This window comes from Cheilinus undulatus, linkage group 4 (genome assembly GCF_018320785.1).
Source record: "Cheilinus undulatus linkage group 4, ASM1832078v1, whole genome shotgun sequence".
Classification (NCBI taxonomy): domain Eukaryota; kingdom Metazoa; phylum Chordata; class Actinopteri; order Labriformes; family Labridae; genus Cheilinus; species Cheilinus undulatus.
The window spans coordinates 56207075-56337696 of NC_054868.1; the positions used below are offsets into that span (position 1 = coordinate 56207075).

A 130622-nucleotide genomic window follows, 5' to 3' on the forward strand; every position below is an offset into this window, starting at 1 on the left:
GAGGAAATGCAGCTCTATATAAAGAGGAAGGTCTGTTTAGAGTAAGATTCAGCTCTACATCAGCGTTACCCAGTTCTATATGGAGCAGAGAACGTTCTGTAGAAACATTTCTGTAAGGAATAAAACCAGCTCTGAAAGGACTAAATACAACACTGTACTGAGAAAAAACAGCTCTATAAAGAATAAACTAAGGTCTGAATTACTCTAGTGGGTACAGTTGCTGTAGAGTTGTTTTTATTTTGTTCATTATGGAGCACATAATCATCATTTAGAGTTAAATAAAAACACTTTTTAGAGTAAAAACAACTCTGAAATCATTACTCAGCAAGCAGAGTGAATTTTACTCCAAACAGACTGGGACAAATGTTAGATTTTTCAGAGTAAAAGTTTAGTCAATCTGAGTAAAATTTACTCAGGTAAATTTACAGTGTAGCAGCTCGACGCACATCAGCAGGAGAGAAATGAAACTAGGAACTACAGTTACAAAGAAGTGAACACAGAGAGACGTTTTAGAGACACGTTTAAAAGTATTTTAATTTGCTGTGTAAATGTGCAATACCAGGACAAAAACCATTCTGCTGATATAATCTTTAGGCTCTATATCATCTATATCTACCTTCAACACAATCTTTAGACCCTCGCTGCTAACATCGGCAGATCTGCTGATTTTAACTAAAGACACGGCTTGATTCCTTCGTTGGAACAGCGATATCTGTTTAAGTCAACTCAGGATCTCAAGCAGAATCATTCAAACTAAATTCAGATCAAAAGCTGTCACACTTCTGAGAGTGAGAGTGTAAGCATTCTTCTAAACAGGATTGCTTTGTGTTTCTATGAACTAAACTGAATTAGCATCAGTTTAACGTAGTCTCAGATAAACCAGGCTGACTGAGTCTGTGGCTCTCTTTGAGGCTGTTCCAGCCCCGGTAACTCGGTTCCTGCTAAAGAAAGGACAAACACATACAGTCAGTACGTTTACATGCAGTCAGAGTGGAGTTGTTGTGTTAGACCAGCGGTTCTCAACCTTATTCCAACCAAGAGCCACATTGTTGTAAAAATAGTTTAGTGAGAGCCGCAATCCACAACCAGGGATGTGATGATCGATCTATCCATAGCTGAAATGAAACAGTGGAGTGGTGGATTATTGTGTGCTTAAATGATGCAGTAGGCTTCATAAAAATCTCTGTATGGTGTCACTGGAAATAAGCATTTATTTTATTTATGTAGGTTCCTCCTGGACTAAAGTCTTGTTCCAGTGTTAGAATGTGCCGAGTTTAAGCTATGAGATGCTTTTCAAAGAACTGATGAATTATGGGTGTCCTGTGGGGTTTTATATCTAATATTTGGACATTTACTGTAATTCTGTGACTCTTTTAACTTAAAGGGATGCTTTCTATTTTTCGGTCACTCGTTATCGATGCTTTTAGCTAAAGGGGGAGGGTCACTTTCAAACTGGACCCAAACGGTTCAGATTGGAGTTTTGCAAGATGGATTTACCAGTGAGAAACACAGAAACGGGCGGAGCTATCTGCTTTGCAAGGTTAGACACTCTGAGCATGCTCCAGGTTTACTCTGGCGTTGAAGCCTAAAGGCGACACCGTTTCAGCCAGATTTTGACCCAACTGCGTCGTTTGGTTGTAGTTTTTGGTGAGGACAAATCCTCTTGTACTGTAACATAAGCAGTGATGCTTCAGGAAGTCCTGATTCAGGAAAACTCACATGTCAGAAGGTTTTTTTTTACATCTTTTGACATCCTGCCCTGACCAGAAACACACGTATGTGATCCAGGCTAACTGGGTTGATTTTTTTTTACATGTTATCACATTCTAGCTCAGATCTGAAGGATATCCAGTCCACACTGTCCTGTTAACAGTCTACAGCTGTTTCTGCTTTGGTTGTTTTTCTCTTTACAGCTAAGACCACCAGTGTTCTGTTGTATCTATGACTGACTCTCCTTGACCTGCCTCTAAGACCACCTATGGACTAATGGACCTCCACAAAGACACCAGGAAACATCATGATGTCAGTGTCTGGCTGTTCTGGACCACACTCAGTGTTGTCAGTCAGGACTAGGGTTCTGTAGCAAAGTCTGACACAGGGACATAATAAACACAATAATCTATATAGTCTGATCTGGTTATAGGTCCAACAGCTTAAATGCTAAGCATAGAAAAAGTCACTCTGTCGTCTGCCCTCAGATGTGACCATGAGTTAGAAAGATGAACTACAGGAAAAGCATGTCAGAAATGTTCAGCTGTGAAGCTTTCGTCATGTTTGTTAGCATCATGATGTGATAAGAACATTTCAGATTCTTGCTGGCGACCGCCGCAGCTGTCTTAGAGAAGCCTTCGCAGCTCCAGTTTAAGAGTCTGATGATGTTTAACATAATTTAGCTGATCAAATCACAGACAGCTGGTCACAGAGACTTTGCATGCAGATAAATGTTAAAAAGGAAATGGAACTCTTGTTTTGAAAAGCTATAAATGCCAACAAATACTTGTATTACATTTGTCTAGTTTTTAATTTTCACAAGGAAATGTCAGCCCCTAGACACTCCTGTCCACACAATCAAGTAGGCGAGACGTGCAGCGCTTTACTAAATATATATTAAATATAAAAACTCATGCTGCAGGAGCTGAATTTGTCCATGCAAAATTAATCTTCTTCTGCAAGACTGAGCTGCGCAGAACCTTTAGGCATGTTTGGGCCAGAAACTGAGGCTGAAGTGATGTGGAGAGGAAGCCCACCTGAGGGCGCTGTGGGGCAGGAAGGAGGATTGACACAACTCCAGTGATGCTCTAGATGTCCTTGCAAATTACCAGGGGCATGGGAAAGTAATCTGTTGAAGAAATGACTTTGTTCACACCTTGCAGGTGGAGTAAGGGGTGGATGCCATGAGTAAGCATGGCCTACAGTACCGTTTGGGCAGGAAGCAGGGTTGCCACGAGCGCCCGGTCAAACTGTGAATGCCCCGTGGCCTGAAACCCCTCAGGGTGACAAGACTTGGACAAAAAGATGCCGTCAGGCTTGAACTTGGCTCTTATTTTGGGGGGATTTTTGGTTTTTTTTAAAGATGTATTTTTGCGTTTTTTTATGCTTTTATTTGATAGGAGGGGACATGTGATAGAGCTGGAAACTGGAGGGAGTGAGGAGAGACATGTGGCAAAGGGCCACAGGCCAGATTCAATCCTGGGCCGCCCGCATACATGGATAGCGCTGTAGACCGCTAGGCCATCTGCGAGCCCCGACCTCGGCTGTTTGAGCTTGAGCCCCCCTTCCAGTCCTGAGTTGTTGCATTTCAAGCCCTGCGCTGAATCAAGCACCCTACATGCCTTAAACTGTGCCCAGGGCTGGACTATGTGCAGAGGAATTTTGCTGCCACTCTATGAAATCGATAGCAAATGAATTAGTGATGAGCACAGCCTAATGCCAGGTGTTACCATGACAATAAAGTTGCAGTTCATATGAAGTACCAGTCAGATTTATTGTGCTATAACTTAAGAATAAATCTCTTTAAATTTAAGTTACTGAAACGATGCATTGTCTCCTTCAGTCTCAGTGGTGTGAAATGACAGGCTTTCAGACTGTTGAGTTTCAACTCATCGTGTGGCTAAACTCGTCAGCAGGAACGAGCCTCAGCAGTTATAGCTTAAAGGAGGCATGTTGCCACGTAGCCAGTCCAGCTAAAGATCCTGGTTTAGCTAACGGTGCATGTAAACGTACTGACTCACACTCACAGTCCTCTCACAACCAGCCGTTGGAGGAGAAGTCCCTCCTCAGCTGCTGCGTCTCAGCCTCCGTGAGCGGCTGAAGAGGCGATCGACAGGCGCCGCCATGGAAACCAAACCACTCCATGGCCTGCTTGAGGGCGGGGACTCCTAACTTCCTGGTTACCTGGAAACACAGAGCTCCAATCAGAGATCATATACCCTCATGAGACACGTTCCCTCCCGGTGATATGATATCTGTCCACGCTGCTGCATCCTGACCATGTGTGCCTTCGTTATCAGTGTGGAGCTGTTTCCACGCTGCAGTGCGGAGGTGTTCACTTGGTGGGTGGATGCCGTTAGGGGCAGTGACATTTAACACACCTGAGCAGACACATTTGTAGCCTGAAGCTAATCATTCAGCACCGTCTCCTCACACATCTCAGCCAGGCTGAGCAGCGGAGAAGAGGCAGCACACGGCTCTGACATTTAACCCCCGTGTGTTGCTAAGTGTCGGCTCTCTGCTCACTGGTTATCTCATTTTAATCTTACACATGGCAGAAATGAGCTAAGACACTGCTTTTATTTGACAGAATAAAGTCAGAACTGAGTAAGGCCTTTGGTTTTCTGCACCTTTTGCCTGGAACAATCTGGAGACTAATTTTAAGCTGCAAACTTGGTGACTGTTTTTAAATCCCTAGTGAAAATGTCCAAATGTTTGGTATGCCACAGTATGCATTGGTATGAAGAGGTAGGAGTGCATCAGGCTCAGAAATATAAACTTAAACTTTGGCTCCAGCGTTTATGAACCACTGAAAACAGCTGTAGGTCTTTGGACAAATATTCACTGATAGACCTTGTGATCTGTTGAGTTCTCTCGCTGCTGTCAGTGTCTGCAGTAGGGCTGGGCAATTAATCCCAAACTAGATTTGATTGCTATATTGCCTGCTACAATTTACAAGTTGCAGAAGTTGCAATATTTCTTTAACTTGAAATTTCTCAAAATACCACTCTGATAAATTCATTTGTTGCTGCAGCAGAGATTTGAATGCACATCATGCAAACATTTAATTGTCAACACAGCAGTACATTAAAATATGATAATTTCTCAGTAGTCCCTGCTGCTAGCAGAGCTGAACCTCCTCAACCCCAGCCGCCTCCTTTATAGCTGCCTCACCCTCATATTCTGATTCATGCTACTATGGATTCATTAATTCTGAAATAATTGAATTGTTTTCAGTACACATTGTCCTAAATCGCTCTATCTATATTTCTATGCCGCCCAGAAAAGTCAAACATGCTGCTGACTAACCCAGAGAGCATCTTTAGAGCAGATTCTTCTCTGCCAAGTAAAACTGCATGTCCATTGTAAAATAAAGGGTTAAATGTATGAGCGCGTTCCTGACTTACAGTGTAGAATGATTTATTACTTGAATTTGTCTAAGAATACACGAGATGAGGAACCTAATAACAATCGCATATTAAATTGCAATATATGGGAAAAAAAGGTTATTTTTGTAAATCATTCAGCTCTAGTCTGCAGATATTTTGTATTTGTCAGCTTTTCTCCTCTCTGATTTTTTTGACACCAGGAGACCAAAATTCTTCAGATTTAAAAGTCATTGGAGCCTCTGAAATCTCAAACTTTGTTCCTCGGTTCTCCCTCGCCATTCGTAGCCTCCATCATTTTCATGCTGTTAAATGAAGTGGCAAGTGGAGCGCAAAGGATTATGGGTATACAAGAGCAGAAGGTTCCCATTCCCTTCCACTAAAACTGTTTTCTCCTTAAAACTAGGGGTTGGAGAAAAATGGATACAGCATCGTATGGTGATATTTTATCACTTCACATCTGCCAAGTACCAGTTTCTTCACATTAACCCATTAAAGCCTGAAAACACAAATTATAGCCAGAAAATTCTATTTTTTTGGAACTTAAATGTTTATTTCACTTTCTAATGAAATCCAAAAAAAATCTAAATTTCCATAAAATGTAACAAATATATATTTTTTGTATCTCATTTGATACAGCAGGTGTTTTTGCTAACTGATAATCCAGTTGAGGGTATTTTATCATTGATCAGAAGTTATTTTTGGTATTTTATGACCATACTGATTAGATAGAGGTATTATAAAAGTATGTATCAAATATGATACAACAGGCTTTAAGGGGTTAACTGCTAATATGAACTGAAGTCTATGATAATATACTTTTACTTAGGTACATTTGAGGGTGGTATTGTTCTTGACTACATTTTAACAAACAGTGAAAAGAAATTAACACGAAAAGCCAAAACAAGGAAGCTCTAGCTTTCTGGCAAAAAGAAACTGAGCAGAAGTTTGACTTTTACAGCTCAGGACAGTCAGGAGAGAGGGAAGGAGTCCACGTTTCAGTAAAGACAGCTGTTTCATTTGACTCTAGGTTAAGTCTCTCCAAATAAACGTCTGCAGCCGGAGGATAATCTCCTCTGTAAGTGCTGGAAAGAAGCCTCAGTCAAAGGTACAGACTGATATTGACGACAGCGTTACATCTCTGCTGTTTGTTGTGAACTATCTGAGTTTTGGGGATTTCTGAACTGTATTCTGCTGCCATCCTGGTCATCCTTGACAAAGAGCTCCCTGATCTCAGTGGGACTAACCTGGATTAACTAACACTCACTATAATAAATAAAAGGTCTGAATCCTATAAGACTGTAGGGTGGTGTTGCAGTTCTTTAGAGAGTAACCACTATGAATCAATCAGCATCATATTCCTCTTTGTTTGGCACTCGGCCTCACTTGATCTCCTAACTTTGGAACTTTCCAGTACTACAAAATGTAAAGTAATGGCTTTTGTGTGGTTTAAAGCAGTGGTTCTCAACTGGTGGGTCAGGACCCAAAAGTGGGTCGTAGAGCAGTTTTCAGTGGGTCACGACTAGGTGTACAAAAAAATATATATATATGGTGGCAAAAGTCGGGAAATCCTTATTGGACATCGATACCTTTTGAACCTGTTTTACTGTGAGATTAGGTCAATCTAAATGTTTGATCAATATTTCTACTAATTTATTTCCTCTTCTTGCAATAAATGGCTACTTTTCCCGTCATAATGAAGTCATTTCACAAGCTTTCTGGAAAATTGGCACAAACTGACACACAGCAATGGGCCAAAGGGGCTATAACGTGTGTCAGTTTGACCCTTTCCAGTTTATCTCAGGTCTTTGTGTTTCCATCATGCTCCAAACTAAGCATGCACTGTTGAACTTTTTTGGGAAACTTGGGTGGCGGTCTGCTGTAAGACAGACTGGTGGGTCCAGTCCGGACCAGTGGAGAACGGCTGGTTCACAGGACTTGGGATGAAACATTTCGACAACCTTAATCCCAAGTCAGCAGCAAATACCATGAATAACGTACAGCAACAGAACGGCAGCCTTCAGGAGCAGTTTGTCCTTCAATACGTGGTCTGTGAGCTAAAGTCCAGCCAAACCAGCGTCTGTGAGCTAAAGTCCAGCCCAACCAGCGTCTGTGAGCTAAAGTCCAGCCAAACCAGCGTCTGTGAGCTAAAGTCCAGCCAAACCAGCAACTGTGAGCTAAAGTCCAGCCCAACCAGCGTCTGTGAGCTAAAGTCCAACCACAGCGTCTGTGAGCTAAAGTCCAGCCCAACCAGCGTCTGTGAGCTAAAGTCCAGCCAAACCAGCGTCTGTGAGCTAAAGTCCAGCCAAACCAGCGTCTGTGAGCTAAAGTCCAGCCAAACCAGCGTCTGAGAGCTAAAGTCCAGCCAAACCAGCGTCTGTGAGCTAAAGTCCAGCCAAACCAGCGTCTGTGAGCTAAAGTCCAGCCAAACCAGCGTCTGTGAGCTAAAGTCCAGCCAAACCAGCGTCTGAGAGCTAAAGTCCAGCCAAACCAGCGTCTGTGAGCTAAAGTCCAACCACAGCGTCTGTGAGCTAAAGTCCAACCACAGCGTCTGTGAGCTAAAGTCCAGCCCAACCACAGCGTCTGTGAGCTAAAGTCCAACCAAACCAGCGTCTGTGAGCTAAAGTCCAGCCAAACCAGCGTCTGTGAGCTAAAGTCCAGCCAAACCAGCGTCTGTGAGCTAAAGTCCAGCCAAACCAGCGTCTGTGAGCTAAAGTCCAGCCAAACCAGCGTCTGTGAGCTAAAGTCCAGCCAAACCAGCAACTGTGAGCTAAAGTCCAGCCAAACCAGCGTCTGTGAGCTAAAGTCCAGCCAAACCAGCGTCTGTGAGCTAAAGTCCAGCCAAACCAGCGTCTGTGAGCTAAAGTCCAGCCAAACCAGCGTCTGAGAGCTAAAGTCCAGCCCAACCACAGCGTCTGTGAGCTAAAGTCCAGCCAAACCAGCGTCTGTGAGCTAAAGTCCAGCCCAACCAGCGTCTGTGAGCTAAAGTCCAGCCCAACCACAGCGTCTGTGAGCTAAAGTCCAGCCAAACCAGCGTCTGTGAGCTAAAGTCCAGCCCAACCAGCGTCTGAGAGCTAAAGTCCAGCCAAACCAGCGTCTGAGAGCTAAAGTCCAGCCAAACCAGCGTCTGAGAGCTAAAGTCCAGCCAAACCAGCGTCTGAGAGCTAAAGTCCAGCCCAACCACAGCGTCTGTGAGCTAAAGTCCAGCCAAACCAGCGTCTGTGAGCTAAAGTCCAGCCCAACCAGCGTCTGTGAGCTAAAGTCCAACCAAACCAGCGTCTGTGAGCTAAAGTCCAGCCAAACCAGCGTCTGTGAGCTAAAGTCCAGCCCAACCAGCGTCTGTGAGCTAAAGTCCAGCCCAACCAGCGTCTGTGAGCTAAAGTCCAACCACAGCGTCTGTGAGCTAAAGTCCAGCCAAACCACAGCATCAATAAACATGTCTGTCTGCAGCTGTGTCATCGCTGCTGCCATGACCAGACACGTTCTGTTACAGTTATTCAATTTAAAGCAGATTTTTATGTCTGTAAATATATGAGGTAATGTAAGAACTTGTCAGAAACTATCTATATAATAGGTTTCATCAGTTTTTCATCAATATATCACATTTTTTCTGCAAATATTACAAATACAGTACCTTCTAATCCACTCAGATTGGTTTTTACTAAAACTATTGTTTAGTTTTATAAGGTTACTCTCTAAATGCATGAAATCTATACATGTGAGAGGAGAGCTGGTTGTGTCTGGGCTAACTCAGTGATCTAGACTTTTATCAAAGGCTGATATTTTTAGATTCTGTTGAGTTTAACGTCCTAAAGCGTCGCCTCTGAACAAGCATCTTTAGGATATTTAAGTATGGATTGGCAGGGGAATCCTGCAGGTCTACTAAACTACACTTTTAGCTCCAAACTCTCGTCTTTGCCCACGGGGGTTTAATGTATGCGCTGATATTATTTATCCAGTCTGTCACTATTTGTGTGAGTTTGTCTCGGAGGACTGAGAGTTGGGCGGTGGATAAAAGCGTCCGCCGCGCAGCAGATGGTACTCACGGCGGCGTTGGGCTCGATGAGGCGCTGCTGCAGGACTCTGGCTTCATCCCAACGACCGGACACACACAGACGCTCCAACTCACACAGCTCCCGGCCGAGGACGTTAGCCAGTGCACACACGCCGCCAACCGCACCTACACACAGAGAGCAAAGTGAAGAATTCAAAACTGATTTTCTCTCTTAGCTTTAGTTTTCTCTGTTAACGAGGTTTCATTTGACTTCATGTAGCTCCTCTTCCTTTCCTTGTTTTATGTTTTTGTTCAAATAAAAGGGAGGAATCTGCTTCATTTTCTGTCTGGAGCTGTGGCTCTACACCAGGATCCTCCCCCAGTCTCTCAGAGTAACTGGTCATTAAGGACCCAGATCTGGTGAACATTTGGTGAACATTTGATATTTGAATGTAAGGTGAACATCAGGAGGAAGTGAGTTGATTTTGTCTCAGATATCTGCAGTAGGGGTCGACTGATTATTGCCTGGCCAATTATTGGGGCAGATTTTTGTTATTTGGCATCAGCATAAAGTAATAAATAAAAAAATAATAAACAGTGAGCCACTTTGGCTTCACTTCAAGGTGTGTCTTCTCTTCTGGCGTCGCTTTACTCTCCATAAATGTTCTGCACACAACACAATCTGATTGGCTTGATGTCATGAATACTGACCAATCAACACCTACAGTCATAGACCAAAGTATGGCCCCCTGGAATTCTACCAGGAAATTCATCATTTCTCCCAGAAATTGTTGCAATTACAAATGTTTTAGGTATCCACGTGTTTATTTCCTTCATGTGCATTGGAACAACACAAAAATCAGAAGAAAAAAGACAAAATTGACATAATTTTACATAAAACTCAAAAAATGGGCCAGACAAAATTGTTGGCACCCTCAACTCAATATTTGGTTGCAAAAATAACTGAAACCAATCTCTTCCTATAACCATTAACAAGCTTCTTCCACCTCTCAGCTGGAATTTTGGACCACTCTTCTTCTCCAAACTGCTCCAGGTCTCTCAGATTTGAAGGGTGCTTCTTCAACAGCAGCTCTGAGATCTCTCCATAGGTGTTCAATGGGATTTAGATCTGGACTCATAGCTGGCCACTTCAGAACTCTCCAGCTTTGTCTCCAACCATTTCTTGGTGCTTTCTGAGGTCTGTTTGGGGTCATTGTCCTGCTGGAACACCCATGACCTCTGACCCAGACCCAGCTTTCTGACACTAGGCCCTACATTGTGGCCCGAAATTTTTTGATAGTCTAGATTTCATGATTCCTGTCACACAGTCAAGGCACCCAGTGCCAGAGGCAGCAAAACAACCCCAAACATCCTTGAAGCTCCTCCATGTGTGACTGTAGGTACTGTGTTCTTTTCTTTGTAGGCCTCATTCTGTTTTCTGTAAACAGTAGAATGACGTGCTTTTCCAAAAAGCTCTACCTTAGTCTCATCTGTCCACTAAATGTTCTCCCAGAAGGATTGAGGCTTACTCAGGTACATTTTTGCAAACTCCAGTCTGGCTTTTTTCTGTCTCTTTGTCAGCAGTGGGGTTCTCCTGGGTCTCCTGCCATAGCGCTTCATCTCATTCAGATGACCACGTATGGTCCCAGCTGACACTTTTGCACCCTGAGTCTGCAGGACAGCCTGAATCTGTGTGGAAGTTGACTGAGGATGTTTATCCACCATTCCAACTATCCTGCGTTGCATTCTTTTGTCAGTTTTTCTCTTCCGTCCACATCCAGGGAGATTAGCCACAGCTCCATGGTTATAAACTTCTTGATTATTTTAGACACAGTGGACAAAGGAATCTCAGGATCTCTGGAGATGGTCTTTAACCTTGAGATTGTTCAGATTTTTACTCTGTTTTGCTTCTTAAGTCCTCAGATGATTCTGGGCTCTTCTTTCTCTCCTCCATGCTTGGTGTGACACACACAGACACACAACACAAAGGTTGGGTCAACTTTTAGACGTTCTAACTGGCTTCAGGTGTCACATTAGGGCATACAAAACAATCTTACAAAATATTGAAAACAAGCTAAAATCCTAAAAAAAAAAAAAAAATGACCTCATGTTGGGTTAAACATGTTGGAGACTGACTCTGAAACTCTTGTCCATCATAATTGATCTATGTTTTTAGAACAGGTGTGGTTTTTGTGTTTTTCCATCTGTCCCAGTCATTAGAATGGATGGCTGATTATTCAGAACAGCATCTGCACTTTCCTTTGTGTTCACTTGCTCGCCCACTGGCTCTCTCTCTCACCTTGCACTCAACCTTACTTTAAACACTGATTTGCCCATGTAACATGTGGAAACTCAAAGCCACACAACAAAAACTGAACTGAAAGTTGCTCTCCATCTCTAGAGCTGTGCACAGCTCCATCTCTGTCAGGATGGATCCAGCTTCCTTTTCCAAGGCGTGAATGAGCCAGAATCATATTTACCGCTTTCTCCTATTCACAGGGCAGAACTATTTGCCATGTTCTTTAAATTCCTGCAGTGAATACAAATCAGACGGATCAGACTCTGTGTGTAAGGTTTGAGTGCACAACATTTTTATCTGATTATGGACCAGAGAAATGCATCTTAACTGCTGAGGGTTTATCAACCAATCAAATAAAATCAAAGTTTAACGTTGACAGGAACGTGTGACTCTTTCCTCCCAGTTTGGCCGAGGGTTGGCTCAGCTTTTCTTAAGAAGGGAGGCTCCAAGAGAAAAAGACTGGGAACCACTGCTTTAGTAACCTGACACACCTGATGGTAAACCTCCCATAGACAGTGTTTGGGAAAGGGCGGAGCCTTTGAAAAAAACTTGGAGGATTATTGGATGAATGTTCTGTCTGTCACATCTTCACGGGCCAATCAGAGCAACAAAACCGTGACGTAGCCGCTACAGAGGAGTAAACTCCACAGAGAACTGCATAACGGTAACCATGGCGACTGCAGACATGTCAGTATTCGACTTTAGTGGTTTTTGAAAAGAAAACAACTCACTGCTGTTCTTTGTTCTTCTTTTAACAAAGAAATGTCGTCAAGTTCTGATAAAACTGGCGGTTTAGCAGCATCCACGCTGATCTCTTCCTCCATAACTGCACGTTTACGCCACGACTCTGCCGCGCCTGAAAGTACCGCCCCTCGTTGCTGATTGGTCCTGTCATTTTCTAACTGGGCCCAAACAGTTCAGACGGGAGCTCTGAGAGATGGATTCACCAGTGAGAAACATGGAAATGGGAGAATCTCGGTGAGGGTTGGAATGACCATGGACAGATTTCCCATCAAAACTAGCAGGGCTGGATGGACATGGAAACACACAAGCAGGATCAGGGTTAACTGTGACGAACTGTACTGAACCAGACTGCTTTGTGGAAACTATAACGAACGTTGTCTGACCCCGCCCCTCCAGACTCTAGAGGAAAGCTTTAATTCCATGTCTGCCTCTGTTTTTGGTGAGCTTTTTAAACTTTTTTGCCTAAATGCATCACTAGCTTGGTACAGAAAGTGGCTTATGACTGTTTTCCTGTAAAGATTTGAACGGTCGGCACAGTCATAAGCAGCACAAAACTTCTGGCATGAATTTCTATGCAGAAATCAATTCCTGCACACAATCTAGAGATCTTCATGTTGGCGTGTCATCGACAGCAAACCTACTGAGTCTTGCTGCTCACATTGTTTATCCATCCATCCATGTTCTATACTGCTTATACCATTGGGGGAAGCGGGGGTCCTCTCCCAGCTGTCATTGGGCGAGAGGCAGGGTACACCCTGGACTGGTCACCAGTCAATCACAGGGCTGACATAGAGATTCACGGGCTCACAATCACACCTACGACCAATTTAGAGTCACCAATTACCAGGGGTGCACGATAACTATCGGGCCGGTAACAAGAAATGATTACGTCATTCCAATAAGTCCGATATCATGACGACGAGCCCCGATAACATAGCCTATATATTTGTGTCAGTATGGCAGTGCTGGCATTTGTTTTTTTCTCACAAGACTACACATTCTGAAACAGCAGGTGGCACCGCAGTACACGACCTGCTGTTAAGCACCAGAGAAGAAGAGGAAGCAGCCCCTGTGCTAAAATGCTAACAACACGGTGGCGTTATTCAGTATTTACGGGGAGGATAACACCACCGTGTGTGTAGAATTTGCCCTGAAAGGTCGCAGAGTAGAAAGAAGTCCTCGACGGATCTTATGAGTCACTTAAGAGTCATCATCCTAACGACGTTAAAACGAAGCGGCAGCAGCCACTAGCCTCAGCCGCGGTCATTAGGACAGAGTCAACAGCTAATACCAGGCAGAGCGATGATCGTAAGCAGGCATTGGAAACTGCAGAAAGGTTGCCAGAGCCAAAAGGAGCAACGTTATAATGACAACATCAGTCTGACAGTGTCCTGATCCATGGCTACTTTCATAGACGTAGACCTGCCTGCTCTGGTTGGTTTCATTCAGTCTGATCCACGTTAGGAACAGAAGTTAGCCACAGACCACGGTGGACTTTACATTCTTAACCTACCTCTGATATGACTGATGTCAGTGCATGTTTTTAATCTTGATGTAAAACATCAGCTCGCTTTAATTCTGGCTTAAGCAGTAAAAAAAAAAAAAAAAACCCAGATCCCAAAAATCTCCATTTGTTAAGCATAGCAGCCTGTTATCATTTGGTTTAATGGGGGAAAACCGTCTGTCAGCTGTGTGTCTGCTGTACTTGGTACACAAATGTGTAACTAAAAAAGTGAACTATAATAACAGTTATGAAGTCAGAATAGTTCTTAGTTTTTAGAAAAACACCGGTGATATTAGTTAAAATTAGTTAATATCTTTGCTCACTACATATTAACCCCTTCTTACCCCCAGACGTGCATAAACACATCAAATAAACGTCTTTTGTCAAATCAACAATTGAAAAAAATAAATCACTACCAATCACAGAGCATGTCTTTGGTGGTGGGAGGAAGCCGGAGCAGCCGGAGAGAACACACAGATGCACAGGGAGAACGTGTAAACTGACCAGGAAGCGAACCAGCTAACCCTGACACCGCCGTGCAGCCCCTGTCATTGTTTAAAGCCCACCAAACAGACCCGAGACCATTGGGAAATGTCCCTACCAACAACCCCAATTCCAAAATAAGTTGGGACTGTAAAGGGTAAACACAAAGAGAGTGCACTGGTATGAAAATCCATGTGCTCAGGAACTCTCCCACAAATGACCGTCTGTCAACACAGCTTGCCATCCACCACTGCAAATTAAAGCTGTCATGTAAAACTGTTCTGTTGTTAAAGAAGAGGGGATGCTACATAATGGTAGATATGGACCTGTCCCTACTTTTTTGGGATGTGTTTCTGAGATGAAATTCAAACGGTGCTACTATCTGTCCTGGAACGGTAAAATGTCTCAGTTTAACATCTGACATGGTGTTCCTGCTCTGTTGTGAATAAATCGTGGCGGCTGTATGAGACTTGCAAAGCACTGCATTCAGATTTTATTCACAAACACAGTGCCCCAACATTTTTGGAATTAGGGCTGTACAAGCTACACCTGGCATCAGCTGAAAAATCCCCACTATCTCTTAGTCTGACCATAACTCAGATTTTTTGACCTTCTTTTCCAGTTTTCTTGTTTTTTCTCTGATTTATCTCAACAATTAACTAAAGATCAGTCTGAGTTCTTGGAGCTCTGCTCTCATGTTCACATCAATGTAAAGAGGCGGCCTGCAGAGTCACATTAGAGACGTTCAGTGTGTGCAATCACTCAGCTCTGCACTTACTGTGTTTAGAATATTATTTCCAATCATGCACAGCGCGCTAACACATTAGCATGCAGCACAGCAGAGTAGAAGATCACTCAAGTTGCCCGAGAGGTCGCAGCATTTCATCAGCCTGCAGAGCAGCATAATCCTTCAGTCTTCAACAGATCCAGGCTTCAAAACACTGACGATAAAACACAACAGCAGCCTCGTATGTGTGTTTCCTCCTGATTGTTAGCTGGACATACACTCCTCTTATAGGAATCCATCCATCACTGCTTAGGTTTTACATTTTAGCTGTCAGAACGCAGACATAAATGATTAACTGTCATGGTTTTTGAGATACAAGCCCAGCCCTCCATCTTGCTCTTCTTCTCTGCTGACAGATCAGCAGGCGGCAGGGATCTCATGATGTCTCTTTTTATTTACAGAGCTAGATACACATATATTTTTCACCGGCAACAAGATATCATGGCCTCTCAGCGTGACACCTCATTGTCTGCCGGTGGAGGAGAGGAGCAGAGCAGCAGCCTCCGTCCGTGGCCTTGGAGTTGTTGTTGTTGCGAATAGACGAGCCGGCGGCGGCGGCGGATGATAGGAAGACATTTTCTGTCTGATTTATGCTTCTGTGGCCGCCGTCGCTCACATCACACAGCTGACAGCGGCTTACCTAACGCTGCTGATTGACAGCCGAGCGGCCCCGCCTCCTCGCTGCACAGACTGACAGCTCAGGAACAGAGACATCAATGATTCAAAACGTCCAGGAACATGCAGGAGCAGCGAGGCGGAGATTTAGCTCCAGCTGCAGACTAATGCACTTCTCCAAACCCTGACAACACAAATCCATATACATGTTAGAGCAGTGTTACTCATCCCTGCTCAACCAAAGAGCCAGACTGTTGAAAGTACCTATTAGCCACAATCTAAGTGGTGAAAAGTGGCAAAAACGGTTTGAAGTAGCAATAAAAATAAGTTAAAGGTAGCAAAAATGGTCAAAATGCAGCAAAAATGGGTGAAAATGGGGAGGAAATGTGGAAGGAGTCTGAAAGTAGCAAAAATGGGTGAGAAGTGACAAAAAAATGAGTTACAGGTGGCAAAAATGGTCAAAAAGTGGCAAAAAAAAACGTTAAAAAAATAGTGAAAAGTGACTAAAATGGGCAAAAAGCAGTCAAGATTGGCAAAAATGGGCAAAAAGTAGGAAACAAGTGGTATGGGCAAAATGTGACAACAAATTATGAAAACGGGCAAAAATGGGCAAAAAAGTGGCAAAAAGAAGAGACAAAAATTTGGGGAAAAAGAAAACATGTGATATTTAATGAGAAAGGGTAGCATCATTGGACAAAAAGTGGCAAAAAAAAACAGTTAAAAAAAGGAAAAATTGGTTAAAAGTGGCAAAAACGGGGGAAAAGTGTCAAAAAGAAGTTGCCATAATGGGCAGAAAATAGGACAAAAAGGGTATTTAATGGCAAAAGGTAGCTTAAATGGGCAAAATGTGGCAAAAATGGTGTAAAAGGGCAAAAATGGGATAAAAGTGGGAAAAACACAGAAAAGGTGGCAAAAAGAATTTGCAAAATGGCAAAATAAACAATAGGAAAAGGGGGTGTTTAATGGCGAAAAATCACTTAAATGGGTGGAAAGTGGCAAAATGACCAAAAGCTTCCCCTTTTTAAGGTTTTCTGGGGGATAATATTTAAAATGAAGCGATGAAAGAGCCACAGATATTAACTAAAGAGCCAGATGTTGAGCATCACTGTGTTAGACAGTCAACGCTCTAAAGGCTCTGGAAGTTTGGCTTCAACCCGTCAATGCATGCATGATTTCAAAGATCAGAATCAGCTCCAGCATTCACAATAATCAGAGTGAAAATAAATCTTCATGCATATCAAACACCAATCCCCAAAAAAGTTGGGACATTCTCATAAAATGTGAATAAAATCAGGATACAGACATTTGGAAATTCCTTTCGATCTATGTTCAACTGAAAACAGAAGATAGTGAACATTTCAGCGCATACTTGTTTTTGGGAAACTTAAAACGTTCTAAACTTGATGGTTGAAAAGTGGAACTCTTCGCCATCCCTTCTCTACATTCATCTTAAACTGCTCAACAGCGTGGGGTTCCTCCTGTCCTATTCTGTACCTCATACTGCTCTGTGTAAAGTTGACTGGGCCCCTGAAAAACCCAGAGAATATCCATACATGTGTCAGATTCAGCAGCACTGGTGCTAGCATCGTCGCTAAGAGTTCCCTCATTCTAGAGCTGAAAAGTCTCGGTAGCTATTACTGGGGTCTGATGTTCAAATTATTTATTCCTGCCAATTTTTAACTCCTTTCTTAGAATAGTTTCCTCCTATTTTGCCACATTTGTGGCCATATTTAACCCATTTTGCTAATTTTTGCTGCTTTAACCCTTTCCCTTTTGTTTCTGCTAATTTAAACCAATTTTTGCCACTTTTTTAACTGCTTTTCCCCGTTATGACCACCTGTTTTTGCCACTCTTAACCCCTTTTCTCCAATTCAACCTCTTTCCACCATTTGTTCCACCCTTTCTTTCAACTTCTTTCCCTTTCTTGACACATATTTGCTGCTATATCCAGGGATGTACCGAATTCAGTACTTTTATAGGCACCGACTGATTCACGTAAAATCAAACAGTACCGTGTTTCAGTACCTAAACGCATCCTTGTGAATGCAAGAGAGTGGAGGAGTAGTTAATTTTCCATGCCAGACACAAACGCAGCGTTGCACGCACGTGAATAATGACGTCAGCAGCAGTGAACTGAAGCCCCGCCCACACGAAGACGAATTCAGGAGTATACGCAAAAGTTTTTTGTCAGATCGGCGTTTCATCCACACGGAAACGGCGTATTGGGTGACTGTAAACGATACTTTTTGAAAACGGGAAGAGTGCCCAGAGCGCATAAATCCGTAAACGACTACCGTGTCGTCTCCGTGTGGACGGCTACCCGCATCTTTCTTGAAATGATTACGTCACACACAGCGTAGCTCCCTTAAGGTGCCTGCGAGCGTCCGACCAAAACAACAATGGCGGACTACAGGGTTGTGTTGCTGCTGCAGAAGCTACTGAGCTTGTTCTGGCTTTATCAGCTAAATCTGATGTTCCTTTACCGCCACAGAGAAACGCACACACCAGATGTTCTTAAACCCAACGCGGAGAACAACCAGAGGGACAACTAGAAGAAATCTTGAGTCAGTTTTCTGTGATCTTCTTCTCCTTTGGTGCATTTCCATGGCAGCGTTACAGCCCCACCTACGGGCTTGGCATACACACTACAGCGTTTCCAGTCGTTTTCAGTGGTTCCTGAAACGACTCCATCTTTACGGAAAGCTTTTTCAAAACAAAACGGCAATATATCGTTTTCGTCTCCGTGTGGACGGGGCCTGAATCAACAAAACAAACATGGCTGACAGGAAGCGGTAAAGGAAGCGCTCCACTTTTCAACATACGATGCAGGTTACGCTGCAATATTGGTGACATGAAGTTCAATGTTTATCACAGAAATACTTCTGATCTGAGGAAGCAGAGTGAGTAATGATGATTCAGATCTGCTCCCACTGTTTCCTGCTTGTTCGCCCCCCTCCCTCCCTCCCTCTCTCTCTCTCTCTCATACTGAATCCTCACTTTAAACACGGTGATTTGCCCGTTGATCATGTGGATATCAACCATGTAAATACAGTCGATAAAGGCATACGTTTGTTTGCTCAGCCACCTAACAGAGCCTGGATTAAGGCTCGATACAGACTGCCTAGTGTGAGTGTGTCCTAAAGTCTGTTCTCCTGCTGGTTCTGTATGAATCTGTCTGTCAGGACGGATCCAGACTGATTCTGAAGGAGTGACAGAGCCACAGCCTCGTCCTCTCCACTTATTTTCCTCGCAGAATGAAACAGTTTACAACATTCAATACATTTTTTGCAGTAAATACAAACAGAATGTAACAAGCCCCGCGTGCACGTTTCAGGTGTGTGACGTTTTATCGTAGTAATTATTGGCGGTCAGGTTTGCAGGTTACTTCAGCACGCCGCTTTAGCGTGCTAGCCTCTGCTGAAGGCTTGACAGGCTTCCAGTAGTTTGAGCTGCTAACACGGCGTTGGAAAGGGTCAGTTATTTGTTTGATTACAGACTGCACCAACATGAACACCAATCTTTTCTTGGTGATGTCGGTCACGTGTGTGTGCTGTCACATAAAGGTGGTGTAAACATGGTGGTGTGTTTCTGTCAGCCTGAGGTCAGCAGGTTTTCACATCCAGCTGGGACACATTTGATCTTTCAGCTAAAGTTGCAGTAAAAATAAAAAGCTCAGCAGTCTCTAGAGCAGCGTTATGAAGTGATGTGTTCTTGTTATGTTGGCCACGTAGGGTGTTCAACAAGCCTGGATTAGATAACACGCTCACGGATCAGCATCAGTGTGATGCTAAGGAACCTAATGAGTCATGTTCTGCAAGTGTGACACACACACACACACACCCCCACACACACACACACCCCCACAGCTCTCTGATCTCTGCTCCCTGACATGTTCTCATCTCCATATCTGAAATATGGGATTAATTGGCTGTGTGTTTGGGTGTGTGTGTTTTAAACACACAGTTTTTTCAGAGCATGAAAGCTCCAGCTGATTGAAATGATAATGTGTCCTTGCTGTGAGAGTGGGATCAAGTTTTGACGTCCGAATTCTCATTTCCAACAGCTCGCTGCTCTGATGCCGAAAGGGGCGGGGCATCTACCTGTCAGTCAAAATGTGGAGAGCTGCAGGAAAGTAAGACCTGCTCACTCATGTCTACTTTCCCTGCTTGAGTTTCTTTCGATGGTCGACGAAGTTCTTAATATGGAGAAACATAAAGTTTGTGCAGCTTCATATTCCATTTTAGGCCGTTTAAATGAGATTAAACTTCTGCATCCGCTCTACACCTCAGCTGTGCTGTAGCCCACATCACTGAGCTCAGACTAAATAAACTAAACGAATGAAGGAGCTACTGGACCAACAGCAGCAGATGACAGGCACACTAGACTACCGCCAGTCCTCTGAACGCTGAGCTCATCTCTGAAGCTCCTTTTCTCACCACTCTGCTCTCTTCCATGAATCTGCTCTGACAGCCTCTGAGAACAGCCTGGCCTTCAGCGGTGACCTTCGGTGGCTTACCCTTCTAGTAGACAACTGTCAAGTCAGCAGTCTTCCCCATGGTCGAGGTCGTGTGTACTGAGCCGGAGTAAGAGAATAATTTATCCATTTAATTATTACTGTTTCTTTTTATTCCTTATTTTCATTTCTATTATTTTTAGTCTAATTGTTTATCTAATTAATCAGATTTATTTCATAATACAGTGATTATTTGTGGAATTATTTAATATGCAAATTAAAATTATGTTTAATTATTTAATGCATTTGTATTTTTTACACTGCTTTGGCAGAAACTGATCTGTTCATGCCAATAAAGCAAACTGAAATTGAACTGAATAAAGGCTCAGGAAATCTTTGCAGGCTTTTAGACTTTTTAGCTGACAAAAATTTGGACTTTTTACACAGAATTCTAAAATTTTGAGTTTCCCTTTTAAAAATACATATCATCGCTATCATCGTCTGCAGCCGTTTCTCTCTCAGAAGTGAAGATAGGTGTAAAATAACAGGCCATGGATGGGTAACTTAAACTCCTCAGAGGGCCTCTTTAATTAATAGAAAACTCTCAAATCACAACTATAATCACCTTAATTTTAACAAAGGAGTAGGTATGAAGCTTCTGTTACCGATATTTATATTTCTAAAATCAAATGTGGACACAAATGAACAGATTTAATGAACTTCATCCATTTAGGCTACTTTAAATACAGTGAACAGTACTGACTGGTTATTCTAGTATCATTCATTAAAATTTCTGTATTTCTCAACACATTTAGTAACCCTCTGAGCCCGAGGTTATTGTTAACCACTGTGTCTCATCTGGACGTCTCACCTTTCAAAGCTTGTCAAACATTAACCCTGGGACTCAGAGTCAAGCTCTAAACATCCTTTTCTTCAGGACAACCTGGGCTTTATGAGTACGTCTGCTGCAGTAATGTCGCTGATATTTAAAAAGTTATGGGACTATAAAGACAAAAGAAAATAATCCCAAATGAAAACTCAAAGATTTGTAAAGATCAGCAAACATTAAGGACTACGAACTTCTTCTCCCGTCACTTTGGGACAAAAGAATTAAAAAATAACCATTCTGTGACAGAAAGTCTCCAAAAAGTTTACATTTTACAAAAAGGGGAACTGAAGGACGAATGAAAGCCTCTCTGTGTCTGCTTTTTCTCTGTCAGGAGTATCTTCTGCAGTTTATCAGTCTGTGCACGACAGAACAGCCTGCCATTGGTTGTCAGCCCAGTTGCAATGCGTTCTGGGATACAAACAGACAATAAGGCAGCAGGCTAATCGGCTTATGCAGGAACGGTCGAAAAGATTGATTATACAGTCATGGACGAAAGTATTGGCCCCCCTGGAATTTTTCCAGAAAATACACCATTTCTCCCAGAAGTTGTTGCAATTACAAATGTTTTTGGTATCCATGTGTTTATTTCCTTCATGTGCATTGGAACAACACAAAAACAGAAGAAAAAAGACAAAATTGACATAATTTTACACAAAATGATTGTCCCCTTTTTAAACTGTGGGTGAATCATTTTATTTCCAGCATGTGATGCTCATTTAAACTCACCTGTGGCAGTAACAGGTGCTGCAATCTAGAAATCACACCTGAAGCCAGTTAGAACGTCTAAAAGTTGACTCAACCTTTGTGTTGTGTGTCTGTGTGTGTCACACCAAACATGGAGGAGAGAAAGACGAGCCCAGAATCATCTGAGGACTTAAGAAGCAAAACAGAGTAAAAATCTGAACAATCTCAAGGTTAAAGACCATCTCCAGAGATCCTGAGATTCCTTTGTCCACTGTGTGTAATATAATCAAGAAGTTTATAACCATGGAGCTGTGGCTAATCTCCCTGGACGTGGACAAAAGAGAAAAACTGACAAAAGAATGCAACGCAGGATAGTTGGAATGGAGGATAAACATCCTCAGTCAACTTCCACACAGATTCAGGCTGTCCTGCAGACTCAGGGTGCAAAAGTGTCAGCTGGGACCATACGTGGTCATCTGAATGAGATGAAGCGCTATGGCAGGAGACCCAGGAGAACCCCACTGCTGACAAAGAGACAGAAAAAAGCCAGACTGGAGTTTGCAAAAATGTACCTGAGTAAGCCTCAATCCTTCTGGGAGAACATTTAGTGGACAGATGAGACTAAGGTAGAGCTTTTTGGAAAAGCACGTCATTCTACTGTTTACAGAAAACAGAATGAGGCCTACAAAGAAAAGAACACAGTACCTACAGTCAAACATGGTCCAAAATTCCAGCTGAGAGGAGTAAGAAGCTTGTTGATGGTTAGAGGAAGAGATTGGTTTCTATTTATTTTCCAGGTGTAACCCAGTTGTATATTTTAATATAGGTTTCCCTGTATAACATCTAAGCTGCAGCTTTAATTATCACGTCCTTTGAAATCTCGCGAGACTCGAGGTCACGAGAGTTGCGCTGCTCCGTGCGGGATCTTCCAGACAGACTCTCTATCGCTTATCAGGTGTGTGGGGGAAGCAGGACCATGAGCAGCTGCAGGTAACTTAGTTAGCCCTTTAAGATCACTCGTTTTTATGTCTAAAATGATCCGCTTTTAACCGTTGTGCTCCTCAACTTGTAGATGAAAAACTCTCCGACTGTGATTCGTGTTACAAGTAAACAAAGGAATTGGTGAGTGTCACAGCGCTAATGCTAACGGCGCTAATGCTAACGGCGCTAATGCTATCGGGCGCTAATGCTAACCGGCGCTAATGCTAACCGGCGCTAATGCTAAACGGCGCTAATGCTAACGGCGCTAATGCTATCGGGCGCTAATGCTAACCGGCGCTAATGCTAAACGGCGCTAATGCTAACGACGCTAATGCTAACCGGTGCTAATGCTAACCGGTGCTAATGCTAACGGCGCTAATGCTAACCGGCGCTAATGCTAATCGGCGCTAGCATCTGTTTATGCATCTAATGTGTTTCTGTGGTGATATCCAGCTAATGCTAGCCCAGTATTTCCGTGTATTACCCAGTCAATTGTTGTGGTGGTGTTTAGTGCTGGTTGTGCTGCTCTATAGCTTAAGTGGCTACTTTGTCTTATTGTTGACATGTCTCTTGCATTTAATGTGTCTCGCTGTCACTGGTTTATTGAATGACCTTGCTCTAATGTTTTATTCGGTACATTCAAACATTGAATTAACACCTAATCATTATTATATGCCTGAAGTATTAATATGCAATTATGGTAGCTGTATCTGCACTTAATTGCACTTTATTATCAAAAAGACGGTGCTGCAGAAATACTTGTGTATCAATAATATACATCTCCAAGCTGATTACAATCAGTCATATTTGCTATTTATTTTCTTAGGCATTTGTTTTGTGTACACAAGTTATTTATACATGCATGTTCTTGTTCAGGCCAGGTTTTATGGGGGTTTAGGGGTAAGACCTGCCGATTGGAAACAACCCAGCAGCCCAGCCTGTGAACTCTCCTCACTCTGACAACCTACACCTGGATGTGCGGTAGGAGGCTCTGCAGCCGATCCTTTCACTCACTCCCACCACCTCCAACGTGCTCGGGACCCTTTTAAAGGACCCCTGTCCTCTTGGGTTATTTGGAGTAGAAATGTTCTCTGGAACTGGACCATTGAACTGACTAAACTCTTCTTTTGCGTTGTGTGGATTATAAACGTTCTGACGGGGATTGCAGAAGCATAAATGAACTCTTACTGTACCTTGTGTGTATCAAATGTTAACTATTAACTTCCTCAAGTGCACTTGAACTGTATATATTGTACATATTAATCAATAACACCTGGTATTTTGGTAGCACCGCACAATTTGTCCTGTTCTCATTTTGGCACAATATTATTTCCTCCTAGAGTGAACTGAATCTTCTGATCATTTTAATTGGGTCATAGTATTACTCAATTGTAATTGCTAATTGCGATCAATACACCCTATACAAGTGTTACACAAGGGTGTGCAACCAAATATCAACCTCAGGGTGCCAATAATTTTGTCCGACCCATTTTTTGAGTTTTGTGTAAAATTATGTCAATTTTGTCTTTTTTCTTCTGATTTTTTTGTTGTTCCAATGCACATAAAGGAAATAAACACTTATATACCAAAAACATTTGTAATGGCAACAATTTCTGGGAGAAATGCTGTATTTCCTGGAAAAATTCCAGGGGTGCCAATACTTTCATCTATGACTGTAAATAGATAAAAAGAGATTCAATGTCAGAGGTACTGGTGTGGATTTAATCCTTAAAGACCCTGGAAAGTCAGCCAAGTTCCAGACTGGCTAGAAAACTTTCTGTAGGAGCTACAGAAGCATGGATAGCGTCATTAGAATGGCACAGCAGAGGGCTTTCAGAGGAAAAAACAGTTGGAAACAGTTATGAATAAGGTGTCTCTTCTTGTCGTAAACCACACTGCCTTCCTCAGAGGGTTAACACAAAAAAGTTTTCAGAAACAATCAGTCAACTATATCTAATTTCTTGCAGAGAACAAAATACTAGAAATCAAAGGTTACTATGGAAGCTGACTGTATTTTCAACACTTCCATGTCAGTTTACAACACTGTGTAGTGACATTGTTAAGAAGGTGCTGAGGGTTCATTCCTGCAGGTATGCTACAGTGTAGATGTGATACAGAAGCATAAATCAGGCTGGTCTTTTTTACACTGATCGACTCTGTGTTTCATGTTTCGACGGTATCAGAGGTGGTTAGGGTTAGGTTAACCCAATCAGAGAGCCTAATGAGGGTCAACTATGCAGTAGGGTCGGGAATTAAAACAGACAAATGAAAAACAGTCATCTGTGTTTGGTGAATAACCAGGAAACAGTGGAGAGAACAGCCTGGTACGGCCTTCTGACACAGTTAGTCCTGTTTAAAAGCTCCTCACCGACACAATAAGCAGCCATGAGGAATCCTGCTGAGCCGGCCAACACCTGGAAATCCTGCGTCTTAGTTTTGTGAACAATCAGGCCGATCCGTGTGATCTGAGGAACAGAGAGAGAAAGATGAAGGTGAAACAATCAGAACTGTTTCATTGTCTTCACTCCTCCCTGCTGTCAGGACTCATAACTGCTGTCGCTTTCTGTTTTTTTTTAAATCCCAGGAGAAGCCGTCACAGGAGAATTATGACGACAAAGCCAACATTTCACAAGGTAAACAAATCGCTCAAATCAAGGCGAGTTTGGACTCTTCACATGCTGGAGTGTTTTTGGGAGAGAGAGGGGGTTTAGGGACGTTCAAGATCCCAAACAGAAGAATAAAACGGGAAAAGAGGGAGAGAGAAAAGACGAGTCCCATGTGAGGAATAAAAAGGAATCAGCTTCAAACAGAGGAGGAGGAGGAGGAGGAGGATGGGCTCATGAATTATGGATAAGCTCCTTATTTTGTTTCGCCTCTTTTAGTTCTCTTTTGTCAACGCAGATGTGAAACTGTGAATCCAAATAAACCTGAAATGTTCAAAGCGAGCGAGACGACTCTGTTCACGAAGCTGAAAACTCCACGGGGAAAAAAAACCTGCAGCCTCCTGTTTCTGTCTCCATCAGAGCTACCAGGGAGGGTCTATTTTTAACCACTCGGGTGTCAATCAGTTTCCCCATATCAGTCATTTCAAACACGCAGGACTGTAATTGATCAGTCACTCAATCAGGTTTCAGGAGCTCCTGCTGCTCCCTGAAAGCTCCAGTGCTCCGGCTATTTTGAAACAACTCCCCAGTGGGAAAATAACATCACGGAGAGAGAAGTGTCTGCCCAGGTGACAGAAAAACACTCATTAGCTTTTGTTTTTAAGTCTCATTACTGTCTCAGCCTGCAGAGTGAAACTTTAGGGCAGGGAAACCCAACCTGTGAGACACGCTCTGGTCTTAATCACTCACTACTGCTTTTCTTTTTAATTCAGAGAGTAAAGTAAAATCTGAAGACAGTAGAAAAATCATTAGGTAATGAAAAGCAGCATTTGCATTAGATCAATCTGTGTTTACAAAGAAAACCAAGAACATGCAGGCAGGTCAGGATTTCATTAGTAGTTCTAGTATTACCACTGGTCCTCTGATAACCCTAACCCAACCCTAACCCTAACCCTAACCCTGTGAGTTCCCCCCTGATGTCAGTGTTTGGTGCAGTGCATTTGACCAGGGACAGAGAAGTCTGAAATGTTCTCAGATTTACAGAGGAAAACATAAGGCTGCTGCATGGCTGCAGCAATGAAAATACACAGTGACTTTCTTTATCTAAAGTGCAAACAAAGATGCAATGTTGTGCACATCGTGCTCTGCAGACGACACTCCTTCATTTGTTCTATAACCAGAGTTTACAATAGACTATGTGCACCTCAGTGTTTCTTCCCCTGCCTTTATTACATCTGCTGCAAGCTGACCATGACTGCTAAACTAGTGAACAGTCTCCCCTAACTTCCATCAGGTATGGAGGTTGTGTTAGTCACCTGTGTGTATCTGCAGCTGATCAGACAGAGGAAAGGAGGGGAAGCCAAGTCCCATTAATGTATGAGAAACCCAGACGTCTTATGTTAAATATGAAACTCTCCTGTTTCACAGTTAGTTTGTTACACAGGTGATGCAGTGGATAGAAAACTGCACTCAGGGGTTAGATCATAGGATAGAACACTATACCGACACGATACCATACGATACGATACAATATACAATACAATATGATGAGATACGAAACGATACGGTACAATACAATACGATACGATATACAATACAATATGATGAGATACGAAACGATACGGTACAATACAATACGATACGATATACAATACAATATGATGAGATACGAAACGATACGGTACAATACAATACGATACGATATACAATACAATATGATGAGATACGAAACGATACGGTACCATACGGTACAATACAGTATGAAACGATATGACATAACACGACACGATACGATACTATACAATATGATGAGATACGATACAATACAACACGACATGACACGATACGAACCGATACGACACAACACGCCACGCCACGACATGCCAAGGAACTAAACGAAATGATAAAACACGACGCAACACGACATGATACCACACGATACGATATGACATGACACAATACAACATGATATGGCAGATGTGGCATATTACAATACAATACATATGATACAACACGACACAACACAATACGATATGACACGATACGTATGATACAACACGACACAACACAATACGATATGACACGACACAACACGACACGCTACGACATGATACGGCTGTGTGGCACAATACGATACAATACGACATGATGCAACACGACAAGAGACGACATGATACAATAAGATACGACATGATACGACACGATACGATACAATACAACATGACACGATACAACACATTACCATACGACACGATACGATAAAGCATGTGTGGCACAATACGATACAATAAGACAAGATACGACACGATACGATATGATTCAATATGATATGACATGATAAGACACGACAAGACACGACACTTTACGATACGATACAACACAACACGACACGGCACAATACGACATGATACAACACGATACGATATGACATGACACAACACGACACGCTACGACATGATACGGCAGTTGTGGCACAATACGATACAATAAAACACGATACGACACAACACGATTTAATATGATACGATATGACACGATATGGTACGATACAACATGATACGACATGATACAACACAATACGATATGACACGACACGATACGATACGTTACAACACGATACGATACAACACGACATGTTATGACATGACATGGCATGACATGACAAGACACGACACGATGAGATATGACACGACACGATATGACATGATACGGCATGATATGACACAATACGATACAATACGATATGACACGACACAATACGATACGTTACAACACGATACAATACAACACGACACGATTCAACATGACATGACATGATATGACATGACATGACATGGCATGACACGACAAGACACGACACGATACGATATGATATGATACGACACAACACGACACGATATGACATGATATGGCAGGTGTGGCACAATACAATACAATACAATACAACACGATACGACACAACAAGATTTGATACGATATGATATGACACAATACGGTACGATACAACACGACACAACATGATACGACATGATACAACACGATACGATACGACACAACATGATTTGATACGATACAATATGACACGATACGTACGATACAACACGACACAACATAATACGACATACAACACGATACGATATGACACGATACAATGCGATACGTTACAACACGACACGATACAACATGACATGACATGGCATGACACGACAAGCCATGACACGATACGATATGACACAACACAACATGACACGATATAACATGATACGCCAGGTGTGGCACAATACGATACAATACAACACGATACGACACAACACGATTTGATACGATACAACACGATACGACATGATACAACACGACAAGACACGACATGATACGACACGATAAGATACGACACGTTACAACACGACATGATACGACACGACACGATTCAACATGACATGAAATGGCATGACACGACAACACACAACACGATACGATGCGATATGACATGACAACACTACACGATATAACATGATACGGCAGTTGTGGCACAATACGATACAATACGACAGGATACGACAACAAAACTGATACGATACGAAAGATATGGTACGATACAACAAGACACAACACGATACGATATGATACAACACGACAAGACACGACATGATACGACACGATACGACACAACATGACATGACACAATAGGATGATTTGTCTTACAAATTGGATATAAATGTTGCATTGAAGGGGTTTTTGTCATTCTCATATTCAATAAGAAAACAGTACAAAAATGAAGGTAGGATTTTTTATAGACTATTCTGAAAACATTGAATGATTGCCTGATGTCATGACTGACATCTCTGCTGCAAAAAAAGTTTAAATCTGCTATTTTGACAAATTTCAGGTCAAAGGAATACTGCACCTTCTGCGATTTGAAAATTGCAGCAGGCCATATTGTGATTCAATCTAATTTTCCAATAATTGCCCAGCCCAACTGGGTAGTGACTTATACTGACCTGATACTTCATCATTAACTAGTCAGTAGTTAGTCATTTTGGAGCCCATGTTTCCTGATTAACTAGCAGTTAGTTACTGATTTGTTATTAGCAACCATGTCAGTTTTATCATATCTCACTATGAGGTGTTCCCTCTGCAGGTTTTAGTGAATGCAGGATTAACAATCTGTTTGGAGAGCTAAAGCAAAGGCACAGTCTGGTGAAACGTCATCCTTACTCCAATCAGCATCAAACAAATGAGGATTAATTGATCTTTAAAAAGAAACTTCTGAATTCAAGTGCTGCCAATCCATTCAAGATCAAACATTTTAACTGATTACCAGTAGGAATAATGACGCTGAGACCTTAAAGCTTGGCTTAAAACAGACTCAATGACTTCCTGAGTTCGCTGAATGTCTTTTACAACCAGAGTCGTTTTTCTGGCACAACCACACCAACTTTCACGGTGCATGGAGGATGAAAGCTGCAGGAACGCTTTTAGAGTAGAGAGGTTCATTCGAGTGATGCATTCACCTTGTGGCCGTCATCAGGTTTGGTCTCATAAAAATTGTTGATGAATTTTTCTGTTTCCTTTGGATGAATCAGAGGTGATCGACTGGATCTCCTTTCATCAAATACTTCTAAAAGTTGTTTTCTCCTCTGGAGGACAGGTCTGGAATAGCTCGTAGTTTTCACTCTTTTACAATCGGCATCATGATGTTTTTCATTTGGCAAACATAAGATCTGTTCATGTGGGTAAATCACCAGGGAGTCTTTCTTTTCATTTGCTGTCGAGTGTGCACCCTTTCATCCAAAACCCTACTCATTCTTCAGAATCAGAATCAGCTTTATTGGCCAAGTATGCTTATGCAACAAGGAATTTGGTCTTGTTTAAGTTTCCAGCCATGTGATTTCTGTTCATTTGCTAGAGAACTTTATATAACAGCTTCTTCCTCCTGATTGTACGATCCATTGTGCTTCAATGTCAGTGTCCTCACTGTCCGTTAAACATGTTCCATTCACACGTTCACCACTCTACAGGAACATGTACCTGCGTCCTTTATCACACAGAGGGAGAAGTAGACGGCAGCAACACGGACCAAGGCCATCATTTCATCACAGACCAGCCTCTGTGTCCATGACTGAACATGTTGTTGATTTAGAAGTAGGCTAAAGTTGATTCAGAACATGTTTCTGTGTTTCTATAGACCAGTGCAGCAGAGGGTCTGGGATGTGGCCTCCTAGACCCAGGAGGTACTGCTGGTGGGCCACAAGAGGTCATTTATGTTAACTAAAACATCAACTTTGAGACTGAAATCCAATTTCAGATGATCATAAAATACTTATTAAGGCTGTCAATATTGTTGTGATAGCTGAAATCAGAATTAATGCACTAACATTACTTAGCAAACTTTAGTGTAGCCACTCCAGCATCTCCCTGCAGCCAAAATCTTTGTATGTGGCAGACTGATTCATGTTAACTAGGGCTGAAACATTTGCAAAAATAATCTAATTGTTTTTTTTCTGATATTGTGATTCCAATTTAATACGCGGTTAATATTACATTACTCAACTTATGCGTTTTTCAACAAATTCGAGCAATAAATCAATATTATAACCTACATGCAGTCAGGAACAGTCATCATACATTTTACTGTTTCGTTGCAAAACTGATGTAGCTGGCAGTTTGACTATGCAGAGAAGGCTCTGCTCTAAAGATGCTACCTGGGTTACTCAGCAGCTGGTTTTACTTATTTTTAGGAAGCACATGTCTAGATGGACATAAAAGACGATGTGTATTTAAAGTGAAAATATTCCAAAATCAATTCATCCATAGTAGCATGATTCTGAATATGAGGATGCAACAAGCTTTAGTCTATAAAGGAGGAGGTGGAGCTTTAGTCTATAAAGGAGGAGGCTGGGGTGGAGGAGGTGAAGCTTTAGTCTATAAAGGAGGAGGCTGGGGTGGAGGAGGTGAAGCTTTAGTCTATAAAGGAGGAGGCTGGGGTGGAGGAGGTGGAGCTTTAGTCTATAAAGGAGGAGGCTGGGGTGGAGGAGGTGAAGCTTTAGTCTATAAAGGAGGAGGCTGGGGTGGAGGAGGTGGAGCTTTAGTCTATAAAGGAGGAGGCTGGGGTGGAGGAGGTGAAGCTTTAGTCTATAAAGGAGGAGGCTGGGGTGGAGGAGGTGGAGCTTTAGTCTATAAAGGAGGAGGCTGGGGTGGAGGAGGTGGAGCTTTAGTCTATAAAGGAGGAGGCTGGGGTGGAGGAGGTGAAGCTTTAGTCTATAAAGGAGGAGGCTGGGGTGGAGGAGGTGAAGCTTTAGTCTATAAAGGAGGAGGCTGGGGTGGAGGAGGTGAAGCTTTAGTCTATAAAGGAGGAGGCTGGGGTGGAGGAGGTGGAGCTTTAGTCTATAAAGGAGGAGGCTGGGGTGGAGGAGGTGAAGCTTTAGTCTATAAAGGAGGAGGCTGGTGTGGAGGAGGTGAAGCTTTAGTCTATAAAGGAGGAGGCTGGGGTGGAGGAGGTGGAGCTTTAGTCTATAAAGGAGGAGGCTGGGGTGGAGGAGGTGGAGCTTTAGTCTATAAAGGAGGAGGCTGGGGTGGAGGAGGTGAAGCTTTAGTCTATAAAGGAGGAGGCTGGGGTGGAGGAGGTGAAGCTTTAGTCTATAAAGGAGGAGGCTGGGGTGGAGGAAGTGGAGCTTTAGTCTATAAAGGAGGAGGCTGGGGAGGAGGAGGTGAAGCTTATAAACCTACTGCTACAAAAATGAATGTATTAAACTCCTTTTTTGACATATCTCAAGTTTAAGAAATATTGCAACTTCTGCAATTTGTAAATTGCAGCAACCCATATTACGATTTAATCTAATTTGCGATTAATTGCCTAGCCCTAATGTTAATCACTTAAGCCTGCTTCACATGAAGATTTTCAGGATCTTAACTAGAGGTGTAACAGCATTTTTCAAACCGGGATATTGTGGTGACAGAAGCGCCTTGGTGTCATCATGGACATGTGACTGTTTCAAGGCAAGAGTGTAGGTTTTTAGTAGGGATGTAAAGGTACGTGGAGTAGAGATTGGTGATACCAATGTTTCTGATTTGATACGATACAGATACTTTTTGATGTAATTTTATCAAAACTGATATTTTGAAGAAAGAATAAAATATTGGACTCACAAACTTTCAAAAGATACACATTTCAGGTAAATCCAAAGGCGTATGCTGGTCATTCACAAATTCATTTGGGGAGAAATTCGAATTAAATTAAAATGTTTTGCAAGCAGGTAAAGAATAAAAAAAATAGGATATAATCAGCACAAACTTGTATACAGAATTAAAGTATCAAAACATAAAAATGCCCAATTGCTTTTCTTTTTAAAAAAATTAGAAAGAAGGGCTGTATTAGCCACCTATAGCCACTAATTTGAAGCAAAAAATGTAAGAAATACAAGTCAGCAAAGATTTTCATAGAAATATTTATCTTGGTATGTTTCTACAACTTGGTCTTCGTACATTTTATAGTATTGGGATGTGGTCTCAGTATTTTTTTTATGTTTTCTTACAATTTTGAAATTTATTAGGGACCACATTGAGTGAGAAAGACCGACGGGTTCACATCACAGACTGTGAAATAAATTCATTTGTGAGTGAGTGGAGTTGCTGAAATGTGTTCCTCATTTATGATTGGTCCCCAAAGTCACGTGACACGGACGCAGTAAAGCCAAAACAGTCTGGAAGAGAGAGAGGCAGGGAGGCACTCGGTGGAGAAGCGGTGTTGAGACATATTTTATAATAATAATAATAATAAACTTTATTTATATAGCACCTTTAAAAATAGATTTTTACAAAGTGCTTTAACAGACATGACAGCAACAAGAACCCAGGGATTCACAAAAAACAGAGAACAAATCAGCAATAAACCTGACAGGAAAGTCTTGGTAGTCAAACAGGAAACAAAACGGACTGAAACACAAAAGAATATGAAAACTGCACCGTTAAAAGGAACGGGAAGTATGTAGATGATCCTGAGGGCATTTAAAATACTAAAAGATGAAATTATCCAGGAAAAGACAGTATGATAAGAAATGAGCATAAAACTGTATACATACAGTTAAGACGACGACATCACATCATTAGCAATATAACAAAAATGAGAAGATTAAAAGCAGAAAGAAAAGAAGGAACCAGAAAAATATTAAAATAGAGGATACTGAGGTTGCAATGTATGTAAAGGTCAAGGATTAAAAGGGGTAAGAACAGCAAAATGAGTAAAAGAGTGAAAATAAAAATAGGTTAAAGGAAGTGTCACATAAAAGCAATTCTATAAAAGTGAGTTTTAAGGAGTGATTTAAAAGATGTTACTGAATCTGCTAGCCTTATCTCCTCGGGCAGGTCATTCCAAAGTCGAGGGGCCCTGATAGCAAAGGCCCTGTCTCCTTTAGTTTTGAGTCTCGACTTTGGAACGACCAGGAGCCCCCCCGCCTGAGGATCTAAGGCTGCGTGAAGGCTCATAAGGGGTCAGCATCTCAGTGATATAACCTGGGGCTGAACCCCTGAGAGCTTTAAAAGTGATCAGTAAAATCTTAAAATCAATTCTAAAAGTGACAGGAAGCCAGTGGAGGGAAGCGAGGATAGGTGTGATGTGATGCCGTCTGTTAAAACCAGTTGCTGTGTTCTGGACCAGTTGGAGGCGGGATAGGGATTTTTTGGAGATGCTGGAGAGAAGGGAGTTACAGTAGTCCAAGCCGGAGAATATGAGGGCGTGTATGATTTTTTCTAGATCAGCAGGGGGCAGGATGGGTTTGATTTTTGAGATTGTTCTAATGTGGAAGAAGCAGGACTGTACAACTGTTTTAATGTGGTTTTCAAAGGTGAGGTTAGTGTCAAAGGTAACTCCTAAGTTTCTAGCTGTGGTGGTGATGTTCGAGGACAGTGGACCGAGGGAGCTTTGGATCTGAGGAGTCTGTGGGTTTGGGTGGTTGAATAAAATCACTCCGGATTTTGAATCATTTAATTGTAAAAAACTTTGGGCCATCCGACATTTGATATCTTTCAGACAGTTAAAAACAGCAGCTAGGCTAGTAAAATCACCAGGTCTCAGCGGAAGGTATATCTGTGTGTCATCAGCATAAAAATGGAAAGACAGGTTATGTCGTTTTATGATAAAACCTAAAGGAAGCATGTAAACAGAGAATAAAAGTGGACCTAAAATAGAACCTTGCGGTACACCACAGGTAATATTAGAGGTGATTATAGTACTCACTTGGTATCGATACTTTGCTAGAGAGATTGATACCAAAACAGTAGTTTTTAAATATTGATATATCGATACTGTAGTATGGATACTCCCACCACTAACGTGTATTCGTACCATACCGATTCGGTACGGGCCTCTCGGTACGGTACAGACGGTATGGATCCGTGCGGAAGGAAGCTCATATACAGACAGAAAACCAGAGAACAACTCATTGTCACATTGTCCTAACAACCACACAACCACAGTAACCACAGCTACAGCCTGAATATTCCAGATAACTGTGCCCTGTTTCCCAGTAAAATACAACAGTGGACAAAGACAACAACAGTAGCTCTGACATTATTCAGCAGCTGTGTCTCCGACAGCACGTCGTCCAGTGGACCAATCAGAGCATTTGAAAAAGCTCAAATGAGAACGTCACTGTAACGAGGAGGAACAAAAAAGTCTCACCAGCCAGTTATGAATTTCAGATCATTTTAGATCTTTTTATTAAAACAGTGGTGCTCTGGTTTAGTGCATTAGATTAATCCTAAACTAGTACCTTCAACTATCAGCCTCAGAGGAGGGGGAGAGGAGACTCCATCATGTCTGCAGCTGTCAGAGGTAAAGTTATCCTCAGATTTCACAGCTCTAACCTCTTTATCCTCCAAGATGGGCTAAGAAAAGTTCTCCAAACTCGGTAGTAGTAGGTCCCATTGGTTAAAGAAGTGATCCAGAGCTGAAATCAGTGGGATAGACGCTAATTAGCATACTTAACAAGCTAGCGTAGGGTTGTATGATGATGTGTTCAGGTTGGCTGGGAAATTTTAGTATTTAAAGAAGGAGTTTGCTGCATTATTAATAATTTATATGTAATTTATACAGCCTTTTTATTTTTTCTATTTAATCAGAAATGTTTTTTTTAATTCTGTTATTTAGTTGCTTTAATTACCGTACCGAAAACGTACCAAACTGTGACTTCAAAACCGAGTTACGTACCGAACCATAATTTTTCCGTACCATTACATGGCTAGTTTTAGTGGAGAAGAGCAAAGGGAAGTGGGAACTACAGTTCTTGCTTGGAGAAAAACCATACTAGGGTTAGGGTTATGGAAACTTCATTCTGTAAACATTTGTGATGGAACAAGCCCAAAACTCCTCATCTACACATAAATGCTGAGAATGGAGTCTCTAAAAAACTTTACCATGAAGTTTAAAAAAAGGGGATTTTCTGTGATCTGAAAGACTTTTAGGGTGAGTATGAAAGGCAGAAATAAAGTTGAACACCCTCATTTTATTATTATTTATTCTGTGTAACTATTTTGGTATCAGCCACTTTAATACAACATCATTAAACGAGTTTAATGGCTGTTTTAAATGGCTGACGTCGTGCAGGCTCCTCTTTTTAATGAGAGTGAAGTGCAGAGCATCAGTGTCCATAGAAACTGTCAGTGTGAATGTTGAGAGGATTGTAATTAGTGTGGCAGAACATGCTGAGAAAATGGAGCCTTAAACTTCATTAAGCCTGTCACATTAATCACCGCTAAGTTTTTGTGACAGTGGATGAAAATAACGGCCGTGTTAGTGCCAGTCTCCACTTGTCAGCATTACTATTTTTCAGGTGTGTGCTGCTGAGACAGACTATAAATGCCCCCCAGCTCTCTACAGTGGGCGTTTGAATTATTTCACTTAAGAGACGTTGATTGTTTGGACTGAACAGACAGTTTGTGTTTAGTTGAGGAGGCAGCAACACCTCACAGGAGGGAATATGAACAGAATGAAAACGCTGGTGTTTGAAACTGGAGGTGGAGTGTGACTAGAGGAGATGAAACTTCTATGATCCCTGAGAGAAGCATTGTTACTGTTCATGTCTGTGGACAGCACTTTTTCTGTTGGTAGCCCCAACAACCTCACTGTAAGACTCTTCACAACAGCCCTTTTGTTGCTAGGTTACATAGACTGACTCCTGCTGTCTTCCTTATCCATAACATCATTTTAAAACTAATCCATGTGCTGAAAGGTCACATATTTAACCCTTTAAAGGGATACTTCAACATTTTGGCAAATTCGTCTATTGCCATAATCCCTATAGTCTTAGTAATAGGTTCGTTACCTTCAGTTGTCGGTGCAAGCTATTTTTAGATCGGCGCTGCCGAGTTCGGACCTGCTATGCCAACTCAATGTAAGCAGACGGTATTCCGGCTTTCCCTCATCAAACTCATCAAATACATAATCCAACAACTCCAAACCGCTCTCATGGACAAGTTGTGACCTGCACATTCACCACGCTATGAAATAATCATGGAACATCATCAGACGGAGATGTTTGAAAGCTAAATGCAAAGCTGGAACTACACTCCAGACACAGCTGCTGCACTGTGTCACTCCGCACAGTGGTTTACTCAAGAAATAGTTCCAAGTATTTGCTTCACATGTCGTTATGTTACATAATTATACGTTATTATTTCATAGCGTGGTGAATGTACAGGTCACAACTTGTCCACGAGAGTGTTTTGGAGTTGTTGGATTGTGTATTTGATGAGTTTGATGAGGGAAAGCCGGAATACCGTCTGCTTACATTGAGTTGGCACAGCAGGTCCAGCGGCAGCGGCGATCTAAAAATAGCTAGCACCGACAACTGAAGGTAACGAACCTATTACTAAGACTATAGGGATTATGGCAATGGACGGATTTGCCAAAATGTTGAAGTATCCCTTTAAGACTAGTTTATATTGGAGGTCCTCAAAACAATCCTGTGAAGTTTGTTGCTGTAAAAACACTCCAGTATAGATTTCTGCATGTTTAAAACTCCTCTGCTTCAGCCCTGCTCAGAACCAGCTGTTCTGTGTCTGTGGCTTTAAATGTTACTGAGCTGTCTGACTCCACCCCTGACTCCGCCCCTCTCAGGAAATAGATGTTGCTTAGTCCAGGTGTACACTGTGCGATTTCAAGCCGACCATACGGCGGTCGTGGCAGAATGTCATCTTACACTGTGCAACTGGATCGTTTACGACGCACGACCATCGTGCACAAGTTGTGTTCTTACACTGGACGATCCGACGCTCGTGCACGACCTGAGCACTCACACTGTGTGACTGAAGTTGGTACGGACTGTGACAGAAACCCACGGAGTTTCCTTTTTCAAAGGCTCACACATTCAGGGTGAAGCATATCCTCTGTCTCCCCCATATCTCTCTCTCTCTCTCTCTCCCGCTATCTCTCCCTGTGTGTGTGTGTGACAGGAGCACCTCTGTGTCTGCAGGTGCAGCGCAGGTCAGCAGATAGGAGTATTTCCTGCGCGTTCATTTTCATAGCCGGGTGCATCAAAAAGTGATTCCAGCTGTTGTCATGGTGATTTAGGACGTTGTCTGACCGTACGAAGGAAAACAATCCCCCAAAGCTGTTTATTCTGCTCGCGTTTCTGCTCTCACTGTGAAGTGTCTGGAGTCGTACGACCAAAATATCCAACATGCCAGAAATCCTCCTGACCAGTCGGTAGCTGATCGTAAGGTCGTGTGACGGGCTGTGGTCAGCCGTTGTATGACCCTGTACACAGCACGAGTAGCGATGCCCAAACCGACTGAGAGTGGAGTCGTACGACTCCAAATTCATGGCTGAATCGCCGGAACATCACACAGTGTGCACCAGGCTTTAATGAATGCGACTCAGCTGCCAACAGAGGAGGATCAGGAGAGGAGGGTGGATCTTTCTTCCAAGTGAGGAGGGCCAATCGAACCTGGGGGTGGGGCTAACTCCCCACATGACATCATGAGGGGAAAATCTGAGAACGGCTTGTTTCAGCACACATTTCCTGAAAGGTGGAGAAAGGGAATTTTCTGAATCTCGGGGGGATTGTGGACAAGCCAGGGGCAGATATGTTAAAAAGTGAAACAGAATATGTGACCTTTCAGTTTTTCCTCTATTCAAGGAAAACCAAAATAAAACAAAAGTAGACTCTGAAACTAGAGATGCACTGATGCATCGGTTCAACACGATATTAGTGATATCAGTGCTGCTCACAAACATCAGCCATTTTTAAATAATGTGCTGTTATCTGGATGACTACCCACGCTCATGTTAATATCTGGTTACATGCAAAGCCAATGACAGGAACAGGCAGCAGCCATCATCCATCCACATAACTGATAAAAATGTATCTCTGACCTTAGAGTAGAGGCCAGAGTAGTTTGTAGAAAGTTTACTTTATTGTAATTTAGATCAGATTTAGGTTAGATTTATATCGTGTATTTATTTGGACTGGGCACAAAAATATTGATTCTTACATTCAGATTGATTTTCATTTCTTCATTTTAATTTTGACTCAGAGAATCCAGACCTCTATTTTTATCACACAACCAGTCTCAGACTTACAGCAGCTTAAAAGGTGACCTGCACTCGCCTCTAAAAGCCCTTAGACTCTCATCTGAGGTTTGATCAAACAAACTCTCAGTTACCTGCACAGTAAGTTCTCATGAAATCGTCATTCTTGTGGCATAAAAATAGTGGCTTTCTGCTGTCATGTCCACACTAAAGTAGACAGAAGCTTTTCAACATGGATGCACAATCAAACACATAAAACTGAAGATCAGTGGGTGGACAGGACATGTCAGATGATTCAAAGTCAGCCGCTCAGGCATTAAACACAAATTCATTATCAGGCATCATGATTTTCCTTTTTAAGACCTACTTTTAGATTAAAATGAGATTCAGCTCCAGCCGAGACCAAACAGGCTTCAAATGTTGGATATCTGTAAAGTAGCAGGATCTGGCTGATGTGTTTTCCACTCGTCTTCTGAGTAATCCTTCTGCAGCTCGTCTGCCTTCCTCAAATTGACCCTTCACCCTTTGTTTTCCGTGTTTGGCCTCTTCACGCCTACATTTGAGCCGGGCCGCTCCGTGCTTGAACTCCTCCCACGCTCCTGTCTCCCAGCGAGTGGACAAACATCTTATTTCCCAAATCAGAAATCCATTTGCAACTTCTTGCAAACACTTCCCACACAGACGAGAAGGTTTTAAGAGTTCGTCAAGAGCAAAATGTTCGTTTTTTTTCACCCAACAACTAACCGTGTCTTCATCCCTGCAGGAAAAACACCACACTAACACACACAGACACACTTTAGTTTTAGACTCCTCACTCTTTCAGCAGATACTTTTCAGAACAGCAGCTGCATGAATAAACACAAGGATGCAGCGCCGTTTCTGCTGAATGTGCAGCGAGACGGGATGCAAACGCTGCTGCCAGACAAAAATCTTTTCTTTTTCAACAGTTTCTTTTTTTTTTCAAATTCTAGTCTTGGCAGAAAAGTGAGAACTGCCTGAAGTGATTTTTGGACAAGTCTGGGTGGAACATTTTATCTACAGCTAGTAGCACATGCACATGCTCGCTGTGAACACAGAATGGCTTCTAACTGAGCTGCATGTGGGCCTTAAAGACTGGCATGGATCAGCCCATCGTCACTGATACCTGCTCTAGCTATCTGAGGCAACAGCTGATGCCAGACTCCAGGATCTGACTGGTACATCTCTAGATGAAGGATGATAGTGTCAGGATTAAATGTGCTGAACTAATGGAGTTACAGAGCTCATTTGTTTCTGACCTCATTCACAAATAAAGACACTGATGTGGAGTCAGCTGGTCCTCCAGCTTCTAAGGTTATGCTGCATGAGCTTTACTGTAAATACAAGCAATGCAGAGTCAGTTCCCACTCGTCCCAGTGAAGACAGCTCCATTTTGATCATCATCATCATCATCATAGCTTCGATTAAAGGAGAATCATAGAAATCAGAGAAATCTACAGCCTGTCCTGCCTGATCTGCACACCAGCATCAGAGGACTCACCCCTACTCTGCATGCACCCTGTCCACACTGCATCCCTCAGTTAGCTGATTACCTGCTAGGGCACCTACCAGAAGGGGCAATATTTCTTTGACCTGAAATTTGAGTCAAATTAGAATTCTTAACCTTTTTTTTTGCAGCATGACATCCTGCAATCATTCAGGCGGCATTTTTTTAGAACAGTCTACAAAAAATCCTTCCGTCATTTTTATACTTTTTTCTTATCAAATATGAGAATGACAGAAACCCTCGATGCAGCAGTTCATAGCCAATTTGCAATATGTGTCAAGATGATCAGAGTTAGAGATTTTTAAAGAATTGTTATTTAGGACTTAAAGCAAATTAAGGAATAATCACATATCAAACTGCAATATTGGGGGAAAAAATCGCAATTAGATTATTTTTCAAAATCATTCAGCACTATTTTACCTAAGAGGACTAGGCAATATCCATTTCTAATACCATCATTTCTTCGCCAAATTTTACTGTGATAGAAGAGATTACTGCCATGGGTTTAAAAAACACATGAAACAAGCATGTCCAAGCACATGGAGCAAAAACAACAACAACGACAGGGCGCTACGACCGATTTAGAGCTGCAGCATTGTTTCACACTTAGAGGTAAGCAGAGTTACATCAGGACTGGGGTCAGCAATAATCGAATTTTAGATCAAATCACAAACATATCCTACTGCAATGGTCAAATCACAAAAGGTGTAACATTACTTTGACCTAAATGTGTGTTAAAATACCAGTTTAATTCAGTTTTTGTGCAGCACATATATGTTCCACCATCATGCAAACATTTCAGTGTCATTTTTTTTTTAATAGTTTGTAAAAATCCTACTTTCCTTATTTTTACCTCCGCCAAGGAGGTCATGTGATCGAGTTAGTTAGTTAGTTAGTTAGTTAGTTAGTTTGGTTGTTTGGTTGTTAGGTTGTTAGTTAGTTAGTTAGTTAGTTAGTTAGTTAGGTTGTTAGGTTGTTAGTTAGTTAGTTAGTTAGTTAGTTAGTTAGTTAGTTAGTTTGGTTGTTTGGTTGTTAGGTTGTTAGTTAGTTAGTTAGTTAGTTAGTTAGTTAGTTAGTTAGTTAGTTTGGTTGTTAGGTTGTTAGTTAGTTAGTTAGTTAGTTAGTTAGTTAGTTTGGTTGTTTGGTTGTTAGGTTGTTAGTTAGTTAGTTAGTTAGTTAGTTAGTTTGGTTGTTTGGTTGTTAGGTTGTTAGTTAGTTAGTTAGTTAGTTAGTTAGGTTGTTTGGTTGTTAGGTTGTTAGTTAGTTAGTTAGTTAGTTAGTTAGTTAGTTAGTTAGTTTGGTTGTTTGGTTGTTAGGTTGTTAGTTAGTTAGTTAGTTAGTTAGTTAGTTTGGTTGTTTGGTTGTTAGGTTGTTAGTTAGTTAGTTAGTTAGTTAGTTAGTTAGTTAGTTTGGTTGTTTGGTTGTTAGGTTGTGAGTTAGTTAGTTAGTTAGTTAGTTAGTTAGTTAGTTAGGTTGTTTGGTTGTTAGTTAGTTAGTAAGTTAGTAAGTTAGTTAGTTAGTTAGTTAGTTAGTTAGTTAGTTAGTTAGTTAGTTAGTTAGTTAGTTAGTTAGTTAGTTAGTTAGTTAGTTAGTTAGTTTGGTTGTTAGTTAGTTAGTTAGTTAGTTAGTTAGTTAGTTAGTTAGTTAGTTAGTTAGTTAGTTAGTTAGTTAGTTAGTTAGTTAGTTAGTTAGTTAGTTAGTTAGTTAGTTAGGTTGTTAGTTAGTTAGTTAGTTAGTTAGTTAGTAAGTTTGGTTGTTTGGTTGTTAGTTAGTTAGTTAGTTAGTTAGTTAGTTTGGTTGTTAGTTAGTTAGTTAGTTAGTTAGTTAGTTAGTTTGGTTGTTAGTTAGTTTGGTTGTTTGGTTGTTAGTTAGTTAGGTTGTTAGTTAGTTAGTTAGTTAGTTAGTTAGTTAGTTAGTTAGTTAGTTAGTTAGGTTGTTAGTTAGTTTGGTTGTTTGGTTGTTAGTTAGTTAGTTTGGTTAATATAGAATTTTCATGTAAGTCAAAATAATTTCAAACTGGACATTTTTCCAACATTGCTCTGCCCCAGTTTAATCTATGTAATATTGTTCTGATTAAAATAAGGAATGATGGCGCGCCAGTAGTCGAGTGGTTACGGCGCATGCCATGTACGCAGGCGACCCGGGTTCAAATCTGGCTCATGGCTCTATTTCCTGCATGTCTCTCCCCGCTCTCCTCCCTGTTTCTGACTCTATCCACTGTCCTACCTAATAAAGGCCAAAATAAATCTTTAAAGAAAGAAAGAATGATTTATAGCTCATGTTGGAGGAAAAGCATTGGATGAGGAACTTAAAAATAACTGCACATTAAATCACAACTGCAGTAATCACAGTTAGATTATTTTCTTAAACCATTCAGCCCTAATCAGGACAGCATCAAATTCTCTCTCTCTTTCTGCATCAAAGTCCTGACATGCTCTATTTCCCCTTGTTAAGAAGAAATATGAGAAATAATAAAGAACTATTGTATCTAAGAATATAAAACAATGTGATTTTGAACAGCTAAAAATGATTCATTTTTTCATTGTGTGACATGGTGAGCTCCGTCCAGCTGCGAGCTCATTTTATGAGAAGGTCATAAAATATTATAAAAATATTTCAGAGCCTACAGAAACCAACAGACACGAACACACTTCACCTTCATGTAACATAGAGGGGTGAGGATATGTTTAAATGTTTTTAAAAACCATGTATGGTTATTAATAATAATTATCATCACTGAACTACACACAGAAAGAACAATTAACGTGTTTTTAAACTCTCACGGCTCACATGGCAATGGTGGTGCATGTTTTACACTGAGGCCTACATGTCACTGGACTCTGGATTTAGACTGTAAAAAAGTCTACCTTCCTGGCTGGGCTTAATGTGGGCGGGGCCAATATGTGTGGCCCCGCCCCTCTAACGCTCCAATGTAAAACCACAGAGCAGCTCATCTCAGTCCAGTCTGTTGTTAGCTGATGTCTCTGCCTTTATCAAAGTTAACAGTCAGTTAAATGCTGTTTTTGTCTTCACTGTGAGGTAAATGTTCCAAATCTATCAGCCACAGCGGTCTATGGATCACTGAAGCATCAGAACACAGATCTGAGACAGGAAACAGACTTTGTCTGAATCCCAGTTCTCCCCTTAACCCTCAGTCTTAACTCGCCCCTCTAAACCAAGTATAAGGACCATCTGGTATGAAATGGGACAGCCCTTAACAGCAGTTCCCATTTCAGACTGTAGAGGGCAGTAATGTGCCAAAACTGCGTAGTCTGTCAATTCAGAGGAAGAAGAAGAAGTTATTTTATAAAAATGCCTGTCCATACATTTCATGCTGCCTGTATCTTGTTAAAACATTTTAACTTCATCACCACCAAGAAAATGACATGTAGGCTTGTCCACGACGGCACGGTTACCGGCTTACGCTGGTAAAAATAAAAGTCCATGTTACGCTACAAACAGGCAAACAATCCATAAGATAACATTAAACTAAGATACTGGAGTGGTTTCATTTTTAGATCTCTATTGACAAAGAAATTTACATTTTAGCTCCATTTTTCCCCGCATTCGCCGCCATCTTTCTTTGAGTGATAACCCTCAACAGACACGCCCAGATTACTGCATCATTTTTGAAGCTTCATTTCATAAACTTAGAGATGTTTAATTTGACTGAAACCTGATTTAGGGGTTGATAACAGTGAGCTGTCATACAACAAACCTAAAACACATTTATGTCCCCTTTCACAGGTTAATAAACATCTCAGTTTTTACCAGAGAGTTTTTGGCTATTATGTTAACCCTGAGATCCTACTATGTCCATTTTGAGGACATTCGTTATTTTTATCATTATTTTGAGTTGATAGTCACTTTTTTATAGACTGAGGCATCAAATTTGGTCAAAGTTATTATTTTTATTCATTTTTTTTTTTTTAAAGTGTTGTCCATAGAACTAGGGATGCACCGATCCAACTTTTCTGGTCCTGAAATTGTTTCGGATACCTGGGTTTTGGGTTTTGGGTTTTGGGTTTTGGGTTTTGGGTATCGACCGATACCGATACCAGTATTAACATAATAACCTGCACGCCCTACTGTGGGATAAGACTGGAAACTGTTTTGGGTAAAGGGCATAAAATGAGTACATATAGATTACTGAAGCTGATATTTATTTAAACTATAAAGTGTTTAAATGTTTACCAGCAGCAGTTTGGTAAAAACAAGGCTTCAGAACTGACAGAAATTACTATTCAGCTGTAAACTTTTATACCCTGTAGACTGATAATGCAGCATAAACAGAGAAAGTGCCTCAGAGGTAAACACACGTGTTTGTAACCTCACACTGTAAACAAAATGAGAAAATAGTGCAAACAACCTTGTTTGATTCAATCATAATTTGGTCTTAGTTTCAGGTTCTTTAAGTGACAACCAAAATTCTGGTACAAAATAAAATCCAACCTTAACAGTTTAGTAAAATAAAAATTCACCTGAAGCAACAACTACCTAAACATGTCCAAATCAAGTAGCCTTTGAATTCCTGTAACAAATGTTACAGCAGCTGAAGTTTCCATTTCTTATATGAGTAGGGCTCTTTTATTCAGAGCAATGACAGGTTCGTTCTCAAAAACACAAGCATATCAGCCCTTTCTGCAGTTAGTCTGCTTCTTTTCCATCCCCAATGTCAGAGACTGTGCTGAAAAGTCTCTCACTTTCTACACTGGTGCAGGGAGCACTGAGGTATGTTGTAGCACAGGCAGCAAGGCCAGGTAACCCAAGTCTGTCGACGGCCCGGTACTGGAGGGGCATGTCTGTGGCAGGAATCGTTGGCTCTGTCAGACAAGACCGCACCTGAGCAACAGTTGTGGAGCTGCTGCTTGCTGCTCCTCCAGAACATCATGAGGCTCTTTCAGAAAGCTGCTCTTGCTTGTAGTGCACTTTCTCTATCTTTGATGCTTTCATTCTGTCAGCGGAAAGCTTCTCTCGTCTTTGCAGAGTCGCAGACAAAGTTAACCGCTTCGTTTCGTTAGTTGTTAAGTTAGTTGTGTTGAATCTTGCAGAGTGACCACCCCCTCTCGAAACATTCGCTTTGCATATATTGAAGTTGTTGAAGAGATTTGAGTCAGTGAAAGTTAAAAAAAATCGAAAAATGATTATTTTATCAACAGTTTTCTGTATGTCCAGAATATGGACAAACAAGGACAGATGGAGCTAAAATATGGAATTTGGCACTACAAAAAAAATGTCAGTGCATCAAAATCAGTTTTACTACTCATCATTGACATGGCCCAGACTCTGTTTATTAAAAAAGTTTTTTATCTACATTATTATATATGGGAAATATGGTGTTTTTGTGTTTTTATCATAAAAAATAACAGTGATATGGTGGACAATAACTGGCATAAAAAGAGTGTAACATTAAAGTTTTTTATTTATTTATTTTTTTAGTGGTCAGGGTTGAAGTTGTTGAAGAGATCTGAAGCAGTGAAAGTTAAAAACTATGTTGGAAAATGATTATTTTCTTAACACTTATCTGCATGCCTCAACCATGCTTAAAATAACAAGAGAGCGAGGGTTGGGGATCAGGCTTTAAAGGCTTACAGTCATACCACACGATAAATGTCAGTTTCCCTGGTAAAATCTGTCATCTAGTGTTTTTATGTAGAGGAATGGAAATGTGGTGTTTTGTTCTTCAACAGTTTGAGCTGAAACTGTTGTCATTGTTTTTACACCACTTTTAATTTTGACAGCCATTTTTAATTTGAGTCTTTTGAAAGAATAACTTCTAGTTTTAGTCATATTTAATCATTTCAACCCTTTATATCAGTGATACTCAATGTGTGGCTCTTTTATGTCTTATTTTAAACATTATTCCCCCAGAAAACCTAAAAAAAGGGAAAATTTTTGCCCTTTATCCACCATTTTTTTCCACTTTCACCCATTTAAGCTACCTTTTGCCATTAAAAACCACCCTTTTCTTACTTTTTTCCCATTTTGACTATTTTTGCAACTTTGTACCCATTTTTGCCATTTTTCGCAATTTTTTCTCCATATTTTCACCCATTTTAGCTACCTTTTGTCATTAAATACCACTTTTTTCCCAATTTTTGCCCATTATAGCCACTTCTTGCCACTTTTATCCCATTTTTGTCCCTTCTCACCATTTTCATTGCCATTTTCACCCATTTAAGCTACCCGTTGCCATTAAATACCACTTGCTTTCTCTTTTGTTGCCCATTTTTGGCACTTCTTTTTGCCACTTCATCCCATTTTTGTCCTTTTTCACACATTTCAACTACCTTTAGCTAAAAAATACCACTTGATTCCTGTTTTTTGCCCATTTTTGCCACTCTTGACTGCTTCTTGCCCATTTTAGTCACTTTTCACTCACTTTTGCCACATTTGGACCGTTTTATGTCACCTATAACTCATTTTTTTGTCACTTCTCACCTGTTTTTTGCTACTTTCTAACCCCTTTTCCAATTTTCCTCCTAATTCTCACCCCTTTTCACCCATTTTGGTGCTTTTTGACCATTTTAACTTAATGTTACTGTACTTCAAGCTGTTTTTGCTTCACTGCTTAGATTGTGGCTCTTGCAAATGTATTTTCAATAATTTGCCTCTTTGGTTGAGCGGGGTTGAGTAACACTGCTTTATATAGTTCGTCGTAGTCTTTCTCTTGGAAAAAAGGAAGGCCACAAACATTTTTAGTCATAGTTTCAGCCGATGAAATTAAACTGTTTGGCACAGGTCGTCTGTATTTAACGCTACCTGTTAAATACACATGTGGGTGTAATTACTGTACAGTTATCTCTGCTTTGTTAAACATAATCAAGCTCTGCCTTATTATCCTCCTGTCCTCTTATTCTTCACCCATCTCTACAGAGGAGAACAGGAGCAGAGCATCACTCCCAGGTTATCAGTTCACTAGAAACATGTGACCAAGCTGGTTTTGTCATGTTGCTCGATGGTGTGCAGTTGGATTTGGTGTTAGCATCATTCACTACTCTAAGATTACATTCTCTTCAGCTGCAGCTCGTTTCTAAATAATTTACAGACTTCATGAGAGCGCCACTTACGTCTCCTCCGCTGTCTTTCAGACCAAGGATGTTGGGGTGTTGAGCGAGCTGCACCACGGCGTCCAGCGGTAGGTCCAGGCCCGTGTTAGCTGGGACGCTGTATAGTACGACCGGTACTGGGCTGCTGTCTGCCACCTGGAGGAGGGGGGAGAAAACGCCGTGAGAAACAAGGTCAAGCTAGACGCACTTTCACACGTGTGTCACTCTGCAGCCAAGATCATGCTTAAAGGCGTCTCTTCTGACCAGGATATCCACGGCAAGACCAGGTGCTTGTGGCGATCAACTACTCACCCAGGAAGTACACCAGGCCGAGCTCACGCCCCACATCCACCCCTTATTCCACCCTAAAGTTGTGCACTCTAATTTTTAAACAGATTATTTTCCCATAGCTCTACTGATACACAAGGACATCCAGAGCACAGCCAAGGTTGCGTCAATCCTTCCTGCCTGATGGCGTTCTCAGGAGGCTTTATGCCACAACTACCCCTCAGTTCAGCCTCAATGTTTGGCCCAAATGTGCCTGAAAGTTCTGCCCGGTGCTGAGTATTTGGTGCCTTACTGAATGTTAACAAACCTCTGAAAACAAACCTATCTCAGAGGGAAGGACAGTGCTGAACAGTTTTTCCTGCATCTCCATCTTCCTGATGCTGCGTAACATCAGACTGTTTGATTCCTGCTCTTCATCATCATCATCTCAGTGAAAAGTCACTGAGATGCTTTAGTAGCTTTGTCATAACTGAAATATCTGCTGAGAATGATTCATTTTCCATGGACATATTTAGCTCCTGCAGCCTTGAACTCCTCATGTCTTGGCTCATACAGCGCTGCAGGTCCTGCTTACATGCACGGCTGATAAAGAGAGCAGGAGTGTTGCATGTTCAAATTTCCACGAGTAGTTCAACTTTAGCACAGATGCAGTTTATGCAGTTGCTGTTCATAGCCTTTTAACCCTTCGATGCATAAGTGGGGTCAGAATGACCCCAGCACTTGTTTTCCTTTTTTTTTTTTTGTTTGTTTGTTTTTTTGTGATATCCTTGTAATTTTAATTTTTTATGGTTCAATCTTCCATGTCTTCCTCAAACAGGTCGTCTTTCATGTGAGGCCATTTGGATTTGTACCTCATTGTTATAATTTTTAAGTAATTGCATTTTTTTGTATCAGTACCAAACTTTTCCATGCGTGGGGTCAAAAATGACCCCACACATTTTCTATGGAAGTTCAAAGGTTAACCCTAGGAACCTTTGATTTTTATCAGCTGTGACTGTCAGGTAAAAATTTACTGTCCATCCTCACATCTAATTCCATAAAACCAGGATTTTCAAAGGTAAAAAAAAAAAAAAAATCAAGGTTTTCAATGGTCAAAATCTTAGATTAAATTTGAAATCATGAGTTTAAAAATGTAAGATAGAATTTTAAATCCTGAGTCTAATCAGTAAAATATAGGATTAAAAGTGAAAGTAAGGTTTTAAAGATCAGAATATGACTTAATATTTAAAGTTGAGACTCTATAAGTTCAAAATATGACATAAAAACTTAAAATTATGAGTGAAAAAAGTCCAAATCTGAGATAAAATTCAAAATCATGAATTGAAAAGGTCAAAATATGACTGAATATTTAAAGTTGTGAAATTAAAAGGTTAATATATGAAATAAAAAGCCAAAATCATAAATTTAGACCCTGAACACATTTATTGTCTTTCCACATTTCTGACATTTTATGTAACTATTTTTACTTTTTCTACATTTTATGACAAGGATATTTTAATAATCCAGGCTAAGTTTAGGTTTTTATACTGGAGGAAATCTGCAGACCTTACTGGGCCAGGTAGAACTGGACCAGGTCTAGAGTTTGACAGCTCTGTTCTAGAGAGGCAGCCTCTAGTCAATGACATTTATGGACCTTGTTCTGATCAGTGATCAATATTTAGTGATCAATAACATGCATCATTGGTGGTTCAACAGTTTAAATACCTCTGAACATCTCATCATTTCCTCTAGTTTATGAAAACGGTTCAGTCATAAAGTATCAAACCAGATCTTATTATTATTACTGATCATTCTCCTGTTGGGGTCCGTTTTGGATGTTTACCTTTTTTTACCTTTCTCAAAGCTGTTTCAGGATAAAATGTTAATAAAAGTGATAAATGAACATGTCAAACATGAAATCATTCTTCTGTTGACCAAAATATAATAAAATAATCATCTTTAACCAAAATGAGAGACATTTCTTAAGTGTACAGCATCAAATGCATTCATTCTAAGTGGGGTGATTTTTGAGCCGCTCATGGAGGAGTGGAGGTGTTGGTGGGTCACGAAGCTAAGGGTTAAAATAAGACTTGGATTTCCCTTCTCACATTTATCTGCCGACAGCGTCCTAAACCGTCCTCTTTCATTTTCAGTCAGCTCTCCACGTTTTACCATTTTGAACAGGAATGAGGAATTTCAAACTGAATTCACCCAAATGTGAGCCGGCTCACTGGGCTTCTCTGAGAAGTCAGAAATGAATCAAGCATAACATTCAACCACTAAAACTCATTTTTCTGTTCAGGAATGACAGTAAATAACTATAATCTGACACATTAATCAGAAATATTAATGTGCTTTACTAGTTTTTCAGTTTTTTTGTAAATCAGTAAATGTGAAAATTCATGGATAACAATAATAATTCTATTTTAGCATTAAAAATATCATTTGGGTTAAAGAGCTTCTACATATTGGTGTATTAACCATTGCAGAAACATCAAAATGATTTTGGTGATTACCAATGCTGTTAAATTTGGGCAGCTGTGGCAGAAACCTGACTGTGGTTAGGGCTAGGGTGGTCTAACACATTTGTTAAGCTCTGTATGTACTGTATGTAGCAGATGAAGGCTGATCTAATATAGGCTGTAATCATTTTAACAACAGGACTACATCTGTCTCTGCCACACCCTGATACTTGGTCCTGTCCTGAAGACTCCAGTGCTGTCTGCAGTGTCTCTGGTCTGCTTCACTCTCAGGATGTCGTCTCTTGAGATCATCAGAAAGTTTGCAAACCTTGTGAAAGTCAGACTAAAGTTAGCACATCTAAGCGTGACACCCTTTGACAGTCAGCCCACCTTGGTGAAGTGTTGGATCAGAGCGCGGCTGTCCATCTTTCCCTTGTAGAAGCAGGGCGTCACCACCAGGACGGCGTCTGCTCCAGCGGCGGCCATCTTCTCCGTCAGCTGGACTGTTGCTCTCGTCGCTTCACAAAGGGAAAGATGGGGAAACAATGTTACCAACAAAACACATCTGCTCCAGTCTATACCTTTTTATTGCACAGTAAGTCTGCAGAAACCCGGAGAGAGACCGCCATGTTTGAGGCAGGAACCTCAGAGTCTGCAGGATTCATACATCTCACTTCACCCTCTCAGAGTGTTTGTTCCTTCTGTTTCTAAGGCTCACTATAGCTCCTGTAAGTACTCATAATGGCTGTGAGCCCTCATGTCCAAGGCCTTCATTTATACCCCCTTAACTGTATCTGTGTATGACTCCAGCAGCTAAATACGACAGCCTTGGCTGCTGTTCTACATGCTGCACAGACAAGAGGAGGGAAAGATGGAGACACTGATGAAAGACCTTGGATTGAGCTCCTCTATTAAAGACTGAACTGATTATTCAGCTAACAAATATTCACATCCCCCGAATATTTAGAGAACAAATATCTGTGTAATTATTGATGCAGTTAAGAGCGCTGAGGTTTTCATCGTCACTGAGAGGAGAAGCAGCTTTGGAGCGACCTAACGCACATCTCTCTGTTCATTATGCTCTTTAGAAGTGAACAGCCCATACAGCTGTTACACACTCCATTTGACTTCAATTAGAAGGACATAAAAACTAATGACACCAACACATTACAGTCAGGGTCCCTGAAGTCTGGACTGAAAAATACTGAGAGTCAGTTCTCAGCACACAGTCGGAGTTCTGGACCACATCTGTAGATCTGGAGTCTCTACGAGGGAAATGACACAATTAAGAAAGGAAATGAGGCCAAAGGCTTCCCAGAGAACTGAGACATATTCTCAGACGTTATAAACTCTGCAGTGAATTTCCTGTAATCCTCCTTTCCTGTTGTCTTGATATGAATTTAATCGTTAATTTAATCTCCAAGTTTCAGAAATTCCACTGTTGTAATGATACATTTGTCATGAAATTTGATCAGATTTCTTATTTTAGCAGATTTTACTGAGTCATGTTGAATTATTCTGCGATGGCATTTATAAGATTTCACTGAGTAATGTTTAAGTGTTTTCTGATCTTGTTTTAGAAGAGGTTACCGGGTTTTTGGTGGTTTCTTAGATTGCTTTAAGCTCATTTTACTGTGTAACTTTAGCAGGTTTTAAGGAGTTATTTTGCATGTTTTTCTGTATTGGATATTGGATTTTTGCCGATATGCCGACAGTTACAGATTAATTTTAGCCGATGTAAATATCAATACCAATATTTAAATATGTTTAACATAACTAAACATTCTGAACACAGTTTAAGGTTTGAGGATGAACAGAGAAACAAACTTGTTTTTTAGATTTATTTTGGTGCCTTTATTAGAGGAGGACAGCGGAGAGAGAGAGACCTGCAGTAAAGGGCCACAGGCCGGGTTCAAACCCGCCACAGTACACGGAGCACGCTCAAACCACTCAACCATCTGCACAGCCCACAAACTGTTTTCTTAAAACACTTTAAAGTTTAAAGAATGAGGATGAATAAAGGCTGACATGGTCAATCAGTCATGCCTACATCTCCACTCATTTATTAGTTCATATGGACGAATTTTACAGACCATCTATGCTGGTAATGACTGTTTTCTTATGTTATCTCAGTCGCTTTTTCAGAACTGTTTTGAGTGTTTCCTGCCTTTTTCAGCACATTTTTATTTCATCTTAAATTTTGAAACTTTATTTTAACTACATCTGTTTCAGTGTTGTGGCCTAATGACAGCAGTCCCTCTCTCTCTGAGTGACTGATTGGCTTATTGATACTCATCAATAGTGAATAAACTGACTCATGATGCTGCTAAATATTCTAGACTCGGCCTACAGAAATGCTTCATCCATGAGCCTTTTTATCAAAGAACCAGTTTGTTATTGTGGCTATTCTCAGCTGAGCATGCTGGGAGTCCTGTTAGACAGACTGTGACAAAAACATCAAATAAAAGCCGTGAGTACAGCTAAAAACCCTGAACATTACCTTCTAAAAATGACCCACCTGGCCAGAGGGTGGCGCTGTAACTGAGGAAAGAAAAAGATATTTTTGTTAAGGTTCCCCCTCTCATGATCAGACTGACCTGAAATTACCATAAAAATTCCATTTGAATATTTTAAAGCCACATTGTTGGCATCTCCTCTGAGTAAATGGGTTCTTGTCTTTTCATTATTTCAAACATCACTGGGGTCTCATCGTTTCTCCTCCTTTCTTCCCAGAATCCTAAACTAAACTCAAACTTGGCCCGTTTGTCCCAGGACCTCGTTTTCAGCCCTGGAGCTTCATGGCTCAGACCAGCCCACTTTAGTTCACAACCTTTTATTGGAGTTCTATAAGTGTGGATTAAATATATTCATTATAATAACTTTTATCTATTAAGGGTTTTAATGAGGCATTAAAATGTTCCTGTAGCGCTCAGGTACAGACCTTATTGAACCAGGTCTATCAGTCATCCACACAGCAGTGAGACTGTCCTCCTGCGTCACTGAGCTAAATACTGGAGCCTGACACTCTGGCATTAAAATCAGGGTTAATAAAACTGTAAAAAAGATTTCCTCAGTCAGTAAAAGCCAGTTTCTACTATTAAAAGAACATTAAAAGCCCACTTTTTTATTTCATAACTTTTATTTTTTGATTAATATGACCTTTTATGCCATTAATTCATTTCTAAGGACAGGTTTTATACTTGTGCAAGTATTTTAGAGTTATAACTGTCTTCCTTTTATATAAAAATCTCCAAACATTACGGCCCATTTTACTGGGCTGGTTTTATTTAGACCAGGTCTATACTGTCCTCCTTTAACATGAACACTGACTGAATCCTCTCTCATGGCGTCGTTTCTCACTGGTTAGTGATCTAGAAGCTAGCTGGTGGAGCGGCTGCAGCTGCAGCAGAGGCGATGTTTTAACACAGCCGCTCTGGCACAAAGCTAATCTGTATAAGCTCTTAAAGGTCACATATCTGACCCTTTAGGACAAGTTTGTATCGTCTCAGAGGTCCTGAAACACGCCTGTGAAGTCTGTTTCTGTAAAAACACTCCAGTATTGATGTCTGTATGTCTAAAACCCCTCAGCCCTGACAGAACCAGCTGTTTCTATGGCTTTAAATGGTAATTAGCTGTCTGACTCCGCCCCTGACCACACCCCTCTCAGGAAATGGATGCAGCAGTCGTGATATTACAGAAGCTTTTGTTTTTTTGTTTTTTTTTCCAAAGCTTAAACTGGGATTCGAACCACCAATCTCCCAGACCAGCCAGCAGGGTAACCCACTGAGCTATCCAGCATCGCAGCTGAGAGGATCAGGAGAGGAGGGCGGGACTTTACTCCAAGTGGGAGAGGGCCAACCAAACCTGGGGGCGGGGCTTAGGCCCCTGGTGAGGTCACTAGATGTAAAAACTGAGAACGGCTTGTTTCAGCACATTCTCTGAAAGCTGGAGAAAGAGAGGGGGGAGGGAACGGATTTCTCTGGTACTTGAGGGGATAGTGGACAGGGACACGTTTGTGTTAGAAAAGCCTGAAAGAGTGATTTTTGCATAATATGTCCCCTTTAACACAGCACAATTCACTGATAGGGTTCATGAACTTGGACGAGGGGATCGCAGAGTTCATGTTAAATGTCGTTCAGCTGGCTCTCACCTGTCGTCTCCTCCTGGCGCGTCGTTGTCGAGCCTTGAGCTTCTCTTAACAACTTAGATTTGCACATTGGCAGCATAAGCTCCTAGTTTTTCAGTAGCCTTTCGCTTTGGTGATTTTCCATCGTTGTCTCTGGATTCTCACCTTGACTGTCTTGGATCAGAGAGTTCACCAGACTAGCCCCTCAGGGTCTGCAGAGTCCTCAGTAAAAATCAGTCATGTTTAATGGTCTGGCCCATGATGATTACCAGTTTGTTTCATTTTATTGTTTCCAGAAAGAGGTTTACATTTAGAAAAGTCTCCATTTAATGGAGCAGCATGAACTAAAATGGGGGTTTTTGTTGTAATGTTGAGTATGTACTTGAATTTAATATGGACTGTGTTTAGCCAGCTTTCATGCCCCAGAAAACGTTCTGGTTTATTCCCCCTTATGGACAGCCTCGGCCCCATTAAAACTGTAAAAAAAAAAAGGTTTTTCTCTAGCTTTGAAAACTGCAGGAAATATCTCTATACTGATATTTCCTCTCAAGCATATACATTAAACAGGACTAGTTTATTCAGAGACCCACATTCACATCCTGATCCGGCCATCAGCAGCTTTCCTGCAGGCAGAGATCGTCTGACCGTGCTCACCACCTCCACCCGCTCCTCCTCCGTCAGATACGGGTACTCTCCATTGGAGCCCTGAACCACCAGACCTTCAACACAAAACACACAGAATCCACCTGTTACTGTGCCTCTTTGTCTGTAAAGCTTTAGTTTCCCCATGTCTAGCCATGTCACCATCCTGTTATATCGCTTTTTAATACACTTAGATACACATAAACAGAAAAGATCATCCATTAGAGTCACAACAGCATCTCTGCATCTCAGTCGAACAGGCAGGTTAAAGATCTACATAAACATCTACTGCCCTCTAATGTAGAAAGATTTCTCTCAGCTGCACTGACAATGAAGGTAAGGAGTTCTGTCATGGTTATTTGTGGGTTAGGTGCATACCTGGTATACTAACTCAAGGATTAATTATAAAAATGACAGCAGGAGCAGGCATTATATCACAACCACTATGAACAATAGTGGAATAATAGAGGAATAATTAGAGGTAGAAATGTAGAAATAAAGTACAATTATGTGTTGAATCTCAGAATTCAGACCAAATTACAAAGAGATTATTGTAGGTCACAAAAGAAAATAAAAGATTAATGCCATAATGCTGGTTTTACAGCCACAACCTCAGGGATGCGCCTAGAGTCAGGGTTATTTCAATAAACATAGTCTAAGTAACTGTACTCTTTAAACCAGTGTCACTCAGCCCTGCTCCACCAAAGAGCCAAACTGTTGAAAAATGCCTTCACAAGAGCCACAATCAAAGTGGAGAAAGTGGCAAAAACTGACTTCAGTGGCTGTTTAAGTAAGTACAAGGTGGCAAATAATGGTCAAACAGCAGCAAAAACGTGGCAAGAAGGGGAGAAAAGGGGCAAAGTAGGCATAAAATGGAAAAAAGTGGGTAAAATGTGGAAAAACAGGGAGATAAAGTGGCAGAATAAGGCAGTAAATAGCAAAAATGAGTGAGAATATACAAAAAAAATTAAGTTACATTTGCAAAAAATGGCCAAAAAACAGCAAAAAGTGAGTATAAAAGTGACTAAAGTGGGCAAAAATGTGGGAAAATTGTCAAAAAGCAGCAAAGAGTGGCAAGAATGCTGAAAACAGTGGCATTTAATGGTAAAATGTGGCTTAAATGGGCAAAAACTGGCAAAAAAGGGAAAACTGCAAATAGCAAAATGCAGGTTAAAGAGGCGAGGAACTGGTGGCCAAAGTGGGCTCAAAGCAGTTAAAATGGATTCAAAGTAGCAAAAAAATGAAAAAAGGGCACAAAATGCAAATAAGGGCGATGGAAATGCACAGACAAAAAAATGGCTGAAAGTCAAAGCAAACAGTGATAATGTGGGGATTCAAACTAATTAATGTGACTTGCAATGGATAATTTCTGAGGTCATAGTTTCCCTTTAAAAAGGTTTTCTGGGGGAACAACATTTCACATTAAGACATAAAACAGCCACAACTCTCTGCTTTAAACATTGCTGATGCTGTATTCTAAACCATTTTACAGCATGATGATGGTCTCTCACCGTCTGAGCAGGCAGACGAAGCTGGATCCATGTAGGGCTGGGCAATTAATCATACATGAGATTACAGTTTTTCTGCAGTTTGACTCAATTCTTGAAACAGAAATTATTTTCTCAGAATATCATGGACAAACCTACAAACCGCTTGGCAACTGTTCACAACAGAATTAAATTTCTCCTTCCTTTCATCAAATCGCAAACATCTCAGTACATGTCTCAGTGTCACAGTGTCTCAGTGTCTCAGTACATGTCTCAGAGTCTCAGTGCATGTCTCAGTGTCTCAGTACATGTCTCAGAGTCTCAGTGTCTCAGTGCATGTCTCAGTGTCTCAGTATATGTCTCAGTGTCTCAGTGCATGTTTCAGTGTCTCAGTACATGTCTCAGTGTCTCAGTGCATGTTTCAGTGTCTCAGTGTCTCAGTGTCTCAGTACATGTCTCAGAGTCTCAGTATATGTCTCAGTGTCTCAGTGCATGTTTCAGTGTCTCAGTGTCTCAGTGTCTCGGCGCATGTCTCAGTGTCTCAGTATATGTCTCAGTGTCTCAGTGCATGTCTCAGAGTCTCAGTATATGTCTCAGTGTCTCAGTGCATGTCTCAGTGTCTCAGTACATGTCTCAGTGTCACAGTGTCTCAGTGTCTCAGTACATGTCTCAGAGTCTCAGTGTCTCAGTGCATGTCTCAGTGTCTCAGTATATGTCTCAGTGTCTCAGTATATGTCTCAGTGTCTCAGTATATGTCTCAGTGTCTCAGTATATGTCTCAGTGTCTCAGTGCATGTTTCAGTGTCTCAGTGCATGTCTCAGTGTCTCAGTGTCTCAGTGTCTCAGCGCATGTCTCAGTGTCTCAGTATATGTCTCAGTGTCTCAGTGCATGTCTCAGAGTCTCAGTATATGTCTCAGTGTTTCAGTGCATGTCTCAGTGTCTCAGTACATGTCTCAGAGTCTCAGTGTCTCAGTGCATGTCTCAGTGTCTCAGTATATGTCTCAGTGTCTCAGTGCATGTTTCAGTGTCTCAGTACATGTCTCAGTGTATGTCTCAGTGTCTCAGTGTCTCAGCGCATGTCTCAGTGTCTTAGTATATGTCTCAGTGTCTCAGTGCATGTCTCAGAGTCTCAGTGCATGTCTCAGTGTCTCAGTGCATATCTCAGTGTCTCAGTGCATGTCTCAGTGTCTCAGTGTCTCAGTACATGTCTCAGTGTCTCAGTACATGTCTCAGTTTCTCAGTGCATGTCTCAGTGTCTCAGTACATGTCTCAGTGTCTCAGTGCATGTCTCAGTGTCTCAGTGTCTCAGCCCATGTCTCAGTGTCTCAGTATATGTCTCAGTGTCTCAGTGCATGTCTCAGAGTCTCAGTATATGTCTCAGTGTCTCAGTGCATGTCTCAGTGTCTCAGTGCATGTCTCAGTGTCTCAGTATATGTCTCAGTGTCTCAGTACATGTCTCAGTGTCTCAGTGCATGTCTCAGTGTCTCAGTACATGTCTCAGTGCATGTCTCAGTGTCTCAGTGCATGTCTCAGTGTCTCAGTGTCTCAGTACATGTCTCAGTGTCTCAGTACATGTCTCAGTGTCTCAGTACATGTCTCAGTGTCTCAGTGCATGTCTCAGTGCATGTCTCAGTGTCTCAGTGCATGTCTCAGTGCATGTCTCAGTGTCTCAGTGCATGTCTCAGTGTCTCAGTGCATGTCTCAGTGTCTCAGTGCATGTCTCAGTGTCTCAGTGTCTCAGTACATGTCTCAGTGTCTCAGTACATGTCTCAGTGTCTCAGTACATGTCTCAGTGTCTCAGTGTCTCAGCGCATATCTCAGTGTCTCAGTGCATGTCTCAGTGTCTCAGTGTCTCAGTGCATGTCTCAGTGTCTCAGTGCATGTCTCAGTGTCTCAGTGCATGTCTCAGTGTCTCAGTGTCTCAGCGCATATCTCAGTGTCTCAGTATATGTCTCAGTGTCTCAGTGCATGTTTCAGTGTCTCAGTACATGTCTCAGTGTCTCAGTACATGTCTCAGTGTCTCAGTGCATGTCTCAGTGTCTCAGTGCATGTCTCAGTGTCTCAGTGTCTCAGCGCATATCTCAGTGTCTCAGTATATGTCTCAGTGTCTCAGTGCATGTTTCAGTGTCTCAGTACATGTCTCAGTGTCTCAGTGCATGTCTCAGTGTCTCAGTGCATGTCTCAGTGTCTCAGTGCATGTCTCAGTGTCTCAGTACATGTCTCAGTGTCTCAGTGTCTCAGTACATGTCTCAGTGTCTCAATGTCTCAGCGCATATCTCAGTGTCTCAGTACATGTCTCAGTGTCTCAGTGTCTCAGTACATGTCTCAGTGTCTCAGTACATGTCTCAGTGTCTCAGTGTCTCAGTACATGTCTCAGTGTCTCAGTGTCTCAGCGCATATCTCAGTGTCTCAGTACATGTCTCAGTGTCTTACTGCATGTCTCAGTGTCTCAGTGTCTCAGTACATGTCTCAGAGTCTCAGTGTCTCAGTACATGTCTCAGTGTCTCAGTACATGTCTCATTGTCTCACTGTCTCAGTGCATGTCTCAGTGTCTCAGTACCTGTCTCATTGTCTCAGTGTCTCAGTACATGTCTCAGTGTCTCAGTGCATGTCTCAGTGTCTCAGTACATGTCTCAGTGTCTCAGTGTCTCAGCGCATGTCTCAGTGTCTCACTACATGTCTCAGTGTCTTAGTGCATGTCTCAGTGTCTCAGTGTCTCAGTACATGTCTCAGAGTCTCAGTGTCTCAGTACATGTCTCAGTGTCTCAGTACATGTCTCATTGTCTCAGTGTCTCAGTACCTGTCTCAGTGTCTCAGTACATGTCTCAGTGTCTCAGTGCATGTCTCAGTGTCTCAGTACATGTCTCATTGTCTCAGTGTCTCAGTACATGTCCCAATGTCTCAGTGCATGTCTCAGTGTCTCAGTACATGTCTCAGTGTCTCAGCGCATGTCTCAGTGTCTCAGTACATGTCTCAGTGTCTCAGTGTCTCAGTGCGTGTCTCAGTGTCTCAGTGCATGTCTCAGTGTCTCAGTGCATGTCTCAGTGTCTCAGTGCATGTCTCAGTGTCTCAGTGTCTCAGCGCATATCTCAGTGTCTCAGTATATGTCTCAGTGTCTCAGTGCATGTTTCAGTGTCTCAGTACATGTCTCAGTGTCTCAGTGCATGTCTCAGTGTCTCAGTGCATGTCTCAGTGTCTCAGTACATGTCTCAGTGTCTCAGTACATGTCTCAGTGTCTCAGTGTCTCAGTACATGTCTCAGTGTCTCAATGTCTCAGCGCATATCTCAGTGTCTCAGTACATGTCTCAGTGTCTCAGTATATGTCTCAGTGTCTCAGTGCATGTCTCAGAGTCTCAGTATATGTCTCAGTGTTTCAGTGCATGTCTCAGTGTCTCAGTACATGTCTCAGAGTCTCAGTGTCTCAGTGCATGTCTCAGTGTCTCAGTATATGTCTCAGTGTCTCAGTGCATGTTTCAGTGTCTCAGTACATGTCTCAGTGTATGTCTCAGTGTCTCAGTGTCTCAGCGCATGTCTCAGTGTCTTAGTATATGTCTCAGTGTCTCAGTGCATGTCTCAGAGTCTCAGTGCATGTCTCAGTGTCTCAGTGCATATCTCAGTGTCTCAGTGCATGTCTCAGTGTCTCAGTGTCTCAGTACATGTCTCAGTGTCTCAGTACATGTCTCAGTTTCTCAGTGCATGTCTCAGTGTCTCAGTACATGTCTCAGTGTCTCAGTGCATGTCTCAGTGTCTCAGTGTCTCAGCCCATGTCTCAGTGTCTCAGTATATGTCTCAGTGTCTCAGTGCATGTCTCAGAGTCTCAGTATATGTCTCAGTGTCTCAGTGCATGTCTCAGTGTCTCAGTGCATGTCTCAGTGTCTCAGTATATGTCTCAGTGTCTCAGTACATGTCTCAGTGTCTCAGTGCATGTCTCAGTGTCTCAGTACATGTCTCAGTGCATGTCTCAGTGTCTCAGTGCATGTCTCAGTGTCTCAGTGTCTCAGTACATGTCTCAGTGTCTCAGTACATGTCTCAGTGTCTCAGTACATGTCTCAGTGTCTCAGTGCATGTCTCAGTGCATGTCTCAGTGTCTCAGTGCATGTCTCAGTGCATGTCTCAGTGTCTCAGTGCATGTCTCAGTGTCTCAGTGCATGTCTCAGTGTCTCAGTGCATGTCTCAGTGTCTCAGTGTCTCAGTACATGTCTCAGTGTCTCAGTACATGTCTCAGTGTCTCAGTACATGTCTCAGTGTCTCAGTGTCTCAGCGCATATCTCAGTGTCTCAGTGCATGTCTCAGTGTCTCAGTGTCTCAGTGCATGTCTCAGTGTCTCAGTGCATGTCTCAGTGTCTCAGTGCATGTCTCAGTGTCTCAGTGCATGTCTCAGTGTCTCAGTGTCTCAGCGCATATCTCAGTGTCTCAGTATATGTCTCAGTGTCTCAGTGCATGTTTCAGTGTCTCAGTACATGTCTCAGTGTCTCAGTACATGTCTCAGTGTCTCAGTGCATGTCTCAGTGTCTCAGTGCATGTCTCAGTGTCTCAGTGTCTCAGCGCATATCTCAGTGTCTCAGTATATGTCTCAGTGTCTCAGTGCATGTTTCAGTGTCTCAGTACATGTCTCAGTGTCTCAGTGCATGTCTCAGTGTCTCAGTGCATGTCTCAGTGTCTCAGTGCATGTCTCAGTGTCTCAGTACATGTCTCAGTGTCTCAGTGTCTCAGTACATGTCTCAGTGTCTCAATGTCTCAGCGCATATCTCAGTGTCTCAGTACATGTCTCAGTGTCTCAGTGTCTCAGTACATGTCTCAGTGTCTCAGTACATGTCTCAGTGTCTCAGTGTCTCAGTACATGTCTCAGTGTCTCAGTGTCTCAGCGCATATCTCAGTGTCTCAGTACATGTCTCAGTGTCTTACTGCATGTCTCAGTGTCTCAGTGTCTCAGTACATGTCTCAGAGTCTCAGTGTCTCAGTACATGTCTCAGTGTCTCAGTACATGTCTCATTGTCTCACTGTCTCAGTGCATGTCTCAGTGTCTCAGTACCTGTCTCATTGTCTCAGTGTCTCAGTACATGTCTCAGTGTCTCAGTGCATGTCTCAGTGTCTCAGTACATGTCTCAGTGTCTCAGTGTCTCAGCGCATGTCTCAGTGTCTCACTACATGTCTCAGTGTCTTAGTGCATCTCAGTGTCTCAGTGTCTCAGTACATGTCTCAGAGTCTCAGTGTCTCAGTACATGTCTCAGTGTCTCAGTACATGTCTCATTGTCTCAGTGTCTCAGTACCTGTCTCAGTGTCTCAGTACATGTCTCAGTGTCTCAGTGCATGTCTCAGTGTCTCAGTACATGTCTCATTGTCTCAGTGTCTCAGTACATGTCCCAATGTCTCAGTGCATGTCTCAGTGTCTCAGTACATGTCTCAGTGTCTCAGCGCATGTCTCAGTGTCTCAGTACATGTCTCAGTGTCTCAGTGTCTCAGTGTCTCAGTGCGTGTCTCAGTGTCTCAGTGCATGTCTCAGTGTCTCAGTGCATGTCTCAGTGTCTCAGTGCATGTCTCAGTGTCTCAGTGTCTCAGCGCATATCTCAGTGTCTCAGTATATGTCTCAGTGTCTCAGTGCATGTTTCAGTGTCTCAGTACATGTCTCAGTGTCTCAGTGCATGTCTCAGTGTCTCAGTGCATGTCTCAGTGTCTCAGTACATGTCTCAGTGTCTCAGTACATGTCTCAGTGTCTCAGTGTCTCAGTACATGTCTCAGTGTCTCAATGTCTCAGCGCATATCTCAGTGTCTCAGTACATGTCTCAGTGTCTCAGTACATGTCTCAGTGTCTCAGTACATGTCTCAGTGTCTCAGTGTCTCAGTACATGTCTCAGTGTCTCAGTGTCTCAGCGCATATCTCAGTGTCTCAGTACATGTCTCAGTGTCTTACTGCATGTCTCAGTGTCTCAGTGTCTCAGTACATGTCTCAGAGTCTCAGTGTCTCAGTACATGTCTCAGTGTCTCAGTACATGTCTCATTGTCTCACTGTCTCAGTGCATGTCTCAGTGTCTCAGTACCTGTCTCAGTGTCTCAGTGTCTCAGTACATGTCTCAGTGTCTCAGTGCATGTCTCAGTGTCTCAGTACATGTCTCAGTGTCTCACTACATGTCTCAGTGTCTTAGTGCATGTCTCAGTGTCTCAGTACATGTCTCAGAGTCTCAGTGTCTCAGTACATGTCTCAGTGTCTCAGTACATGTCTCATTGTCTCAGTGTCTCAGTACCTGTCTCAGTGTCTCAGTACATGTCTCAGTGTCTCAGTGCATGTCTCAGTGTCTCAGTACATGTCTCATTGTCTCAGTGTCTCAGTACATGTCCCAATGTCTCAGTGCATGTCTCAGTGTCTCAGTACATGTCTCAGTGTCTCAGCGCATGTCTCAGTGTCTCAGTACATGTCTCAGTGTCTCAGTGTCTCAGTGTCTCAGTGCGTGTCTCAGTGTCTCAGTGCATGTCTCAGTGTCTCAGTACATGTCTCAGTGTCTCAGTGTCTCAGTACATGTCTCAGTGTCTCAGTGCATGTCTCAGTGTCTCAGCGCATGTCTCAGTGTCTCAGCGCATGTCTCAGTGTCTCAGTGTCTCAGTACATGTCTCAGTGTCTCAGTACATGTCTCAGTGTCTCAGTGCATGTCTCAGTGTCTCAGCGCATGTCTCAGTGTCTCAGTACATGTCTCAGTGTCTCAGTGTCGCAGTACATGTCTCAGTGTCTCAGTGTCTCAGTACATGTCTTAGTGTCTCAGTACATGTCTCATTGTCTCTGTGTCTCAGTAAATGTCTCAGTGTCTCAGTGCATGTCTCAGTGTCTCAGTACATGTCTCAGTGTCTCAGTGTCTCAGTACATGTCTCAGTGTCTCAGTACATGTCTCAGTGTCTCAGTGCATGTCTCAGTGTCTCAGCGCATGTCTCAGTGTCTCAGTACATGTCTCAGTGTCTCAGTGTCGCAGTACATGTCTCAGTGTCTCAGTGTCTCAGTACATGTCTTAGTGTCTCAGTACATGTCTCATTGTCTCAGTGTCTCAGTAAATGTCTCAGTGTCTCAGTGCATGTCTCAGTGTCTCAGTACATGTCTCATTGTCTCAGTGTCTCAGTACATGTCTCAGTGTCTCAGTACATGTCTCAGTGTCTCAGTGCATGTCTCAGTGTCTCAGCGCATGTCTCAGTGTCTCAGTACATGTCTCAGTGTCTCAGTGTCTCAGTACATGTCTCATTGTCTCAGTGTCTCAGTACATGTCTTAGTGTCTCAGTACATGTCTCATTGTCTCAGTGTCTCAGTAAATGTCTCAGTGTCTCAGTGCATGTCTCAGTGTCTCAGTACATGTCTCAGTGTCTCAGTGTCTCAGTACATGTCTCAGTGTCTCAGCGCATGTCTCAGTGTCTCAGTGTCTCAGTACATCTTTACAAATGATTAATTACAAATAGCCTGCATTTAGCACAGTTTCCAAGTGAATAGATCCAGTTGATCTACACTGATTGTTGACTTCTCAGTCTAATGGTTGTTATCTCCAGAACATGTCAGCATCAATTTTTTGTAGAAGTCATCACATGCACAATAATCTGTTCAATTGTCAAATTTTTCAAGAACATACTGTAAAACCATGATGCCGTACATGAATCTCTTGGAACATTGGATTAATTTACAGTCAGGTGAAACTAGAACTTGACTCACAAAGGGGGAGTTTCACAAATCTCAGATGACCAATCAAACTGTGTTTAGTTGCCTGACAGGTGCTGTCCATGATTGTGAATGCTGCCAAACATGTATATATCCCTCTGGTACCCCCTGTGCCAAAAATGCACACTTAGTTGATATTTGTTTTAAAAGCTTTGTCCTCTTTCACATTAATATCATCATGTTTTGTATTTTTTGTTCATTTTTGCACAACTTTCAAAATTCTGTCCCAGCCACCACAACCAGCCCAACATAAATAAAGTAAACCTTTTTTACAGCGTTAATATCCCTGCTGTGTAAAAGTCCCCACTGAAACCCATTCAAACCACTTCTTCTGATCCATACACCATTAAGGCATGAATCATGCATGTTCTGGTTTCTGGGCTTCATTTGAGAGTTGGGGCTTTACATTTGCACCTGGACCATTTTTTTACCCTGTGACGTCACTTTTACCATATATGGGCAAGGGCAGGAAATACATGTTTTTCCACCAGATTTCAGTGTTATACTGCCCTCTGCTCCCCTTCTCACTAACTCTCTGAGGTTTTGTTTAAGTGCAGATCAGTGTGTGAGTCTGTGAGTGTGTCTGTGCAATCATCAAAAAATAAGTTCTCTCATTTTCATGTAGTAACTTACAAAAAATCTTTTTTGTGTGTATTTTGCATCTAAAAATGAAGTGACATCATCAATGAAACATGGCATTTAAAGGGTTAAAAATATAAAATGAATGAGTTTTTGACATTTATGATTAGGACTGACATTAAATGAGAAAAATACACTGCCTGGCCAAAAAAAAGTGGCCACCTGGATGGAACTAAGCAAATAGGTAGGAGCCTCCTATTGGATAATTACTGCATGGGCGATTATCTTTCAGCTGGCAACAAATTATTTAACCCCAGCTGATGCAATGAGTAACTTCTCATTTCTTAAACAACCATGTCGAAAGACACATCCTTTGGTCATGGAAAAGATGTTAGTCTGTTTAAGAAGGGTCAAATCATTGGCATGCATCAAGCAGAGAAAACATCTAAGGAGATTGCAGAAACTACTAAAATTGGGTTAAGAACTGTCCACCGCATTATCAAAAACTGGAAGGATAGTGGGGAACCATCGTCTTTCAGGAAGAAATGTGGTCAGAAAACAATCCTGAATGATCGTGATTGGCGATCACTTAAATGTTTGGCCAAATCAAATTGAAGAAAAACAACAGTAGAACTCAGGGGGATGTTTAGTAGCGAAAGTAAGAGCATTTCCACACGCACAATGCAAAGGGAACTCAAGGGATTGGGACTGAACAGCTGTGTAGCCTTAAGAAAACCACTAATCAGTAAGGCTAATGGGGAAAAAAGGCTTCAGTTTGCTAGGGAGCATAAAGACTGGACTCTGGAGGAATGGAAGAAGGTCATGTGGTCTGATGACTGTTGGACCATGCAGGGACGATGCATTTTTGGGGCACTGGCTCTTTATATGAGAAGAGAATTTAGCTTTGAAGCATGAGCGAACAGTTTTGGGAGAGATATGAGCTTTTGCAGGTGAACCATGGTGTTGTGCTGAACTGTAAGACTGTCTTGCCAAATGATCCTAGAGTTGTGTGAATGTAATTTCTGTTTCAAGAAATGAGCCAAACCAATGGAGAAAAACTGTATATATATTTGGTTTTTGAGTTGTATGTGAATGACAGAAGCTTTTTTTCTGGATGGTGTAAATGTAATATTGAGAAAAGTAAAATGCCATTTTAATATCAAAGCTGCAATGACAATAAAAGACCACTAGATGGCGGCAGGCACCTGCTACACAACATCAGATTTTGCGGTTGAGGTCCTTGCTGAACTTTGTCCTCTCCAACAGATCCCTAACTGAGCAAATACTGAGGACTGATCACTGATTGACCATCAACAGGTTTAGATAGATAGATATTAGTTCAGAGCTGGACCAGTGTGCTGATCTTTCACCATTTTTTAACCTGAAGGCAAATGTGCTGTTCCAGTTCTCATCCTGCCTGCAGCACACACGTTTGCTTTAACAGTGAGATTGTCTCAAACTGACTTCTGAGGATTGTTTTTCCCACTAGTGACCCCTGCACCAAAACTTAACTCTGGGAACTTTGGAAATTTGTGCGTAAATCTGAGCCACATTTCTCACCTTTAAATGGTATCTGAGCATATTTCTGCAGGTTTTCTCACCTTTGAACGGTATCTGAGCATATTTCTGCAGGTTTTCTCACCTTTGAACGGTATCTGAGCATATTTCTGCAGGTTTTCCTCCAGTTTCTTGTAGTCCACGTCCTCTCTGTCGGTGAATGGGGTGCCGATGGGAGGGTAGATCCCGCTCAGGTCCAGCCTGGCCCCAGCAGAGGAGTATTCCTGAGCTCCTCTCCATGCTGCAGACAGCTGAGCTGTCCTGCTCAGGAGGCTCACAGCCCTCCATGTCCGGGTACAGAGCATTATGAAGCGGACAGAAGGACCGAGCTGACCGCCGTCTGTCTGTGAGCTGGGACTGTGAGCAGCTGCTGGAGGTTAATCACTAACCTGTTCTGTAAATGTTCGACACATTTTGGGTTTTAGAGCAGATATGAAACTGTCCAAACCTGTCCTCTGTACCGACTCATGCAGAAACAGGGTTGTGATCTGCAGCGTGTTTGACTCGACTTTTACAGCTTAAGAGCTCAAATATGAACCATTTACCCGCAGAACCAGACTTCTCATCAAACAAACACCTGTTAGGAGGAGAAAATGAGCTTCTTTTTCCTCTTCTTCTTCTTTGGTTTTGGCAGACTAGACGCATCCAAGGCGTATTGCTGCCCTCTACTGTTCCATGCGATTTCTGTTAATACTCAATCATATTCTGTTGTATACTCCAATGGAGTGCAGATACTGCAGAAGCTTCTTCATATTGTTCCAGTCTTCCAGATTCAGCAGTGTGTGCATGCTGAAAACAGTCTCTCCAGCTGCACCCAGATTCCTGAAAAGTTTCCTCCTTTGAGATGAGTATCTCTTGCAGTGTAACATTACATGTGTCACAGTCTCTGTCTCTCCACATTCACATTGTCCATCGGGGTGTTTCCCAATCAGAGCCAGCCCACTTCTAAGACCACAGTGTCCGAGTCTTATTCTGGTGATGACTACAGCATCCCTCCTGCTGCACCCAAAGCAGTTTTTCCTTCCCCCTACGCTTTTTTGTATATTATAAAATACCCTGCCTTTGCTTTCCTTATCCCATGAGTTCTGCCACATTTCCTTTGCTGCCTGATTTATAACAGATGAGTATTCTGGTGGTCCAAAAACCAATTCCAGTTTAACTTTTCCCTGCTTTACTGCATTTTTAGCCATAATGTCCGCTTCCTCATTCCCCTGTATACCCACATGTGCTGGTATCCAGATGAATTCTACCTCACACCCTAATTTGTTAATTCTATACAAAATCAGGCACATTTCTGTTATTAAGTCAGGTCTGGATTTGGAGCGTGTCTCTATTATTGTCTGTATAGTTGCTGCTGAATCACTGCATATGACTGCATAACTTGGTTTGTTGTTCTTCACCCACTGAAGAGCCTTCAAAACTGCCATCATCTCTGCTGAGTATACTGACGTGTGATCTGATATCCTATAGCCTTCCCTTATACCTAACTGGGGGATTACAATGCTGATCGCCACCCTCCCACTTTCTGGTTCTTTTGACCCATCTGTATATATCTGCAAATGTGACCTCCATTTTTGCTGCAAATGCTTGTGAATTTTGTCAACGATGTCTTCATCCTTTTTCCTCTTATTACTATTTAAAAGGCTCAAATCAAAGAAAATGAGCTTAGACCACTCTTTGTTAATAAAGTTGTAAATGCTGCCTCGGCTCTAAGCTCCGCCCACCTCCAGTTAGGGATCATCAATAACAAGTTTGACAGGAAGTCTAGACCCTTCGGTCCATCCAAACTCTGACCTTCATGCTGCAAAAACAAGAATGATTTCAAATTAAGGAAAATGTGTTTTTTATTAATGCTGTACAGAATAAATGTCAATAAAACCCTGAGATTTTCTGTGTTTGGTTCGTGGCCAAAGTTCTGCATAATATTTGGAAAGATGACACCCCTGGAACTTTGACATATTTTTAATTTTTAATTCTATTTACAAGGATGCATAGTTTAAACCAATGTCTGATGTATTTTAGCTGATGCAGGCATATATATTAGTGGCAGGGGTGTAGCTAGGGATTTTGGGCCCCATAAATAATTTACACACCCCCCCCCCCCCCCCCCCCCCACCCCCACCCCACTGGCAGGACAAGCAACAAATGTTGTCTTTTTTACAAATATCTCTACATTTCAATGCATTTTTGACACATAACTTCCCCATTTGTGAGCAACATTTTTAGTATGGTTAAATTAAATTCACATGCATTATTTGGCAGCACTGATACCATCTGGACATTTTTAAGGGAGGAGCAGTTCTGTATTTTACTCTGTTTTATACAGATTTCAGTCTGTTGATCGATTCATTTAGTCCAGTGTTACTCAACCAAAGAGACAAATTCATTGAAAAATGCATTTGCAGGGAGCAGGTGGCCTAGTGGGTAGAGGCGCTCCCCATGTACGCGGGCGGCCGGGGCTCCAGTCCGGCCTGGGGCCCTTTGCCGCATGTCTCTCCCCCACTCTATCCGCTGTCCTCCTCTGTCTAATAAAGGCACAAAAATAAATCTTTAAAAAAAAATGCATTTGCAAGAGCTGCAATCTAAGTGGTGAAAAGCGGCAAAAATGGCTTAAAGTAGCAATAAAAATAAGTTCAAGGTGGCAAAAATGGTCCAACAGAGGCAAACAATGGGAGAAAAAAATGGCAAAAATGGGAAGAAAACATGACTAAAATGGGCAACAATCAGAAAAAAAGTTGGGGGAAATGGGCAAAAAGTGGCATTTAATTGCAAAAGGCAACTTAAATAAGCGAGAAGTGGCAAAAAGGGGAAAAAATTGTAAAAAGCAGGATAAAAGTATAAAAAATGGGTGAGAAGTGGCAAAAATGGGCTAAAAGCAGCAAACACTGGAAGAACAATGGCCAAAATGGGTGGAAAGTGATCAAAAAATTAGTTAAAGGTGGCAAAGATGGTTCCAAAGTGGCAAAAACATGTCAAAAAATAAGTGAAAAGTGACTAAACTGGGCAAAAATCAGAACAAAAGAGGAAAAATGGGCAAAAAGTGGCATTTTATTGCACAAGGCAGCTTAAATAGGTGAGACGTGACAAAAAGAAGTGCTAAAAATGGGCTAAGAGCAGCAAACAGTGGGAGAAAAAAGGCAAAAAAACAGCAGGAAGTGGCAAAAATGGGGGGAAAGTGACCAAAAAATTAGTTACAGGTGGCAAAAATGGTCGCAAAGTGGCAAAAACATGGCAAAAAATCAAATCACTTTTCATTGCAGGCTTCCCAAAGGCCCCTCCCTACTGTGGGCCCGGGTAATCAGGACCCTTTTCCCCCAGTGCTACACCCATGATTAGTGGTTCCAACCTAAACTTCAGTCCTTAAAACCATTGAACTCTAAGGAATGAGACACAACTAAGAAAAAGACAAGCTGGGTTAGAGCAGACAGGTTGATGTTTTAGGCTGTGAAATGCTGAAATCTACTGATAATAAAGGCCAACATTTAGGGCTGACATAGGCAAATACTAAGAGTCAGTGCAGGCTGGTATTTACTGTTTTAAAGGCTGATATTTAGAGCTGATAAAGGCTAATCTTTACAGTCAGTGCAGGATGGTATTTACTGTTTTATAGGCTGATATTTAGAGCTGATAAAGGCTAATCTTTACAGTCAGTGCAGGCTGGTATTTACTGTTTTACAGGCTGATATTTAGAGCTGATAAAGGCTAATCTTTACAGTCAGTGCAGGCTGGTATTTACTGTTTTACAGGCTGATATTTAGAGCTGATAAAGGCTAATCTTTACAGTCAGTGCAGGCTGGTATTTACTGTTTTACAGGCTGATATTTAGAGCTGATAAAGGCTAATCTTTACAGTCAGTGCAGGCTGGTATTTACTGTTTTACAGGCTGATATTTAGAGCTGATAAAGGCTAATCTTTACAGTCAGTGCAGGATGGTATTTACTGTTTTATAGGCTGATATTTAGAGCTGATAAAGGCTAATCTTTACAGTCAGTGCAGGCTGGTATTTACTGTTTTATAGGCTGATATTTAGAGCTGATAAAGGCTAATCTTTTCAGTCAGTGCAGGCTGGTATTTACTGTTTTATAGGCTGATATTTAGAGCTGATAAAGGCTAATCTTTACAGTCAGTGCAGGCTGGTATTTACTGTTTTATAGGCTGATATTTAGAGCTGGTAAAGGCTAATCTTTACAGTCAGTGCAGGATGGTATTTATTGTTTTATAGGCTGATATTTAGAGCTGATAAAGGCTAATCTTTACAGTCAGTGCAGGATGGTATTTACTGTTTTATAGACTGATATTTAGAGCTGGTAAAGGCTAATCTTTACAGTCAGTGCAGGCTGGTATTTACTGTTTTACAGGCTGATATTTAGAGCTGATAAAGGCTAATCTTTACAGTCAGTGCAGGCTGGTATTTACTGTTTTATAGGCTGATATTTAGAGCTGGTAAAGGCTAATCTTTACAGTCAGTGCAGGCTGGTATTTACTGTTTTATAGACTGATATTTAGAGCTGGTAAAGGCTAATCTTTACAGTCAGTGCAGGCTGATATTTACTGTTTTATAGACTGATATTTAGAGCTGGTAAAGGCTAATCTTTACAGTCAGTGCAGGCTGGTATTTACTGTTTTATAGGCTGATATTTAGAGCTGGTAAAGGCTAATCTTTACAGTCAGTGCAGGCTGGTATTTACTGTTTTATAGGCTGATATTTAGAGCTGATAAAGGCTAATCTTTTCAGTCAGTGCAGGCTGGTATTTACTGTTTTATAGACTGATATTTAGAGCTGGTAAAGGCTAATCTTTACAGTCAGTGCAGGCTGGTATTTACTGTTTTATAGGCTGATATTTAGAGCTGATAAAGGCTAATCTTTTCAGTCAGTGCAGGCTGGTATTTACTGTTTTATAGACTGATATTTAGAGCTGGTAAAGGCTAATCTTTACAGTCAGTGCAGGCTGGTATTTACTGTTTTATAGGCTGATATTTAGAGCTGGTAAAGGCTAATCTTTACAGTCAGTGCAGGATGGTATTTACTGTTTTATAGGCTGATATTTAGAGCTGGTAAAGGCTAACCTTTACAGTCAGTGCAGGATGGTATTTACTGTTTTATAGGCTGATATTTAGAGCTTGTAAAGGCTAATCTTTACAGTCAGTGCAGGATGGTATTTACTGTTTTATAGGCTGATATTTAGAGCTGATAAAGGCTAATCTTTACAGTCAGTGCAGGCTGGTATTTACTGTTTTATAGGCTGATATTTAGAGCTGGTAAAGGCTAATCTTTACAGTCACTGCAGGATGGTATTTACTGTTTTATAGGCTGATATTTAGAGCTGGTAAAGGCTAATCTTTACAGTCAGTGCAGGATGGTATTTACTGTTTTATAGGCTGATATTTAGAGCTTGTAAAGGCTAATCTTTACAGTCAGTGCAGGATGGTATTTACTGTTTTATAGGCTGATATTTAGAGCTGGTAAAGGCTAATCTTTACAGTCAGTGCAGGCTGATATTTACTGTTTTATAGGCTGATATTTAGAGCTGATAAAGGCTAATCTTTACAGTCAGTGCAGGCTGGTATTTACTGTTTTATAGGCTGATATTTAGAGCTGGTAAAGGCTAATCTTTACAGTCAGTGCAGGCTGGTATTTACTGTTTTATAGGCTGATATTTAGAGCTGATAAAGGCTAATCTTTACAGTCAGTGCAGGCTGTTTGTAGTTGTTGTGGACTGATGTTCAAAGATGGCACAGGCATTAATCAGCCAACATCAGACAGTTTTAACAGCATACATAGGCCAATATTTGGGCTGATATTTGGGCCAGCATTTACAGTTTATAGTTAAATTCACAACAGTGGTTCTCAAACTGGGGTTCGGGGACCCCTGGTGGTCCGTGAGTCACAGCTAGGGGGTCCGCGATATAATTAAAAAATAAATTATTAAAGTAATGCCATGTCATTCAAATCATATAAATGCATAATGCCATCAAACAACCACATTAACTCCCACTTAAGTCAGCTCTGAGCCAATAAAAACTCAGATATGATGGCGACATGTCACTTCAATCTATCACTCAGCAGGCATCAGCTGTACATGATATCTCACAATTAAACCATTTAATCATTTTATTTAATAATTTATTTTGAATGATTTCCTGGACTCCCAAGCTCTGGCTCGTGGACCCTCCAGGGGTCAAAAACTGCTTTTGGCTCTTTTCCAGAGTATGCTAATTTGTAACTTTAACATGAACGTCAACATAACTGACACATAAGAACGCTGGTTCTAATAAAAATATAAAACTATATCACAGGAAACACCAGTAGAAGATGATTCTGAAGGTCATGTTTGCTAAAGACACGACTCCATCAGAATCCTTTACTCAGTCGTCTTTCCTGTAAAGTCAAAGTGACGGTTCAGGTTGGAGTTCAACAGAGTAATGGTTCTCCAGTGTGTCTTATAGCCTTGACAATACTGCCACCATGTGGGCAGATCCTCACAGACACTGCGGTCAAACTACAGCTGATGCCAGAAGTAATGAGTCTAACTATGTTTCAGTTTGATCTTATTATCAAGGTTCAAAACCAGTCTGCAGGGCATAAAATCATGGAGACCAGTGTTCATTTTTCTGTGATGTTGCACCGCTTTAACAGAGTTTTTCACCTTTACTTGTGTTCCTGTTGCACAGCGTTAAATTGGAGTAACGAGGAATTCCGGCTGTGTTTGGGGGTTAGTGCTGCTGCCTCACAGCAAGAAGGTTCCTGGTTCTTGGGTGGGCGGGGCTTCCCTGTGTGGGGTCTGCACGTTCTTCCTGTGTTTGTGAGGGTTCTCGCTAGGCTTCCTCCCGTAGACCACTGGTGAGTGTTTGACCCTGAATGTCAGTCCTGTGATAGACCAGTCCAGGGCGGTTCCTGTCCCTGGGACTGGCTCCAGCCTCTGAAAGAGGGTACAGAGAAATTATAGGTGGATAATTAGGAGTTTACCTGAGGGTAAGTCAGGGACTCTAACTGAGCGGTAACTAAACAGACCTCAGAAATCAAATAAAGTACAAATGACTTCCTGTCTGACAAAAACTGGAATAATAGTTTTATAAACGGGTGGTTCGCCCTTACATTCCCCGACAAAGGAATGCATGGTGTGGGAAAAGAGAGAGAGAGTGGTTCCCCTCACTCTGCAGGTTCTTCATTTTGCATCCAGAGAAGGACCTTAACTGCAGCCTGTCAGAACAGGAACACATTCAACCAATCACAGCAGGCTGTGACAATCTAGTCAAGCATATACACACAAAAAGAGAAGCACACACAGAAAGTTTGGGGCCAACAATCCAATAATAAAACCCAGTATGACCACAGCTGGAACAGTGCCTTTAAGCAAGGCATCAGACCCCAAACCTGCTCCAGGTCTGCTGAGGTTAGACTATCTGCTCTGACTCTTCTAATGAGAGTGTCAGGAGGAGGGAAATGTGAACAGAAAAGTTTAAACTGTGCATTAACAGTGAAGTCAGTCTTGATCTGAATCCAAACACACTGACAAAAGGTGAAGCTCAGGGACTGTAAGGCAGGAGGAGCAGACACTGATACTGCAGCATGAGAGTGAACAGCCAGGTGATCTGGTTTTACTCAGGAGGGCTGACGCTTTAATGTGGCACAGGTGTGTCAGCAGCTGGAGAGGATCTGGGAATTTAAACAGGAGCTTTTTCAGTCTGAAAACCAATGTTCACCGTTTGGCTCCAGTTTCAGGACGGCTGCTGGCCAACACTCACACCCCCACCCTGCCAGTAAAGATGTCCTGATTCTGTTCATCACAGCAGAATGTCAAAAACACCAGGATATGAGCCAGAAAGGGTTTCTGGCGTTGGTTCATCACTGACTAACAGTCAGGTAAAGAACCGCTCGTCAGACTTCATTTTCTTAAACTTTATCACACCCCGGCCTGTGTCCTGGTAGCAAAGACGTTTTAGATTTTTAGTCCATTCAGAGGTGGGCCTGCTGGTGGACCACCACACTGCAATGACTTTCTCCATTTTAAAATGACTTTTCATTAAATCAGGTTATCTTTGCCTGAAATTCAATATTAGAAATGTAATCTAAATGTGTTTGATGATCTGAAACAGTTCAGTGACAGGGGGCTAAAACTTATTCACAGCACTGCTTCTTCTGTGTATATTTTCACCATGCTGTCTGGTTGGATATAACTTTAAAGCACTGATCATCAACTGGGGGCCCGAGGGCCACATCAGGCCCCCCAAAGCCTCCTATCTGGCCCCAGAAGATCCTTAAATCCAGAAAAGGAGGAACAGAAGATGTTGCTGCTTTAAGGGAATGTTTAGGCTTTAAAAGTCTGCAGCTGGTAAATCCACCCAAAGCAATGATGACCGAAACAGAATGACTGAACATTTGATCTGTTTTCACAGAATTCACTTCTCAGCTATGATGATCAAACTTTAAAAAATAGACTTAGAAGTGGGTTAAGACTGGGTAACAGTTTCAAAAATGGTCAGAAAAAGTGGTGAAAAGGGGTTAGAGAGTGGCGAAATTGGGTGATAAGTGTCAAACTAGGTTGTGGAGTGGCACAAAAGCATGAAAATTCACAGGAAAAATGGTGAGAAGAGGTTAAAAAGTGGCAAAAATGGGTAAAAACAAGAGAAACGAGAGGGAAGTATCAAAATAGGGTAAAAAGTACCAAAAATGGTGCAATAAAGTCATCAGAATGGGTTAAAAAGTGCCAACAAATAGTTGAAAAGTGGCAAAGATGGATAAACTGGGGATGTAGAGGGGATTAAACATCGAGGTAAAGAGGTCAGAAAGGGGTAAAAGAATGGGAAGTCTGGGTTACAGACGCAAAAAAGGGTAAAAAAGTATCAAAAATGGTGCAAAGAAGTAAAATGCTCTTTAAATCTCCATCAACTCACCTGTCCTAACTCACCTGTCTTATCTCACCTGTCTTATCTCACCTGTCCTAACTCACCTGTCCTAACTCACCTGTCCTAACTCACCTGTCTTATCTCACTTGTCCTAACTCACCTGTCTTATCTCACCTGTCTTATCTCACCTGTCCTAACTCACCTGTCCTAACTCACCTGTCCTAACTCACCTGTCTTATCTCACCTGTCCTAACTCACCTGTCCTAACTCACCTGTCCTAACTCACCTGTCTTATCTCACCTGTCCTATCTCACCTGTCCTAACTCACCTGTCTTAATTCACCTGCCCTACACTCACCTGTCTTAAACTCACATGTCCTAACTCACCTGTCCTAACTCACCTGTCCTAACTCACCTGTCCTAAACTCACCTGTCCTAACTCACCTGTCCTAACTCACCTGTCCTAACTCACCTGTCCTAAGTTCCCTGTCTTAAACTCACCTGTCCTAAACTCACCTGTCCTAACTCACCTGTCCTAAACACACCTGTCCTAACTAACTTATCCTTAACTCACCTGTCTTGAACTCACCTGCCCTAACTCACCCGTCTTAACCTCACCTGTCCTAACTCACCTTTCTTAAACTCACCTGTCCTAACTCACCTGTCTTAACTCACCTGTCCTAAACTCACCTGTCCTAACTCACCTGTCTTAACTCACCTGTCCTAACTCACCTGTCCTAACTCACCTTTCTTAAACTCACCTGTCCTAACTCACCTGTCTTAACTCACCTGTCCTAACTCACCTGTCTTAAACTCACCCGTCCTTACTCACCTGTCCTAACTCACCTGTCTTAAACACACCTGTCCTAACTCACTTGTCCTAAACTCACCTGTCTTAAACTCACCTGTCTTAAACTCACCTAACTTAAGTCACCTGCCCGAACTCACCTGTCTTAAACTCACCTGTCCTAACTCACCTGTCTGAACTCACCTGTCTTAACTCACCTGTCTTAAACTCACCTGTCCTAACTCACCTTTCTTAAACTCACCTGTCCTAACTCACCTGTCTTAACTCACCTGTCCTAAACTCACCTGTCCTAACTCACCTGTCTTAACTCACCTGTCCTAACTCACCTGTCCTAACTCACCTGTCTTAAACTCACCTGTCTTAACTCACCTGTCTTAACTCACCTGTCCTAACTCACCTGTCTTAACTCACCTGTCCTAACTCACCTGTCTTAAACTCACCTGTCTTAACTCACCTGTCTTAAACTCACCTGTCTGAACTCTCCTGTCTTAACTCACCTGTCTTAAACTCACCTGTCTTAAACTCACCTGTTCTAACTCACCTGTCCTAACTCACCTGTCTTAACTCACCTGTCTTAACTGACCTGTTCTAACTCACCTGTCCTTACTCACCTGTCCTAAACTCACCTGTCCTAACTCACCTGTCTTAAACTCACCTGTCTTAACTCACCTGTCTTGAACTCACCTGTCTTAAATTCACCTGTCTTAACTCACCTGTCCTAACTCACCTGTCTTAACTCACCTGTCCTAAACTCACCTGTCTTAAACTCACCTGTCTTAAACTCACCTGTCCTAACTCACCTGTCTTAACTCACCTGTCTTAAACTCACCTGTTCTAACTCACCTGTCTTAACTCACCTGTCCTAAACTCACCTGTCTTACACTCACCTGCCCTAACTCACCTGTCTTAAACTCACCTGTCTTAACTCACCTGTCCTAAACTCACCTGTTCTAACTCACCTGTCTTAACTCACCTGTCTTAAACTCACCTGTCCTAAACTCACCTGTCTTAAACTCACCTGTCTTAAACTCACCTGTCTTAACTCACCTGTCCTAAACTCACCTGTCTTAAACTCACCTGTCTTAAACTCACCTGTCTTAAACTCACCTGTCCTAACTCACCTGTCTTAACTCACCTGTCTTAACTCACCTGTTCTAACTCACCTGTCCTAAACTCACCTGTCTTAACTCACCTGTCTTAACTGACCTGTTCTAACTCACCTGTCCTAAACTCACCTGTCTTAAACTCACCTGTCCTAAACTAACCTGTCTTAACTCACCTGTCTTACACTCACCTGTCCTAACTCACCTGTCTTAAACTCACCTGTTCTAACTCACCTGTCTTAACTCACCTGTCTTAACTCACCTGTTCTAACTCACCTGTCCTAAACTCACCTGTCTTAAACTCACCTGTCCTAAACTCACCTGTCTTAACTCACCTGTCTTACACTCACCTGCCCTAACTCACCTGTCTTAACTCACCTGTCCTAACTCACCTTTCTTAAACTCACCTGTCCTAACTCACCTTTTCTTAACTCACCTGTCCTAATTCACCTGTCTTAAACTCACCTGTTCTAACTCACCTGTCCTAAACTCACCTGTCTTAACTCACCTGTCTTAACTGACCTGTTCTAACTCACCTGTCCTAAACTCACCTGTCTTAAACTCACCTGTCCTAAACTAACCTGTCTTAACTCACCTGTCTTACACTCACCTGTCCTAACTCACCTGTCTTAAACTCACCTGTTCTAACTCACCTGTCTTAACTCACCTGTCTTAACTCACCTGTTCTAACTCACCTGTCCTAAACTCACCTGTCTTAAACTCACCTGTCCTAAACTCACCTGTCTTAACTCACCTGTCTTACACTCACCTGCCCTAACTCACCTGTCTTAACTCACCTGTCCTAACTCACCTTTCTTAAACTCACCTGTCCTAACTCACCTTTTCTTAACTCACCTGTCCTAATTCACCTGTCTTAAACTCACCTGTCCTAACTCACCTATCCTAACTCACCTTTCTTAAACTCACCTGCTCTAACTCACCTGTCTTAACTCACCTGTCCTAACTCACCTGTCCTAATTCACCTGTCTTAAACTCACCTGTCCTAACTCACCTGTCCTAATTCACCTGTCTTAAACTCACCTGTCCTAACTCACCTGTCCTAACTCACCTTTCTTAAACTCACCTGTCCTAACTCACCTGTCTTAACTCACCTGTCCTAAACTCACCTGTCCTAACTCACCTGTCTTAACTCACCTGTCCTAACTCACCTGTCCTAACTCACCTTTCTTAAACTCACCTGTCCTAACTCACCTGTCTTAACTCACCTGTCCTAACTCACCTGTCTTAAACTCACCCGTCCTTACTCACCTGTCCTAACTCACCTGTCTTAAACTCACCCGTCCTTACTCACCTGTCCTAACTCACCTGTCTTAAACTCACCTGTCCTAACTCACCTGTCCTAACTCATCTTTCTTAAACTCACCTGTCCTAACTCACCTGTCCTAATTCACCTGTCTTAAACTCACCTGTTCTAACTCACCTGTCCTAACTCACCTGTCTTAACTCACCTGTTCTAACTCACCTGTCCTAAACTCACCTGTCCTAACTCACCTGTCTTAACTCACCTGTCCTAAACTCACCTGTCTTAACTCACCTGTCCTTACTCACCTGTGCTAACTCACCTGTCCTAAACTCACCTGTCTTAAACTCACCTGTCCTAAACTAACCTGTCTTAACTCACCTGTCTTACACTCACCTGCCCTAACTCACCTGTCTTAAATTCACCTGTCCTAACTCACCTGTCTTAAACTCACCTGTTCTAACTCACCTGTCTTAACTCACCTGTCTTAACTCACCTGTTCTAACTCACCTGTCCTAAACTCACCTGTCTTAAACTCACCTGTCCTAAACTCACCTGTCTTAACTCACCTGTCTTACACTCACCTGCCCTAACTCACCTGTCTTAACTCACCTGTCCTAACTCACCTTTCTTAAACTCACCTGTCCTAACTCACCTTTTCTTAACTCACCTGTCCTAATTCACCTGTCTTAAACTCACCTGTCCTAACTCACCTGTCCTAACTCACCTTTCTTAAACTCACCGGTTCTAACTCACCTGTCTTAACTCACCTGTCCTAACTCACCTGTCCTAATTCACCTGTCTTAAACTCACCTGTCCTAACTCACCTGTCCTAATTCACCTGTCTTAAACTCACCTGTCCTAACTCACCTGTCCTAACTCACCTTTCTTAAACTCACCTGTCCTAACTCACCTGTCTTAACTCACCTGTCCTAAACTCACCTGTCCTAACTCACCTGTCTTAACTCACCTGTCCTAACTCACCTGTCCTAACTCACCTTTCTTAAACTCACCTGTCCTAACTCACCTGTCTTAACTCACCTGTCCTAACTCACCTGTCTTAAACTCACCCGTCCTTACTCACCTGTCCTAACTCACCTGTCTTAAACTCACCCGTCCTTACTCACCTGTCCTAACTCACCTGTCTTAAACTCACCTGTCTTAACTCACCTGTCTTAAACTCACCTGTCTTAACTCACCTGTCTTAACTCACCTGTCCTAAACTCACCTGTCCTAACTCACCTGTCTTAACTCACCTGTCCTAACTCACCTGTCCTAACTCACCTTTCTTAAACTCACCTGTCCTAACTCACCTGTCCTAATTCACCTGTCTTAAACTCACCTGTTCTAACTCACCTGTCCTAACTCACCTGTCTTAACTCACCTGTTCTAACTCACCTGTCCTAAACTTACCTGTCCTAACTCACCTGTCTTAACTCACCTGTCCTAACTCACCTTTCTTAAACTCACCTGTCCTTACTCACCTGTGCTAACTCACCTGTCTTAAACTCACATTTCTTAAACTCGCCTGTCCTAACTCACCTGTCCTAACTCACCTGTCTTAAACTCACCTGTCTTAAACTCACCTGTCCTAACTCACCTGTCTTAAACTCACCTGTCTTAACTGACCGGTTCCAACTCACCTGTCCTAAACTCACCTGTCCTAACTCACCTGTCTTAACTCACCTGTCTTAACTGACCTGTTCTAACTCACCTGTCCTTAACTCACCTGTCCTAACTCACCTGTCTTAAACTCACCTGTTCTAACTCACCTTTCTTAAACTCACCTGTCCTTACTCACCTGTCCTAACTCACCTGTCTTAAACTCACATTTCTTAAACTCACCTGTCCTAACTCACCTGTCTTAACTCACCTGTCCTAAACTCACCTGTCCTAATTCACCTGTCTTAACTCACCTGTCTTAACTCACCTGTCCTAACTGACCTGTTCTAACTCACCTGTCCTAAACTCACCTGTCCTAACTCACCTGTCTTAACTCACCTGTCTTAACTGACCTTTTCTAACTCACCTGTCTTAAACTCACCTGTCTTAACTCACCTGTCCTAACTCACCTTTCTTAACTGACCTGTTCTAACTCACCTGTCCTAAACTCACCTGTCCTAACTCACCTGTCTTAACTCACCTGTCCTAACTCACCTTTCTTAAACTCACCTATCCTTACTCACCTGTCCTAACTCACCTGTCTTAAACTGACATTTCTTAAACTTACCTGTCCTAACTCACCTGTCCTAACTCACCTGTCTTAACTCACCTGTCCTAAACTCACCTGTCCTAATTCACCTGTCTTAACTCACCTGTCCTAACTGACCTGTTCTAACTCACCTGTCCTAAACTCACCTGTCCTAACTCACCTGTCTTAACTCACCTGTCTTAACTGACCTGTTCTAACTCACCTGTCCTAAACTCACCTGTCTTAACTCACCTTTCTTAAACTCACCTGTCTTAAACTCACCTGTCTTAACTCACCTGTCTTAAACTCACCTGTCTTAAACTCACCTGTCTTAACTCACCTGTCTTAAACTCACCTGTCTTAAACTCACCTGTCCTAAACTCACCTGTCTTAACTCACCTGTCTTAACTCACCTGTCTTAAACTCACCTGTCCTAACTCACCTGTCTTAACTCACCTGTCTTAAACTCACCTGTCCTAACTCACCTGTCTTAACTCACCTGTCTTAACTCACCTGTCTTAAACTCACCTGTCTTAAACTCACCTGTCCTAACTCACCTGTCTTAAACTCACCTGTCCTAACTCACCTGTCTTAACTCACCTGTCTTAACTCACCTGTCTTAAACTCACCTGTCCTAACTCACCTGTCTTAAACTCACCTGTCTTAACTCACCTGTCTTAACTCACCTGTCTTAACTCACCTGTCTTAAACTCACCTGTCCTAACTCACCTGTCTTAACTCACCTGTCTTAAACTCACCTGTCCTAACTCACCTGTCTTAACTCACCTGTCTTAACTCACCTGTCTTAAACTAACCTGTCTTACACTCACCTGCCCTAACTCACCTGTCTTAAACTCACCTGTCTTAAACTCACCTGTCCTAACTCACCTGTCTTAAACTCACCTGTCTTAACTCACCTGTCCTAGACTCACCTGTTCTAACTCACCTGTCTTAACTCACCTGTCCTTACTCACCTGTCCTAACTCACCTGTCTTAAACTCACCCATCCTTACTCACCTGTCCTAACTCACCTGTCCTTACTCACCTGTCTTAAACTCACCTGTCTTAAACTCACCTGTCTTAACCCACCTGTCCTAACTCACCTGTCTTAAACTCACCTGTCCTAACTCACCTGTCTTAAACTCACCTGTCTTAACTCACCTGTCCTAAACTCACCTGTCTTAAACTCACCTGTCCTAACTCACCTGTCTTAAACTCACCTGTCTTAAACTCACCTGTCTTAAACTCACCTGTCTTAACTCACCTGTCTTAACTCACCTGTCTTAAACTCACCTGTCCTAACTCACCTGTCTTAACTCACCTGTCTTAAACTCACCTGTCTTAAACTCACCTGTCCTAACTCACCTGTCTTAAACTCACCTGTCTTAACTCACCTGTCTTAACTCACCTGTCTTAACTCACCTGTCTTAAACTCACCTGTCCTAACTCACCTGTCTTAAACTCACCTGTCTTAACTCACCTGTCGTAACTCACCTGTCTTAACTCACCTGTCTTAAACTCACCTGTCCTAACTCACCTGTCTTAACTCACCTGTCTTAACTCACCTGTCTTAAACTCACCTGTCTTACACTCACCTGCCCTAACTCACCTGTCTTAAACTCACCTGTCCTAACTCACCTGTCTTAAACTCACCTGTCTTAACTCACCTGTCCTAGACTAACCTGTTCTAACTCACCTGTCTTAACTCACCTGTCCTTACTCACCTGTCCTAACTCACCTGTCTTAAACTCACCCGTCCTTACTCACCTGTCCTAACTCACCTGTCCTTACTCACCTGTCTTAAACTCACCTGTCTTAAACTCACCTGTCTTAACTCACCTGTCCTAACTCACCTGTCTTAAACTCACCTGTCCTAACTCACCTGTCTTAAACTCACCTGTCTTAACTCACCTGTCCTAAACTCACCTGTCTTAAACTCACCTGTCCTAACTCACCTGTCTTAACTCACCTGTCTTAAACTCACCTGTCTTAAACTCACCTGTCCTAACTCACCTGTCTTAAACTCACCTGTCTTAACTGACCTGTTCTAACTCACCTGTCCTAAACTCACCTGTCCTAACTCACCTGTCTTAAACTCACCTGTTCTAACTCACCTTTCTTAAACTCACCTGTCCTTACTCACCTGTCCTAACTCACCTGTCTTAAACTCACATTTCTTAAACTCACCTGTCCTAACTCACCTGTCCTAACTCACCTGTCTTAACTCACCTGTTCTAACTCACCTGTCCTAACTCACCTGTCTTAACTCACCTGTCCTAACTGACCTGTTCTAACTCACCTGTCCTAAACTCACCTGTCCTAACTCACCTGTCTTAACTCACCTGTCTTAACTGACCTGTTCTAACTCACCTGTCTTAAACTCACCTGTCTTAACTCACCTGTCCTAACTCACCTTTCTTAACTGACCTGTTCTAACTCACCTGTCCTAAACTCACCTGTCCTAACTCACATGTCTTAAATCACCCGTCCTAACTCACCTGTCATAAACTCACCTGTCCTTAACTCACCTGTCCTAACTCACCTGTCTTAAACTCACATTTCTTAAACTTACCTGTTCTAACTCACCTGTCCTAACTCACCTGTCTTAACTCACCTGTCCTAAACTCACCTGTCCTAATTCACCTGTCTTAACTCACCTGTCCTAACTGACCTGTTCTAACTCACCTGTCCTAAACTCACCTGTCCTAACTCACCTGTCTTAACTCACCTGTCTTAAACTCACCTGTCTTAACTCACCTGTCCTAAACTCACCTGTCCTAACTCACCTGTCTTAAACTCACCTGTCCTAAACTAACCTGTCTTAACTCACCTGTCTTAAACTCACCTGTCTTAAACTCACCTGTCTTAAACTCACCTGTCCTAACTCACCTGTCTTAACTCACCTGTCTTAAACTCACCTGTCCTAACTCACCTGTCTTAACTCACCTGTCTTAACTCACCTGTCTTAAACTCACCTGTCTTAACTCACCTGTCCTTACTCACCTGTCCTAAACTCACCTGTCTTAAACTCACCTGTCTTAAACTCACCTGTCTTAACTCACCTGTCCTAACTCACCTGTCTTAAACTCACCTGTCTTAAACTCACCTGTCTTAACTCACCTGTCCTAACTCACCTGTCTTAACTCACCTGTCTTAAACTCACCTGTCTTAACTCACCTGTCCTAACTCACCTGTCTTAAACTCACCTGTCTTAAACTCACCTGTCTTAAACTCACCTGTCTTAAACTCACCTGTCCTAACTCACCTGTCTTAAACTCACCTGTCTTCACTCACCTGTCCTAGACTCACCTGTTCTAACTCACCTGTCTTAACTCACCTGTCCTAAACTCACCTGTCTTAAACTCACCTGTCTTAAACTCACCTGTCTTAACTCACCTGTCCTAACTCACCTGTCTTAACTCACCTGTCTTAAACTCACCTGTCTTAACTCACCTGTCCTAACTCACCTGTCTTAAACTCACCTGTCTTAAACTCACCTGTCTTAAACTCACCTGTCCTAACTCACCTGTCTTAAACTCACCTGTCTTCACTCACCTGTCCTAGACTCACCTGTTCTAACTCACCTGTTTTAAACTCACCTGTCTTAACTCACCTGTCCTAAACTCACCTGTCTTAAACTCACCTGTCCTAACTCACCTGTCTTAAACTCACCTGTCTTAAACTCACCTGTCTTAAACTCACCTGTCTTAACTCACCTGTCTTAACTCACCTGTCTTAACTCACCTGTCTTAACTCACCTGTCTTAAACTCACCTGTCTTAACTCACCTGTCCTAACTCACCTGTCTTAACTCACCTGTCTTAAACTCACCTGTCCTAACTCACCTGTCTTAACTCACCTGTCTTAACTCACCTGTCTTAAACTCACCTGTCTTACACTCACCTGCCCTAACTCACCTGTCTTAAACTCACCTGTCCTAACTCACCTGTCTTAAACTCACCTGTCTTAACTCACCTGTCCTAGACTAACCTGTTCTAACTCACCTGTCTTAACTCACCTGTCCTTACTCACCTGTCCTAACTCACCTGTCTTAAACTCACCCGTCCTTACTCACCTGTCCTAACTCACCTGTCCTTACTCACCTGTCTTAAACTCACCTGTCTTAAACTCACCTGTCTTAACTCACCTGTCCTAACTCACCTGTCTTAAACTCACCTGTCCTAACTCACCTGTCTTAAACTCACCTGTCTTAACTCACCTGTCCTAAACTCACCTGTCTTAAACTCACCTGTCCTAACTCACCTGTCTTTAACTCACCTGTCTTAAACTCACCTGTCTTAAACTCACCTGTCCTAACTCACCTGTCTTAAACTCACCTGTCTTAACTGACCTGTTCTAACTCACCTGTCCTAAACTCACCTGTCCTAACTCACCTGTCTTAAACTCACCTGTTCTAACTCACCTTTCTTAAACTCACCTGTCCTTACTCACCTGTCCTAACTCACCTGTCTTAAACTCACATTTCTTAAACTCACCTGTCCTAACTCACCTGTCCTAACTCACCTGTCTTAACTCACCTGTTCTAACTCACCTGTCCTAACTCACCTGTCTTAACTCACCTGTCCTAACTGACCTGTTCTAACTCACCTGTCCTAAACTCACCTGTCCTAACTCACCTGTCTTAACTCACCTGTCTTAACTGACCTGTTCTAACTCACCTGTCTTAAACTCACCTGTCTTAACTCACCTGTCCTAACTCACCTTTCTTAACTGACCTGTTCTAACTCACCTGTCCTAAACTCACCTGTCCTAACTCACCTGTCTTAACTCACCTGTCCTAACTCACCTTTCTTAAACTCACCTATCCTTACTCACCTGTCCTAACTCACCTGTCTTAAACTCACATTTCTTAAACTTACCTGTCCTAACTCACCTGTCCTAACTCACCTGTCTTAACTCACCTGTCCTAAACTCACCTGTCCTAATTCACCTGTCTTAACTCACCTGTCCTAACTGACCTGTTCTAACTCACCTGTCCTAAACTCACCTGTCCTAACTCACCTGTCTTAACTCACCTGTCTTAACTGACCTGTTCTAACTCACCTGTCCTAAACTCACCTGTCTTAACTCACCTTTCTTAAACTCACCTGTCCTAAACTCACCTGTCTTAACTCGCCTTTCTTAAACTCACCTGTCTTAACTCACCTGTCTTAAACTCACCTGTCCTAACTCACCTGTCTTAACTCACCTGTCTTAAACTCACCTGTCCTAACTCACCTGTCTTAACTCACCTGTCTTAACTCACCTGTCTTAAACTCACCTGTCTTAACTCACCTGTCCTTACTCACCTGTCCTAAACTCACCTGTCTTAAACTCACCTGTCTTAAACTCACCTGTCTTAACTCACCTGTCCTAACTCACCTGTCTTAAACTCACCTGTCTTAAACTCACCTGTCTTAACTCACCTGTCCTAACTCACCTGTCTTAACTCACCTGTCTTAAACTCACCTGTCTTAACTCACCTGTCCTAACTCACCTGTCTTAAACTCACCTGTCTTAAACTCACCTGTCTTAAACTCACCTGTCTTAAACTCACCTGTCCTAACTCACCTGTCTTAAACTCACCTGTCTTCACTCACCTGTCCTAGACTCACCTGTTCTAACTCACCTGTCTTAACTCACCTGTCCTAAACTCACCTGTCTTAAACTCACCTGTCTTAAACTCACCTGTCTTAACTCACCTGTCCTAACTCACCTGTCTTAACTCACCTGTCTTAAACTCACCTGTCTTAACTCACCTGTCCTAACTCACCTGTCTTAAACTCACCTGTCTTAAACTCACCTGTCTTAAACTCACCTGTCCTAACTCACCTGTCTTAAACTCACCTGTCTTCACTCACCTGTCCTAGACTCACCTGTTCTAACTCACCTGTCTTAAACTCACCTGTCTTAACTCACCTGTCCTAAACTCACCTGTCTTAAACTCACCTGTCCTAACTCACCTGTCATAACTCACCTGTCCTTACTCACCTGTCTTAAACTCACCTGTCTTAAACTCACCTGTCTTAACTCACCTGTCCTAAACTCACCTGTCTTAAACTCACCTGTCTTAAACTCACCTGTCTTAACTCACCTGTCCTAAACTCACCTGTCTTAAACTCACCTGTCTTAACTCACCTGTCCTAAACTCACCTGTCTTAAACTCACCTGTCTTAAACTCACCTGTCTTAACTCACCTGTCCTAAACTCACCTGTCTTAAACTCACCTGTCTTAAACTCACCTGTCTTAAACTCACCTGTCTTAACTCACCTGTCCTAAACTCACCTGTCTTAAACTCACCTGTCTTAAACTCACCTGTCTTAACTCACCTGTCCTAAACTCACCTGTCTTAAACTCACCTGTCTCACACTCACCTGCCCTAACTCACCTGTGTTAAACTCACCTGTCTTCACTCACCTGTCCTAGACTCACCTGTTCTAACTCACCTGTCTTAACTCACCTGTCCTTACTCACCTGTCCTAACTCACCTGTCTTAAACTCACCCGTCCTTACTCACCTGTCCTAACTCACCTGTCCTTACTCACCTGTCTTAAACTCACCTGTCTTAAACTCACCTGTCTTAACTCACCTGTCCTAAACTCACCTGTCTTAAACTCACCTGTCCTAACTCACCTGTCTTAAACTCACCTGTCTTAAACTCACCTGTCCTAACTCACCTGTCTTAACTCACCTGTCTTAAACTCACCTGTCCTAACTCACCTGTCTTAACTCACCTGTCTTAACTCACCTGTCTTAAACTCACCTGTCTTACACTCACCTGCCCTAACTCACCTGTCTTAAACTCACCTGTCCTAACTCACCTGTCTTAAACTCACCTGTCTTAACTCACCTGTCCTAGACTAACCTGTTCTAACTCACCTGTCTTAACTCACCTGTCCTAACTCACCTGTCTTAAACTCACCTGTCCTAACTCACCTGTCCTTACTCACCTGTCTTAAACTCACCTGTCTTAAACTCACCTGTCTTAAACTCACCTGTCTTAACTCACCTGTCCTAACTCACCTGTCTTAAACTCACCTGTCCTAACTCACCTGTCCTTACTCACCTGTCTTAAACTCACCTGTCTTAAACTCACCTGTCTTAACTCACCTGTCCTAAACTCACCTGTCTTAAACTCACCTGTCTTAAACTCACCTGTCTTAACTCACCTGTCCTAAACTCACCTGTCTTAAACTCACCTGTCTTAACTCACCTGTCCTAAACTCACCTGTCTTAAACTCACCTGTCTTAAACTCACCTGTCTTAACTCACCTGTCCTAAACTCACCTGTCTTAAACTCACCTGTCTTAAACTCACCTGTCTTAAACTCACCTGTCTTAACTCACCTGTCCTAAACTCACCTGTCTTAAACTCACCTGTCTTAAACTCACCTGTCTTAACTCACCTGTCCTAAACTCACCTGTCTTAAACTCACCTGTCTCACACTCACCTGCCCTAACTCACCTGTGTTAAACTCACCTGTCTTCACTCACCTGTCCTAGACTCACCTGTCTAACTCACCTGTCTTAACTCACCTGTCCTTAACTCACCTGTCCTAACTCACCTGTCTTAAACTCACCTGTCCTTACTCACCTGTCCTAACTCAACGGTCCTTACACACCGGTCGTAAACTCAACTGTCGTAAACTCACCTGTCTTAACTCACCTGTCCTAAACTCACCTGTCTTAAACTCACCTGTCCTAACTCACCTGTCTTAAACTCACCTGTCTTAAACTCACCTGTCCTAACTCACCTGTCTTAACTCACCTGTCTTAAACTCACCTGTCCTAACTCACCTGTCTTAACTCACCTGTCTTAACTCACCTGTCTTAAACTCACCTGTCTTACACTCACCTGCCCTAACTCACCTGTCTTAAACTCACCTGTCCTAACTCACCTGTCTTAAACTCACCTGTCTTACACTCACCTGCCCTAACTCACCTGTCCTAGACTAACCTGTTCTAACTCACCTGTCTTAACTCACCTGTCCTTACTCACCTGTCCTAACTCACCTGTCTTAAACTCACCCGTCCTTACTCACCTGTCCTAACTCACCTGTCCTTACTCACCTGTCTTAAACTCACCTGTCTTAAACTCACCTGTCTTAACTCACCTGTCCTAACTCACCTGTCTTAAACTCACCTGTCCTAACTCACCTGTCTTAAACTCACCTGTCTTAAACTCACCTGTCTTAAACTCACCTGTCTTAACTCACCTGTCCTAAACTCACCTGTCTTAAACTCACCTGTCTTAAACTCACCTGTCTTAACTCACCTGTCCTAAACTCACCTGTCTTAAACTCACCTGTCTTAAACTCACCTGTCTTAACTCACCTGTCCTAAACTCACCTGTCTTAAACTCACCTGTCTTAAACTCACCTGTCTTAACTCACCTGTCCTAAACTCACCTGTCTTAAACTCACCTGTCTTAAACTCACCTGTCTTAAACTCACCTGTCTTAACTCACCTGTCCTAAACTCACCTGTCTTAAACTCACCTGTCTTAAACTCACCTGTCTTAACTCACCTGTCCTAAACTCACCTGTCTTAAACTCACCTGTCTCACACTCACCTGCCCTAACTCACCTGTCTTAAACTCACCTGTCTTCACTCACCTGTCCTAGACTCACCTGTTCTAACTCACCTGTCTTAACTCACCTGTCCTTACTCACCTGTCCTAACTCACCTGTCTTAAACTCACCCGTCCTTACTCACCTGTCCTAACTCACCTGTCCTTACTCACTTGTCTTAAACTCACCTGTCTTAAACTCACCTGTCTTAACTCACCTGTCCTAAACTCACCTGTCTTAAACTCACCTGTCCTAACTCACCTGTCTTAAACTCACCTGTCTTAAACTCACCTGTCTTAAACTCACCTGTCCTAACTCACCTGTCTTAACTCACCTGTCTTAAACTCACCTGTCCTAACTCACCTGTCTTAACTCACCTGTCTTAACTCACCTGTCTTAAACTCACCTGTCTTACACTCACCTGCCCTAACTCACCTGTCTTAAACTCACCTGTCCTAACTCACCTGTCTTAAACTCACCTGTCCTAGACTCACCTGTTCTAACTCACCTGTCTTAACTCACCTGTCCTTACTCACCTGTCCTAACTCACCTGTCTTAAACTCACCGGTCTGTACTCACCTGTCATAACTCACCTGTCTTAAACTCACCTGTCTTAAACTCACCTGTCTTAAACTCACCTGTCTTAACTCACCTGTCCTAAACTCACCTGTCTTAAACTCACCTGTCCTAACTCACCTGTCTTAAACTCACCTGTCTTAAACTCACCTGTCCTAACTCACCTGTCTTAACTCACCTGTCTTAAACTCACCTGTCCTAACTCACCTGTCTTAACTCACCTGTCTTAACTCACCTGTCTTAAACTCACCTGTCTTACACTCACCTGCCCTAACTCACCTGTCTTAAACTCACCTGTCCTAACTCACCTGTCTTAAACTCACCTGTCTTAACTCACCTGTCCTAGACTAACCTGTTCTAACTCACCTGTCTTAACTCACCTGTCCTTAACTCACCTGTCCTAACTCACCTGTCTTAAACTCACCTGTCTTACTCACCTGTCCTAACTCACCTGTCCTTACTCACCTGTCTTAAACTCACCTGTCTTAAACTCACCTGTCTTAACTCACCTGTCCTAACTCACCTGTCTTAAACTCACCTGTCCTAACTCACCTGTCTTAACTCACCTGTCTTAAACTCACCTGTCCTAACTCACCTGTCTTAACTCACCTGTCTTAAACTCACCTGTCCTAACTCACCTGTCTTAACTCACCTGTCTTAACTCACCTGTCTTAAACTCACCTGTCTTACACTCACCTGCCCTAACTCACCTGTCTTAAACTCACCTGTCCTAACTCACCTGTCTTAAACTCACCTGTCTTACACTCACCTGCCCTAACTCACCTGTCCTAGACTAACCTGTTCTAACTCACCTGTCTTAACTCACCTGTCCTTACACACCTGTCCTCACTCACCTGTCTTAAACTCACCTGTCTTACTCACCTGTCCTAACTCACCTGTCCTTAACTCACCTGTCTTAAACTCACCTGTCTTAAACTCACCTGTCTTAACTCACCTGTCCTAACTCACCTGTCTTAAACTCACCTGTCCTAACTCACCTGTCCTTACTCACCTGTCTTAAACTCACCTGTCTTAAACTCACCTGTCTTAACTCACCTGTCCTAAACTCACCTGTCTTAAACTCACCTGTCTTAAACTCACCTGTCTTAACTCACCTGTCCTAAACTCACCTGTCTTAAACTCACCTGTCTTAAACTCACCTGTCTTAACTCACCTGTCCTAAACTCACCTGTCTTAAACTCACCTGTCTTAAACTCACCTGTCTTAACTCACCTGTCCTAAACTCACCTGTCTTAAACTCACCTGTCTTAAACTCACCTGTCTTAAACTCACCTGTCTTAACTCACCTGTCCTAAACTCACCTGTCTTAAACTCACCTGTCTTAAACTCACCTGTCTTAACTCACCTGTCCTAAACTCACCTGTCTTAAACTCACCTGTCTCACACTCACCTGCCCTAACTCACCTGTGTTAAACTCACCTGTCTTCACTCACCTGTCCTAGACTCACCTGTTCTAACTCACCTGTCTTAACTCACCTGTCCTTACTCACCTGTCCTAACTCAACTGTGTTATACTGACCTGTCTTACTCACCTGGCCTCACCCACCTGTCCTCACTCACCTGACTTAAACTCACCTGTCTTAAACTCACCTGTCTTAACTCACCTGTCCTAAACTCACCTGTCTTAAACTCACCTGTCCTAACTCACCTGTCTTAAACTCACCTGTCTTAAACTCACCTGTCTTAAACTCACCTGTCCTAACTCACCTGTCTTAACTCACCTGTCTTAAACTCACCTGTCCTAACTCACCTGTCTTAACTCACCTGTCTTAACTCACCTGTCTTAAACTCACCTGTCTTACACTCACCTGCCCTAACTCACCTGTCTTAAACTCACCTGTCCTAACTCACCTGTCTTAAACTCACCTGTCCTAGACTCACCTGTTCTAACTCACCTGTCTTAACTCACCTGTCCTTACTCACCTGTCCTAACTCACCTGTCTTAAACTCACCCGTCCTTACTCACCTGTCCTAACTCACCTGTCCTTACTCACTTGTCTTAAACTCACCTGTCTTAAACTCACCTGTCTTAACTCACCTGTCCTAAACTCACCTGTCTTAAACTCACCTGTCCTAACTCACCTGTCTTAAACTCACCTGTCTTAAACTCACCTGTCCTAACTCACCTGTCTTAACTCACCTGTCTTAAACTCACCTGTCCTAACTCACCTGTCTTAACTCACCTGTCTTAACTCACCTGTCTTAAACTCACCTGTCTTACACTCACCTGCCCTAACTCACCTGTCTTAAACTCACCTGTCCTAACTCACCTGTCTTAAACTCACCTGTCTTAACTCACCTGTCCTAGACTAACCTGTTCTAACTCACCTGTCTTAACTCACCTGTCCTTACTCACCTGTCCTAACTCACCTGTCTTAAACTCACCCGTCCTTACTCACCTGTCCTAACTCACCTGTCCTTACTCACCTGTCTTAAACTCACCTGTCTTAAACTCACCTGTCTTAACTCACCTGTCCTAACTCACCTGTCTTAAACTCACCTGTCCTAACTCACCTGTCCTTACTCACCTGTCTTAAACTCACCTGTCTTAAACTCACCTGTCTTAACTCACCTGTCCTAAACTCACCTGTCTTAAACTCACCTGTCTTAAACTCACCTGTCTTAACTCACCTGTCCTAAACTCACCTGTCTTAAACTCACCTGTCTTAACTCACCTGTCCTAAACTCACCTGTCTTAAACTCACCTGTCTTAAACTCACCTGTCTTAACTCACCTGTCCTAAACTCACCTGTCTTAAACTCACCTGTCTTAAACTCACCTGTCTTAAACTCACCTGTCTTAACTCACCTGTCCTAAACTCACCTGTCTTAAACTCACCTGTCTTAAACTCACCTGTCTTAACTCACCTGTCCTAAACTCACCTGTCTTAAACTCACCTGTCTCACACTCACCTGCCCTAACTCACCTGTGTTAAACTCACCTGTCTTCACTCACCTGTCCTAGACTCACCTGTTCTAACTCACCTGTCTTAACTCACCTGTCCTTACTCACCTGTCCTAACTCACCTGTCTTAAACTCACCCGTCCTTACTCACCTGTCCTAACTCACCTGTCCTTACTCACTTGTCTTAAACTCACCTGTCTTAAACTCACCTGTCTTAACTCACCTGTCCTAAACTCACCTGTCTTAAACTCACCTGTCCTAACTCACCTGTCTTAAACTCACCTGTCTTAAACTCACCTGTCCTAACTCACCTGTCTTAACTCACCTGTCTTAAACTCACCTGTCCTAACTCACCTGTCTTAACTCACCTGTCTTAACTCACCTGTCTTAAACTCACCTGTCTTACACTCACCTGCCCTAACTCACCTGTCTTAAACTCACCTGTCCTAACTCACCTGTCTTAAACTCACCTGTCTTACACTCACCTGCCCTAACTCACCTGTCCTAGACTAACCTGTTCTAACTCACCTGTCTTAACTCACCTGTCCTTACTCACCTGTCCTAACTCACCTGTCTTAAACTCACCCGTCCTTACTCACCTGTCCTAACTCACCTGTCCTTACTCACCTGTCTTAAACTCACCTGTCTTAAACTCACCTGTCTTAACTCACCTGTCCTAACTCACCTGTCTTAAACTCACCTGTCCTAACTCACCTGTCCTTACTCACCTGTCTTAAACTCACCTGTCTTAAACTCACCTGTCTTAACTCACCTGTCCTAAACTCACCTGTCTTAAACTCACCTGTCTTAAACTCACCTGTCTTAACTCACCTGTCCTAAACTCACCTGTCTTAAACTCACCTGTCTTAAACTCACCTGTCTTAACTCACCTGTCCTAAACTCACCTGTCTTAAACTCACCTGTCTTAAACTCACCTGTCTTAAACTCACCTGTCTTAACTCACCTGTCCTAAACTCACCTGTCTTAAACTCACCTGTCTTAAACTCACCTGTCTTAACTCACCTGTCCTAAACTCACCTGTCTTAAACTCACCTGTCTCACACTCACCTGCCCTAACTCACCTGTGTTAAACTCACCTGTCTTCACTCACCTGTCCTAGACTCACCTGTTCTAACTCACCTGTCTTAACTCACCTGTCCTTACTCACCTGTCCTAACTCACCTGTCTTAAACTCACCCGTCCTTACTCACCTGTCCTAACTCACCTGTCCTTACTCACTTGTCTTAAACTCACCTGTCTTAAACTCACCTGTCTTAACTCACCTGTCCTAAACTCACCTGTCTTAAACTCACCTGTCCTAACTCACCTGTCTTAAACTCACCTGTCTTAAACTCACCTGTCTTAAACTCACCTGTCCTAACTCACCTGTCTTAACTCACCTGTCTTAAACTCACCTGTCCTAACTCACCTGTCTTAACTCACCTGTCTTAACTCACCTGTCTTAAACTCACCTGTCTTACACTCACCTGCCCTAACTCACCTGTCTTAAACTCACCTGTCCTAACTCACCTGTCTTAAACTCACCTGTCTTAACTCACCTGTCCTAGACTAACCTGTTCTAACTCACCTGTCTTAACTCACCTGTCCTTACTCACCTGTCCTAACTCACCTGTCTTAAACTCACCCGTCCTTACTCACCTGTCCTAACTCACCTGTCCTTACTCACCTGTCTTAAACTCACCTGTCTTAAACTCACCTGTCTTAACTCACCTGTCCTAACTCACCTGTCTTAAACTCACCTGTCCTAACTCACCTGTCTTAAACTCACCTGTCTTAACTCACCTGTCCTAAACTCACCTGTCTTAAACTCACCTGTCCTAACTCACCTGTCTTAAACTCACCTGTCTTAAACTCACCTGTCTTAACTCACCTGTCCTAAACTCACCTGTCTTAAACTCACCTGTCCTAACTCACCTGTCTTAAACTCACCTGTCCTAACTCACCTGTCTTAAACTCACCTGTCTTAACTCACCTGTCCTAAACTCACCTGTCTTAAACTCACCTGTCCTAACTCACCTGTCTTAACTCACCTGTCCTAAACTCACCTGTCTTAAACTCACCTGTCCTAACTCACCTGTCTTAAACTCACCTGTCTTAAACTCACCTGTCTTAAACTCACCTGTCTCACACTCACCTGCCCTAACTCACCTGTGTTAAACTCACCTGTCTTCACTCACCTGTCCTAGACTCACCTGTTCTAACTCACCTGTCTTAACTCACCTGTCCTTACTCACCTGTCCTAACTCACCTGTCTTAAACTCACCCGTCCTTACTCACCTGTCCTAACTCACCTGTCCTTACTCACTTGTCTTAAACTCACCTGTCTTAAACTCACCTGTCTTAACTCACCTGTCCTAAACTCACCTGTCTTAAACTCACCTGTCCTTACTCACCTGTCCTAACTCACCTGTCTTAAACTCACCTGTCCTAACTCACCTGTCTTAACTCACCTGTCTTAAACTCACCTGTCCTAACTCACCTGTCTTAACTCACCTGTCTTAACTCACCTGTCTTAAACTCACCTGTCTTACACTCACCTGCCCTAACTCACCTGTCTTAAACTCACCTGTCCTAACTCACCTGTCTTAAACTCACCTGTCTTAACTCACCTGTCCTAGACTAACCTGTTCTAACTCACCTGTCTTAACTCACCTGTCCTTACTCACCTGTCCTAACTCACCTGTCTTAAACTCACCCGTCCTTACTCACCTGTCCTAACTCACCTGTCCTTACTCACCTGTCTTAAACTCACCTGTCTTAAACTCACCTGTCTTAACTCACCTGTCCTAACTCACCTGTCTTAAACTCACCTGTCCTAACTCACCTGTCCTTACTCACCTGTCTTAAACTCACCTGTCTTAAACTCACCTGTCTTAACTCACCTGTCCTAAACTCACCTGTCTTAAACTCACCTGTCTTAAACTCACCTGTCTTAACTCACCTGTCCTAAACTCACCTGTCTTAAACTCACCTGTCTTAACTCACCTGTCCTAAACTCACCTGTCTTAAACTCACCTGTCTTAAACTCACCTGTCTTAACTCACCTGTCCTAAACTCACCTGTCTTAAACTCACCTGTCTTAAACTCACCTGTCTTAACTCACCTGTCCTAAACTCACCTGTCTTAAACTCACCTGTCTTAAACTCACCTGTCTTAACTCACCTGTCCTAAACTCACCTGTCTTAAACTCACCTGTCTCACACTCACCTGCCCTAACTCACCTGTGTTAAACTCACCTGTCTTCACTCACCTGTCCTAGACTCACCTGTTCTAACTCACCTGTCTTAACTCACCTGTCCTTACTCACCTGTCCTAACTCACCTGTCTTAAACTCACCCGTCCTTACTCACCTGTCCTAACTCACCTGTCCTTACTCACTTGTCTTAAACTCACCTGTCTTAAACTCACCTGTCTTAACTCACCTGTCCTAAACTCACCTGTCTTAAACTCACCTGTCCTAACTCACCTGTCTTAAACTCACCTGTCTTAAACTCACCTGTCCTAACTCACCTGTCTTAACTCACCTGTCTTAAACTCACCTGTCCTAACTCACCTGTCTTAACTCACCTGTCTTAACTCACCTGTCTTAAACTCACCTGTCTTACACTCACCTGCCCTAACTCACCTGTCTTAAACTCACCTGTCCTAACTCACCTGTCTTAAACTCACCTGTCTTAACTCACCTGTCCTAGACTAACCTGTTCTAACTCACCTGTCTTAACTCACCTGTCCTTACTCACCTGTCCTAACTCACCTGTCTTAAACTCACCCGTCCTTACTCACCTGTCCTAACTCACCTGTCCTTACTCACCTGTCTTAAACTCACCTGTCTTAAACTCACCTGTCTTAACTCACCTGTCCTAACTCACCTGTCTTAAACTCACCTGTCCTAACTCACCTGTCCTTACTCACCTGTCTTAAACTCACCTGTCTTAAACTCACCTGTCTTAACTCACCTGTCCTAAACTCACCTGTCTTAAACTCACCTGTCTTAAACTCACCTGTCTTAACTCACCTGTCCTAAACTCACCTGTCTTAAACTCACCTGTCTTAAACTCACCTGTCTTAACTCACCTGTCCTAAACTCACCTGTCTTAAACTCACCTGTCTTAAACTCACCTGTCTTAACTCACCTGTCCTAAACTCACCTGTCTTAAACTCACCTGTCTTAAACTCACCTGTCTTAAACTCACCTGTCTTAACTCACCTGTCCTAAACTCACCTGTCTTAAACTCACCTGTCTTAAACTCACCTGTCTTAACTCACCTGTCCTAAACTCACCTGTCTTAAACTCACCTGTCTCACACTCACCTGCCCTAACTCACCTGTGTTAAACTCACCTGTCTTCACTCACCTGTCCTAGACTCACCTGTTCTAACTCACCTGTCTTAACTCACCTGTCCTTACTCACCTGTCCTAACTCACCTGTCTTAAACGCACCGTCCTTACTCACCTGTCCTAACTCACCTGTCCTTACTCACTTGTCTTAAACTCACCTGTCTTAAACTCACCTGTCTTAACTCACCTGTCCTAAACTCACCTGTCTTAAACTCACCTGTCCTAACTCACCTGTCTTAAACTCACCTGTCTTAAACTCACCTGTCTTAAACTCACCTGTCCTAACTCACCTGTCTTAACTCACCTGTCTTAAACTCACCTGTCCTAACTCACCTGTCTTAACTCACCTGTCTTAACTCACCTGTCTTAAACTCACCTGTCTTACACTCACCTGCCCTAACTCACCTGTCTTAAACTCACCTGTCCTAACTCACCTGTCTTAAACTCACCTGTCTTAACTCACCTGTCCTAGACTAACCTGTTCTAACTCACCTGTCTTAACTCACCTGTCCTTACTCACCTGTCCTAACTCACCTGTCTTAAACTCACCCGTCCTTACTCACCTGTCCTAACTCACCTGTCCTTACTCACCTGTCTTAAACTCACCTGTCTTAAACTCACCTGTCTTAACTCACCTGTCCTAACTCACCTGTCTTAAACTCACCTGTCCTAACTCACCTGTCTTAAACTCACCTGTCTTAACTCACCTGTCCTAAACTCACCTGTCTTAAACTCACCTGTCCTAACTCACCTGTCTTAAACTCACCTGTCTTAAACTCACCTGTCTTAACTCACCTGTCCTAAACTCACCTGTCTTAAACTCACCTGTCTTAAACTCACCTGTCTTAAACTCACCTGTTCTAACTCACCTTTTCTAACTCCCCATCACGTTCTCTCATTCTCGTCCTGAGCACCAGGCTATAAATAGAAAGTGACGTCATGGCTGAGTGCAGCGCGCGCTCCTCGGCAGCAAACATCATAATCACCGATAAACGGCGACCTGCAGCCCCCTCCTCACCCACATGGACCGGAACCACGCTGCACCACGTGACCCAGGAGCCGTGGACTGAGCGAGCCCCTCACAGCACATCATGGCAGCGGAGGATGCGGCCACGGGAGCTCCGCTCTCCGCCTCCCGGCTGCTGCTGCTCTCCGTGTCCCTGCTCTCGCTGCTCCCCGCCCCGGCGCTCTCCCTGCTCGGGTTCCGTCCGGAGGAGACCGGGGCGGAGCTGTCCGTGCAGGACGGGGTGCTGAAAACCACCGAGGGGAGCCGCTTCATGCTGCGGGTTTACTACTCCACATCCCCGCAGAGGCTCAACCGCACCGCGGGGACTCGAGCCAACAACGCCGCGCCCTGGATCGCCTTCATCGAGGAGCCGAGTCCCGGGAGAGAGGGCCAAGTTCACCCGAAGAGGAACATGTGCATGGACAAGAACGCCAGGACGTCCGACATCGAGGTGCTGGGATCTTTTAAGTCTGCTTCCAGTCAGAACTCGGTCCTAGTGGAGCTGCTGGCCAAAGACCTGCGGAGAGGAGAGAAGATCAAGTACTACTCCATGTGCGCCTTCGACGGATCCAAATGGGAGCACTACCGGACCCGGGACTTCTGGGTGGCGGTGGCGGAGCGGTCTGCTGTCCCGGAGCTGTGGCTGCAGGTGGGTGAAGCTCGAGCCTGAGATCTGGTTGGAGCTGTTTTCATTCATAGAGACATGAGAACGAAAGTTTAGGGCTTGTGTTTTAGCCTTTGTCTCTGAATTCACCTCAGATCTAATCATTTATTTTAGGGTTATATTTAGTTTAGAGCAGCACAGAGAGTTCAGAACAAAAGAGCAACCAACCAACCAACCAACCCAGGGTGGGAGGAGGACGGGAAGAGTGCATAACTGTGATTACAGCAGGTAAAAGTTAGATAACCGGTCTGTGAAGTTCCTGAGGTAGAAGGTGATTCAAAAAGCTGATTTCTGAGACTTTCTGACAAATAAAACACAAACTTTCCTTCTATAGGCAGTGAGAGCATGCCTGTCCAACCAGGTAGTTTAATTAGAGTCACACCTGTCTGATGACGTTCATTTGAACAGCTGATCTGAATGTCATGGTAGTGACAGCCCAACCACTGCAGAGTTCCTGCAGCTCACTGAAAACTTGGATCTACTTTCTTTCCTCATTAGTTTTTTATTTTTGCACTCAGTTAGTGATTCTTTGTGAAATGCATTGAAGAGCAGCTCTTCCCTCAAAATGCACTCAAGTAGAGGTAAAAGTAAAAACTACTGATGCAAGTAAAATCATGCAGAAAGAGCCTCAGTCATGGTGATGCAAGCCCATGCAGCTAGCTGTCCTCCCCTGCACACAACCACCACAACAAAGATTACATAACTGATCAAATCAGCAGTGAGACGCCTGAAATCTCCAGCCAAATGATCCTTAATCCTGCAGCAGAAATCTAACAAAACAACACTCTAACACACAGGTGTCAAACTCAAGGCCCGGGGGCCAAATCCGGCCCATGGAACGATTATATCGAGGTCCTGTCATATTTGTGTTCTGACTGGTCCACCAGTCTGAGGTCTGCAGATTTCCTCCAGTATAAAATGTCAACTTCAGCTTGATTATTTAAAATCTCCTTGTTCAGCCATAAAAATGTGAAAAAGTGAGGAGTAAGAAAAATTAGATAAAAAGTCAAGAATGTGAGGAAAAAAATGAATGTTTAATTTCATGTTTTCTATTTTGCATCTCGAGATTACGACTCAAACTTAAGATTTTGACTTTTCATTTCATGCTTTTAAATTTTCAGTCATATTTTGACCTTTAAGTTCATAATTTTTACTTTTTTCATATTTTGACCTTTTACACTCCCGATTTTGAATTTAAATTGTATTTTTAACTTTATAAGTCATCATTTTGAATTCTAGCTATATTTAGACATTTTCAACTCCTAATTTACACTTTTAAATTCCATATTTTGAACTCTCAGACTCTCAATTTAAAATTTAAGACATGATTGAGTTTTAAACTCATGATTTCAGATTTGCTCTCATATTTTGATCTTTCAAACTTCTGATTTCAACTTTCTCCTCGTATATTTGCTCTTTAAAAACATTATTTTTCTATTCTTCGTGTCCTGATAGTTTGAACTAATAAAATGGAATCTTATCTCAGGTTAGAGCCTTTAAATTGATCATCTTTACTGTTTGAATTTCCTCATCTGTCATCAGTGCTGATGTTTTCATGTTTTATCTCTGGTGAAGATGAGGTCGAGCGTTTCCGTGGCACATGGAGTCCAGCACCGTCAGAACGATGTAGCATGAACATAAAGATGTGGCATTTCAACTGCGCATGTTTCATTTTGTGCGTTTTTCACATACAGCGTCACGATTGGTGGACTTGTCGGTTGCACGTGTTTGATTTCTGTACGTCCATGTCTCGTCTCTGTCCCAGGTCCTGGTTTCAGTCCTGCTGCTGGGGCTCTCAGCTCTGTTCAGTGGGCTCAACCTCAGCCTGCTGGCCCTGGACCCGGTGGAGCTGCAGGTTCTGCAGAACAGCGGCACCGACAAGGAGCAGAACTACGCACGGAAGATCGAGTCGGTGCGTCGTCATGGAAACTACGTCCTGTGCACTCTCCTGCTCGGCACCGCCATCATCAACGCCTCCCTGGCCGTGTGGATGTGTCAGATCCTGGGCATGACCTGGCTCTCTACGGTCATCTGTGCTTTTGGGATCTTCTTCATCGGCGAGATTCTTCCTCACTCGGTGGCGTCCCGTCACGGATTGGCCATCGCCTCAAAAACCATCTGGGTGACCCGTCTCCTCATGGTGCTCTCCTTCCCCATCTCCTACCCCATCAGCAAACTCCTGGACCTCATCCTCAACCAGGAGATCTCTAACTTCTACACGCGGGAGAAGCTGCTGGAGATGCTGCGTGTCACAGACCCCTACCACGACCTGGTGAAGGAGGAGCTCAACATCATCCAGGGGGCGCTGGAGCTGCGCACCAAGACCGTGGAGGACGTCCTGACACCGCTCACGGACTGCTTCATGCTGGCCTCAGATGTAGTCCTGGACTTTAACACCATGTCTGACATCATGCAGAGCGGCTACACCAGGATCCCCGTGTTTGAGAACGAGAGGTCCAACATTGTGGACATCCTGTTCGTGAAGGATCTGGCCTTCGTTGACCCAGACGACTGCACCCCTCTGAAGACCATCACCCAGTTCTACAAACACCCACTGCACTGCGTGTTCAACGACACCAAACTGGACGCCATGCTGGAGGAGTTCAAGAAAGGTAAGGAGGATGGGGGTGTTAGAAAGTTTGAACAATAAAACTTTTAATGCTGCATAGAAACGGCTCAGAAAACTCAGGTTTTCCACCGGGGCTGGCTGCTTCCCACAGCCTCACAGATGATACTTATCATGATGAACAGTGGTTTTCTGATTGAATCATGCCATGTTTTACTTTCTGACATCCTACAAGAAAATAAGATGTTCTGTTTAGAACCACTGAGCTGTTTATAAGTTCAAATACACCATTATTTAAAGTTTAAACTTGCATCTGAATTCAATGTAGACATCACCATTTCTATAATGAAGTGACCAGTGGGGAGCAAACGTGACACTCATGAAGCCTCAGTCATGCCGTCTGACTCCAGTCTGTACACATAGATTATAAAAGTGCTGTTTGGGATCCTCTGATCCAGTTTAGAAGTGGAGGGAAATTTGTCTTTACAGCGCCACCGACTGCTATATGTGGGGATGCAAACTGACCTGGTGTAGCGAGCCTAGCTGTTGTTGCTAACTGCTAACTAGCCTGGTGTCCTGTGGTGTGTGGATGGTTGGTTGTGTTGTTTTTGCACAGCGTATATATTGCATGACTCATATCCATTTCCAGACTCTGGTGTCTGAAGAAACCTGACATAATCCGGTATATTTGCATCAGTCTTTGATCTGAAGCATGCGCTGCATCATGCAGGTTAGTGTCTGCTGCCACCTTCTGGCTTTTTTGTTTACACCATAGTCTGCTATCACAGCAGTGGTGCCATGACTCTGTAATATCTGTACTGATGCATGTATTCTACCCCAATTTTCTAAGATCAGGCCTAGTTTATCTGTGCCATGAAATTGTGCTGTGACTCTGTCAGGGTTATGGAGAAACATGCATGCAGCATCTTTATGAAAGATCACTGATGAATACGCTCTTGTAGGAATCACACAGCCTAACAGTGATAAAGAAAGGTACAAGTTCAACAGAAACCAATGGCAAAAAGCCGATTTTTCAAAGAGAGAGAGAGAGAGAGACGGTATCTGCCTCTGCTTATGTGAATACGGGAGTACACTGTGGGATTTTCCTACCATTCAGCCACGAATTTGGAGTCTCTCAAGCCTGATTTATGCTTCTGCGTCGCGTTGACGGCGTAGCCACGTGTAGCCCTCTGCGTCGATGCTGACCCCTACGCCGTACCCTGATGTGCACCGCCAACAAATCATAACTACATGTCGCAGCGACGCGGACCGCAAGGGCTGTGATTGGTCCACTCAAAATGTCATTTCTTCATCCAGGTCTCTCAGTGGGCCAACCAGAGTGGTAAATTCACCCGTTCTCAGCCTCGACTGGTTTAGCGGTCGTACAGACCACCTCTGCTAACGTCTTCCCGGTCGCCTGCGCTTCAACATTTGCAACAAAAGAATTTGTTCGTTGATATCGATGAGCTCCAACTCCAAACACACCCGCTCCACCTCGGTCGCCATGACCAGAAGATAAACAAAAATTTGGATATGAAACCACACACACACAAACACACCCCCACACACACACACACACACACACAAACACACAGCCACACCCCCCTAGTGACATGGCGGTGAATTACAGAGCGACGTGTTCCCTTGACGCAGAACTTTGAATGGTCAACGATAGCGTCGCGTTGACAGTGTACCTCGACGTCAACGCGACACAGAAGCATAAATCAGGCTTCAGTCGGATCGGGCGTCGCTACTCGTGCTGTGTACAGGGGCGTACGACGGCCAACCACAGCCCGTCGCATGACCTTACGATCAGCTCCTGACTGGTCAGGAGGATTGCTGGCATGTTTGATATTTTGGTCGTACGACTCCAGACACTTCACAGTCAGAGAAGAAACGCGAGCAGAATAAACAGCTTTGGGGATTATTTTCCTTTGTAAACGGTCGGACAACGTCCTAAATTACCATGACAACAGCTGGAATGACTTTCTGATGAACCCCGCTAAGATAAAGTAAATGAACGCGCAGGAAATACTCCAATCTGCTGACCTGCGCTGCACCCGCAGACACAGAGGTGCTCCTGTCACACACACACACACAGGGAGAGATAGTGGGAGAGAGAGAGAGAGAGAGAGAGAGAGAGAGATGGGGGAGAGAGAGGATATGCTTCACCCTGAATGTGGTAGCCTTTAGAAAAGGAAACTCTGCGGGTTTCTGTCACAGTCCGTACCGACTCTAGTCGCACAGTGTACACCCTGCTTTAGTGAGCACTGGCCTTCTAGTAGATTTATTGTGCTGTAACTTTAAGAATAAAATACTTAGATCAGAGTTATTCTGATTCCCATACCAGTATCAGAAATACATCTGCTGAAAATGCAGGTACTGGTACTGGTGAGTACATGTGTTAATGCATGGATCCAATGGAAGTGACAGAAGCTATCAACAATTAAATAACATTTGACCCATACATCACAGCTTCTTATCTTTGTGCCCCGTTTGAAGCTGTCCCTGCCTTCCTAGTCCTCACAGAAGTGTTTCTAGGGAGCCTGGAACTTGGGTGACTTTTTGGGGATTTTGAAATCCGTCTGATCCTTTATTGCCACTAGCCCTGATGCTAACAACCTTGCATAGCAGATGGATACGCCCGCGTCTGTGTTTCTCACTGGTGAATCCATCTCTCAAAGCTCCTGACTGAACTGTTTGGGCCCGGTTAGAAAGTGACAGGACCAATCAGCATTGAGGGGCAGTGCTTTCGGGCGCGGTGGAGTCGTGATGTAAACAAGCAGCAACAAGCAGCCGGTGCAATCATGGAGGAAGAGATTAGCATGGATGCTGCTAAAGCGCCAGTTTCATCAGAACCTGACGACATTGCCTCATTAAAAGAACAAAGAACAGCAGTGAGTTGTTTTCTTAGTCGTGTTCTGACATGTCTACAGTTGCCATGGTTACCATTATGCAGTTACGACTCGGTCGCTGCTGTCACGTGTTCTGTTGCTCTGATTGGCCCGTGAAGATGTGACAGACAGGATGTTCATCCAATCACCCTTTGAGTTTTTTTCAAAGCCTCTGCCCTTTCCCAAACGCCGTCTATGAGAGGTTTACCAGATGGATGTGTGAAACACCAGGTTAGATGCTAACAGCCATGCTGTTTTCCAAGAATGCTTTGACGGGCTGCTCTGTCATCAAACATGTTAAAACATGCAGATTATTATGAAGACAGCCTGAATAGAGCATACAGGAGAGAGAAACCGTGGATGTAGCCCCCTGTGTTATTGTTATTCTTTTTATAATCAGCAGGAAACCTCAATATAAACAGCAGGAGAGTGTCACAGAGAGGCTGTGTAGCACCGCTCTGTTTGATGGGCCATGTCCTGAGTCTGTAGGGCTAAAACAAGGAGACAGCTACCACAGCACAGTCTGTCATCATCACACTGGTGTCAGACCAGTTCCCACTATAGACCGATACCCAACGCTCTGCTGTCAGAAGGAAAAGACGGCATCAGAACAACTCTCCTTGAAAATAAGGGACTCTGAGTCATTGCTATGGAAATGCTGCAGTGGTGTGACCTCAGACTGGGCAATAAAATTAAGATGAAACTGTAATATGGCCTGAAGCAGTTTTCAAATCACAGAAGATGCACTATTTCCTAAACCTGACATGTGTGTGAAATACCACATTAGAACTTTTTTGCTGCAGAGATGTTCTGCTCTCAACATCATGCATCATTCAAGAGTCACTTTTCTGATCTCTATGGCCATGCTGTGAAAGTAAACAGATATTTTGATGGTTTGGGGTTTTCTTTTCTTGTCATTTCTTTAACCAAACTAACAAAAACTTTTTGTTTAAGTTTATTTGAATCCCATAACACAGAGCAGCTCAGAGGTCCTCCACTGAGTCCTCTCCCTTTATTTTTTACTGTCATGTTTGTTTCTATCTCTAACACTGGTGATTCACATCACCAGAATCCAGTGTCTGTCTTAGAGCTCGTGTCTGAGCACAGAAGTTGAATTTGGAGCCAGAAAGATGTTGTTACCATGGAAACCCCTGTCTGGTTGTTGGGTGTGAGGATGCTGAAGGCTGTGCTCACTCCGTGCCTCTGATTCCTTTTTATCTGTTGCTAAGCAGAAAGTATCCGTGTCAGAGTCATCGCCTGATTTCAGGGCTGATCGGTAACATATGGTCGACATTAGGAGGCAGAAACCTTTGAACTTAGTCAGGGTGACAAAGAAATGTTAGCTTTTAACAAGAGTTTGACATGTTTGCATCACTTTATGGGAGGTGTACTCTCAAATGAATGTAACACTGATTGGGTGCTCTCCAGAATCATAAACCCACATCACAAGTTTAAACCATGTGCATGTTATTTAAGAAATGTCTGTGTTTTAAACATAAATCCTAGTCACTGTAGCAGTGATAAAAAGGAGAGTTCAGGCACTGTAGAAGGGTTGTTTTAAATAAGGAATGATGATTTTACTCTGGAGAGCAGAGAGCTTTTAGTCCTCACACCTCCGCTCTGCACCGTTTTAGCAGAGATGCTGCAGCCCCCCCCCCCCCCGGAATCAGCTGACTCCCCCCCCTCCCACCTGGAATCAGCTGACTTCCATGCTTCATTATTGAGTGTAAAAATGGGTGGGGAGCAAACTGGCCAATCAGAGGCCTAGCTGCTTTCACTGCTTGTTCGGGGACTCTGCAGAGTCAGCTTGTTTTTTTTCTGCAGGGTTTGTGATGAGGAGGAGGAGGAGGAGGGGGAGGGGGAGGACAGGTAGAGATGGAGGTAAACAGAGGAGGACACCTTGGACAGGCAGCATCTGTTTACAGGAAACAAGAGAAGGCTCATGTTTTTACTCTTCTGCTACTCTGTCAGCAGCTAGAGTCAATGATTGGAAGATTAAATGGTTTTTAGCTTTGAGTATCTAGAAGATAATAGGAGGGACCCCAAACAAAATCCGGTCTCATGAATCATCATTCCATTCTTCATAGCAGAGGTCCTCAACTACATCTGTACCAGGGCCTGGGTTTTCCTTGATGGATGCTTTGGGGCCGGACTTTCAAATAAACTTCAATTAAGAGACATTTTGGTTTAATTAACGTACTTCTGAATACTTTATTTTATGTCAAATGTATGTCATTTCTAGCCTCTAACAGTAAGATCTGTCCCTATACCGTGGCCAGCCACTAGGGGGCGACTGAGATATTTGAGCTGAATGCATCTGGGCTGTTATGTTCTCCTTTACTGAGTTTGGTGCTGATGTGGCGTGCACTAATTGGAGAATAAAGGTCTTTAGTGATGATTCTCAGGCAGGAAAACGCTTGAGGCTGAAAGAAAACCAGAGTTTTAATCAAGAGTGAACTCAAAATGTGTGTTTAACAAGCATCACGGGTGACACAATGGGTGACAGATGGATCAAACTTCTAACCAACCTGAACATCCATCCATTTTCTATACCGCTTATCCCGTTCCAGGTCGCGTGGGGGGTGAAGCCTATCCCAGCTGTCGTTGGGTGAGAGGCGGGCTACACCCTGGACTGGTCGCCAGTCAAACGCAGGGCTGACATACAGAGACAGACAACCGGGCACGCTCACACCCACACCTATGGCCATTTTAGAGTCAGTTAACCTAACCAGCATGTTTTCGGTGGTGGGAGGAAGCCGGAGTACCAGGAGAGAACCCACACATGCACAGGGAGATCATGCAGACTCTGCACAGAAAGGCCCTGACTGGGAAGTGGACTAGGAACCTTCTTGCTGTGAGGCTACAGCTGCTGTCTGGACAATTTTATCGATCTCAGTTGTTTTAGATCTTTAAAATAGCTGTTGGGAATTTATAAAGATGCCAGATATGCATCAACCTATTTTTCCCCTCTGCGTATTTCTGAATGAAATCCTGGTCTGGATGGGGAGATATGGGAGGCCTGATGTGGCCCTCAGGCCACAAGTTGATGATCACTGCATTAGAGGGATGTTAAACCTGGTTTTCTGCCCTTTATGTTCAAGGATTTCTCCAGATTCTCTGGATCTTCTGATGATAATATGAGCTGTAGATGTTGAGACCTTTAAATTCTTTGCAAATGCACATAGAACAGTGTTCATAAACTGTGAGACTTCTCACCCATTAGTGCTGTCATCATTCAAAAGAGCTCCTTTATACCCAATCACGGTCCTAACCTCTTACCTACGTACCTGTGGAATGTTCCAGGTGTTTATCAGCATTCATCAACTTCCCAGCCTTTTCTTGCATCTGTCCCAACTTTTTTGGAACATGTTGCTGGCATAAAATTTAGACTGTACAGAGCTTAACAAATGTATCAGACCAGCTGTCATACCTGTCTCAGAGACCATCCAGCATCATGAAGTGCTTTAATGCGGACTCTTTCATTTTCAGTCAGCTCTCCACGTTTTACCATTTTGAACAGGAATGAGGAATTTCAAACTGAATTCACCCAAATCTGAGCCGGCCCACTGGGCTTTTCTGACCCTAACCCTAACCCTAACCCTTTCTGTTCAGGAATGACAGTAAATAACTATAATCTGACATATTAATCAGAAATATTCATGTGCTTTACTATTTTTTCAGTTTTTCCATAAATCAGTAAATGTGAAAATTCATGAATAACAATAATAATTCTATTTTAGCATTAAAAATATCATTTGGGTTAAAGAGCTTCTATTGGTGTATTAACCATTGCAAAAATGATTTAGGTAATTACCAATGCTGTTAATGTAGGGCAGCTGTGGCCTGTGACTGTGGTTAGGGTTAGGGTGGGCTGATACATTTGTTAAGCTCTGTATATATTTCCAAAACTTCATAAAGTCAGAGGTCATAAACTCCATTCACACAGGAGCCAGCTGTTTGTTGACACACACTGGCGTTCAAATAAACTAAATAAACTAAATAAACTAATCATTATTTGAGTCTAGTTCACATATTCTTGTAAAAATATCATTTCTTTTAAAATAAATGGAGCTTAAAGCTTTTAACAGTGAGGCAATATCACCTCTTTTCAGCTATACTGAAGCCAGCCACAAGGGGGCGATTGAGAAATTTGAGCTACATATTCCTGCAGCCCTCTTCCCCTCTTCTTTGGTGTAAATTCTCAGAAAGGACATTTTCAGCTTTAACCAGGAATGAGAATATTTTTTATCATGCCAAATTACAGAAATACAATATCTGTTTGCTTCTTGTTTGAAAAGCCGCTAAGATGAAGGTTTTATTCCAACTTAAAGCACGCCGTATTCTTTCCTTCTCAAATTTCCTGGAGGATTCCTGGATGGGAAGCCACGGGGGGCCTGATGTGGCCCCCGAGCCTTCAGTTGAAGATCACTAGTCTATAAAGTCGCCTTAATGCAGCGTCAATGGGTGAGAAAAACGATGGGATGAGTCCTTTCAGAGAGAAATGTTTTATCCCAACTCTGTAAGACCGACAGTCTCAGTATGTGGTTTAACTGAGAGTGAAAATCAGTCAGCACAGAGACATACATGTGGACCATCAGTGGAATATACGGGAGTAAATCTGACCAATCAGTCAGAGGCCTTTAAAGGTGCAGCTCCTGACCCTGAGCTGTGCTGTAATCTTATCTCTCCGTCATCCAGCCGTCCGCTCTGACCTTTACTTCATTCTGTCTGTTTCTGTGTGTGTTCAGAGTGGATTTGTGTGAAGGCAGATGCCATCAGACCTGCAGGATGATTCCTGTGTCACTGTGCCACAGAGGATCTGATAATCTACGGGCGAGAGGATTATTCCTCTCTCTCTGTAAAAACACTTTCAGGCACTGCGGCAGAGGCGAAGGCTTCCTCGTTCATTTCGATGAGAGCGCTGCTGCAGTGGTGCTGCCCCAGAGAGCTGCATGGAGAAACAGTCGGCAGCTCAGGGTGGAGCGTCTGCAGGGTGCAGAGAGGAGAACAGAGCGCTGAGGAGCACTTCCTGTTTATCCACATTTTAATTCAAAAATTACATCTTTAGATATTTAAGATTTATGCTAGCACATAAGTGAAATACTTCAGAGCTTTTTATGCCCCTGCAGCGGTGTGACTGAGTCTGAGGGAATGTTTCTGTCGGTTTTTCTGTCACCGCCGTTCTTGTGAACATGAAGCTCCCAGACAGCTTTGAGGGATTTTCTTCAAACTTGGTGCAAATGTTCACCCTGGCTCTCTAAATCTCCCTGCAGTAGAAACAGATCGTTCCTCCACAGCCATGCCCAATCTTTCCTCTTTCTCTGGCTGTGTTCGTGCATACGGCTCATTTTTGGCAGCAAAGTTTCTTTCTAGGCAAATTTTTTATTTCAAATTTAAATTTCTCTGATAGGTCAGGGGAACACTGTGAAACACATTTACTACCTTTAAAGCCATTAAGGACAAAAACGTCCACTTCCAAAAAAAACTGCTGTAAAAACTGCACAGATTCATTTATTTCTGCTTTTTTTTGCATAAATCTCTTAAACAACTTCAGCTGTGCTCAAAACTACCAAACATTCAATCATTTACAGGATTTTAACCCTTTAAATGCCAGTTTGATTACTTATATTCAGTGTTGTTTATTTATGAAAAAAGTGAAAAAGTGTGAAATCTTCCTTTAACCTAATGTTGGATGGCTGGGGCGTTATTTCTAAATCCAGCTTGGACGTGTCCATGGTTAGCCAAAATATTGACTTTGATGCATTTTTAGTTTTTGTGTAGCGTCTGATTTAAATTTACTACTCTTTAGAGCCATTAAGGACAGAAACGTCCCACTGACTCCCCAAAAAAAATAAATAAATTACAGCGATGCCTGAGGGTTAACCTGAAAGAGCATGGACCAACGGCAGTGCTAGCGATGCTAATGCTAGCAGACTCAGTAACCAACTCTGCAGCTCTCTGATGTGAATAGTCTGCAGAGGAACATCCCTAGGACTCAGGTAGCTTTGACGAGTAAAGCCCCTGTCTGGTATCATCCTGCTGAAGTAGGGCTGACGTTAACGGACCATGAGCCTCGGCTGCAGTAACTGTTATTAATGCCATGCTGGTTCATTCTAGCTCATTCTTTCTCTCATGACTTCTTCCACTGATGAAGATTCATTTGTTCTGCTGCCCTTTTCCACGCCCAAACACCCTTCATCATGTCCTCCCTCTGAATCTTCTCCTCTCTCTGTCTTTGTCACTGTACGGTGTCCCAGGAGGGACATTATAAAATATTCAGTGTGTGATATTTCCAGTTTGTCTCCCAGCCATCTGCTCTGTCTCTTCACTTTTAGGCTTCTGATGCTACAAACATGAGTGGAATATGTTCTTTTAGAAATAAAATGATCCTCCAGGAGTCAGATCTCCCTCTGGTTAAAGGGGAGGAGTCAGAAACATGGTGAACATGGTGACGGTTTCTCTTTAGTTGTTGTTTTCGCCGGTCACAGAGGAGTCTCTGATATGCTTTTATTCTTTAATGCAGTCTGACATTCTAATCCATAGAAATCTGATTATTTTGCACCGTCTGGAAACTTCTAGTGCCCATCAGGTTGATGCAACGTTGGTGTAAATGAAGCAAAGTTTGGCCTTAAAGGAAAAAGTCTAAAGAAATGAGCGGTATGAGGAGAAACAGAGCAGCTAATTAGCTCTAAATCACTCTCCATCTCTCTGTGCTCAGTATGTAAGGCTGACCTATTTAGCTGAATGCTGCTCTGCCAGAGCTGTGTGCATTAGTGTGGGTCTGTGTGTGTGTGTGTGTGGGTGTGTGTGTGGTGGTAATTGGCAGGCAGAAGGTGTAGAAGCAGAGAGATTCTCTGAGCTTGAACTGGAGCCAGAGCGTGCAGGAGCTGTTGCAAACAAGGACTCACTCTGTTCTGTCAGCGTGTACAGTAGATCTGAGCGCGCTCAGACCGCCTGTGTGAACATTATGTGACAGTAAAATGATGCAATGCTGGGAGAAGAGATGCAGCTGCTGCTTCTTATAGTGGAGAGCTCTGACAAACAGGCTGAAATCTGTCCCTGCTGGTTTATTCTGTTACTGGCATGTGAATCCAGTCAGACTCTGTGAAGACGTCCAATAAAGCAGACCCTAAAACAATTAAAGAGCACTCTGAGCTAATCTGTCCTTTTACTTCATTCTCTGTTTCCTGGCTGAGTTTTCCAGAGCATGGATTATTCATTATTCCATCATCACTGGGACACCCAGACCTTCGCTGCACAAACACTCATCCTCCTGCAGGTCAACACTGCAGAGCGTGGGTTATGTTTTTGTACCCGGCGTGTGTACACACTCTCTGTTAGGCTCCTGCTCCACTTCCTGAAAATCTCCCTGCAGAGCCGCTCTCCCTCTCTCTGAGGCACACGAGGAGAACCAGCCTCAGTCGGACCCAGACTCTAAAACCAGGTTTTTATTTGACTGTAGCTGCTGATGTTCATCCAAATGTAAAGGTGCCGTCATCTTTGAGATGGTATTGTGTATCGTCTGTATGATTTTTCAGGATGGAGGAGTGATCCCTTGGCCCAGTGTTTCTCAACCTTAGGGTCGGGACCCCCTTTGGGGTCATGAGACACTGAGAGGGAGTTGCCAGATGCCTTAAAAAACTAAGAATTTTTTTTTAACTTATGCTGTTGACTATTCACACCAATTTTACCAAATGTCAACTCTTTAATCACTTTTTAACACTAATTTTGCCAATTTTAGCACATTTTCCATTTAAAACCCATTTTTTGTCAGTTTGAAACCCTTTCCATCACTTTTTTCTGCCTGTTTTTGTCACTTCTAAACCAATTCTTGCCACTTTCTGCCTGTTGTTGCCTCTGTTCACCCATTATTGCCTCTATCAACTGTTTTTCTTCAATCCTTTTGCCCATTTTCACCACAGTTAACCCATTTTTGTCCATTTATATCAATTTTTCATCACATCCACCTAATTTCCACCATTTTTTTGTACTTCATAGCCATTTCAGCCACTTTTTAAAAGCCTTTTACCACTTCTTGTGCCTGTTTTTGCCACTTTAACACATTTTTGGGTCATTTTTTCCACTTTCATCACATTTTGGCCACTTTTAACCCATTTATGTTCTTTAAAAATCCAACTTCACTACCTTTTTACCATTTTTAGCCATTATGAACACATTTTTAGCAGTTTTTAACCCATTTAAATGATGTTTTTAACAAAAGTTTTTTCATCAAAAGAAGGCTAAATGAATAAATAAAGATATTTGTTTGTTGGTAAGAGTGGTTATTATTCAGGTCAAATATAAAATATGGTTTTCACAGCTTAACTTTACAATAGACCATGGTTTTGCTGACCTCCATGGGCCCTTAGTTTGGCTGGGTCCCAGAGACCTCCCCCTTTATAACTCCTTTTGGACAGCCTTGTCTGCACATGACTATTCTGGAATGTTCCTGGCTGTTCAACCGCCTTCAGGTCCAGTGGGGGTCCCCGGTCTCTGGAACCTTTATTTTGGGGGTCCCCGGTCTCTGGAACCTTTATTCTGGGGGTCCCCGGTCTCTGGAACCTTTATTCTGGGGGTCCCCGGTCTCTGGAACCTTTATTCTGGGGGTCCCCGATCTCTGGAACCTTTATTCTGGGAGTCCCCGGTCTCTGGAACCTTTATTTTGGGGGTCCCCGGTCTCTGGAACCTTTATTCTGGGGGTCCCCGGTCTCTGGAACCTTTATTCTGGGGGTCCCCGGTCTCTGGAACCTTTATTCTGGGGGTCCCCGGTCTCTGGAACCTTTATTCTGGGAGTCCCCGGTCTCTGGAACCTTTATTCTGGGGGTCCCCGGTCTCTGGAACCTTTATTCTGGGGGTCCCCGGTCTCTGGAACCTTTATTCTGGGGGTCCCCGGTCTCTGGAACCTTTATTCTGGGAGTCCCCGGTCTCTGGAACCTTTATTCTGGGGGTCCCCGGTCTCTGGAACCTTTATTCTGGGGGTCCCCGGTCTCTGGAACCTTTATTCTGGGGGTCCCCGGTCTCTGGAACCTTTATTCTGGGGGTCCCCGGTCTCTGGAACCTTTATTCTGGGGGTCCCCGGTCTCTGGAACCTTTATTCTGGGGGTCCCCGGTCTCTGGAACCTTTATTCTGGGGTCCCCGGTCTGTGGAACCTTTTTTCTGGGGTTCCCCTGTCTCTGGAACCTTTATTCTGGGGGTCCCCGGTCTCTGGAACCTTTATTCTGGGGGTTGCGGTCTCTGGAACCTTTATTCTGGGGGTCCCCGGTCTCTGGAACCTTTATTCTGGGGGTCCCCGGTCTCTGGAACCTTTATTCTGGGGGTCCCCGGTCTCTGGAACCTTTATTCTGGGGGTCCCCGATCTCTGGAACCTTTATTCTGGGAGTCCCCGGTCTCTGGAACCTTTATTTTGGGGGTCCCCGGTCTCTGGAACCTTTATTCTGGGGGTCCCCGGTCTCTGGAACCTTTATTCTGGGGGTCCCCGGTCTCTGGAACCTTTATTCTGGGGGTCCCCGGTCTCTGGAACCTTTATTCTGGGGGTCCCCGGTCTCTGGAACCTTTATTCTGGGAGTCCCCGGTCTCTGGCACCTTTATTCTGGGGGTCCCCGGTCTCTGGAACCTTTATTCTGGGGGTCCCCGGTCTCTGGAACCTTTATCTGGGGGTCCCCGGTCTCTGGAACCTTTATTCTGGGGGTCCCCGGTCTCTGGCACCTTTATTCTGGGGGTCCCCGGTCTCTGGAACCTTTATTCTGGGGGTCCCCGGTCCCTGGAACCTTTATTCTGGGGGTCCCCGGTCTCTGGAACCTTTATTCTGGGGGTCGCGGGCTGGAAAGAAGCCCTGCCTTAGCCATCCCTCTCTGACTGATTCTTTCTCCAGGTCAGCTCCACCTCTTCCTTCTTCTCTGTTCATATAAAGTTAGGTACTCAGCATTTCAGGTAAGATTCCTCCACTGGTGGACTTCACATCTGCTTTCCAGATCCACGGGGGTTTTGAGACCAGATCTAAAAAAGTCTGACGGGACAACTTCACACACTTCAAGCTAGCAGAACCCATCTGAGTGGTCTCCAAACTGGGGTCTCAGCAAGGTCTTTGACAGAGCTGATCACATCTTTTCATTTGGATTCTACAACCTCAATTACCAAAAGTTGGCGCAGGCAGACCAGTTCAGGACCTGGACTCTCCTCCTGTGAAGCCATGCTGTTGTGATGGATTTGGTCTGTGGTTTAGCATGGTCTTGCTTGTCTGGATGGGAGCACATGTGTCTCTAAAAGCTCTCTCTACTGTTCAGCATTGATAGTTCCTTTCCAGATGTTAGAGCTGCCCACATAGGCACTAATGCAACCCCATCCCATCAGAGATGCAGGCTTTAGACCTGAGCCAGGAGAACCAGCTGGATGCTCCAGATCCTCTTTAGTCCACAGGACACGGACTCTGTGTTTCCCTCTGACCACAGAACAGTTTTCCATCTTTCCTCTGACCACAGAACAGTTTTCCATGTTTCCTCTGACCACAGAACAGTTTTCCATGTTTTTGACCACAGAACAGTTTTCCATGTTTCCTCAGTCCAAGTTAACTCTTTGGACGCCAGAGTTTTTTGAGAAAATATTCAATTTTGATATCAAGATTTCAAAAGGCTGTAGCTTGAAAGTGGTCAGAGATAAAGGCATTATGTAAATGAGAAAAATCTTCAGTATGACCCAAAGTTTGTGATGGGAGTAAATTCACTCATCTAATTTGCATATTTTGGCATCACCAGGCAGCCTCCACCGCCACGGCTTCTACCACATCGCCGCTACCTCCGCAGTGTTGTTTTTATTCCCGCTACCTCCGTCAATGTTCGTGTTTTGACCACCCCTGTAACCCCCACCATGTCCCCACCCCGGCCACCGTGAGGCAAAGCATCAGCTCATCTCAGTCTCTCTCAGATTGGTGAACCTCTGCCCATCTTTACTTCTGAAAGACTCTGCCTCTCTAGAATGCTCCTTTTATACTCAGGCATGTTTCTGATTTGGTGCCAATCTACATAATTAGTTGTAAAACGCTCCTCCAGCTGTTTTATATTAGTACCACTTACTTTTCCAGCCTGTTGTTGTACCGTCCCTCCCTTTCTGAGATATTTTGCTGCGCTAATATTTTTCATGAAATTATAAAATATCTCAGTTTTAACATCTGATATATTTGTTATGTTCCATTGTGATGAATTAAGGTGTTATGAGGTTAACAAACCGTTGCATTCTGTTCATTTACATTTTACTCAGCGCCCTATCTTTGCTGTAATTGAGGCTGTATATAATGAAGTGTTTGCTCATTACCATTGGCTGGGAGGTGTCTGATTGCCTTAAGTTTAAAGATGTGAAATGAAATTTCTGGGGTAAACTTGAGGCTACTTTTGTTTTATTCCGTCTGTGATCGACACCTGCCCATAAAGGTGCCTAAAGACTGATTTCAGTTGTTTTTCTCTCCTTCAGGTAAATCTCACCTGGCCATCGTGCAGCGAGTGAACAACGAGGGAGAAGGCGACCCGTTCTACGAGGTGATGGGCATCGTCACGCTGGAGGACGTCATCGAGGAGATCATCAAATCAGAGATCCTGGATGAGACCGACCTCTACAGTAGGAACACAAACACTCAAGCTAAACTAGAGAAAATGTTCATCAGCTTTGTGAAGTGACAGGAGCGTTCTCTTCCTGCGTCTGCAGCTGATAATCGCACAAAGCGGCGTGTTTCTCACCACGAAAGGAAGCAGCAGGACTTCTCCATCTTTAAACTGTCAGAGAACGAGATGAAGGTGAAGATTTCTCCTCAGCTCCTCCTGGCGACGCACCGCTTCCTCTCCACAGGTAACGGCCAATCAGAGGGCTGCTGCATGTCTTCATATTGTAGAGCAGGGGTTCTCAACCTTTTCAGCCCATGACCCCCAAAATAAAGGAGTCACAGACCGGGGACCCCCACTGGACCTGAAGGTGGATCAACACGGCCATGCACTTTCAAGATAGTCCTCTGCAGACAAGGTCACCCATAAGGGGGTAACTGGGAGAGCTTTCTGGGGCCCAAACTGGGGGACCATGGAGGTCAGCAAAACCAGGATCCATTATAAAGTTAACCTGTGATAACCATCATTTATATCTACCCTGATAAAATAACCACTCTTATCACAGAAATACATATCTGTTTAATCAGTGGTGTAGGAAATAGCCTTCTGAAAATGTGAATCCCTCTTGATGGAAAAAAAAAAAATTAAAATGGGTTAAAAATGGCAAAAAAAAAGTGGAGAAGTGGTGAAACTGGATTTAAAAAGAAGCAGAAATGGGTTAGAAGGAGCAACAATGATGGCAAAAAAAATCAATTTCAAAAATGGGTTAAAGGGGAAAAAACTGACGTAAATAGTGGTAAAAGGGAGTTCAACAGAGGCTGAAATGGCTTTAAACTGGCAAAAATGTGTGGAAATTTGGTGAAAAAATTTAATTTGATTGAAATATTGATATAAACTGGCAAAAAAGTGTTAACTAAGAAAGAGAAAATAGGCAGATATTTGTGGAAATTGGTTAAACTAGCAAAAATTGGCATCAGAGAGTGAAATGTGGGTAAAATAGGAAAAACTGGGTGTAAAAAAGTGGTAAAAAGGGGTTAATAGAGGCAATAATGGGTCAACAGAGACAACATTAATCTGAAGTGGCAAAAACAGACAGAAAAGAGTGGTGGAAAGAGTTTAAAACTGACAGAAACAGGTGTTAACTGGCAAAAATGTGTTAAAATTGATGGGAAATTAATGAAAATGGGTTAAAGTTGGTGTAAAGTGGCAACAGTGAAATTTAAAAAATATTCTCAATAACCCTAACCCCCGTTATAGAGGACGGCTTCACAGGGCGCTGGGGGCGTGGCTGTGAGTTTGAGCCTCATTTACTGAAGCTAGGGGTCCAGGTGGCTCCTCCCCCACCCTCTCTCTCTCCCTCCCTGGTTTACTGTGCTCTCCACTGTTCTGTTCATACCTGTGGAGGTGACATTTTCAGGTACTTTGTTACAAAGTTTCGGCACAATCTGCTGGACTGAAGAAGCTTCACGACTCTCAAACAATACTAACTTTTCCAGTTTTCATCCTACAAGTTCTGAGAGGAATTCAGGCTCCAAATGTCCTGACTTTGATAGTTTTTCAGACGTATCTACTGTAAGTTCATGTTTTAATCCTCTGTCTTTTCAGAAACCCACGTATCTCATAGCAGAGGTGTTATCAGACCATTAACGATCAATGTCAGCTCAGTCAATACCAACATGGCGAAGAGACGGCCCAAATGAAGCTAAAATACCCAGTAATGTTGATATTTTTCTTTGTCCATCAGAGGTGGAGCCCTTCAAACCGGCTCATATCTCAGAGAAGATCCTGCTCAGGCTCATCAAACACCCCAGCGTCGTTCAGGAACTCAAGTTTGACGAGAAGAACAAGCGAGCGCCGCAGCACTTCCTGTTCCAGCGGAACAAGCCGGTGGATTATTTCATCCTGGTGCTGCAGGTACAGAACCTGATGCTGAGTCTGGCTTCAGCTTGGTGCTTTTGAAAGAGAAAAAGATGCAGTTTTGTGCTCAGACATAGACAGTTTGGTATTTAAAGCCTGAAATGTTGATGCTGCTGTCACACAGACTCTGATTGGTTCATTCTGCCGCTCTGTTTTGTCTCCTCAGGGTCGGGTCGAGGTGGAGTTTGGGAAGGAGGCTCTAAAGTTTGAGAACGGAGCGTTTTCTTATTTTGGAGTTCCTGCCATCATGCCAGCAGGTACAAATACACAGACATGAACAGGCTATCGTACTGTATTACTGAGTCCAGATCAAACCAGGGATTCTCAGTGAAACTGGACTGAATCAGAACATCACTGCTGATATCACGGATGGATCCAGAACCACGTGAAAAAGAACAGACCCAGTCTGCAGAGACCTCAGAGATGGCTCTGACCAAGCTGAAACTTTAAGACTTTGACAAACACTCAGCCATACGGTGTTTCGGGGGGGATACTCTTTATTAATGAGTAAAAGCACCAAAATCCTGAAGGACCTACCCTACACTGAGGTTATTAGAGCCATGCCTGAGTGTCCTTGTTCACTGAGAGAGTGGAAACCTGGTCAGAGTGAATCAGACTCTGGACATCTTCATTCTTGGCGTCTAAACTCTAAATCTGAAAAGCTTCAAGTCTGTGAACACTTCCAGCTCACTTCGCTGCCAGACCCCTGAATGCAGCACTCATGGGGTTCAGAGACTGAGACCAGCTCAGCTCTCCATTAAAGCAGCCAGAGCGTTCAGGTCTAAAACAGGCCGACGTGAGGCTTCATCTCTGTAGACGTAACTCAACATCGGACGGTGATTTTAGTCCGTCTGATGAAATAACTAAAGCATCTGTTCTCCCTCCAGTCCACAGATCCCCGTCCCGCAGCAGCGGCCTGGACCGCTCTGAGTCCATGCTGTACGGAGGAAGTATGGGACAGCTGAACGGAGGGGGGAACGTCTACCTGCCGGACTACTCAGTCAGACAGCTAACACACCTACAGATCATCAAGGTAACCCCACTTTCCTCAGTGCTGGATAATACCTATAAAATATTTCACTGATATGTTCATGTTAGCACCATCCTGATTCAGTCTCCTCTCTGGATGAAGACAACCACATCCCTGTCATCATTACAGTCCCACACATGGATGGATGAACAACTGGGAGACTGGTTTAACTCCTGGTTATGGCCCAGTAACAGCAGTGTCAAAGTCATATTTTCAAACCTTATTATGATACACATCATTTATTTTAAAGTCATACAGAGGTGGAATTGTTCCTGATCTCTGGAAAGTTCATAAAAACTACAGCACCCTTCCATCAGCTCTCACAGAGAGCAGACTGATATTACTCTATTACCATCCTCCTCATAGTTGTTTAATGCAATGAGGCCAATTTGCATAGAAAGGGGTGTTTTTTTCCCTAAATAACTGCACATCAGCTCAGCGTCTCTGCGCTGGCTGTCCAACAACAGTCAGAGAAGCATTTAGGCTGTGCCTCTTGACTTATTTACAACTTTTCAGTGCATGCTCTTTATCGTGGAGTTTTAACAAAACATTTGATGGCCCGCCTGCCGTGTGATGCTGCCCACGCAGAGACTGACCAACATTTAAACATTTTTACGCAGCACCATTTCTCAGAGAACATGCTAACAGCATGGGTGACACATCTTGTGTTATGTTGTTTAATATGTGCATGGAGAAGTGTTAAAGAGAGCTTACTTTGATCAGGGATCATCTCATCCAAATACGTTTCCTAGTGGGCATGTTTCCATAAAGTCCAGCTGTTTTCCGTCTCTGTCACGTACTCATACGAGCTTATAGCAAAGGAAACACAATCCGCTTGGATTTAACATCAGTCCCAGCTCCGATATCTGAGGTAAACAGAAGTCTGGGAAAGATGACTCGATGCAACATTTTGGTATTTTATAGAAAATCTGTACAAATTTATGATTTTTTCACGGCACTAGTTTTGAACCAGGACATCAGAGAAGTCTTCTGAGGAGTTTCAAGAAAATTGGAGTAACTATGTAGCGTGCAAATCGTCACAGACAGACAGTTCAGCAGACTTGCACATCTACTAGCTATGTGTCATAGCTAGCTAGCATAGCTCTGAGACTGTTGTGACAGACTCACAGACATGAACAACTCTCCTGCCTTTCTCTAGTCCTCAGTGAGAGCCTTCTCAGTCACATTTATTTATTTTAACACATTCTCCTTTAAGTTAAATAAATTTCTTAAGTTATGAGTAAACAAGGAGGAAAAGCTGTTAAAAAGTGGCATCAACCTACACTTGTGTTATGTATTTCAGCAGTGAAGCAGCCATTTGTCATTTATACTGGATTTTAGAGGGTACTTTAGAGCAGGGGTTCTAAACCTTTTCAGCCCTCGACCCCCAAAACAAAGGTTCCAGAGACCGGGGACCCCCACTGGACCTGAAGGTGGTTGAACATCCATTCAAGAATAGTCATGTGCAGACAAGGCTGCCCATAAGGAAGAATAAAGGGGGAGGTTTCAGGGACCCAGCCAAACTGGGGGCCCATGGAGGTCAGCAAAACCATGGTCTATTGTGAAGTTAAGCTGCGAAAACCATGTTTTATATTTGACCTGAATAATAACCACTCTTACCAACAAACAAATATCGCTGTTTATTTGTGTAGTAAATACGTGTCTTAAAATGAAATAACTGTCATTAAAAACAGATTTAAAATGGGTGAAAAATTGCTTTAAGTGGTCAATAATGGCAAAAAAAATGTGAAAAAGGCGTTGAAATTAGATTTTTAAAGAACTTTAATGGGTTAAAAGTGGCAAAAATTTAATAAAAGTGGCAAAAATAACCAAAAATTGATTAAATTGGCAAAAACGAGCACAAAAAGTGGTAAAAGGGGATTAAAAAGTGGCTGAAATGGCTTTAAAGTGCAAAAAAAGGGGGAAAGTAGGTTGACCAGGATGAAAAATACATATAAACTGGAAAAAATAGGATAACTGGTTAAAATGGGCAAAAAGTGGTGTAAAAAGTGGTTAATAGTGGCAATAATGAGGCAGAACATGGCAACAAATGGTTTAGAAGTGGCAAAAACAGGCAGAAAAAAGTGATGTAAGGGTTTAAAATGGACAAAAATCACATTTAAGAGGCAAAAATGTGTTAAAATTGGTGTTAAAAATGGATGAAATTGGTTAACATTTGGTAAAATTGGTGTAAAGTGAAAAAAGTGTAATCTAAAAAAATGTTCTTAGTTTCTTTTAAGGCATCTATAGACCCCCTCTCAGTGTCTCGCAACCCCCATTGGGGTCCCGATCCCAAGGTTGAGAACCACTGCTTTAGACTAGTATAAGACACCTGCAGCCAAATGTTCAAATGAAAAACAGGTGTTAAAAGTGCAGCTGGCTCACTGGGTTTTATCAGAGTTAGATTAGTTCATCTCATTTAAAGACATGAATACATTTACATGCAGAAATTGGCATTTGATTTCATTTTAGCAGCTTTTCAGGCCTTACTGCTGGCTGCTGATGTCCTGAATGTGATTGCCTTCTTGGACTATTTAAGCCGACGTGGATTAGAATAAATGTCATTTGATATTTAGAGTAGAAATTAGACAAATAGACCCACTCAGAGTAGATTTTTCTGCAGTGCACTCATGTACTCATATACCCATAATGCTTTGTTGTTTCAGATCACACGGAGCCACTACCAGAACGCCGTCACAGCCACACGGATGGACAGCTCCCCTCAGACGCCGGACGCCGACGCCCGTCTGACAGAAGGGAACACCCTGTCCCCGGAGCCCCCGACCACAGAGCAGTCAGCCACTCTGATGCCCCCGCAGCACACCACCACCACCACCACCACCTTAATGCCCCCACCCAGAGAGCTGGGCCGGCCCGGATCGGCCCGGACCAGAGGACAGCAGTCCAGCGTCCCTCACAGCACGTCGCTGCTGAACGAGAAGAACCGCATCGTCCGTGAGTGTCCCCGCCTCCTCAGAGAGAACTTAATCCTGCAGCAGATTTACAGTCCAGACCCACGTCAGCACCAGAAGATTGGAGGCTCCAGAGGCAGGCGGACAAAGCTGCTCCTAAAATGAGTTTCTCAGAATCCATTAGGGTATTATATTCAGGATAAACGGAGGTCAGTAACCACAGACAGCTTTAGGGTCTGAAACTGTGACACAGACGGCGGACGCAGAAATGACCCTTAGAGGAACCATGGTCAGGTTTATAAGTGCAGATGTTTACTGTGTTTGTAGGCTAAATCTGCCTGAACTGCTTAAAAAACGATGTAGTGTTGACGACTAAATCACTGCCAGGATTATAATCAGACAGCGTCTCTAAGGCTGACTCCCCACTGGAGGATTTAACCCTCTAAACGTCCACGCACACATCCCTAGGGACATTTTCTGCACCACTTTAGATGCTAATATTTATCATTTGTATGTATGCAGTATATTTTTCAATGTTTTGTTTTGTTTCTTTTGTTTTCACTTCAAGTTCTGATCATGACAGCAATTTTTTGGTCATTGTCATGATTATATGTGTTTTTAACCCTTTAAATGCCAGTTTATTCAATTTTCAGTTCAGCAGAATGAGATATTTTCCATATAAAATTCTTAGTGGATTTTTATTTAAATTATTATCAAAGATGGTCATTAGTCATTAATTACCACCAACATCAAGCCTAAGCATTTTTAATGTTTGTGCGGCGTCCAGATATTAGTGGGAATTATTTAAAGATGGACTCCTAAGAAACATTTTGACCCCGACTTTTTACGGTTATATTCATCATTTGTTTTGTTTTTTAATTGCTTGATTGATTTTTTTGTACTCACCTCCAGTTCTAACCGTGACATGGTTTGAAATACCTGATACTCTAAACTTTTGACTTCCTGTTTGGAGATTTCTGATCATTGGGTTTTAATGCGGTTTGGCAGCGGCAGCAGTGAACACAGACCTGCAGCATATCCCCAACGAAGCGTGTTGGAGCGGTGCTTCAGAGATGTAATTTCTCAGTATCTAACATGGAAAGTTTATGTTCATATCAACACCCACAGACATTTTTGAATTCATTTCTTGATGCCTTTATTCCACGGAGCTATAAAAAATCCCACTGTAAGAGTGTCTTTAAAGTGCCCTACAGATACACGCTTGGCCCAAAAAGGATAATGGCACCATCAAGTGGTTAGTAGTAAAAATTATGTCCAAGGTTCCCATTCAAAATAGCTTCACAGATAATGGTGGTAACAGTGATACATACTGAAAATTTGCAATCAAAATAATCATTAATAATGGGTTTAAATGGGCCAGTTTTGTCCCCAAGGGATATATGAGAGTATTTTTCCTATGCACAGTACCAAACAGGTCAATGTAATGATGTGGGTTGAAAAATTAAAAATGAGCAAAAATACACATCTTAGTGCAGTTTCATGCCGATGGCATCAACAGAACACCAACTAGGTCAAGAATCCAAAACAGAATGTGCCCAGGTAGACCAAAGGGTTAAATCGCTCATCTTCAGTCCTACACCAGTGGAGTCCAGACTCCTCAGAGCTGAAAACACCCTCAGCTCAGCTGTTTGTCCACTCTCCTCAGTCAAAGGGCCAATCAGATGAAGAAGAACAGAACTTTAGCTTGTTTAACAGAGAAAATGTCTGTCTCCTCTTTTTAAGGGTAAATTAAATGCATTGCTGTTTTTATATCTACCTGCTCTGTGTGTGTGCTGCAGGCAGTAAGTCTGATGGCCAGAAGAGTCCGAGCGATTCAGTGTTTCTCAGGATGGATGAGATCCCGTACATCAGAGAGGACCGAGCGGAGGCCGAGCCGAACCCCGGTACGAGCTCTGACAGCTGCTGTCTGTTGGGAACTTATCAGCAGCTTCACTGCCCTCAGCGTGTAGAGACGCCAACGCAGTAAAGCCTGATTTATGCTTCTGTAGGTATGCCGTCGTTGAACATTTGAAGTTCTGCGTCGAGGGAACGCGTCGCTCTGCAATTCACCGCCATACCGCTAGGCGGGTGTGGCTGCATGTGTGTGGTTTCAGAGGGGTCACATCCGAATTCTTGTTTATCTTCTGGTCATGGCGACCGAGGTGGAGCGGGTGTGTTTGGAGTTGGAGCTCATCGATATCGACGAACAAATTCTTTTGTTGCAAATGTTGAAGCGCAGGCGACCGGGAAGACGTTTGCGGAGGTGGTCTGTACGACCACTAAAGCAGTCGAGGCTGAGAACGGGTGAATTTACCACTCTGGTTCGCCCACTGAGGGACCTGGATGAAGAAATGACGTTCTGAGCGGACCAATCACAGCCCTTGCGGTCTGCGTCGCCACAACGCATAGTTAGGATTTTTTGGAGGTGCGCGCCAGGCTGTGGCGTAGGGGTCCGCGCCGACGCAGAGGGCTACAAGTAGCTACGCTGCTGATGCGACACAGAAGCATAAATCAGGCTAAAGAGAGCCACAGAAATGATGTCTGGGCTGTTTGGATAAGGGGGGACGGTGGGGGTCGGGTTTTAGGAGGCCGCTGTAGATGTGTTGTTCATGCTGCAGTCAGCAGGTATCTGAATGCTCAAAGCATGCTGGTAGAGCATCGTCCAAACAAGCTCTCTACTCAAGGATTCTGCATCAGTGGTGTAAATTGTGATGTCCAGGCATCTTTAGCTGTATGCAGGAGTCAGTCCATTTAGAATAAAATGGAAACATTGGTTTAGAGTATCATCTGCAGCAGCTGGTGAGGCACCCTCAGTTTGACCTTGAACACAAACTCCACAGAAGGTCATAGCAGACTGTAGTCTGTCCTCCACAGAGACGGAGGCTCTCCTCTCTGTCAGGGTCGTAACTACCTCTCTCTCTCTCTTTCAGACACGGCCTCTGTTCCCATAGAAACGGACACCTCGCCTTTCATCAGCAGCCTGTCGCTGAGCGGCTCAGAGGACACGCTGGGCAAGAAACTCCTGCTCAAACTCAGTGAGTCTCTCTTTCTCTACACGTGACGGCCATCAACATTCACAGGACACCAGCCTGATTTATTCCTAACCTTCAACCCTCTCACCCTCAGCGGCCCTCTTTAATGCTGAAAAAGTCTGCACAACCGTTGTTTAAAACTGACCCTGATCCTCCACATCCTCCACCCACACCCTCCCACACACACCAGCCCTTTCTCTGCTTTCCTCTCTCATACTTCTGGCTGTGCATTCACATGCAAACATGGCACACAAAAATGCTCCCACACTCTCAGACGAACTCAGTTAGACTGCTTAGTATTCAGATGTTGTTCTTTAAAGGAGAGTACCAGTCAGACCTTATTGTTGACTACTTTAGAGACATTATAGGCAAAGAAGCAGCTCATAAATCTAAAACTGGACAATCAAGTTCTCATTTGTTGTAATTCAGCCTGTTAGAATCAAAAACAGAACTTCTTACTCACAATCACCCTGACATCCATTAAATCGTGTTTTCTTTTGGATTCATAACCTACAAAAACTAAACCCCCTAATTCAGCAGAGGTCCAGTCATCAAGTGCAGTGAATGTGTGACAGTGACTGCAATATAAAGATGCCTGAGTCTGGAAGGTCCAGCCACTGATTTATCAGTATTCATGGCTCCCATTACACCAGGAAGACAAAAGAACAACTCAGAGAAAATGTTATTGAGGAGTCTAAATCAGGGGATGGAGACAGAAACATCTCCAAGTCTCTGAACATCCTCCAGAGTTCAGTTAAATCCATCCTGAAGAAATGAAGGAATATGTCACATGTGTAAATCTGCCTAGATCAGACTGTCCTCACACACTGAGTGGGCGTGCAAGAAGGAGACTAGTGAGAGAGGACACCAAGACACCTATGACTACTCTGAAGGAGCTCCAAGCTTCAGCAGCTGAGATGGAGAGACTCTGCAGACAACAACTGTTGGCCGGGTTCTTCACCAGTCAGAGCTTTATGGGAGAGTGGCAAAGAGAAAGACACTGTTGAAGAAAACTCAGATTCAATCTGGACTAGAGTTCACCAGAAGGACTGTGGGAGACTCCATGGTCAAGAGGAAGAAAGGTCTTTGGTCTGATGAGACCAGAATGGAGCTTTGAGACCATCAGACAAGACGCCAAACACTGACATCACCACAAACACACCATCCCCACTGTGGAGCACGCTGGTGGCAGCATCATGCTGTGGGGATGCTTCTCAGCAGCATCATGCTGTGGGGATGCTTCTCAGCAGCATCATGCTGTGGGGATGCTTCTCAGCAGCATCATGCTGTGGGGATGCTTCTCAGCAGCATCATGCTGTGGGGATGCTTCTCAGCAGCATCATGCTGTGGGGATGCTTCTCAGCAGCATCATGCTGTGGGGATGCTTCTCAGCAGCATCATGCTGTGGGGATGCTTCTCAGCAGCATCATGCTGTGGGGATGCTTCTCAGCAGCATCATGCTGTGGGGATGCTTCTCAGCAGCATCATGCTGTGGGGATGCTTCTCAGCAGCCGGCCCTGGAAGGCTTAAGGCTAAGGCTAAAGGTAGAGGGGAAAATGCATGCGGCAAAATGAAGGAAAATTCTGGAGGACAGTCTGATTTTACATGTTTTTATTCAGTCACTTATTTTACATTAGATATTTTTATTTTATTGACATTACTGAGTAGAAATCTGTTTTCACTTTGACATTAAAGAGGATTTTTTTGCCATAAAAGCTAAATTGTAGTGACCATGACTGGTTTATAAAATCAATAAAGGGATAAAACTTCCAAGGGGGTGAATATTTTTTAACTGTGTCTGCTAAGGTAAATATTGCTTTGAGACGCACACAGCATGCAGAAAAATAGGCGAGCCTTCAATTCTGTAGATTCTGCATAGCAGGAACGGGATAATCAGCATTCACAAAGGCAGTCTGGAAATCCTGACTTCTGAAATAAAAATCAACATTTGGTGACTGAACCTGCTGTCAGTGTCAGAGAATCTTCAGGGTCCGTCACAGTCAGCAGCTCAACACCTGAGTGAGGTACAGCAACAGAACAGCAGCTCCAGTCGTGTCTGTTCCCCTGGCTCTGTCCTGACTGTAGAGAGACGTCTCATAGCAGCTTTTGCCAACTGTTGGAAATATGTGAGGTCATGTTTGGACTCAGCTGACAGAAATAAATCCTTAATCTTTCCTCTTGTCTCCTCAGGTCATAAGAAGAGGAAAAAGTCCCGGGAAGGAGAGAAAACTCCAGAGGACATTTCAGAGCAGCCGCTGGTGAAAACCTAGCAGTGAGAGTGTGTTTGACACACAGCTGAACCCTCCATCATCTGATGGTTCTTACTGACCATGTGGATGCTAAACTCTCAGAGTTTTATCTGAAACACACTCCACACACCCCCCCTCTTAATGTGGACCATCACTGGGATTGAAGACAACATGTGGATGGAACAAACCATTCTTTAAACCACGGGGGGGTGCAGCTTTTGGCAATATGCATTTAACGGTAGCTTCTCATCTTCACGGGTTTTTCTTGCTGATGCTTGTCTATTAAAAATGACTGTGAATGTAAAAGATTTGTAGGAAAATGAAGACTTTTTATACACTATTTACCCTCCTCATACCACGTCTCCAGTGGAGCTAAAGGGAAAAAACAGACAGGAAATGTTTGGAAGGCACCAAAGATGTTGCTGTTTTGTACATACAGACATCAGCTGCTTTGAGTTCAGGCTTTTATTTTGAAAGTCACTTTATAGATGCTTGCTAATTCTATTGATAGATGGACTAATCTATTAATCTTGTATTTATCTAAGAAGCATTTCCCTTCCAGACCGTGCTTCGATGTTTGAGATCGTTTTCTTCCTTCCTAACTGATATCTGAAGAACTGAAGGAGTGTTAGAGCCACATTAAAGAAAAATAACCTTCGCATGTTAGCAAATAGTGGGTCAGCTCCACCAAGAATAACCCGGACTTAGCTGAACCTCTGACATGACAGGGGACACAGGGGTGAGAACCCGAGTGTGCAGAAGGGAAATCAGTGCAATAGTGAGCCGTCCTGATTTCATGCATGGAAGTCAGAAAGTTTTCAAAAGTTGGAGCAAAAGTGCCTCCTTACTTTGGAAATAAGCTTCAGTGCAAATAATTAGAAGGAAAATAATGATCCCAGGCGTCGGTTTCTGCTGCTGAGATTCAGAGCCCCCAGGTCCCCCCCTTCATCCAGCCTAGAGCGCACCAAACCCCTATGCTGGATCCTGAGCCCAGCTAGACCACCAGACGTTTGCTGTCCAGTTCCCCTCAGGGGGGGGTCCAGGTTTCCCTGTCCAGGGCGAGACACCCCAAGTGCGACCTCTTAAGGGTTTGTTGGGTCACCCTTGCTCTGGCCCCTCCCCTCAAGGCCAGTTTGCCTATTTTGCCCTGGGAGACCCTACCAGAGGAAACATCGGAGCAGAGCCACTGCTCCTCCACCTGGAGGGAGCTAGTTGAGGTGGTTCAGACATCTGAAAACGTCACTATGGAGAGTGAAAGTATTATTTTAAGAATGGTCTCATTTGTTTAGATGACTGTTGTGATCTGGCTCGTATTGAACGGAGCAGAGTTTCTCTCACTGATGACGGAGAGCTGACCTGGATGTACCTTTACCATGAATTCACCAGACTAAAAAACCAACATGCTCCATTCTGAAAATTTAGGGTGAAAGGGCACAACAATCCCTGGTTTTCACTGAGATCAGAAATCTCCTCAGAGAGAGAGATGCTGCTTGGGCCAGGGCAAGGAAAATTAGGTCAGAGGTCAACTGGCTCCATTTTTGACAACTCTAACAAATGTTCTTCCTGAATTAGGAGACAAAATCTGAGTTTTATCTCACTGAAACCTCCAAAAATCCAAATGACCTAAAGAAATTCTGGAAAGTAGTGAAAACCTCCTGGGGCCTATGTCAGCTGGTGAACTCCTGAGTGTTTTAGTCTGAGGTTCATTCATGCTGACTGAAAAGTCTGAGATGCTGAATTACTTTAATGAACCTTTTATATCAGCTGGCTCTGATTCCACTCTCTAAATCCTGATCTGACAAAGTCACTCTTAAATCTAGGCTCAGTAAGCTCAGTTTTTGGACCTCAGAGTTTCTAAAACCCCGTCTGCATGTCTGGAGGTCTGCTGATGAAGGGATGCACAAGCAGCTTCTGATGGTAGTGGGTCTGTCAGCGCTGCAGGGTCTTTGATTGGACGGTGCAAACACAGGATCATTATTACCTCCGCCAAGGAGGTCATGTGATTTGTTAGCAACATAACTCAAAAAGTCACAGACGGATTTTGATGAAACTTTCAGGAAATGTCAGAAATGGCATAAGGAAGAAGTGATTGGACTTTGGGAGTGATCCAGATCACCGTCTGGATCCAGGAATGTTTTTAAAGGATTCCTTATTATTGGGAGATAGGGCTAATGGCGGAGGTCTGCGCTGAGTGCTTTTCTAGTTTATCCTTTAACAGATAGAATAGACTAGAACTTTATTTGTCTGTTCCAAGATAAAAAAAAAAAACAGAAATTCACAGAATCCACTAGGACCCAGGTCTGTTTGCAGGGCTGACCTGCAGCAGAGCTAGTTCTGTGCTAATCCTGGTGCTAGCAGCTAGCAGCTGTGTGTTTTACTGTTGGTCTGATGCCTGACTTCTCTCAGGCTTGTGGAGAAATCTAAGGTGGTTAACTCCTGCAGGGCTGAGCAGAGTTTGAAAGTCTCAGACTTAAAAGTGTAGGCAGCTTCAGACTGAAACTGGCAGGGAGCGTCGTAAAAAAGTCACAAATAACAGAAAACTTCCTGCTCATCAGATATTCCCCTTTATAAATAACATAAATAAGTCCATCTTTACTCTAATAAGCCTGTCTGTGTCTGTGTTATGATGGCTTTGGTGTTTAATGTGGCTCTAATAATCCACCTTGAACTAAAACACCCTTGTTCTACTGAAGAAGAGGGCAAAAACAGTTTTTATTGTTTTATTGGGATTTTATGGTTCATATTTAAACGTAAACTCCTGTTTTTCCTCTGAGAGCTTCATTTGTCATAAACTGAGCCATCCCTTTTTTATAAAAACTACATTTAATGTCTTTTCTTCTTAAATTAGTCCTGTAAGGTCTAGCTTTTAAACAGATCCACTTTAATAATGAAGGCTCTCATTCACCAGCATGTCTGATCCACAGGTCAAAGGTCGTTTATCCTACACATCTCATCTTTCCTTTGAATGCTCGTATTCTCTCCTGGAATCTCTGAGACGGAAAAATTCAGGAGAAATGAACTGAATGGATGGAGTACTCAGGATTTCTCCCTCTGTCCTCCTGCTGCTGGATTTGAATGTGAACGTTTGTAGATTGTAACACTAGCAGAGTCCTCCAGAAAGCCTGGCTCCTCTCTCTGATTGGCTGCTTTGCCAGAACCTTCCCCTCTTTAAACAGCAGTACTGAGAAGCCTGAGGGTTGGATCATCCTGAATCAGCTGATTTTCACCATCTCTGCTCTCATTCTGCTGCTAAAAGGACTTCTGGAAATGTGGGCACACTTTAAAACAAGATTAATAAAACTACTAGTTAACAAACAAGCCATTAACTGCTAGTTAACCCTGAGTTAACCCTGAGTTAACCCTGAGTTAACTCTTAGCTAACAGTTAATTAACCCTGAGTTAACCCTGAGTTAACCCTTAGTTAGCCCTTAGTTAACTACTAGTTAACCCTTAGTTAACCCTTAGTTAGCCCTTAGTTAACTACTAGTTAACCCTTAGTTAACCCTTAGTTTACTTTTAGTTAACCCTTAGTTAGCCCTTAGTTAACTACTAGTTAACCCTTAGTTAACCCTTAGTTAGCCCTTAGTTAGCCCTTAGTTAACTACTAGTTAACCCTTAGTTAACCCTTAGTTTACTTTTAGTTAACCCTTAGTTAGCCCTTAGTTAACTACTAGTTAACCCTTAGTTAACCCTTAGTTAGCCCTTAGTTAACTACTAGTTAACCCTTAGTTAACCCTTAGTTAGCCCTTAGTTAACTACTAGTTAACCCTTAGTTAACCCTTAGTTTACTTTTAGTTAACCCTTAGTTAGCCCTTAGTTAACTACTAGTTATACCTTAGTTAACCCTTAGTTAGCCCTTAGTTAACTACTAGTTAACCCTTAGTTAACCCTTAGTTAGCCCTTAGTTAACTACTAGTTAACCCTTAGTTAACCCTTAGTTAGCCCTTAGTTAACTACTAGTTAACCCTTAGTTAACCCTTAGTTTACTCTTAGTTAACCTTAGTTAACTGTTAGTTAACTCTTAGTTAACAGGTATATAGTAACTCCTCATCAAATGTTATGAAGTATCCGAGTATTTTTAGCTGATC

The 130622-nt window shown here is 42.9% G+C and overlaps 2 protein-coding genes across 13 annotated transcripts; one reads left to right on the forward strand and one right to left on the reverse strand.

The window, feature by feature from the left end:
• Positions 1 to 520: 520 nt before the first annotated feature.
• On the reverse strand, positions 521 to 66646 carry hoga1 (4-hydroxy-2-oxoglutarate aldolase 1). Of its 12 annotated transcripts, none has more exons than XR_005991812.1 (9): positions 66124 to 66646; positions 54677 to 54805; positions 50351 to 50478; positions 47253 to 47387; positions 24898 to 24994; positions 9143 to 9276; positions 3738 to 3894; positions 1025 to 1115; positions 521 to 938 (listed from the first exon to the last, which is right to left on the reverse strand). XR_005991812.1 is itself a non-coding variant. In XM_041785620.1 (8 exons), the coding sequence occupies exons 1-7, from the start codon at positions 66341 to 66343 to the stop codon at positions 3745 to 3747; spliced, it is 993 nt and encodes a 330-aa protein (XP_041641554.1). In that variant the 5' UTR covers positions 66344 to 66646; the 3' UTR covers positions 521 to 938; positions 3738 to 3744. The 12 variants fall into 12 exon arrangements, 6 of the variants coding, with proteins under 6 accessions (XP_041641554.1, XP_041641552.1, XP_041641549.1 ...); XR_005991810.1 differs by having other exon boundaries at positions 521 to 941; XR_005991813.1 differs by having other exon boundaries at positions 3732 to 3894.
• Positions 66647 to 97740: 31094 nt separating this feature from the next.
• LOC121508542 (metal transporter CNNM1-like) lies at positions 97741 to 126784 on the forward strand. Its single transcript, XM_041785468.1, has 11 exons — positions 97741 to 98330; positions 100111 to 100957; positions 115270 to 115413; positions 115501 to 115641; positions 117139 to 117308; positions 117478 to 117568; positions 118199 to 118344; positions 121008 to 121296; positions 123053 to 123157; positions 124184 to 124288; positions 126476 to 126784. The coding sequence occupies exons 1-11, from the start codon at positions 97767 to 97769 to the stop codon at positions 126553 to 126555; spliced, it is 2682 nt and encodes an 893-aa protein (XP_041641402.1). The 5' UTR covers positions 97741 to 97766; the 3' UTR covers positions 126556 to 126784.
• Positions 126785 to 130622: the final 3838 nt, after the last annotated feature.

What these genes read in the sequence shown, in the direction of transcription:
- LOC121508542 (XM_041785468.1), top strand. Translation starts at nt 97,767, where the DNA reads ATGGCAGCGGAGGATGCGGCCACGGGAGCTCCGCTCTCCGCCTCCCGG. An exon ending in GCTGGAGGAGTTCAAGAAAG is followed by an intron (nt 100,958 to 115,269) that starts GTAAGGAGGATG and finishes TCTCTCCTTCAG; the next exon opens with GTAAATCTCACCTGGCCATC. An exon ending in GAAACTCCTGCTCAAACTCA is followed by an intron (nt 124,289 to 126,475) that starts GTGAGTCTCTCT and finishes TTGTCTCCTCAG; the next exon opens with GTCATAAGAAGAGGAAAAAG.
- hoga1 (XM_041785620.1), bottom strand. Translation starts at nt 66,343, where the DNA reads ATGCTCTGTACCCGGACATGGAGGGCTGTGAGCCTCCTGAGCAGGACA. An exon ending in TGCTCAGATACCGTTCAAAG is followed by an intron (nt 54,806 to 66,123) that starts GTGAGAAAACCT and finishes TTTGTGTTGAAG; the next exon opens with GTCTGGTGGTTCAGGGCTCC. An exon ending in TCATCGAGCCCAACGCCGCC is followed by an intron (nt 3,895 to 9,142) that starts GTGAGTACCATC and finishes CTGTGTTTCCAG; the next exon opens with GTAACCAGGAAGTTAGGAGT.